General features: G+C 39.9%; 1 protein-coding gene across 2 annotated transcripts; it reads left to right on the top strand.

Moving 5' to 3' along the window:
* The first annotated feature begins 15,482 nt into the window (after positions 1-15,482).
* Positions 15,483-108,310, top strand: LOC126481036 (myosin-IIIb-like). Of its 2 annotated transcripts, XM_050104514.1 has the most exons (26): positions 15,483-15,625; positions 20,144-20,319; positions 20,762-20,866; positions 20,948-21,124; positions 21,306-21,608; positions 21,808-21,972; positions 29,168-29,284; positions 29,924-30,112; positions 30,192-30,394; positions 30,506-30,650; positions 34,280-34,472; positions 37,238-37,448; positions 47,056-47,200; positions 47,280-47,430; positions 47,735-48,012; positions 57,175-57,449; positions 58,588-58,753; positions 65,651-65,864; positions 66,560-66,694; positions 79,098-79,207; positions 83,630-83,800; positions 91,150-91,299; positions 91,594-91,667; positions 93,090-93,170; positions 106,276-106,521; positions 106,659-108,310. In XM_050104514.1, exons 1-26 carry the CDS (start codon positions 15,493-15,495, stop codon positions 107,041-107,043), a joined length of 4,698 nt encoding a protein of 1,565 aa, XP_049960471.1. In that variant the 5' UTR covers positions 15,483-15,492; the 3' UTR covers positions 107,044-108,310. The 2 variants fall into 2 exon arrangements, with proteins under 2 accessions (XP_049960471.1, XP_049960473.1); XM_050104516.1 differs by lacking the exon at positions 93,090-93,170.
* Positions 108,311-144,179: the final 35,869 nt, after the last annotated feature.

Here is a 144,179-nt window from a genome sequence, read left to right on the forward strand (position 1 = left end):
CATTGGCTCTTTTCTTGGTTTCACTCTTTACAAACATAATCTCTGTCGTCTCCAAATGGGCCTTCATAATGGACTTTATTTCCGAACTTATCAGGATTATTCACAAATATAATATTTAATCGAAGAAATAAAGCTCTTTTATTTCTCAACATCGTCTTCAGAGGTTTGCGCTTAGTTGAGTCCCATGAAACTTTAAAGATCAAAGTCATGTCTTCCAGCACCGACGTATTTCAACAAAATTTTCCACTCTCACATAGAAATTTACCTGTCTTAACAGTACTATCGTAGAACTCTGATTTCCATCTGTCACGCAAGCAGTTTCCATAAATACGTACAATGACTTCATAACAGTGCTAAAAATCTAACGCACACTTGACAGCCATAATGGTTTTGACATATGTCATTTCCCGCAATGAGTGCCTGTCAATTTAAAGTGAAGTGTTGACACCTGAGAGCGTATCGACGATTCATGTTTAATTGCCGCGTGGGATTAGCCGAGCGGTTTAAGGCGCTGCAGTCATGGACTATGCGGCTGGTCCTGGCGGAGGTTCGAGTCCTCCCTCGGGCATGGGTGTATGTGTTTGTCCTTAGGATAATTTAGGTTAAGTAGAGTGTAAGCTTAGGGACTGATGACCTTACCAGTTAAGTCTCATCAGACTTCACACACATTTGAACATTTTTTGAACACGTTTAATTAAATTTGTGTCCGTAGGTTACCGTTCTCCACAGATGCAGAAGTCATATCGCGGTAATAACTGCTTGATAATAAATACGTCTTCTTGCTCCACTCGTTATAGGTTGCTGGTTGTTGATATCCGAGCTGAGAGAAATAGGAGAGATTGCCGCCCGCTTGGCATGATAGGAGTACGTGCTTGATGAGCGGATTCTTATATTTGTGGTTTACTGTTTTGTCATCTGGAGGCGTTCCACAATCTTGTCGGCGTAAACGGATGGTGCATTTTTCATTTAACATGAACAGGTTGTCGAGTTCATTGGGCAAAGCTACTGGTGCTAAAGAAATGTGGGATGTTGAAGAACGAGATCATTCCGCCATTCGTCTAAACTGAATTTCTTAAATTATCGATAACTTAAATCTTGAGGGCAAGTTGGAGACTTGTCAGTGGACAGTATGGGCAACAATCTGTGGCTTTGTGCTGATGATGCTGTGGTGTACATGAAGGTGTCGAAGTAGATTGACTGTAGAAGGATACAAGATGACTTAGTCAAAATTTGTAGTTGGTGTGATGAATGGCAACTAGCTGTAAATGTAGAAAAGTTTAAGATAATGTGGGTGAGTACGAAAAACAAACACACAATGTTCGGATTCACGTCATTTAAATATCTGGGCGTAAATTTGCAAAGCAACATTAAATGCCAGCCGCGGTGGCCGAGCGGTTCTAGGTGCTTCCGTCCGGAACTACGCAACTGCTACGGTCGCAGGTTCGAATCCTGCCTCGGGCATGGATGTGTGTGATGTCCTTAGGTTAGTTAGGTTGAAGTAGTTCTAAGTTCTAGGGGACTGATGACCTCCGCTGTTAAGTCCCATAGTGCTCACAGCCATTTGAACCAACATGAGATGGAACGAGCATGTGAGGATTGTGGGAGGGAAGCCGAATGGTCGACTTCGGTTTATTAGCAGAATTTTAGGAAAATGTGGTTCATCTGTAAAGAAGACCGCATATAGGACTGGAGTGTTTGGAATCCCCACCAGGTTGGATTAACGGAAGCCATCGAAGCAATTCAGAGGCGGACTGCTAGGTATGTTACCGGTAGCTTCGAACAACACGTCAGCGTTATGGAGATGCTTTGGAAACTCAAATGGGAAACCCTGGAAGCAAAGCGAAGATCTGTTCGAGGAACGCTCCTGAGAAAATTTGAAGAACCGGCATTTGAAGCTGACTGCAAAATGACTCTACTGCCGCCAACATATATTTCGCGTAAGGGCCACGAAAATTAGGTTCAAATGGCTCTGAGCACTATGGGACTTAACATCTGAGGTCATCAGTCCCCTAGAACTTAGAACTACTTAAACCTAACTAACCCAAGGACATCACACATATCTATGCCCGAGGCAGGATTCGAACCTGCGACCGTAGCGGTCGCGCGGTTCCAGACTGAAGCGCCTAGAACCGCTCGGCCACCACGGCCGGCAGGCATGTAGGCAGTCGTGTTACCCTAGCTCTGTTTGCGAGCAGACAACGATCGCCGAAGCGTCGCAAAAAGCCTCGCCTTAGTTCGGGTGACACATCCTCCAATAGCCTAGGGGACACGGAAGCTACCGCACCGAAGAGACATCTGACATGGAACACGTGCCTTTCGAGGACGTTGAAAGGGTTCCTTCAGAAGATAAGCGAGTGTCCTGCCTTCCAGAAGGTCCCTCTTCTTTGACACCGACTGACCCGGTACTGCCGACGGAGGAGTTAGTGACAGTGTCCCGGCAGCCACATCGAAATTCAGCGAAGGGTGTTTGTGGGATTGATTACCAATATGACTGGGCAGAACAAGTCGAAGGGATAGCGGAATTGCACTCCCACTTGATGACGGCTCACTTCCAGGACGCGCACCGCAGAACGAAAACAACGGAGGGCAACCCTCTGAGCACGAATAGTAGACTAAAGCATTTGGAGTTTACAATGACATGACACGAGCGTGACAACGACAACGGACCAAGCATATAAGGTGAACATTAACACCGTACGACAGCTTGCAAAGATGCAACTTTTCCGAAAATGATGTACGCCATGAACGTAGATATTTTGCTGGCGCAGGAAATCTACAATGCTGCCTTTCGCGACGTACGTGGTTACAACATTTACCTAGCTCCGACTCCAGACTTAGGACGTGGCACGGCGATACTAGCCGGGAAGGGATTCGGTGTGTAGGCCTACCTAGATTTCCTCCGATCGGCGCGGGGTTTGGCGATGACCGTCAACGGCATTCGTATTGTCGACATCTATGCACCCTCCGGATCTGACAATCTACGGGCGCGTGCGCAGTTCCACTCGGAGGAGGTTGCGCCCCTATTCCATGGCAGATACGATCACATCTTGGTAATAGACTACAGGATTTTGATCGTGTTCCCACACCGAAGGATCAAGCCCCGAATTTTAGCGCCTGCTAGGAATCGCACTCGATCTGCCGCGACATGACACTGACACGTGGGAAACCATCCATGGGCAGCGTGAGGCCTACACGTTTTTTACTAGCCACTCGGCGAGCACACTGGATCGAATTTATGTATCTGGCTGGTTACTAGATCATATGTTGACTACTGAACGTTGACTCACAGCTTTTACGGATCACCTTGCATATTTATGGTCGTTAAACCTCCCATGGTAGCGAGTTTGGCGGAGCCGTAGTTCGTGGAAACTTAATTCATCCTTATTAGTGGATCCCGAGGCGGGTCGAAGCAACGTGGCAGACATGCATTCGCCGTCTCGCGATGCACCGTACGGCTCTTTCATGGTGACTGCAAATGTGCAAAATCGGCGATACGAAGAGCTCTCAAAACTAATGGCAAGGAGAAAGCGAGATGGCTCCGCGATACACTTGAATATTGCTACGTGGTGCTCCGTGACCTGTCCTCTGGGGGCCCCACCGGCCGAGCGTCAAGCGGAAGTCCATCGCATTCAGACGTGCATTTTATCGGTGTTACCACTGCGACACTCTCGTAAAATACATAAATACATTCAATGGGAGGGGTGAACCTCATGCTCCATTAGGAAACTTCAAATATTTGTCTTAAATTTAGTTGGGTTTAACCTTAAAGCTCCTCTGCCAGTGATTCCCAAACTGTTTCTTTTTCCTGTTTCTTTTACACGAAGGATGAAGAGGGAAAAGCTATCAAAAAGTTTCTCGAGATAGGCTGTAATATACGATAAGTAAGCTGAATGCAGAATTGCTGATATCCCTTTCTAAACTATACCTTACGTTTTTTGTTACAGCTTATTCCAGTCAGTTCTGTTTCTTCAGAATCACTGTATGTATTGATAAACCATTTTGCTATTTCCATAGTCAAAACGTCCTAAAATCCAGTTTAAAGTCTGTGTCGAGGTCATTTAAATGTTGAACGTAGTTTTCAAATATCATCATCTTGCCATTTTGTCTGTGGCAAACAGGGAAACTGGGAAAATTCACGCTGTCCAATGTTTTGCTTCGTCAGTTTAATTCTGGTAAGAAGAGCTGAAACGCTGCACTTTGTTTTAAGCAAATTTAGACTGTCACCTTGTAACTGCAAGATAACCTATTAAAGTTAGTAAATGAATCTGTTACATAAGCGGTTTCTGGTTTCTACTTGATTAAATTTTCCTTTAGAGTTGGATCTTTAGCATACAAAAACTGTAAAACATCCTCAAAAAGTGAGAAAAATCTTGTCAAACAAACGCCTTTTGACAGCCAGCGAACTTCAGTGCGCAGGAGTAATCGATCGAAGAATTCAACGTTTTGCTTCGAATTTTGTTTATAAATTGAAGACAGTGATCCAGTCTGTCACTCAGATTTTTAGCAACTAAAAGTTGTCGTTGGATGACACAGTGTATTGCAAACAGTCTCAGTACATTTTGTTTTAAATGGCTGATAAATCCACGATAGTGACCAAACGTGGCGAGCGCTCGGTCTGCTGCCATTAATATTGTGTGTGATAAAGTGCAGCACAACCTAGTTTTTTTTTTTTCCTTTGGAAAGAGGGAAGACGCCATGAGTTGTCCCCACTGTGGTTTTACAGGTTTTGCTGTAAATGCCGTAGCATTGTAAGAAGCCCGCAAACTATCATCAACTCTTTGTGACGTCGAAACGATCATACTTTCTACTATGGGTGTTTCCTGACGTTTTTCTTTAATTATTTGTATTTGAAAGTGTTTCAGATCCTTATGTTTTATCAGTATGGCCCTTTCTCAGAAGATCCTCGAGCATGCATGATTTCATAGCTTCATTGCTTAATTTTTTTTTCCCATACAAGCATGTAGGTAATGGTTTTGGCGGCAATGGCAGAACAAAGTCCAACTTCAAATAATAAAAACCGTTCTGTTTGTATTTCATTTTGAATTCGGCGATGTTTACCAGTTGATTGTCGATAAAAATAAAGCTGTTCAGGTAAATATGACAAGACATAGCAATCAAAATCGACACTCTTAACGTCAAGTCATGATCTCTATGCAATCGGAGAAGCTACAAAAAGATAATTTGATAAAAAACTATTTACTTACTTTTTCCGGTACTCCCAAACAACTTTAAATTCTATGGTGCCTATCTGTAGCCTGTTCACAAAGAGGTGGACGAGGGCTCCGTAATTCTTGATCTGCAGAAGTCGGCCGACTGCGGCCCGCTGATGTTCCGTGTTCAGCCGCTGCCAACCTCGGCAACGCAGCACAGAATCTTGCGTATGTAGCAGCTATGAAGCAGTGTGCGATTTGCAGGGTGGGATGGGGGGGATTTCCCCCCCTCTGCATCAGACCATCCCCTCCTCTGGCTTTAGTTTATGTATCCCAACCTGGGATGTTTATTTCCCACGCACTGGAGTAAAACTTTACATATAATTTAAATTTGTGGAGCCGAACACTGAAAGTTTTTAATACAGTCTTACTATTAATACTATTAATATGTTTGCTTATTAATTTTGAAAAAGTGTTATGTAGTAGTTAAGCATTTCAAAACATTTAGAACTAAATCATCATTCTCATGTTTTCATTGTTGCTTTCGTCTAAGGTGCGTCATCCGTTTACTTGCGAGCTTGCGAGGGAAGTAGTGTGGCAGTCGTACCGCAGAGTTGGGTGAGCTGGGGGCTGAAAGTCCCACCCCGGGCTCTGACACAGGGTGGTGACCGGCCCGGTACCTGTGCGAACATGTACCGTTAGGCCACCTTTTGCAACGGTATGGCGCGGACTAACTCGCCTGGGGCGAAAGCACACATTACTAAATAACGCACCATCGTCTGCTTCTAGTCCCTAGGATACTATTTCGTGGACCTTCTTTAAATACTCTTCTCTTCCACCATCGTTTTCTTTTCCTTTGTTTTTCATTTCCGTTGTTAACTGCCTGTGCAAGTACCAAGTAGGCCGCCGCTGCGATCACTTTATCATCCATTATACTGCAAGACCGACACACGTGTGGCACAAATTCTGTTGCTTTGGTATAAATTAACCTGCCGCATGCAACATACGCCGCAAGATGTTGCCTGTTGTAGCATGCTACAAGACGACGCACGCGACATTTCCGTAGCGTGCCACAATGTTGCAAGACGTCGCCCCAGCGTAAACGATGCTTTAGAGCCAGCTCTGTATTGTATGGTGGATATGATGTGTTGCGTACGAAACTAAAACCTGTAATCAGATCCAAAAGTCGTGGAAAACTGTGAAGAGGTGTCATCCTGCAGCAAGATAACGCTCACCCACATTCTGCCAAACGGACAGCCGCCGCAATACAGGAGTTGAGATTCGAGGTGCTGGAACATCCACCATACAGTACAGACCTGGCTCCAAGTGATTTTCACATGTTTGGACCCTTAACAGAAGCACTACAGGAAGAAGATTTGAAAGTGAAGAAGACCTCATTGCTGCGGTGCAAAATTGGTTACAGATGCCACCAAAAAACGTATTTTCTGATGAAATAAAAAAAAACTCGTAAAACGTCGGGAAAACTGCATTGAAGTCCAGGGAGGTTACGTAGAAAACGCATGTTTCAGTTTTTTATCATCAGAATAAGCACAGCTTTTCACAAATGTGCCTTTACTTTTTGATTTCCCGTCGTATACCTGTATGTAGATGATTTTGTAAATAAGCTTTACCTATAATGTACTTTTAAAGATATAACAAGGGATGGCTTTTCTAATAGTGCATACGCGTGAATAGTGAGTTTCGGCATTAACATCTATTTATAAATAACTGTTTAACCGTGGGTAACACCACGGTCCAAGCTAGTAACATATGTAATTATACTAACCCCCTAAGACATCCACCCCACTGGTAAAAGCGCAAATCGCACACTGCTGTGAAGTGATTCAAGTGCCGTGTTGCGTTGAGTCGCAAATTACAATCCACCTCTTGAGTGACGAAGCGACTCCTGGGCCATCACGGGCGGCACTAGGTACTCTTTCCATTCCTCAGAGGAGGACAAGGGATTGTACTTTACTGAATGGACTAGGAAAATAATAAACAATGTCGCTGAATGTTGCGAGCAGCAGAGCGAAAATAGAGAGTTGCTCCACTCTTTGACTTAGCTGGGGAGACACACAGTGAGAAGAATGCGGAATTTTGACTGAGGTGCGTCAAACTGGGATCCACTCTCGTGGACCCCCATTTACATCTAATGCACTCCCAATTTTGTTTATCGTTGACGTGGAGCCGTTGCAAGTTGGAGTCGACCTGTAGGGGCCGACGTAGACGACTTTAGGAACCGCTGTTCTTAGATAATATGTGGAAAATAATAACCACACAGTTAGGTGTTCTATCTAGTGATATCAGCAGGGGTGAAACCAGGCTGGTATGACCAGGGAATCGCTCCTGAAACTAAGTTGCCTCTGGAAACAAAACAAATGAGGAATATAATGAATACAGAGCAAAGCAATCAATTAAAATTTTTTTAACAAGACCGGGATTCGAAGCCGGGTCCCTGCTCACCAGGCATATGCACTAACAGTTGCGCCACCCTGGCACAGCAGCTAACACAGCTGCACAGATTATCCTAGTACATCTCCCTCCCTAATACAAACTCCAGTCCACGCCACAGTCCGTCTTTATGTTCCCCTTCTTAATTCGTATCAGCATTACAGAGGCTCTCCAACATAGGAATAACACTTTACCATTGAACGAAATGGGAAAAATACTGCATTTATTACTAATCTATGAAATTATATGTTCCAGAGACATATTAAGTCTCAGCTTTATCCTTTACAGGCCGAAGCAATGACTAATATGTCACCTATGCCCGAGGTGCAGGCAAGAGTATTCCCACTTCGTTCTGTATTAAGGTGATGTCACTATTGCAGAGGCTCTCCAACACTGAATAAGAGTTAAGAAGGAAGATGGTCTTAGGTGTGAATTGGAGTTTGTATTAGGGAGAGAGACGTAATAGGGTAATCTGTGCAGCTGTATTGCCTGCGGTGCCAGGGTGGTGCAGTGGTTAGTGCATCTGTCTGCTGAGCAGGAGACACAGGTTCGAATCCTGGCCCAGGTACAAATTTTAATTCATTGCTTTCGCCTGTATTCATTATTAAAGGTAAATTTGAGACTTGACATGTCTCTGAACATTTAATTTCATATGGCTAAACGAGGAAGAATTAACATGGGAAAGAAATGTGGAAAATTTAGTGAAATCTGTCAGTCAAGAGAAGTCTTCGCTATATTAAAATAATGAACGTTTGTTTTGGAAATCACCCTGACATAAATATTTGCGAATCATTTATCTCTTTTACCAAGATCAAAGAGCAGCCTGCATCTAGATACAAATATCAGTTTACTAAATACATCCAACAAAAGGGTCTAGATGTGAGCAAGTGTTTGTGGCAAGGCTGACGGTGTATCCGCCATGAGCGGTGTATGCAATGGTGTGCAAAAAAGGATCAGGTCACAATTAAGATTTAGGCGCTGTAGAGGCTAAGAGACTAATCAAGAAACAGCCCTGTGTATCGAAACAGTTGTGAATATCTACAAATTCATTTAATCACAGCATGCTACGATAGTACGGTTTAAAAACTTTTTTCGTGAGCACTCACAGGGTAACGCTAAAGACAATAAATCCATTGCATTGGGCTGGCAGATAGGAAACCTTCTATCCAGTACGATATGCATTGACTTATCTAAGGCTATGACAAAAATAATTCGTGATAGTAAAAAATATAAAAAAATGTAGCTGCAGGTCTTGAAAACATTCTCTCGCCCTTTCAAGATTCAGTACAACAGACTAGAGAGAATCAGGTATGAAAGTATGGACACTGTCTTATTAGGAAGGGTGCTGTCAGAAACGAGATTGGAGGTTTAGGATTTAACATCCCGTCGACGTCGAGGTCATCAGAGAAGCAGCTCGAATACGGAACGAATGGTCAACGAAATCGGCTGTATCCTTTTCAAAGGAAACAACCCCGGCTTCTGTCTCAACCGATTTGGGGTAATTCATGGAAAACCTCAGTCTGTATGGGCGGACGGGGATCTGAATCGCTGTCCTCCCAAATGCGAATCCACCGTGCCAACCACTGCAATATATCACTCTAGAGCTCTCAGAGATACACTACAGGAAAAAAATAACACACCATTTTAGAAGTTTCCAGTTCATTCAAAATTTGTTGCAACAGTGCATATGGAGTACATGAAACGATTACGTTTACAGATCAAATGCACAAGCGGTTCTGTGGTACCGGGTAGCGAACCACGCTGAAGCACCCATATTAGTACATGGTGTATCCTCCACAGGTGGCAATGCAGGCGCTGCATCTGGCATCCAGTCGATCGTACAGATGGGGAATATTGTCCTGGGATCTGATATGCTACGCCTGCTGGACCTGTTCACAGTGTTCCGTAAGAGTTATTGGCTGACCAGTCGCATGAGTCACTTCTCGTCCCATCAAATCCAACACATGCTTGATTGGAGAAAAGTCCGGAAATCGTTCTGACCAGGGAAGTTCCTGAACGTCTTGCAGAGCACGTTGAGTTTCAGAGGCATAGAGTGAGCGAACATTATCCTGTCGGAACAATACATCACCTTCCTGTTGCAAGAACGGCAAAAGAACGTGTCTAACAACAACATTCTGCAAGTACGAAGTGCTGGTTAGCGTCTCCTCCATAAACACCAAAGGTGAACTAGAGTTGCAGCTTATCGCACCATAGACTACAAGGCCTCGTGTGGGGGCAGTGTGTCTCGGATGAATGCACTCGAAGAGACAGTGCAGACAAAATTACTAAAATAATAGTTCGCACAGTGGCTCAGGTGCATTCGTTCTTCGCACGCCCCATCCACTAATGGAAGGGAACAGACCTTAATATGTCATTCAGTAAAAAGCATGGTGCACCACGCAATTTATCGTGTTTCGCAGAGTAAAGCTAAAGATATACAGGGTATCTTACAAGGGAACCTCCCCATCGCACCCCCCTCAGATTTAGTTATAAGTTGCCACAGTGGATAGGCCTCGAAAAATTGAACACAGATCAATCGAGAAAACAGGAAGAAGTTATATGGAACTATGAAAAAATAAGCAAAATATACAAACTGAGAAGTCCATGTGCAAGATAGGCAACATCAAGGATAGCGTGAGCTCAGGAGCGCCATGGTCCCGTGGTTAGCGTGAGCAGCTGCGGAACGAGTGAAAAGTTTAATTTTTTATTTTCAGACAATTATTATCTGTCCGTCCGTCCGTCCGTCCGTCCGATGCGAGGTAACTGCGCTGTAGTATGGGGACGCTCCACCTAAATCGGGCAAGGTAGAGGAATCTTTTTACCTGTTCGCCAAGTGTACAAGTTCCTGTGGAGGAATCGGTTGACCTATGACCTTGCGATCAAATGTTTTCGGTTCCCATTGGAGAGGCACGTCCTTTCGTCTACTAATAGCACGGTTTTGCGTGCGGTCGCAAAACACAGCCACTAAACTTATTACAGTGAACAGAGACGTCAATGAACGAACGGACAGATCATAACTTTGCGAAAATAAAGTAAGTAGACTTTGACTCGAGGGAAGACTTGAACCAAGGCTCCCTCGTCCCGCAGCTGCTCACGCTAACCACCGGACCACGGCGCTCCTACGTTCACATTATCCTTGATGTTGCCTATCTTGCGCATGGACTTATCAGTTTGTATATTTTGCTTATTTTTTTCATAGTTCCACACAACTTCTTCCTGTTTTCTCGATTGATCTGTGCTCAGTTTTTCAAGGCCTATCCACTGCCAACTTATAACTAAATCTGAGGGGGGTGCGATGGGGAGGTTCCCTTGTTAGAAGAAATGTTCAGTATTCGGGCGTATGACAGGATGGATCATTCGAAGCAAAAAAGTCCAGTGAATATGGGCTCTTAAGTGGTCACCTAAAGGGCTATAAGCACTTGTTCAGTACAGGAGATGGTTTACAGTAGCGAAGATGAACAAGTGCTTATAGCTCTTAAAGTATGTGTTTTAGATGGATGATCGATCATGTCATACCCCTGAATATTGACCATTCCTCTTGAGACACCATATGGATGCTTAAGTTGTGTAGGAGATGAATGAACACCAAATACTAATTTTTCTTTTTTAATGCACGAGTATGCATTTACGAGAACAAGAAGAAACTCATTTAACTAAAAAAATGGCTCTGAGCACTATGGGACTCAACTGCTGAGGTTATTAGTCCCCTAGAACTTAGAACTAGTTAAACCTAACTAACCTAAGGACATCACAAACATCCATGCCCGAGGCAGGATTCGAACCTGCGACCGTAGCGGTCTTGCGGTTCCAGACTGCAGCGCCTTTAACCGCACGGCCACTTCGGCCGGCTCATTTAACTAAGATACGAATTTAGGTAATGAAGCAGTCACGTACATGTATTTAGCAGTTGACATTTTTACATCTATAGTCGAACTTGCGCACCTCTTTAAATATTTATTCTTTTTTGTTTTGCGCTGTAATACATTATTAGATATTTCACGTTTTGTAACATCATTAAATTTTAATTAATTAGGTTTTCTTGTTTTCATTCTGAACGTAAGAATAGTGCCTTACTAGTTAAAAATTCTCATGAAATATTTTGGTTACAAAAAAATATTTTGGTTACAAAAAATATTTTGGTAACAAAAAATATTTTGGTTTTATGTTTAGTTAAAATTTGTATTGGGTACTGTACAGTAATTACGTGCAAATGATGCAGGGATGAATAGCTGTTTGATGTGTGGATAAATCGGGGAAACTTAGCTAATATTATTATACACTCCTGGAAATTGAAATAAGAACACCGTGAATTCATTGTCCCAGGAAGGGGAAACTTTATTGACACATTCCTGGGGTCAGATACATCACATGATCACACTGACAGAACCACAGGCACATAGACACAGGCAACAGAGCATGCACAATGTCGGCACTAGTACAGTGTATATCCACCTTTCGCAGCAATGCAGGCTGCTATTCTCCCATGGAGACGATCGTAGAGATGCTGGATGTAGTCCTGTGGAACGGCTTGCCATGCCATTTCCACCTGGCGCCTCAGTTGGACCAGCGTTTGTGCTGGACGTGCAGACCGCGTGAGACGACGCTTCATCCAGTCCCAAACATGCTCAATGGGGGACAGATCCGGAGATCTTGCTGGCCAGGGTAGTTGACTTACACCTTCTAGAGCACGTTGGGTGGCACGGGATACATGCGGACGTGCATTATCCTGTTGGAACAGCAGGTTCCCTTGCCGGTCTAGGAATGGTAGAACGATGGGTTCGATGACGGTTTGGATGTACCGTGCACTATTCAGTGTCCCCTCGACGATCACCAGTGGTGTACGGCCAGTGTAGGAGATCGCTCCCCACACCATGATGCCGGGTGTTGGCCCTGTGTGCCTCGGTCGTATGCAGTCCTGATTGTGGCGCTCACCTGCACGGCGCCAAACACGCATACGACCATCATTGGCACCAAGGCAGAAGCGACTCTCATCGCTGAAGACGACACGTCTCCATTCGTCCCTCCATTCACGCCTGTCGCGACACCACTGGAGGCGGGCTGCACGATGTTGGGGCGTGAGCGGAAGACGGCCTAACGGTGTGCGGGACCGTAGCCCAGCTTCATGGAGACGGTTGCGAATGGTCCTCGCCGATACCCCAGGAGCAACAGTGTCCCTAATTTGCTGGGAAGTGGCGGTGCGGTCCCCTACGGCACTGCGTAGGATCCTACGGTCTTGGCGTGCATACGTGCGTCGCTGCGGTCCGGTCCCAGGTCGACGGGCACGTGCACCTTCCGCCGACCACTGGCGACAACATCGATGTACTGTGGAGACCTCACACCCCACGTGTTGAGCAATTCGGCGGTACGTCCACCCGGCCTCCCGCATGCCCACTATACGCCCTCGCTCAAAGTCCGTCAACTGCACATACGGTTCACGTCCACGCTGTCGCGGCATGCTACCAGTGTTAAAGACTGCGATGGAGCTCCGTATGCCACGGCAAACTGGCTGACACTGACGGCAGCGGTGCACAAATGCTGCGCAGCTAGCGCCATTCGACGGCCAACACCGCGGTTCCTGGTGTGTCCGCTGTGCCGTGCGTGTGATCATTGCTTGTACAGCCCTCTCGCAGTGTCCAGAGCAAGTATGGTGGGTCTGACACACCGGTGTCAATGTGTTCTTTTTTCCATTTCCAGGAGTGTATTTAGCTTCACCAAATTAATTAAAATGAAGTTAGTTATTTCTTAAAGTCTGTTTCACTTATTTGACTTTTGACACAAGTGGGAGGACAGCAGCCGTTTTACTGGCGTAATCTAGTGTTTTGTTTACGTGAGGGGGGAGGGGGGGGGTGGCTGTGAGATTCGAAGTGTGGGCGACGTTTTGTTGTGATGGGAATGGAGTGTAGTAGAGGAACGTAGAAAGGGGAGGGGCATCTCCTCTTCATGTACTTGCCCAGGAATCATATGGCAGTAGCCTATTTACGCCCCTAAACTTACTACGTAGTCATCATCGGATGATCTGTCTGTAAAAAAGAGAAAGAAGGATGATAAGGTACTAGTAAACTAAATTACAACTCAAACAAACTGATGTGGAGCGCTACCCGTTCTTGAATATGTTGCTAGTTTGTAGCGTGTAGATAGCCCGTACAGACGCGTCTTACACGCCCCTCTACCCTACTCGGAGACTACCGGTACGTTTGGTTTATCTACACTAAAAAAAATAACGCTTTAGTAATTTTCACTGTGAGAAGGCTTTCTATCACAGTTTTATATTGTGAATAGTTTTAACCAAAACTGATCATTTGACAACTTTGTACTATTACCTAGTAAACTGTGGTCTTCCGTTCCAACTATCAGAACGCACGTATGTTTTCATTGTGAGTGCCTCTTCATTCTCTCCTCAGTTAAGGAGTTAATCTATAACGATTCGAGTGCGCTACGAGTTTGATTTGTAATTTATATTCCTAGTATTTTACTATCCTTTTTCTTTCTTTTTAAAAAGGCCATCTGATTATCACTTGGTAGTAATACTAAACCCTGAATGATACCACTAATCTTTTCCTTTGATGTCCAACGGAACATAACATGTCGTTTGTATTATTGATTGTAATGTAATTGAAATATTCATCAGAAGCGTCCGTTTTCGCCTGAAATACTATCATCCATTGTTGATGAACTGCAAGACTGTGTAACCTTTGAGGGTTTTGCTCTACACAGTTTTCTTGCTGGCCCACAGAAGGTTACCGTGGACCTGAACATGGATAGCGCATGAAAATTTGTTTCAACCAGAGCGTCCTTAAAAAAATTTTCTTTCTTCAAAAGTTTTTCGAGTTGCAATGTTTTTCCTTTTCCCACAAAATTTGTTACGCAATATAGATAAAACGCAGTCAAACATGTACGTGGCAAAAGAACAGGGAATTACCTCAAAGGCATATCGCCTAGTGCTCATTCTTGTGAAAAATAGAAGCCAATTGTTTGGAGAAATGGAACAGCTGTAACGTTGGAGGAAGCAAGATCGACGAAAACAGTAGCAACGAGGAACGCAAACTCGTTAGCGCAGATAAGGCTCTTTTAAATGAGAGAGTAAGGGCCTTGACCGCCAGATTTTCAACATTTGAGAACACCAGTTTTATTATGATGAATATTCGGTTATACTGTTATCGAAAGAGAATTTGATTTAATAAATATTAACCAATCAATAGTTCACATGTTACGGAAAAGTTGTAATTTGTTGATCTCTCTCTCTCTCTCTCTCTCTCTCTCTCTCTCTCTCTCTCTCTCTCTCTCTCTCTACCATAGGAATGGAGGTACATTTGAAAATACACTCTTTAAAGTACAGGTATTGTTTTATTGAAAATAATTTTACATTTGAAAAAGGTTTTGTCATGGGAGAAGGGGGGGGGGGGAGGAGGAGAAGAGAAGCACTCACCAATAAAATTTATTTCTTGTGGTATGACATGTCTCGAAATTGACTGTCTCATTTATATAAAAAAATGTCGATTGCCTTGCCCCCAGACCCTGCGGAAAAAATTATATGGACGCCCATTTGCAAGTTAATGTCCTTTAAATTTTTCCCCACACAACAAATGTCGAGGTTACATTTAAATGCGATTCTAACTATAACACACAAAATTTTAAGTTAGACGAGTGAAAAGAGAAATGATGATTTCTGATCTTCCTTTATTTCTAACTAACAATCCATGTGGACTAAATGCCAAATTTACAAAATAACTGAAGGTGCCCTGTTATTTGATCATACAACTCAGCAGGCAGACAGTTTTTTTTTTTTCCAGAAGTTTAGCTGTTGCTGTCCTGTGTTGCACTATATATTAATGTGATAGTCCTAACCCTGTTGACATCAGTCCCTTTGTTTTATAGGCTCGATCCAGCCAAGATGGCATACCGCGGCCTGTCTCAGCATGTGAACTTCGAGCAGCTGAACGACCCAGGAGATCGTTTCACACTACAGGAGCTCATTGGCGAGGGCACCTACGGCGTTGTCTACAGTGCAAGAGATACCACCACTGGCAAGTACCTGCTCGCTGATATGCATTGTAGCTGCCTAAACAAGTGTTCGCAGGTGCAATTTCTTGCGAAGTAGCCAATGGAAGATTCATTAGATTAGAAACTTCATGTGGTCAAATCCATAGGGCAGTACCAGTCAACCATGAAAACCGCCTGTAGCGTACTCTAGAGAAAACTAGTTTTTGGGACCTCACTCATCCAGTTTCTCAGCTACATTGCTAGAGAACCAGTAAAGTGGGAACCCAAGCCAATTCAAGATTAAAGTAATATTTCAATATCCTCTCTTTCTACAAATCATCTTAATATCTAGGTTCCGGGATTGAAATGGTTCTGTTAGCTGCATGACACATAATAATGTTTGTTGTATAGCTGCATGCAGCTAGTAATGTACTTTAATGTTTTTAAAATAACTTTCAAATCTAAAGGAAAAAACTTAAATGTTTTCATGTTATTATGGTGTAAAAATTAAATTTATATGATTTCCTGGCCTTTTACTAATTTATATGTTGACTTGTTGTGCATTGCTGAAGGTTCTCATTCTTAATGAAATCTATAGAAGACTAGGAACGAATTCTTATACTTAAATGGGGGCAAAACATCTCAAGAATGTAGCTTCCACATTAAACTGTTGTGCGATTAAGTAAAAACAAAAACAGCTTGCAGAAAAGAGGAAAAGGAGCACCATATTTTACATTTGCAACAACTGTAAGCATTCAAGCAATAAAATTGAAGAGTGAAGATGAACTGTATTACTCAGGTTTGGTGCAAAACCTAGGGTTCCTTAGATGTAAGTTCTTGTTGTTAAGAGTTTTGCACTATAAGTAAGTGTGAAACAATTCAGTTCTCTTCAATATTTATGAGGGCTATTCATAAATTAACCTCCAGTTGACAATTGAAAGTAAACAAGTGCTTGCAGATACCATCGTGGCACTTGTCATTGCAAAAGGAGACTTTGAAGGTCACTTTGCATCAGCCAACTCTGTTTCATTCTTAGAGTATAAGCAGCAAGCAATTGAAATGGACTGTGTTACTGTGTCTCTCAGCAATTGTGACATACATTCTGCCATTTGCTTCCTGTGTGCTGCAGGAGTCAATGCTGCCAAGATACAAGATTGATTATGCTGTGAATATGGTGTTGGAGTTGAGAGTGATGGTGGTGTTAGAGAGTGGCGCAGAAAATTCAAGGCTGGTTACATAGATGTTCATGATGAAAGTGGTCGAGGATGTCCTTAAGAAGCGACTGAAGAACTTGGGCGACATAACTTTTGTGAACAGTGGGTACCAAAATGTGTAACCGGTATTCACAAACTGAAGGAAAGAATGGATCCCCCCTAGACATTTCTTCAGCACTATTATAAAGAGTGGGAGGAATTTCTGAACTGTGAATGAGACTGAGGCGGAGTGCATGAACCCCGAAACTAATTACCAGTCCAACAGTAGATGCACACTCTTTTCCCTAGTAAGCCTAAAAAAAAATTCAAGCAGATGCTGTTAGATCATAAAATGATGTTCCATTTTTCTGGGATTGCTAAGAAAGAGTTTGAGTAATGGCAATAGACTTCTCTATGTGGTAATGTATGTGTACGAATTGGAAACAAAGAACTGATTTTTACATAGTACATAACAGTTGTGGTCTTCCAGCACTTCACCTGGGTGTTACTCATGTGCTTATCTGCTGTTGACTCTCACAAGTGTGTGGGCATTAACTGCCAACTGCACTACATGATGTTATGCGATTTATTGCCTGTCATGGACTTTTTACTAGTATGAGTCAAGCAGAGATACTAACATGTTAACAGAGGTATGCAGACTGGAGATTTTGGTTTGTGGTGTATAAATGTTGGCTTCTACATCTACATCTATACTATGCAAACCACTGTGGTGTGCATGGCAGAGGCTACATCCCATCGTACCAGTTATTATGGTTTCTTCCTGTTCCATTCATGTGTGGAACACGGGAAGAATGATTGTTTGAATGCCTCTGGGCATGAAGTAATTATTCTTACTTTATCCTAACCATCCCTATCTGAGTGTTACTTAGGGGTTGTAGTATGCTCCTAGAGTAGTAATTTAAGCCAGTTCTTGAAACTTTGTCAACAGACTTTCTCAGAGTAGTTTGTCTATCTTCAAGAGTCTTCCTGTTCAGTTCCTTCATCATCTCTGTGATACTCTCCCATGTATTAAACAAACCTGTGACCATTCGTGCTACCCTTCTCTGTGTACGTTCAATATCCCCTGTTAGTCCTATTTGGTTTGGGTCCCACATACATGAGTGATATTCTAGAACTGGTTGCATGAGTGATTTGTAAGGAATCTCCTTTGTAGACCGATTGCAGTTCCCTAGTATTTTGCCAGTAAACTGAAGTCTACCACCTGCTTTACCCACAATTGGACCTATGTGGTCATTCCATTTTGTATTCCTACAAAGTGTTACACCCCGGTATTTGTATGAGTTGACCAATTCCAACAGTGACTCAGTGATATTATAGTCATAAGATAATACATTTTCTTTTTTCATTTTGTGGAGTGCACAATTGTACATTTTGGAACATTTAGAGCTAGTTGGCAATCTCTGCACCACATTGAAATCTTATCAAGATCTGACTGAACATTCATGCAGCTTTTTTCCTATCAGAACTGCATCATCTGCAGAAAGCCTGATTTCACTATTAGTATTGTCTGCAAGGTCATTAATATACAACATGAACAGTAAAGATACCAATGCACTTCCCCGTGAGACATCTGAAGTTACTTCTACATCTGATGATCGATGACTCTCCATCCAAGATAGATGTGAGGGAGATGCTGTAGTGCTGGCTGTGGGAGTATGCAGGGACAGAATAGTTGGCTGCTAGATGCGTCCTCAGGAGACAGTGTTATGAATTGGTAGTGTGAGGAGGGGGAAGAGAAAGGGAAAAGATCATGCAGGCAAACTGGCGGTATAGGAAGGTGTATGTGGATCTGGAGTTGGAGCAGGAAATGGCACAGAGGAAAGTGAAGAACAGGGACTGGCAAAGGCTGAGGCCAAGAGGTGGGGTTATGGGAATGAAGGATATGCCGCAGGAAGAGTTCTCAGTTGCATAGTTCAGAAAAGTTGGTGTTGATGAAAAGAATCCAGATGGCTGTGAAGCACTTTGGGAAGCCAGACACACTGTGTTGGGTGCCATGTTCAGCAACTGCATGGCCTAGCTGTCTCTTGGCCTCTGTTTGGCAATGGCCATTCATTCGGACAGACTGCTAAGAGGTGATGCCTGTGTAGAATACAACACAATGATTACAGGTAACTTCATACATCACAAGGCTGCTTTCACAGGCAGCACTGCCTTTTACTGGCTAGGAAATGCCTGTGGCAGGACTGGAATAGGTAGTAGTGAGAGGTGGTATGGGATAGACCCTGCAACTGGGTCTTTCATAAGGATTCGAGCCAGTGGGTAAGAGATTGGAAGCAGGGGTGTAATAGGGATGGACAAGGCTATTGTGTAGGTTGGGCGAATGGCAGAACACCACTGTGGGAGGGGTGGGTAAAGCAGATATTTCTCATTTCAGGACTTGAGAGGTAGTCAAAACAATGGAGACAAATGTGATTCAGTTGCACTAGTCCTGTGTAGTTCCAAGTTACGAAGTGGACACTCCTTTGTGATCAGTCAGTGCATGTGTGATAGACATAAACTAACCTGAGAAAGTCTGTTAGCAAAGTTTCAAGAACCAGCTTTAAATGATTACTGTACGAGTATACTACAACACCCTAAGTATCACTCACATAGGGATCGTGAGGAAAAAATAAGAATAACTACTGCATGCACAGAGGCATTCAAATAATCAAGGCATGGGAGATCTATTTCTGAAACAGATGTGGAGGGTAATTTTTGTCTGTGAGCACCACAATGAGGCCCTCAGCATATTTTGAGGAGGACTGTTTGTCACTGCAAATGTGACAGTCGTGGATGGCTAGGCTGTACAGAAGGAATTTCTTGATGTGGAATGGGAGACAGCTGTCGTAATGGATGTAATGCTATCAGTTGGTAGGTTTGATGTGGAATATTTAAGTCTCTCACCATCCTTTATATTTTTTTATGTTGAGTATTTGTGACATCTCCAGTAATCCTCATCTTGCAATAGTGGAAATTCCTCTAGTTATTTCTAAGCACAACCATACTAACATTAAACTTTTGTACACTGCAGTAACATTTGCTACCTCACACTGTTACTAACTGGCTTATGTCATACCAGTTGCCTTGTTATACTGCAGTTTCTGGTAAACTGGACTGCTGAGGTCACATTAACTTCTGTTGAGGTGAACACTGGCACTCTGGCACTAGGAGTTTCAGGAGTTCAACAGTACCTCACTTCCCAAAGGGTATAGTTTATGTATATCCTGGTGGAATGATCATTCTCCCTATAGTAATATTAAGCTGCTGCAGAGATATCATTCTGCTAAGTGTTGATAAGTAAATCTTATGCTTTAATAGCTTTATTTGATGTGTGTTCACTTGAGACAGTAACTGAAATCTTTCCTACAGGCCATCGAGTAGCAGTAAAAATTTTGGAGAATGTGCCAGATAACATTGAGGAGATTGAGGAGGAGTATCTTATTCTGAAAGACCTGAGCTTGCATCCTAATATACCATCTTTTAATGGACTTTTTCTGAAAAGGGGCTCTACCCCAGAAGAAGATCAGCTATGGTTTGTTATGGAGGTAAAACGATTTTATTGTATGTGCTGTTCAGTATCTATCACTGTAATTGTTATTAAATCATGCCTAGTTTAGATGTAATTAAGCTTGTGGAAATATGAAATTATTGAGCACAATTGAATATGTAAATTACACACTATAGTTTGCTAGTCAGCACAACTGTTTTTCCTTAAATTTGAAACATAAAACAGTCATATTGTCTGTCTTCTTCCCAGAAGTGACTCAAGACTTGGCTATTGAAACTGATAACTAAAACTGCTGATCATAATTAAAATGTAAATTCCACCTAACAGATTTTCAAAATGACAAAATTGTCTCATTTTATGTGGTTTTGTTTGTTATTGTTTCTTTTCACACTTAGTCCTAAATATTAATGAGCACTCAGGAAAGTTGTACAAATGTTCTTATATGCAGATGTGAATAACTCACATCATTGCATTTCCAGTTATGCACTGGTGGATCTGTAACCGACTTGGTTCAGGGCTTGAAACATCGGGGTGAGAGACTTTCTGAAGAACAGATCGCTTATATTCTGCATGAGACTGTTCAGGTTCGTTCAATACAGTATTCTCTTAAGCCACAGTTGTAAATAAATCACAGTGAAATAAAGGGTGAATAATTTTATTTATAGGCTTTGATATATCTACACAGCAATCACTGCATGCATCGTGATGTTAAAGGACACAATATATTGTTGACAGAAGAAGCTCATGTGAAGCTAGTAGATTTTGGTGTATCATCACATCTTGCAGCAACTCTTGCTCGACGAAATACATCTGTCGGAACACCATACTGGATGGCGCCGGAAGTAAGTTAAATGAAAGAACTTGATTGTAAATAGTTACCACATATTTTGATTTTCATACATAGGATCATTAATTATTATAATTAGATATCTAAAAGGCACTTGGTATATTACATCGAGTTAAGTACAGCAAATGAGACATTTCATTTCATTTTCTTAAATTAACCTTTGCATTTGATTTCAGGTGATAGCTTGTGAGCAACAGCTGGACTCCTCATATGATGCACGATGTGATGTTTGGTCTGTTGGAATCACTGCAATTGAACTAGCAGAAGGTGACCCACCACTCTCTGATTTACATCCAATGAGAGCTCTTTTCCAAATTCCTCGCATCCCACCTCCCTCTCTTGCCCGTCCTGATGAGTATAGTCAGCAGTTTTCTGACTTTATTAGTGAATGTTTAGTCAAAGATCTAGAACAACGGCCATTTGCTAGAGAGCTGTTGGAACATCCTCTTATGAAGAAAGGAGCATTGGTTGCTGAAAAAGTGAGTTACCTCATGTTTTTCATACTGACCATTATTTTGATATAAATGTGTATTAAGCAGGAAATAAAAGTAATGTATTTACAAGAAAAAAAGCAAAATGAATGGAAAGAAATTGCCTGATTATTAAAGTGTTTGGTGAGGCGTATCTCGATTATCTTTGCTTGCTTCCATATTTGTTAATATTTGTTGGTTCTAAAAGGTTCGCAGGGAATTAAGAGCTGAGATTCAAAGGCAAAGAAAGGAAGGTCGCACACATAGACAACCTGAAGTGACTACAAAGCATGGAAAACTGAAATCTGATCGCAAATCAAAGCCTCAGAAAATGTATATGGATGATCTTGCTGCTCTTGATATTCTCACTGAGGTAATTTCTTGATTTGTATATTTTACTTTGCTTTAATTTGTTAAGAGTTTGTGGCTTCAAACATTTATCAGAGGTTAACATCATTTTATCACAGATATGCGCTCATTTTTTTCATTCCACAGTTATGTTCAGCTCTGAATAATGTGCACATTATTGGTATGAAATGGCTTCAAACATACAGATGCAATTTATTCTATTTAAGACGACACTTTTCAAAAGAGAATAGTCTAAAATTGTGTATGTTCTCCTGTGATGAAGGAATATTTAATAACGTCAAAATGCTTTTTATTTCCATGTGAAATTTGTCATAAGTTGTTCAATTTTATTTATGTATTGTTCAGGGGGGGGGGGGGGGGAATGGCAACACAAGTTGTTGATAGGCATGCTCTGGTGTGACACAGCTCAACTCGTCAACTCATTACTATTGTTGTACCTCTTTGATTATGACTTCTTATTTACTTGAGCATTGTCTTTTACCTTTCCGCTGATGAAGCTGATTAGGTATTCTACAGCATTTTTGTCTCATCAGATTACTTAATCATAACTGAATTTTAGTGATTCAATTGTTGAAGATACAGTTATCAATAATTATATTTTCTGTCACCCTACGTCCAGGATTTCGTGTAAGTGATGATAAAGTTAGCCTCCAGCGGAAAATTTAAGTGTTTACATCAAATGGTTTTTTTTCTATTTTTGCAAGTGCTCTGCAATCGATCTGAAAAATTCACAGTAGCCATTCATATTTCTGTGTGGGAAAATATTTTCTTAATGGATTAAACCACAGTGTTCCTTTGTACAGATTCAGAACTATAAACGAAATAAAAATTTGTCAATATTCTACATATTGGCGACTAGTGTCTGACTTAGGGCACTGGAAAATGATGCAGGATTTAGGCTCTCCTCAATCCAAAAAGTGATGATGCGGGGTTTGTTACACAGATACCTACAATTAAGATGCACTTACTGCCAGTTTAGGTGAGCAGTCAAAATTGTACATAGATTTCTGCAGCTGAAAATGTTGAATATCAGTGTGAAAAAAAAAATCCTACAGTACACTTTAGCAAAATATGTGTTGTGCAACGTTGTGACAGATAGGAGCTATCTGGTGTGGTTCAGTAGCTGTATTTGAAAGTTGATACCTGTGCTGCAGGTTTAACAAAGCTGAATCCTGAAGGTTCTCCTTCTTGATAGGACCACCAAAACACAGTGAGTGACTTAACGAATGACCTAGACAAAGTCTAAGTGAGTGTAAATAGAGCTATACGAGACACATTCAATGAATTTGAAAGCAAAATTTTGTCTGCAGGTCTGAAGAAGAAACCTAAAAAGTTTTGATCATGAATAAAGTCAGTGATCATACTGGCACTAGAGTGGAGATGACACAAATATGATAAAAATATTAAATTCCTTCTGATATTGTTGCACTGATGAGGGTCAGTCTTTTAACCATCATATTAATGTAAAAATGACTGAACAAAAAATAACAAAAATTACTAATTGACGTAATGAGATACTTCTGGGATTTTATGTATATTATGTGAAAGAACTTTCATATCCTTCTAGCCGCAGTTATCCATAGGTCACTGGAGCATAAGGTACTCCAAGCAAATGGAGGAAGGTGCAGTCATTCCCATTTTCAAGAAGGATCTGCAGATGTATGTACATGACTATATTAAGGAGTATGAGTAATGAGCAGTTCAAAGTGGAATCATCACATAAAACTAGTAGTGGGAAAGGCAAATGGAAGACAAAGATTGATTGAAAGAAGCCTAAAGAAGAGTAATTCATACACAATAGAGATATTTTATAAAACCTCCTTTGACCGATACTCGAGTAGTGCTCAAAATTTCAGTCGCATCCCAGAAAATATTAATAGTGGATATAGGGATGATCCAAATAAAAATGGCATTTTTTGTTGCAGATTTGTTTTAACAACCCCAGAAGTGTCACAGATACTCATTAAAATTCAGTGGCAGTTGCTACAAGGGAGGCATTGTGCGTAAGGTATAGTTTATTCTAAAAATTCGGAGAGCATGGAGTAAAGAATATATTATTTTCTTGTATGTTTACAGTAACTCATAAAATGGCCGTGACAGTAAAATCCGAGAAATCTGATCTTGTATGGAAACTGATACTTGTTCTTCTCATGCACTGTTCAGAACTGGAATAGGAAGGGGAAAATAATAATGTTTTACGAAGAACCCTCTACAGTACTTCATAAGATTGCATGTGGAGTATCAATATAAATGTAGTCCTGCAGATTTTTGTGTTAAAGACAGAAAGAATTCATGAGAGGCAAACTGACTGCACTGAAATGGTGGAGACTGTGTGCCATGACTAAAAATGGGCAAAGTAGCTATCATTACCAGATAGGTTAAACTGTTGGAATATCTGATAGCATTAAACATCAAACATTTGGAATGGTGAGGTAATTTGCTGAAATTTCAGAGGAAAGGAATAAAACAAAAAATGTGAAGCTGTGAAAAAAGTGACTGTCATACAGAACATCAATAAGGTGTCCTGCTTTTGATGAGTCTGTCTTGTTCTGGTTTTTGATTGATCTATCCCATCCTCTCTCAGCTTGTTACTTGTTCTAATGTGATTCCTTTTAGTCAGAACCTGAAATGAAAATTTTTGGGTACATGTCCATGTGTAAAAAGTTTTACTGTGCACTACCCTTTCTGTTGATTGCACCACTTTTACCATCTCCTGCAAATTGTTGTAAATATAGAACATCGTAAGTGTGTGTTTTATTTATAACTGTGAATATATTCTGTTAATATGCGTGTTCTCATCTCTCTCTCTCTCTCTCTCTCTCTCTCTCTCTCTCTCTCTCTCTCTCTCACATACATATAAAAATCATTCACTCAGACTCACTGCATAGTGACAAATAAAATGAATGTTTCAGTCCTACTGCATCACTCTTCACATCAGAAGAAAATTAATAATCAAAACTATACAATCTATCTCAGCAGTAATGTACAAGGACAATATTTTGAACCTGTTATACATTTTGAATGCATCTTCTTTCCTTCTTTTATGACCAAAAATGTACTAAAGGTTTTATTGTTCTGATGTTCCATAAAAATAATTATGCTCTACAGCCTTTAAATAATAGGTGGACGGCAGCTTTACCTTATAACAGAGAAAACATCCACAATCTTGGATGTTTTTGTAACTTTGTCTACTAGAGCAATTTGTTGTGGTTATGAGGCAAGATGTAATTCATAAATAACAACTCATTATTGTTTACAATAATATTTTAAGTAAACTTTTGCTGCTATAAAAGTCATTACTGTTTACAAAGGCAAGTAATTGTTGTGTTTTTCTTTATATCTGTCACAATTTTGATTTGTTCCAGTTTTTCTCTGAAAAGAAAGTGTATTGAATGAATGAGCACAATCTTCCCCCTCCCCCTCCCCCCCCCCCCTCCCCCTCCCATTTCCTTGGATCCTGCCAATCTCTATCCCTCCATTATCTTATCACGCAGTATTTCATTGAATGGGAGTTGTTAAAGACAGAATATCCCTTAATTGGGCAGAAAGGATTACAAATGAAAACCACACCTTTGTATGTTGCAGTAGTTTTAGTAACAACTGAGAAATTAATTTTTCAGATTTCAAAACTAACTGGGAATATTTTTCATATGAGATTTTCTTTTTACTTTTCGTAGGTCCTCATCTAATGATTAAAGAAATAACTTGCCTGTGTTTGAATGAAAGTAGATATGACACAGTGAAAGTATAGTCAAATACTTGTGAAATTCACACCTCCCTTGTAATATATGAAGCTGTGGACCCAATGAATATGCACAAAAGAAAAGAAGCCTTCATTTGTATAGAGTATGCATGCTTCTCCAGCACGAAGAATTCACTTTTGTTAGGGAATGAGGTAAATGGGAAAAGCTAGTTAATTTCTGTTATAATGGTTAGACAGATACAGTTAGGTAAAGTGTGTGTTGTAGGAGCTTGAAAGTAACATTCTAGGTAGGTTTACTCCATTGTCGCTTGCTGTGAGGATCATGAAAACTTGCATTCCCCTAACATTAAGTTATAAACAGTGACTGAGAAAACAATTTGCAGTTTGGCTTTAATATAAAGTGCTGAATGGCAGTTACACATTTAAGAAGCAGAGATTACTCTTGTCTTATACTTAACTAAATGCATCTGAAGTTAGTGAAGACAGAAACTCATCTCAAGTAAGTGAAGCTTTTACGGAAGCCTTCTTAAAGGCTAGCCAAATCCAAATTTTGTACCTCTCTCTCTCTCTCTCTCTCTCTCTCTCTCTCTCTCTCTCTCTCTCTCTCTCTCTCTCATCTTGATGATGATCTGATACAAGAACATCTAAACTAATTTTTGTGCTGAATCAAACAATGGAAAACCAAGGACAGAATAACAGCATTATTCTGAAATGGGTAGGTTGCTACTTACCATATAGGGATGTTGAGTTGTAGACAGAAATGACAAAAAGCCTGCTATAAATGTGAGCTTTCAGCCAAATGGCTTTCCTCTCATGAAGTAAGGCCTTTTGGCCAAAAGCTCTCATTTATAGAAGCAGTCTTTTTGTTGTGCCTGTCTGCAACTCACCATCTCCTCTGTATCTCAATATGGTGAATAGCAGTCTGTCATTTTCATAATATTTATCCTTGAGAGTTACTGGAAAAGATATGGATTTCTTTGATGCAAAAGGGATTCTGCAGAGGGTAAAATAATAACTGATGAATACTTTGCAACACTTCTGAATCAACTGAATGAAAAATACATGAAAAAAGCTTGAAATTTCAAGAGAAATTAGTAATCATCTCTCAGAACTACATTTCTGCCCATGGAGGTGTTTTGGAATAGGAGTGAAGTAGTACAGTTGCTATAACACAGGCTTCTTTTTCAACAGTATTGGGTTTCAGAATCATATCTGGTTGTTGTAACTTAAATTTAGATTACCTGTGGTTTCCCCAAAATGATTGGTTGGATCCTCAAGCAGGCCACAATTATTTCCATCCTCTGTACCATTATTTCATCTCTAACAATTCAGACAGACATTAACCTTCCTCTTTGCTTTTTTGATCACACACAGTATTCATTATTTTATGTTGCAAAGAAAATAAATATACGTGTCCTAAAAGCAAAAATATTCCTTTGGCTATTCCCCTTTCACTCTGATAGATGTTACTAAATAGTTTCAGCCAGAGGAGAACATGTTGATTCCCCATATTATTGTAGTAGAATAATTAAACAGACAAGAAACTTATTTTGTACATTAATGGAAATTCCTGGGTGGAGTGATATGTAAAATAAGGGAAAGGCAACCACTCGTTATAACAGAATGTTGCATACGCACACATAACAGGATAGTTTGAGGCAGGATTGGAAAATGCAGATAACTCAGCAGCTGCACAAGAAAAAGAAAGTTCAAGAAAAGGAGCCAGAGCTTGAAAGCTAGTGAGCACCATTTTCTGTTAGTGCTATCGGTGAGTCGTTGCCTTTTCCATTATTTTGCACATAGTTAGTCCTTCAAGGATGTGAAGTATGCAAAGTAAATACAAAGAAGAGATTGGTAGGTAGTAATTCTGATATTGTTTGAGATGTTTCTTTATAATTTGTCGCAAGAAGCATCCAATATACAGTCTTATTGTTCAGTTGCAAAGTAGTGTGGTTGTATGTTTGGGTATACTAATTAGAAACTGTTCAGAATGTTGACCATGGAGGTGGCTTAGTAGAGCATTTTGGACATGAGATATCATGAGTCTGGGAGTGGCTGTATCATTTTACACAGTTGCACAGTTGCTTTTTCTGTCAGAAAGAGTGGTGCCATACACATGACTTACCATCTTCTAACTCCATTTCTGCTTCCAGGCATTTACTGCAGTCACAGTCAGTCTCTCTCTCTCTCTCTCTCTCTCTCTCTCTCTCTCTCTCTCTCTCTCTCTCTCTCTCTCTCTCTCTCTCCCTCTCCCTCTCCCTCTCCCTCTCTCTCCCTCTCTCTTTCTCTCCCCCTCCCTCTCTCTCTCTCTCTCTCTCTCTCTCAGTCTCTCTCTCTCTCTCTCTCTCTCTCCCCCTCTCTCTGCTGAGTACCATTCTTTTATTTTAATGTTAAGGCATTGTCCCTGATTCTCTGAAATTTAGATTCTCTGAATTAAACTAATGCTATGGTAACCATCATGAGCTGTGTTATAATCTCTATTCATCCACCACACACAGAAATTTCTTAACTACCAGTCTACATGGTGTCTTCAGATTCGTCATACTCTCACCATTGTTGTTCTTGTGTCTGACCAATTTACTGCATACTTTTATGTGCAATACTGTATACTGTTTTCAGATCAAAAACATTGAAGAAAGCATTCCATACATTTAACTTTCTGTTACTTTCTCAGTTCAAATATTGATTGCCATAACACGTACAGCAATAGTGAAAGGTATCAGTGCAGAGAGATTTCATTCATTATAGAAAAGCAATGACTTGTTGTTTAGTTTAATATTCTGCACACTGAATTTACATTACAGAAGATTTAACAGCAAGATCCCAGAAGGCAAGGAATAAATGAAGAGGGAGGGGGAATGTTGATTTTTAAATTTCTGCTACACACTATGTTGAAGGGAACCATGAACTACATGGTGAAATTTATCACTGCATTTGGGAGGCTGAGGGAGGTCTTCAATAGATTATGCATGCAAACAACTGTTTAATGTGATTTTGTGATGATCTAATAGAAACAGCTTTACAAATTTAAAAACAAGCAGAATATTTTTTAAAGCAAGAGATTTCTACTTTTCATGAAACTGCTTGGTATTTCAAGTACTTTTAAATTTAAAAAAGGGGGGGGGGGGGGGGTACTTTTACAACTAAAGATATGGCTCCTTGGAGTATATGTACCCCTTTAATCTAATTCTTCTACAAACAATTCATTATTTAATAACAACATTTAGCAGTTGACAGGCACATAGAGCACAAATCAGTTTCTTTTTTGAGTATCAGATGCTAAACTCTTCCACTACATGAAGAGTGATTAACTTTAATTCATTCCATTGCTTGTATTTCACCTGGGATTTTCCATTGGTGTATTAATTTCATTCATAAATGAACAATTTTAAAATCTGAACACAGAAATTTTGTTTTAGTTTGGTTGCTTGTATATCATAATGCTGATCCTTACGTTGAGGTTTAGAATATCTAAAGGCCTCGGTTTGTTTTTCAGGATGGCATTGTAGAGCAGTTACAGAGAAGATATGAACAATTTCAAATATACACTTACATAGGTGACATTTTAGTTGCTGTTAATCCATTCAAGGACCTAGGACTTTATTCTGACCAGGTATGTTAATTTCTTTAAAGGACTTTAAATGGACATACAAGAATGTAAAGGCAGAAATCAAACAAGCATAAAGGCATTTTTTAATTGTGATACAGTTGAACAATCTGGTTTGTAAAATAACTGACAGCTTTCGAACTGTTCTATGCTCTTAGATATGAGAGAAATAAGGTCATCTGAAAGCTGCAGTTCACCAGAAGCTGACTCTTGATTCTGTATCTTTAAATAGCAGTCATCTGGCGGCATTTTATCAGTGTGATGAGGGATCTAGTAACTTGACTAAACAGAGCTGAATTCTAATTCTTCTGATCTAATAAGACTTCTTTTTATGCAGAGTATAATTTCTGATTGTGTCAGTAATTATGAAGGGCACGCACATGAAGGGGACATTTATGAGACCCAGTTCTGGAGAAAAAAATTTATTTCTAGATGCAAAATTAGGAACATTATTTCAGACCTTCATCTGTGCAGCATTATAATACAAAACCATTAACCAAGTGTATTTCATTGTAAGGTATAATGTCATTACAAGTCCTTCCTGAGATCTATCATCGAAAGGGTAGCAGATAAAAAATAGTGGTTTATTGCCGTGACGCAACAAATAACTCACCTGTTTATTAATCAGATATTTAATCTAAATAGGAGCAGAGAAGATACAAAGGACAAGCTCGGTCAGACAACCCACCACACATTTTTGCTGTTGCTGATGCAGCGTATCAAGCATTAATGCATCAGCGCCAGAATCAGGCAATTGTAATAAGTGGTGAAAGTGGTGCGGGGAAAACAGAAAGTGCTAACTTGCTTCTCAAGCAATTAGTGTATTTAGGAAAAGTAAGTAGTTTTTTTAACTTACACTATAACTATTACAAATGTTTAAATGTATAACAGATTAAGAGTATCCAAAATTCAGGCTCCTAATCGGAATTTGGAAGAGCGTATTCTTCAAGTGAATCCCATAATGGAGGCATTTGGAAATGCTCAGACAGGGATCAATGCAAATTCCTCCAGATTTGGGAAGTACCTGGATTTGACAATGACGAAATCTGGCAAGGTTACAGGAGCGAGAATAGCAGTTTATTTACTGGAGCAGTCACGTGTTTGCCAGCATGCACAGTAAGTATTGGGCTACATCGGATGACCTGATAAAAGAACTGAATATAATTTTCTGTTGGACTCCTTGTTAACAATTTTTGTGTGTTTTTTTTTTTTTTTTTTTTTTTTTAGGGGAGAACGTAACTTCCATATATTTTACTACATGTATGATGGTCTAGAACATGAAGGTCGACTCTCGGAGTTTCATTTGGATCCAGTTCTAAGGATACATCATAAATACCTTGGAGGTGACTTGCAAGATCCAGAAACTAAGAAGGTATGACTGAAGATGAAGAGAGAATACAGTGTATGAATTTATGATCTACTACTACCTTTAAAAAATATCTTATTTTATTGATTTACTTTTTCTGGTCTCAGTATAATTATACTGTAAAGAATGGGCATAAGCACTTCGCCCTTCAGAAATTCCAAAGTGTTACATGAGGACCATTACGCACTGAAAAACAAAAAAATTTCCAATGTTTTTAGATGCAAATAACAAAAACTGTGTTTTTCTTAATTTTTGTTCCAGTTTTACTACATGTCCTAGAAATGGGTTCTATTTTGACATGTATCACTTATGGGAACCATATTTATTTCAGTCTTTGCTTTCCATTGGTTATGAATTTATTGTGCTGTGATACTACATTATGAAGCAAAAGGCACTGTGAAAAAAAGTATTAAAATTGAGATATATAAGGTCTATATTTGTTTTGTGCTCAAGGAATTACTATTGTGAAGGAGAGTTTTTTCCTCTTGCATATTAGTTCATTACAGATGTTTTATTAACATAAATAAAATCTTCTCGGTCTTCCAACTGTGTAAAGTGGTCTTACATCCATAAGATTTTGGCCTGGATGCATGCAATGATTTAGTTGGGAGGAGTGTCATAAAGCCATTGTACCCTCTCCTGAGGCAAACTGGCCCACAACTGTTGTATGAGGCGTGTTTTTTTAAGTAAGTACCGTTTTGCCACACCGCGGCTGCAGCGCTGTGGCAAGCGTTCTGCAAATGTGCACTGGGTGCCTACATCTGTTGTCTACACACTGACGCCATCACAGTCCGATTCTTCCTTGTTTACTCTGTGTACTGAGTGTTTAAGATACCTCCGATAATCGTGAGCGCCACTGACTGTGAAGTACGGGCTGTTACACGATGTCTTAGTGTTAAAGGCCTAAAAGTGATTGATATTCATCGTGAGATCTGTGCAGTTTATGGAGAAAACATTGAGTGATGGAATGGTAAGAAAGCGGGGTGAGAGCATTTAAAGATGGTCACACAAATGTGCATGATGAACAACGGAGTGGGCGTCCTTCGGTTGTTAATGAAAGTTTGGTGCCGGAAATGGACAATAAGGTGAGAGAAAACAGACGCTTTACGATTTCCTCCTTGCAGGATGACTTTCCTAATGTTTCTCATAGTGTTTTGTATGGCACTGTGACCGAGCACTTGAATTACCAAAAATTATGCACACGTTTGGCACTGAAAATGTTGACCGATGTGCACAAAACCAAACGTTTAGACAGACTTTCCTTGAGCGGTGCCACAATGATGGTGATGATTTCTTAAGTGAAATTGTTATGGGTGATGAAACATGGGTGGCTTGTGTCACACCAGAATCAAAGAACGGCAGCATTCAGATTCACCCAGAAAAGTGAAGTTTAAGCAAACAATTTCTGCCAAGAAAATCATGTGCACAGTTTTTTGGGACAGAAAAGGAGTATTACTTGCGGAATTTCTGCCTCCTAATGAGACAATCAATGCAGCAGCTTACTGTAAGACATTGCACAATTCAGAACAAAAGACATGGCAAGTTGAGCAAGTGCATCGTTTTCCTGCAAAACAATGCTCGTCCGTATGTGGTGAATCAGACCAAAGATCTGATCACATCTTTTCAATGGGAAACTCGAGATCATCCTCCATACAGTCCCGATCTTGCGCCCAGTGACTACCATCTGTTCCTGCACTTGAAGAAACACCTGGACAGTCAGCGTCTTCAAGACGATGAAATCAAAACAGTGGTGATGCAGTGGTTAACAAGTCAGGCGGCAGACTTCTATGAGGAGGGTATTCAAAAACTGGTACAACATTATGACAAGTTCCTCAGTATTGATGGAAATTATGTAGAAAAGTAGATTAAGGTACAGGCTTTCATGTAAAAATAAAATTATTGAGACATCTTTTTTAAATTTCAAAACAGTACTTACTTAAAAAACACACTTCATAACTGGTCCTTGACATCCCAGATACTAGCACTCGGACAGAGTTGACATTCAAGCTGGTCCTGCATGCTCTATTGGGGGCAGATCTGGGAATCTTGTTGGCTATGAGAATACCTCAGTACCACACAGGCAGATGTGTGTAAAAGCATGTTTCATTAAAAATGACACTAGAGAGGCAACACATGAGGATGTAGGATGTTTGTGACATATCACTGTGCCATCAAGAGTTACCTCAGTCACTACCAGTCATGACCTAAGTCGTAACTGTTAGCTGCCCACAAAACCCTGCTGGCCTCTCCAAAACAAGGAAAGAATTGACCTTTCCTCAGGTCATCACCAGCCTTGCTGACAAGTATCAGTATGAATATGCAGCTCTTGGAGAATGAAATTACAGTGAAATCCAGACCTTTGTACCTCTACAGGTGTTGATAAATATCAAAGGGGACAGTTGAAAATGTGTGCCCCGACCGGGACTTGAACCCTTACCTTGCTTACAACGCAGAAGCTCTATCTACTCATTTTCTCAAACTCTTGGTAGATAGATTGTAAATTGCTGTGAGTAATCAGTATAGGGGACAGGCGCACTACAAATGTAGTGTTTGGACAATAAGTTGGAAATGTGGGTCTCACAGGGAGCACGCCAGAGATAAGTCCGTGCAGTCACACTGTCCTCTGTGTCCTCGATGGCTCAGTCAGATAGAGCATCTGTCATGTAAGGAGGAGATCCCAGGTTCAAGTCCGGGTCAGGGCACACAGTTTCAGCTGTCGCCATTGATATTTATCAATGTCTGTAAGCAGCTACAGAGGTCTGGATTTCACTGTAATTTCATTGCTCAAAAGTTGTCATCCAGGGTAGCACATAACTGTGACTCATTGCTCAATGCAGTGCAACACCATTCATCAGCACTCCATGCATCCTTATCGTGGTGCCACTCCAAACACAGCCATCTGTGGTGCGATGTTAACGGCAGCCTATACATGTGACAGTAATTCCCTAGTCCATGTACTGCTAGTCTCTGATCAGTGGTGCAGGATAATACAGACTGTTGCTTACCGTATACTCCATCGTTGACTGATTAAGTAAATGAAAGGCAGTGAAAAATTTGACCACTTCCTTTCCATTACATTTTGGAATTACTAAAAATATGTGGATGCATTGTATAGAAGTTAGGAAGAAAGTCAGCTACAAGTAATAACCCACAAAATAAAACTGTATGGTGATAGTATCACGTATATACTTATAACACTGTAAAATAGTTTTAATAGAGAAATAAATTCAAGGAAAACAGTTGCAAATTCAAATCTAATGTATACCCATTACTACTGGAACATTGTCATTATCCTACTTGCTTGTGTAAGTATCTAATTCCAGTGAAAATTAACTGACGCTTGTGCTTCTTAACCAATCACTACAGTAAAATCACAACATTCTTTTTCTGTCCCAGCATTAATTACTATTGTTCAGAAATGTACTTTGTAAAGTTATATCTGTTGGGACTAAAACTGCAATGTTCAACTGTCATGTTGTGCACTACATCATTGTATTAACTTATAATGTATCATTTGTACAAACATTGTATGAGAGAGACAAAGGAATCAATAAAAATTAAATGTAGCTGACGATAAAATATATATATTTTCAAATACTATAATGTATGTTAGGTGACACATTAATGTGTTTCAGACTAATGTAAGCAGATTCCATCAAGTGAAGGAAGGATTTAGGCTTCTTGGTTTTCGTGAAGAAGAAGTTGACACTATTTATAGGATTATAGCTGCAGTTCTCCATTTGGGTGATGTGGAATTCGGGGAAGTTATTAGTCAGGACAACACTGACAATAAAAGCAGGGTGATAGACCTGGCACCGCTGCATAGAGGTATACAATGAAATATATTTATATCTTAAAATTTAATAAACACATACATATTTCCTTTTATATATGTGTACTTCATTGAACAATAGTCGAAAAATGTTAGTTACAATTTAATTTCATGAAATATTCATTATCATTAAGCTGGTTGTTCAAGTAATGAGCAGTGAACTGATTGCACAGAATAATTAGTTTCAACCACAAATTTAAGTCTGAGACACCCTTCCTATTGCCATCTTCTCATCTCTGGTGATGCAGATAATTATACTTTTATTTATGTTGCTTGTGATTTTTAAATTGAAACTATAAAATTTCTCTATTAAAGGTTACAAGGGATATTCATAAAGTTTTCATTAACAATTAAAAAAAAAGTTACAAATCGATAATTTTTGGATGGTTTGTCTAAAGGTACATATCTGCAGTTCTGGTACACATTGGAGTCCCTGCACTATAGTGTTGTACCTTGATACCAGAGGGGAAAAATGCATCCCATTGAAAATTGAAGACAGGCTGGACCATTTTATTTTTGATTCCTTTAACAGAATCTGACAGTACTGCAACAAGTGAATTTCAGTATTTACCTGAACTGCAAACAAGTCTGGAAAAAAAAAGTAAATTAATTATATAACTTTATTTTTCATACAAAACCTTAGTGTTCCAGTGTTTCACACAAGCTCTGTCATTCATTCTTCTTCCAGTAAGAAGATACTTGTTCTAGCTAAGTTTTGACAAAATTAACTCAAACGGAAACTGTAAATAAATCACGTTGTATTTCAGATGCTAAACTTTTTCTCATATCAGAAGCAACTAAGTGAAGGACTGAAAGAAAGATTAAGACTATGGTATGAAAATGATTACCTATTTAGTTGAGAGGCTTTAAAAATAGGATTTGACTTCTCTCGTTCTGAATATTTAAAGCAGCTTCTCCATCAAGAGAAGAAAGCTGTATAAATGTTTGACATAAGGAAGTTATTGTAATCAACTCCATACTCTGCTTTTTCTTACTGAAAGTGGCAAGAAAAATAGAAGCACCACTAAGAATACCACTTGACATAGTGAAGAGAGCCTCAGATAGTGCCTGATGTTACACAGGTCTGAATGTAAAGCTCCAAATGAAGCTAGAAAATATACAGTAGCACTCATAAGGAATAATGTAGGATTAGGATGAACTGAGATTTGATGAACCATGCTCTGTGGTTGCTAAATGCTGGCACAAGCACCCTTAATTACTATAATCTAAAAGTATAAAATCACCACCTGTGTATCTCATAGGGTGCAGTGGTGAACTTGTGCATATAAAAATTTCGGAACACTGGTTATATTGGACACTATGGACCGGCAGTACACCCATGGACTGTTCGAGCACTGGTTATGTTGTCTGGAAAGCATAGAAATGGAGAAGTTTGAGCTCCTGACAGACAGCGACAACAGTGTTGGAGTCCACAAATAATACTTATGGGCCGTGCACCAGTTGAGGACTCTGTAAATAACATTGATCAGCCATCCCTCTAGCACACTACATTCACGAAATTGTTACTGCAACAAACTAGAAGCAGTTTATCTGTTTGTATGAAGCTCTAGCAGCATGTCACCAACAATTTAGCCATAAAGAACCCTGTTGTTACATTGGACTTGTGTTGATTACTACTGGACTGTTATTCCCTAGTTTATGATGACTTTGACTCTTTATTCTGGCCGTGAATTAGTTTGCGTTCTTTCATTCATCCATCCAAGCTGTTTTCTTACATTGCTTGTTCATGACAATCAAAGCATGAACCAGAACATCACATAGCAATGTTCTAGTTTCTGCTGCAGGGGCACATGCTACTTGATCACCACATCATTGTGAGACATTGTTAAGGAATCATTGTTGTTCCTATAACAAAATATTTTGTTGTGAATGCATCTCTGTGAAAGTTGTAATGATACTTGTGTTGTTTAAATATTAGCTTCATATTTGAAATTGTTTCATAAATCATTGTAGCACATAACAACTCTACATCACACTGTAAGCTTATGGTTTTGGTCTTTCTGTTAGTGAAATGTTCAATTTTATGAACTTAAAAAAAGTGATTTCTTATGGTAATAGTGCTTTCTTTCAATACTGTTCATCTCAAATGCACCGTACAGTAGAAGAGGTATGTTGGCTACTGAAAAATATGTTTGAGGAACCAAACTGTTAAAACTTAATGAAAAAGGAAGAAGAAGAAGAAGAAGATGGTGATGATTATGAAATATCCTGAATAGTCTGAACTTTAAGGCTTGGGCCACATACAATTTCCAAGACAGTCTGGAGTGGCACAAGACAGCAACTATTTTTTGCTCCACATTGAGAAATATATTAATGATGAAGAGACTTGTAAAGACTAGGATGACTAATAAAAGTGAATCAAAGGCAATAAAATAAAATAAGTAACCATGGGGAACTGGAAGGAGTAAACAGATAACAAAATTCAGTCTCCTATTTGCTAGAGGCTTACAGAATATCTGAACAAACCCGTGATAAGTTGATTCAAAAAGATAATTAATAATTTGAATGTAATAGCTACAGCAGAAATGATGATGAGGATTAGTGCTAGATTAATTACCTAATGTTGTTGACCTAAATGTTGAATATCCTGGTGTATTCTGTTCCTTGCAGATTGTTGCAAGAGTAGCATCTATCTCCTGTCCACACTATATATGAGCTTAAAGAGGTGGTTGGAGTGAAAAAAGTCACATTTATGTCTACACTTGCCTGGAAGAGTAATTCTATTTTGCTCTGTTTCTAGTTTCTCGTCTCCTTGGCTTAGAACCAAGTGATCTGCTTGAATCTCTTACATCAAACAGTGTTGTAACACGTGGGGAAACAATAACCCGCAACAACACTGTTAAGGAGGCTTATGCTGCAAGAGATGCGATGGCAAAGGGATTGTATGGCCGCCTGTTTGACTGGATGGTCAATCAAATAAATTGTTTACTGATGTTCAACAGAGCAAACTGGTGAGCTGTATTTTTTTATTGTTATACAATACTGTACCTCGAATTGCAAATTCTACTTAGTCAGATAAAATAATTCAACTTGATGAGTGCTGTCTGGACTAGCATCAGTAACAAAGGCTATAAATAAGTCTAAAATTCTTTTGACTACAGTCATTCTTGAGAAGCCAAGGAATGGCGTAGAAAATGGCAGAGTTATTTGCGGGAGGGGGGGGGGGGGGAGCAGGAGGAGGAAGAAGAAGGAATCATTAGTGGAGCCCCTGATGCCCTGCATGTAATAATATTATTAGAAACAAGAATGTTACTTCTGTTTCTGTTCCCACACTTTCTTGTAGAAGCCCTTGCCAACAGAGGTGAGTAGTTCGTTCTTGTGTGTTCATTTCTTATCTTTTTTTATACAGCATTTTCTCTCTTTGTTTTCTTTAGCTTCTAGCAAAAGCTTTTTTTTTTTATTTATGAAAGATTGTATTTGGTGTTCATTGTTTCTTATGTTATTATTCTTGCCTCAGTCTTCCTTTTGCTATACAAAAATCTTTCACCTATGCCAGTAATCTAGACAATTTACATAGAGGCAACCGTTTGTTGCGAAAGCTTGAATTTTGTGTGTATGTTTGTGTTTGTTTGTGTGTATGTTTGTGTTTGTTTGTGTGTCTATCGACCTACCAGCACTTTCGTTTTGTAAGTCACATCATCTTTGTTTTATATAGGTCGATAGACACACAAACATACACACAAAATTCTAGCTTTCGCAACCAACGGCTGCTTCGTCAGGAAAGAGGGAAGGAGAGGGAAAGACAAAAGGATGTGGGTTTTAAGGGAGAGGGTAAGGAGTCATTCCAATCCCGGGAGCGGAAAGACTTACTTTCGGGGGAAAAAAGGACGGGTATACACTATCTCTCTCTCTCTCTCTCTCTCTCTCTCTCTCTCTCTCTCTCTCTCTCGCGCGCCCACACACACACACACACACACACACACACACACACACACACACAAGCAGATATATATATATATATATATATATATATATATATATATATATATATATATATCTGCTTGTGTATGTGTGGATGGATATGTGTGTGTGTGTGTGTGTGTGTGTGTGTGTGTGTGTGTGTGAGTGAGTGTATACCTGTCCTTTTTCCCCCCTAAGGTAAGTCTTTCCACTCCCGGGATTGGAATGACTCCTTACCCTCTCCCTTAAAACCCACATCCTTTCGTCTTTCCCTCTCCTTCCCTCTTTCCTGATGAGGCAACAGTTTGTTGCGAAAGCTTGAATTTCGTGTGTATGTTTGTGTTTGTTTGTGTGTCTATCGACCTGCCAGCACTTTCATTCGGTAAGTCACATCATCTGTGTTTTTAGATATATTTTTCCCACGTGGAATGTTTCCCTCTATTATATTCAATCATATATATATATATATACTGGACAGGTGGTATAATTTTAAACACCTTAATGGATAAAAGCTGATGACGAAATTAAAAAAAACCTCAAAGTATTTAGTTTAACTAAACACAGTTGGGCAACAGTTTTGAACCACACCTTTCATATACCAGTTAAATAATGCTAATCTCCACAAAGTAAGGACCAGTGCATCATGGTCCAAATAACCAGTCTGAAATGCAGAACCAGTCCATCTATAATCTGGACCTGGAGAAAATCGACATCTTTGTTATGAACTAGAAGGTCTAGTCACAAGGTTTTTGTGTCCAAAAATAATAATACAGTAAAACTGGATCTTCATTGTATTAAACTTAGTAGAAAGACTTCCCACAAAGATATCATTATAACAGTAGTAAAAACGATTTGTGTGTCCACCACATTTGGAACAAGCAGAAATTGGCATCCAGGGACTTTTGCCACATAATGTACTTCCACATATAACTGTCCTCCCCAACCCCATCCATTTCGTTTGACATATTGTAGCTAATGGGACTGAAATGAACGTACTGGCTGTATTCAAGAAGTAGCATCTTCATATTGGGCATTGATGCAGAGATAAATAGAATGTTTGCATTTTTCTATTTATAGCATATTGAACCTAAACCTGTACGTAGCCAAAGTGGACATACCTACCAGTATATAGGTATATAGGGCAAGGCGACTGAGGCAGGCCACCCAAAATATATCCAGAATGAGTAATTTATACTGAACAAAGTGTTGAATTTTCTAGTGCGAACAAGCAGTGTTTAATGTTTGTAGCTCACAAAATTGGGACACCAACATTCTCCTTCTTCTTTTTCCCCATTTTTTAAATATTCTGTAAGTGCTTGGAGGGACTCAGACATATTAAAAACTTAAATACCAGTATCAATGTCCCACACTAACATTTATTTTACAGTTCATTATGAGCAGGTTTTCAGCTTTCTAGATCATCTTCAAATAACTTAAGACTAAACAGACAGTCCACACATCAGCAAGAGTTTACAGCTATAGATCGCATTCACTATAATAAAAAAGACATTAATTCAGAGCATGTCCAGCAAAGGCAGAATCTTTCCTTTTCAGACGTTAAATACATTTAATGCTCTCTTTTTGCATCATTTGTAAGAAAGTGTCCACATCACATACACAGTTTTCCAGATTTTATTAACAGGCTTAAACTACTGTAGCTGGGAAGTTCACATGGTTAGCTTTGTTAAAGTTCATTTGATGGATTGATACTACTCATTAGCAACAGGTTTGAAACTTCTGCAATGTAATTATTATTAAATGAGTTTTTTAACAATATTGTGATGTCACTGTGGGGAGCTCAGTATACTTTCCCAGTTGACGTCTGAAGTTAGTTAGAAGACTCTGAATCAAAATATTGAGACAGCAAATTATAGAGAACCAATAGCTACCACAAAATTTTGTGAAGTAGTCCCTTAGTCTAGCTGAGAGAGGAGCAGCTTTTTTGTGGCATCTGTCCTATTTTTTAATGCATCAGTTTTAATTTCTGTGAGCACAAAGCAGAACGAACTGCCAACTGGGAGGTTACCATGGGAAGAAGTTGAAATAACTGACAATAGGGTGACATTCTACAAGTCAGGAGGTGGGATGTCAGAAGCCTGAATGTAGTAGGAAAGTTGGAAAATCTGAAAAGGGAAATGCAAAGTCTCAGTCTAGAGCTGTTGGGGGTCTGTGATGCAAAATGGAAAAAGTACAATGATTAGTGGTCAAATGACTATAGGGTAATAATAGCAGCAGCAGAAAATGGGATAATGGGAGTAGAATTCATTATGAATAGGAGGGTAGGGTGGAGAGTAAATTAATGTGAACAGTTAAATGATAGGGTTGTTCTCATCAAAACGGAAAGGAAACCAATCAGAACAAAAATAGTTCAGGTATACTTACTGACGTTGCAAGCAGAACATGGAGAGAGAGAAAATATATAGGAATACTCACATATTTTCAGTACGTAAAAGGAGATGTAAATATAATAATCATTAGGGACTGGAATGAGTTGCAGGAAAAGGAGCGGAAGAAGGAGTTACTGGAGAGTATGGGCTTGTTACAGGGAATGAAAGAGGAGAAAAATCTAATTGAGTCCTGCAATAAACTTCAACTACTAATAGTGAACACTGTTCAGAATCACAAGAGGAGGTATATGTGGATAAGGCCCAGAGACACAGTAAGATGCCAGCTGGATTAAATCATGGTTAAACAGAGATTCCAAAATCAGGTACTGGATCACGAGGCATACCCAGGAGCAGATATAGACTCAGATCATAAGTTAGTAATGAAGAAGACTACACTGAAGTTTAAGGGAATCGTACTGAAGAATTGCTGTGGAATGAAGTGGGTTACTGAAGTACTGAGGAAGGATAAGGCACATGTGAAGTTCATGGAAGATCTGGATACTGTGATAAGGAATAGGCACACTAGGTAGTTCAATATAATGTGATTGGATAGATAATAAGTCTACTCATCAAACAGTGGCAGGACACACACATAAAAGAAGGTTATAAGTAGGCAAGCTTTCAGAGTCAGTGACTCCTTCTTCAGGCAGAAGAGTTGAAGGGGAGGGAAGAGGGGTGAACAAAAAGGACAGGAGAGAGCTAGGGAAAGGGGTAGATTTTGGAAAAGTCACCCAGAACTGCGGGTCAGGCGACACCAGATGGGATGAGAAGGAAAGACCGATTGTTGGGGATTACACTGGACGAGATTTGAAAACTTGAACCTTAAGCTGCAAGACAGGGTAATATGCAATACAGCGATTACTGCTAAAACATCGTGTATGAGTTGATAAGAGTGAAAAGCTAAGTGCATTGTACATAACAGAAGTGAGAGGGGGATGGTGAAAAATAGACAGGCAAGACAATGAAAGATGTAGAATACTAAAATGGGGTAAATTAAGGTCAGGTTGGTGGCGAGAACCAAGGACATGTTGTAGCACTAGTTCCCACCTTCCTCTTCAACCCTTCTGCCTGAGGAACAAGCCACTGGCTCCGAAAGCTTGCCTAATTATAATCTTCTTTTTTGTGTGTGTTCTGCTGCCCCTTGGTGAATAGATTTTTTTATCTATGCAATTACATTATATTGTCAAAAACTGATTGTTCTCGTGTTACACTAGGTAGTTCATGTGAAAAGTAATAGACATCTCTAAAAAGTAGCAATCTTAGTTGGAAAGATAAACATAGGTACTAGGAAGGTAACTGTGAAGAAACCTTGGGTAACCGAAGAAATACTTCAGTTGACCAATGAAAGAAGTGCAAAAATGTTTAGGAAAATTCAGGAATACAGAAATACAAGTCACTTAGGAATTAAATAAATAGGAAGTACAGGGAAGCCAAGGTGAAATGACTACATGAAAAATGTAAAGAAATTGAAACAGAAATGATTGTCGGAAGAAGTGACTCGGCATATAGCATAGTCAAAGGAGTTTTTGGTGACATTAAAAGCGAGGGTGGCAAAATTAAGTGTGCACTGGAATTCCAATATTAAATGTGGAAGAGAGAGCAGATAGGTGGAAAGAGTACACTGAAGGCCTCTATGAGGGGGAGCTATCGTGTGATGAAATGACAGAAGAAAAAAAATTGGAGTTTATGTGGAAGAGATAGGGGATCCAGTATCAGTCAGAATTTAAAAAAAACTTTGAAAGACTTAAGATGAAATAAGGCAGAAGGGGTGGACAAGATTCCATCGATTTTTAAAATCATTGGGGGGAAGTGGCAACCAAACTACTATTCAAATTAGTTTGTGGAATCTATGAGACTGGTGACAAACCATCAGACTTTCAGAAAAACATCATCCCCACAATTATGTATTGCATACTGAGAAGTGTGAGAATTGTCACACAGTTGGCTTAACAGCTCATGCATCCAAGTTTCTGACAAGAATAATATGCAGAAGAACGAAAAGAAAATTGAGAATCTGGTAGAAGATGATTAGTTTGGCTTTAGGAAAGGTAAAGGCACCAGAGAGGCAGTCCTGATGTTACACTGAACAATGGAAGCAATATAAGGAAAATCAAGACACGTTCATAAGGTTTGTCAACCTGGAAAAATGTTCAGCAGTGTAAAATGATGCAAGAAGTTTGAAATTCTGAGAAAAAAGCAGTAAGCTTACAAGGAAAAATGGGTATTGTAAAATATGTGTAAGAACCAACAGGGAACAATACAATTAGAAGGCCTTGAATGAAGTGCTCGTATTAAGAATGGTATAAGACAGGGATGCAATCTTTTGCCTGTACTGTTGAATCTACACATTGAAGAAGTAATTACAGAAAGGTTCAGAAGTGGGATTAAAATTCAGGGGGAAAAATGTCATTAATAAGATTTGCTGGCAGCATTGCTATCCTCGGTGAAGTGAAGAGCTGTGGGATCTGTTGACTGAAATGAACAGTCTAATGAGTACAAAATATGGATTGAGAGTAAACTGAAGAACAAAAGAATAATGAGACGTATCTGGAATGAAAATAGTGACAAGCTTAATATCAAAACTGAGAATCATGAAGTAAGTGAAGTTAAGGAATTCTGAATCTTGGAAACAAATTAACACATGACAGATCAGATAAAGTAAGGGTGACATCTGCGAATTAGGTGGACTGGTAAGAAAAGGAATGAGAAGGTTCTCCACAGGATCAGCGAAGAAGGGAACTTATGTGAAACACTGACAAAAAGAAGGAACGGGACGATATGACATGTGTTAAGACATCAGGGAATAGCATTCAGAGTGCTGGAGGGAGATGTATAGGGTACAAACTGTAGTGGAAGGTGGAGATTAGTATACATTGAACAAATAATTGAGGACATAGGCTGCAAGTGCTATTCGGATATGATGAGGTTGGCACAGGAGATGGATTCGTGGTCAGCCGCATGAAGCCAGTCAGAAGACTGAGGAAAGATAGTATATGCCAGTTTATGCATTAATAAGTACAGTGGGCAAAGTTTGTTTGACGTCTTTATTCTCTTTGGTAACACACACTTTCAATTGTTTCACATTTTTTATGGTACTTCTTCCTGATGGTATTTATGGGAAATAGTAACCAAATTACACGTTGTGAGAGAAAAGTTGAAGAGTTTGATATGCGGTTCTTGACATAATCATATTGAACAATTATGGTGAGTGGGCCATATCCTTTTCTACTGTGTTATTCTGGCATTTGCCACAGCTGATTTAATCTGGTAGGTAGATGGGCAAATGATCTCACTTCCTTCACAATGCGAGTGTAACCGGCAGGATTTTGTTGTTAGTAGTGTTAGTGTCCGAACTTGCTGTTAGGCATCAGTACTGAGATGACGGTATAGGATTGAAACACAAACATCACTGTGCATTACAGTTGCCGATAGTCAACATGATCTGGACAAGATGAGCACAGGGCTTTCCTCGTAAAGCTGTTTTATCAAAACAGCAGTAATACTGCTACTACTCTTTGTGAGTATCCACTCATTAAAGGAATAGGGAGAGGTCCTCTTTCCGCACAGGTTTTGAAGAACATGATATGGAAGTTAGAATTAATGACAATTTGGGAATTGCTCCTGGGAGCAGCTGAACATTCCATCGTTCACCATCTGAAAAGTGCTGCAAACAGTTGTGAAATGGTATCTCAATTGCAGTTCCAGGCTGTTGTGGGTGCAGATGGTCATAACACTGAACAACATTTGTAACTTGGAATGTATAAACAATATGCAATTAACAAATGTTATCCTTCTCATATGGGAATTAAATTTTTTTTTTTTTTTTTTTTTTTTTTTTTTTTTTTTTTTTTTTTTTTTTTTTTCTCAATGGTGTATTCATGATTTCTCTTCTGCATGTCCTTACAAATGTTTCCACAATCACTCATTTTCCATGGAGGCCCTGTCAAGTTAATTATAACCAGCCTGTATTAAGCACTATAAAATCTAGCATTTGGCATGCTGTTGATACTGCTTCCTACGAAGTAGAAATAGTTGTGTACTACACGAGTCAATCAAGCTTTTAAGCACTGTTTGACACAGCATTTCTTACAATGGCAATAGATTATTGATATCTATCAATTTTCCCAAAATTTCTCAAGAAAGGAATGGTTATTCTGTGGCAGCTTTTGTGCTGGTTTTTTCATCAGCCTTTTTTTTTTTAAAGAAAATTGCTTATGTTACCACAAGTGTACTTTAATTTCTCCGTAACTTTGGCCATCAAAAGTGAGGTATTAACGGACTGAAGCAGAATTTTAGGTACCTATTAGATGTCATTTTCTTTTCAAATTGTACAGAGATTTAAATAACAATAAAATAACCCCACACTGCAAGATATTGGTACATCATAGCTATTTTATATTTTGTAGTCAGAAAATCTAAAAGCTGAAATTTTCAGTATAAGTCATTGTATAGAAATATCACTACATAGTGATAAAGAATAACTAAAAATTTGATTAACAAGTGAACTGCATGACAGTTGGGTTTAGTGGAAACATACAATACATTGCCAGTGATGTATACTACTTTCCTCACTTTTATTGTGAAACCTTTGTTATGCCAAAACTCGATTACCAAATAATTCATTTAATGTTAAAATTTCTACTTATTCAGTCCTACCAAGGTTTGTCATTTGTATGTTGACTATCAGTATCTTGCAGTCTATTCAGTAAAATTTTGCATATGAAGCAACCAGACACTGGTTTATAAAATTATTAGAAAACCTTTTGCAACATTGTATAGGTCATTCAAAGCAGGAGATTTGCTATATTTAACCACTCTCAAAATATTCATTGATGTATTTTTATCAGTAAAAAAAAAAAAAAAAAAAAAAAAAAGTACCATTGCACAAGGATTGGAACTTAAATAGTGGCAACTATTTATTCACAACCAATACAGAAGAGTTAAATGTTTGCACCTGTTACTGTGCTTCAAAGTAGTCACCAGCATTGTGTAGAACCTGTTGCCAGCATTGTGGAAGTAGTAGTAGTACACCGTTAGCAGAGCCTGTTCTGTTGATGGTGTGAATTAGTGGTCTACTGCCTGTTGAATCTCCGGAACAGTTCTGAAGCGAATGCCACGAAGTGGTTCGCTCATCTTCGGAATCAAATCAAAGTCAGAAGGACTTAGTCAGGGGAATATGGTGGATGGTACAGTACTTCCTAGTCCCATCGACCGAACAGAGCAACCACAGCTTGCGCTGTATGCGCCTGGCCATTGTCATGCATAATGATGGGTGGACTGCACGGAAAGCATCACCGCTTCTTTTGCAAAGCTGCTCACAGGTAATGCTCCAAAAATGAACAGTAATACTGCGCATTGACAGTCTGCCGTGGAGGAACATAATGCATTAGGATAACACCATCAGAGTTGTACACGAGAATCACCATAACTTTAGATCGCTCCATTTGCACCATCAGCAGAACAGACTCTGATAATAGTATGCTATGCCTTCCACATCGCTGGCAATGGGTTCTACACAATGCTGATGATGACCACTTTGAAGGACAGTAACAGGTGCAAACATGTAACTCTTCTGTATCAGTTGTGAATAAATAGTTGCCACTATTAAAGTTCCAACACTCATAGTTGTGGAATAGTAGGTAGATTTATGAACACCACAGGGGCCTAGGAACTGAATCATCATGGAGCAAAACCTACATATTTGAAAGCTGCAACAAAGAAAAGGCACAGTGAGATGTTGAGCATACAGTGGTTTCTCATTTGAGAGGAAGCACAACAGCAAATGAGTATTTGTGATATGGATTTCAATTAAAAATCTCATGTATTTCTACTATATGTTGCTCCCTTTTTTATTCCAGGTAAAAATTGTAGCACAATAATGTACTAAGGGCATCTATTGTTAAGTTGAAGCTATGACCCTTCATGGGATTAGAGGGACAAATGAGTTTCATTTCAGTGTTGTTGTTATGCTGCATTTTAAGTGTCTCTTGCATGTCATGTATAGATAATTGGTAACTTTAAACATGCTCCAGCCATTTATCAGTTATATGAATAAAGTATACATATAATGTCTTGCAGTATCATCACTTACCATTTTCTGTTTGTTCAAATGCTAATCTTTCATATTTTTTTGAGAACTTTTAACTTAAAGAATTTTTTTGAAATAATTACTATTCGTTGTAAATGCACCTTCTTTACATTTGATGAATAAGGTTTAGTTATATGATATATTATTTAATTACATGTTAGCATGTTTCTCTTTTTTTTACAGTGGTGAACCCTTAGCAGTTGGTCTGTTGGATATATTTGGTTTTGAAAACTTCCCAAAAAATTCTTTTGAACAACTATGTATAAATATAGCCAATGAGCAGATACAGTATTACTTCAATCAGCATATTTTTACTTGGGAGCAGCAGGTATGCTTCTTTACCATTACCTGTAGTACAGTTATTAGCCCCACAAAAAGAAATTTAATAAGTATATTTTTCCCTCCAGGAATATATGGCAGAAGGGATTCCTGTGGATCTTGTTGAATTTTCAGACAATCGGCCAGTTTTAGACATGTTACTGTCTCGTCCAATGGGCCTGTTGGCTCTGTTAGATGAAGAAAGTAGATTTCCTCGTTCAACAGATAAATCATTAATTGGTAGGTAACCATATTCATCATGTGTTTTCTGAGGAACAGCTTTCATGTTTTGAGTGGAAAACACTCACTTGAAAATCCAAAAGGAGTCTAGATGTGTGTACCATTCAACAATTGTAATAGCCTGAATGAAGTAATAGCTTTCAGTAGCACATTCACTCTTCAAAACTGTGAAACTGTAAAAGGACTGCCTTCCATACCAAATACTACTACTGAGGACAGTTAATTTAAATTATAGGATATTTGGAAGAAATTTATTCTCATTTGTGTTCTGTACAAGCTGTTATATATAAGTTTTCTGTTTCAGATAAATTCCATTCGAATATTAAGAGTAAACATTACATTAGGCCTAAATCAAATGCTCTGTGCTTTGCTGTTCAGCACTATGCTGGACGAGTCATATACCAGGCTGAAGGATTTCTTGACAAGAACAGAAATTTCTTACCTCCTGAAGTGATTCAGCTTTTAAGACAATCACATAGAGATATGGTTCGTTTCCTGTTTCAATGTCCAATCACAAAAACAGGTAACCTGTACTCAGTCAGCCAAGAATCTCCACGAGAAACTCCAGTACCTGGTTCCAAGGTATGTGTGCACTGTTATGTAAAAAATATCTTAAATTTGATTTTAATGGGAATAAAACAATTATTAAAATTAATGTAGGTCTTGTAAAGAGACTTCAGTTTTAAAAGGAAGTACTGCTTATGAGATTTATTCATAAGCAAGACTTCAATATGTTTGTAAGAAATTGCTCACTACAGAATGCATGTGTGTCGTTAAATAACAATCTTGTCATTTCACAAACAAGTAGTGCATTAGTAAATTAAAGATTGGTGCAAAAAACAAAAAGGTTGTTTTAAACTTTGATGTGTTTATGTGCTCTGTTACCATATGTACAAGCATGAAAATGAAAGTTCATGCAGTCAGCTCAAGAAAACAGTTATAAATATCGTGGACCAAATTTAAACTTACTGATACTTTGTAAAGCTACATTGTTCTCTGTCCACTCCGCTGCCCTCTTCTTGTTCCCATGCCTTACTCTATTCCTTTCACCAAATCTACATCTATGACTACATGATGGCTATCCAATGAACACGTGCTTGACAGAGGGCTCTTAGAACCATACCACTCTTGAATAGCATATGGGGAAAATGAACACCTAAATATTTCTGTGTGAATTCCAATTTCTCATATTTTGTTATGATAGTCATTTCTTGCTATTTAGGTGGGAGTAGACAAAAATACTTCCACATTCAGAGGGAAAAAGTTGGTGATAATTTCGTGATATCTCACTACAGTGAAAAACATCCTTGTTTTAGTGATTGCCTCTGAAATATATTTATTATATCCATGACACACACTTCCCTACTTCACAACATAATAGGAAACAAGTTTCCCTTCTATGAACTTTTTTGGTGTCCTCCGATAAGCTCATGTGGCAAAGATCCCATACTGCACAGCAGTACTCCAAAAGAAGAAGAAGAAGAAGAAGAAGAAGATGGACAAGTGTAGCATAGGAAATCTCTTCAGCAGGTTGTTTGCACCTTCTAAGTTCTCTGCTGAAATAAAGTGGAGTCCCCTGTTCACCTTACCCATGACATTTTCTATGTGACTGTCCAAATTTAAAAGTTGTTCGTAATTGGAAGTCTTACGTTTTTAGTTTAATTGACAGCCTTTAGATATGTGTGGAATGAGTTGCCAATTCCCACACCATACAGGTGTCTTAAGCAATCATTTTGCAGGTGGTTTTGATGTTCTGGTGGCTTTACTAGATGGTAAATGGCAACATTATCTGCAAACACTCTGAGAGAAAGCACAGGGCCTGTGCAACATTTGGAGAACACCAGAGATCACTTCTGTTTCACTCATTGACTTCCTATCAATTCCAACGAACTGAGACATTTTTGACATGAAATCACGAATCCAGTCACTCAACTGAAGCAATACCCCATAGCCACAAAATTTGAAGCCACTTCCCGTTAGTCTCTAACTCCTCTCCAAATTTGAGATTATTCCATATTTGTCCATTGCTGATAGTTCTTTTCCTCCCCCCTTCCATGTCAATATTTTTGTACCCTTCCTGGCTGCGCACATCTTCCTTTCTCCCCTTAACTGCTGATCAATTTTCCCTCCCTGACACCCACCCACCATCCTGTTCAGATGGAGATTATAGTGCATGTGTGTGTGCATGTTGGTTAATCAGTTAGGTTGTTAATTACATGTTCTGTAGATCATTTGAACAATTTTTTTATCAAAATGATGTGGAGCAAATCAAAACAGTAATTCATCAACAAAATGGGAGGACTTCATCAGGTGATAGAGACTGAGTGTTTACTTTGATCCTAACAAACAAAGGACAAATGTTTAAAATATGTTACAGCAAGAACAAACATGATGTGTGGAACATAGTAGTTCATAGAGCAACATATAAAATACAGGTTGTGCATAGCAAGGAACATGTTTACCCGAAAACAGTAATACAGCGTAAAGAATAGGCCAAGCACTCATTTGCGATTACTTGAATAATGCTGTTTCTTTGGCGGCTCACCAGAGTGCACCAAGGGGCCGACCCAGGTGACTTCTATAAGCAGGCCTGTGAACTGTATGGATACACACACTCTGAAATTCTGCACATCATGAGTGGAGGTACATCAAAATATAATGCTGATTTTAGACATTTTAAGTGTGCATATGTGCCACCTTGGATTCAGCAACAGATGCTTGGTTTTATATTTTCTGCTTTTCTTTATTTTAAGGTATTCTTTTTATTCTGGATCTGTCTTTTGAAAATTTCAGTGTTTTCCCTTATCTTTTCATCCATAGGAGAGGGCGAAGTATGTCAGTTTGCAGAAAGCCAATCCTACAAAAAGTTGAGCTTTTCTGAACACGTTGATTTTCATATTCACTCATTTAGTGTTGATTATTATATTCATTTGCAATGCCCATGTACACAGTATTTTAGTTAAAAAGACTTTTTGCAAGAACTGAAATACAGAAGGAGACTGTGGCACTACTCTATGAACAGCATACACATTACAAACTATTGATTGCTTATAGCATATTTATGTTCCAAAATTGTAATCTTAAAATTACATCCACTTTGAATTTTTCTTACATGTGAGTAGTAGTATAACTTAAAATTACCTTAAATCACAAGGAGGCAGATTGGTAGGGAGGTTTTAATATAACTTTGCATTCTGTACTATTCCAGCATTCGTAAGTGGCAGATGGGTTGAAGTACTTGTTCAAATAGAATTCTCATGGCTTCTGAACTGCATCATACAGCCTTTGTCAGAAAAGTTCCAGGACAGGTTTTACTTTAATTTCTGAGTTTGCAATACCAAAAAGGAACAAATGTTGCTTTTATATTACCTGTTATGTGAGCATCCTTGAAAGACATTGGCCATGTTTCCGTCCAAACTCACTAGGTGGCAGTACTGTACTTAGCAACACACAGTTTGCGTTCTTGATGCACTACCATGACAAAAGGATGCTGATTGTGAACTTAAGAGTGAACATTACCTTCTGCTTTAACATCAGGAAGATCTCTAGCGAAATATGGACAATGATTAAGCAAGCAGAGGCAGGTGAGGCACTTTCAAGAAGTCATGGTTTTGAGTGGCACACAAGATTTCATGAAAGCAGAGATTCAGTGGAAGGTGATTCCAAATCTTGTCGCCCACTTGCAGCAAATATTGATGCAAATGTGGAGTGCATAAGGCAGTTATTACAAGAAGACCATCATGTAACTGTGCGTACAATATTGGAGAACATAACTTGAGTTGTGATGTGTGTCATAAGATTTTACATAAAGATTTAGGGAAATGGAAACTTCATGCAAAACTCATCCCTCGCACATTAACAGATGAACAGAAAGAGGAAAGGCAAAGAATTTTGCTCAACTACTGGATAGATCCACATGTGATCCTGTATTTCTGTCAAACATTATGGCTGGGAGTGGAAGTGGGTGCTATTAGTATGGCCCTCACACAAAGAATCAAAGTGCTGAATGGCAGAGTCCTGGATCACCAGGCTCAAAAAAAGTCAAATGACAATCTTTGAGAACAAAGTAAATGTTGATCGCATTCTTTGATACTAAAGGATTATTTCAATAAGAGCATGTTCCCCCAGATCAGACAGTGAACCAAACCCTTTACATCAAAGTCTTGAAATGTTTGTGACCAGCACTGATTTGTGGTGTTCTCAGGACTGGTTCTTAATGCGTGACTATGCAAGACCCCCATACCGCTTTATCTGCTACCGAGTATCTGGCCAGACATTCTGTTATTGCCATCCCACATCTGCCATACTCACCCGATCTCTCAGCTTGTGATTTTTTCTTGTTTTCACAAGTGAAAAGGTGACTGAAAGGAAAGCTTGAGCAAGATTTCACAGATATCCAACAGGCTATGACAAATATGTACTTGATGTACTTGAGGACAATATTATGGAAATGGAAGAGGATGTAGATGAAGATGAAATGGGAGATATGATACTGCGTGAAGAGTTTGACAGAGCACTGAAAGACCTGAGTCGAAACAAGGCCCCCGGAGTAGACAATATTCCATTGGAACTACTGACGGCCGTGGGAGAGCCAGTCCTGACAAAACTCTACCATCTGGTGAGCAAGATGTATGAAACAGGCGAAATACCCTCAGACTTCAAGAAGAATATAATAATTCCAATCCCAAAGAAAGCAGGTGTTGACAGATGTGAAAATTACCGAACTATCAGCTTAATAAGTCACAGCTGCAAAATACTAACACGAATTCTTTACAGACGAATGGAAAAACTAGTAGAAGCCAACCTTGGGGAAGATCAGTTTGGATTCCGTAGAAACACTGGAACACGTGAGGCAATACTGACCTTACGACTTATCTTAGAAGAAAGATTAAGGAAAGGCAAACCTATGTTTCTAGCATTTGTAGACTTAGAGAAAGCTTTTGACAATGTTGACTGGAATACTCTCTTTCAAATTTTAAAGGTGGCAGGGGTAAAATACAGGGAGCGAAAGGCTATTTACAATTTGTACAGAAACCAGATGGCAGTTATAAGAGTCGAGGGACATGAAAGGGAAGCAGTGGTTGGGAAGGGAGTAAGACAGGGTTGTAGCCTCTCCCCGATGTTGTTCAATCTGTATATTGAGCAAGCAGTAAAGGAAACAAAAGAAAAATTCGGAGTAGGTATTAAAATTCATGGAGAAGAAATAAAAACTTTGAGGTTCGCCGATGACATTGTAATTCTGTCAGAGACAGCAAAGGACTTGGAAGAGCAGTTGAATGGAATGGACAGTGTCTTGAAAGGAGGATATAAGATGAACATCAACAAAAGCAAAACAAGGATAATGGAATGTAGTCTAATTAAGTCGGGTGATGCTGAGGGAATTAGATTAGGAAATGAGGCACTTAAAGTAGTAAAGGAGTTTTGCTATTTGGGGAGCAAAATAACTGATGATGGTCGAAGTAGAGAGGATATAAAATGTAGGCTGGCAATGGCAAGGAAAGCGTTTCTGAAGAAGAGAAATTTGTTAACATCCAGTATTGATTTAAGTGTCAGGAAGTCATTTCTGAAAGTATTCGTATGGAGTGTAGCCATGTATGGAAGTGAAACATGGACGATAAATAGTTTGGACAAGAAGAGAATAGAAGCTTTCGAAATGTGGTGCTACAGAAGAATGCTGAAGATTAGATGGGTAGATCACATAACTAATGAGGAAGTATTGAATAGGATTGGGGAGAAGAGAAGTTTGTGGCACAACTTGACCAGAAGAAGGGATCGGTTGGTAGGACATGTTCTGAGGCATCAAGGGATCACCAATTTAGTATTGGAGGGCAGCGTGGAGGGTAAAAATCGTAGAGGGAGACCAAGAGATGAATACACTAAGCAGATTCAGAAGGATGTAGGTTGCAGTAGGTACGGGGAGATGAAAAAGCTTGCACAGGATAGAGTAGCATGGAGAGCTGCATCAAACCAGTCTCAGGACTGAAGACCACAACAACAACAATGACAAATAAGGTTACAAGCATCGCAGCTGAAAGTTTTCCTGTTTGCTTCCAAGACCTCTAGAAACGTTAGCAAATGTGTATAGGTAGCCAAGGGGACTACTTTGACAGGAGATAGGATCATTATGTGTTAAGTGCAATTTTCTGTTTTAAAAAAGTGTCCTGGAACTTTTATGACAAACGTGGTATTATCAGACTTAATCCATTCAATGCCTGGAGCATGCCAGCATGCTTCTCCAGTTCCTAGGCAGCGATGGAGGGCATATTGGTGTGCTCTAATTACCCTTTCTCAATGACTGAGAACATGTCTGTGCACTCGCCATCCCTGAGGGGGATTTTCACCTGTATTGTTGACTTGCATGGTGGGAATTTGTGTTTGATTCTTCTTCGGTAATACTTAGTCCATCTGAGACATACAAATTGCTGAATAAAAAATTACCATTGAGTTAGTTTTTCGGAAATTGAAATTAGGATTTTGATCAACAAAAAACCGGTTCATGTTTCAAAACATAAAATTTAGGTGAATCATAATCAAATCTAAATAAACATATATCTTACATTTTGGAAAATTCGCACATGAAATATTTTTATGATAGTGCTGAAAACAGGTTGTAATATACACTCCTGGAAATTGAAATAAGAACACCGTGAATTCATTGTCCCAGGAAGGGGAAACTTTATTGACACATTCCTGGGGTCAGATACATCACATGATCACACTGACAGAACCACAGGCACATAGACACAGGCAACAGAGCATGCACAATGTCGGCACTAGTACAGTGTATATCCACCTTTCGCAGCAATGCAGGCTGCTATTCTCCCATGGAGACGATCGTAGAGATGCTGGATGTAGTCCTGTGGAACGGCTTGCCATGCCATTTCCACCTGGCGCCTCAGTTGGACCAGCGTTCGTGCTGGACGTGCAGATCGCGTGAGACGACGCTTCATCCAGTCCCAAACATGCTCAGTGGGGGACAGATCCGGAGATCTTGCTGGCCAGGGTAGATGACTTACACCTTCTAGAGCACGTTGGGTGGCACGGGATACATGCGGACGTGCATTGTCCTGTTGGAACAGCAAGTTCCCTTGCCGGTCTAGGAATGGTAGAACGATGGGTTCGATGATGGTTTGGATGTACCGTGCACTATTCAGTGTCCCCTCGACGATCACCAGTGGTGTACGGCCAGTGTAGGAGATCGCTCCCCACACCATGATGCCAGGTGTTGGCCCTGTGTGCCTCGGTCGTATGCAGTCCTGATTGTGGCGCTCACCTGCACGGCGCCAAATACGCATACGACCATCATTGGCACCAAGGCAGAAGCGACTCTCATCGCTGAAGACGACACGTCTCCATTCGTCCCTCCATTCACGCCTGTCGCGACACCACTGGAGGCGGGCTGCACGATGTTGGGGCGTGAGCGGAAGACGGCCTAACGGTGTGCGGGACCGTAGCCCAGCTTCATGGAGACGGTTGCGAATGGTCCTCGCCGATACCTCAGGAGCAACAGTGTCCCTAATTTGCTGGGAAGTGGCGGTGCGGTCCCCTACGGCACTGCGTAGGATCCTACGGTCTTGGCGTGCATCCGTGCGTCGCTGCGGTCCGGTCCCAGGTCGACGGGCACGTGCACCTTCCGCCGACCACTGGCGACAACATTGATGTACTGTGGAGACCTCACGCCCCACGTGTTGAGCAATTCGGCGGTACGTCCACCCGGCCTCCCGCATGCCCACTATACTCCCTCACTCAAAGTCCGTCAACTGCACATACGGTTCACGTCCACGCTGTCGCGGCATGCTACCAGTGTTACAGACTGCGATGGAGCTCCGTATGCCACGGCAAACTGGCTGACACTGACGGCGGCGGTGCACAAATGCTGCGCAGCTAGCGCCATTCGACGGCCAACACTGCGGTTCCTGGTGTGTCCGCTGTGCCGTGCGTGTGATCATTGCTTGTACAGCTCTCTCGCAGTGTCCGGAGCAAGTATGGTGGGTCTGACACACAGGTGTCAATGTGTTCTTTTTTCCATTTCCAGGAGTGTATAATGCTGGCATATATGCCTAATAACCTCGTATAATATGTGATTTTACCTTGATCAGATGCCGAAAAAGAATTATATGTAAGGATTCAACATAAATCAAATCAAATCAAATACGTAAAAAAATGTGCTTTACTTACCGTGATATTGTAGAATTACTGGTGGTGAACTGAACTGCAGTACATACTGGAAAATGAAGAGGTGTCCATCGTTCTCTAGCATTTCAGAATCGCTGGCAAAACACATTAAATATAGCAGATGACTGGCTTGGAGCAAGGTAAATGTAAAAATGAAGGGCCGCATGCATGCTGGCACACACTGTCATTGTGAAGGGGCGTGGGGATCTGCACGAGTACACACTCCGTTGCTAGCTGTGGATGGGAGGAGCATGCGAGCATACTCCTCGTATTAAGTGGGTTAATTGATATGATGCCAATTAAGTATCAGTATGGAAGGGGACATACAGGAAGTGACTGGGTATTACCTTATGCCATTATTGCTCAATTTTCATCACTCACAAGACAAGTGAGTTTAGTGATGCAGTAAACTTGAAGGCAAAGATGGAAAACCTTCCAATAACATTCCAGGTGCTTATATACTATGAGGGTAAAATAAATTAATTTATCACACCACAGAGGAAGCTGAACAATAACACAGAGGATAATGTAATGTAACAGCATGCCCTCATTCATTAAAAGCATGACTAAGTGGATTGACAAAATATTATGACAAGTAATTATCAAGTAGATCTATTACAGTGACATCTAGATAAGAGAAAATCTAGGTTGTTTGAACAATGCAATGAGCCAATGACACCTCTTGAGAGGCTAAAAGGAAAATTGTAACTGTAGTTCAGTTTACATGGCAGATTTGGGACAGGCGCTAAGCACACATATGGTTGAGCACAAGTGATGGAAAGTGCAGACTGGAATATCAACAATTACGAAAAGGATAGATTGCTACTCACCAAGCCAAAGTTTGGCGTTCGCCGAAACCTACACATAGAACAACAAACAAAATCTGTGATTGCTGAGCATGTGAATGAATGTAATGTACACTTGAATTATGACAAAGCCTATGCACCATCAAAATGATCCACAATGGTCAACCAAACAACATCGTTGAAATCATAAAGCATAAGACCATGATAAAGTAAGATGGCTTCCAGTAATAATTGCCAGCCTTGCACCATTCACCAGCAGCAGAAAACCACACTGTAATAGTAGTAGTAACAAATGCTTACTCTTGGTTGGATAACCAAAATGACATTCAGTGCTGTCATCTGATTTGCAAAACATGACCCATGAATTGAAAGAAATAACATCTAATCATCACCTATAAACCACTTCTTCCACATAACATTTTTAATTGATATAAGCCAGTGGTAAAAAAACTGACAATGTAACACATTTTACAACCCAGAAGAATTTTACTGTCATTGACACTGACTATAAAAGTTTACTATGATAAATTGGATGAAAGCTTAATTTCTGAATATTTTTTCTACTTTTATTGCAGATGAACGTTATGAAATACAAGAGTATCATAATTATCCAAAAGATGTACCACTAAAATGATATAAAAACAGCCTGTTTCTCCCCTCAGAACACAATCTCTCATTCCTTCACTTTTTACTCCAGCACTGATATTTGCAAGTTTACAAACACACACAGTTGCATTAAATTCGGCATTGTACTTTCTTCCAGGAAAGATACAGCAGCAGAGGACTAGCTTCCCAGTCAAGAGCTCAGCAGACTGTTGCAACATACTTCAGGTACTCTTTAATGGATTTGCTGCAGAAAATGGTTAGCGGATCACCACAATTCGTCCGCTGCATCAAACCAAATGATGCCAGAGTTCCACAGCTTTTTGATTCCACAAAAGTTATAAAGCAGCTGAGATATACTGGTGTGTTGGAAACTATTCGCATTAGGCAGAACGGATTTTCCCACAGAATCCCATTTGCTGAATTTTTGAGAAGGTTTGTTCCATAATGTGTCAAGGTTATTAAAAGAATGTGTGTTTGTAAGTGTTCAGTTTATTTAAAGTTACAATTAAACATATTTTTTTCTGGATGTAAGCAGAGTTAAGAAAAATGCTCATGATAGTATTGCCTTTTTTATTCGCTTTTATTTTTTTGTCTTATCATTCTCCTTTTCATTTAATCTGCATGTGTTTTCTATAACCTTTAACCAGGACTGCTCATTGGTTGATAACAAGGTAGCTCTTGTAGCCAGTGTGAGAATAGTTTCAGGTAAACAGTGAAAGTGAAAAATTCAGTTTGCTTTTGACACAACTGATTTTTTTCCATCTTGAGTTTACTCATAGAGGTTAACTGGAATCGCTGTGACAAAGAGAGCATAATTGATGGTTCTGCTGCAGATTGTTGACCATTGTTTTCATAGATATATTGCACAACATGAGGTTGTGGCTAGGTTAGTATTTCAGTTTAAATTCAGGTCTAAGAAATGCATTGTCTGCCGCAGTTCAGTCAGTGGTCATTTAAAATCAGCTACCAGCAGTGAAAGAGCATCTTGCATTGTCATCATACCCCATGGTGGCCACTTCCAACATTGCTCCATGTTACATATTTTTAAGCAACAGCACTTGTGAAGTGATCCACCATGTTTGTGTGGTACCTTCAGCCAAGCAGTAGCCAGTAGTTGATGTGACAACACTGTAGTAGCAACTAACAGACATCAACTAACAAGTAATTTTAATTAATTATAGTAACAGAGGATCAACTAGTTAACATTGTTAAATATTCACTATTTTTATCTTCTGTTGCAGCTTCCTTCACTCTTAAATGTATTGGTGATTTTTAAGACAATGTTCATTCATTACTAGTCGCTGATCCTTCAGCACCCTCATGTTGAAATTCCATAAATGTTAAATATGTTAATATTAATATTTAAAAATATAATGAGAGGAAAGTTGCTTCTCACCATGTAGTGGAGACGCTGGGCTGCAGATAAGCACAACAGTCTTTTTGTTGTGCCTATTTGCAACTCAGCATGTCTGCTATATGGTGAGTAGCAGCTTCCCTTTCATAATATTGTTAATATTAAGATTTGGTTTACCAGAGCTGTTTGGTCATAATTCCGTGTTCTTTCTTTCAGATATTGTTTCCTTGCATTTGGATTTGATGAACGTGTTGTTGCATCTCGAGAAAATTGTCGCCTCCTGTTGGTTCGTTTGAAAATGGATGGATGGGCTCTTGGAAAAACAAAAGTTTTCCTGAAGTACTATCATGTGGAATACCTTTCAAAGCTTTATGAGGACCAGGTAAGAATTCACGACTTGTTTCTTTTGACCTAATTTTGTTGTACCTTGCCAAGACTGGTTAACAAAAACACACAAACACACACACACACACACACACACACACACACACACACACACACACACACACACACACACACACACACAAACAAACAAGACACTGTTAAAATCTTTTTGCCCCCTGAATCCAGACTCATCACAGTTAATGCCACCTCCCTATAAACTGACAACCCTCATACCCAAGGCCTTGCTGCTATTGAACACTACCTATTTCAATGTCCTTCGAATTCCAAAACCACTACCTCATTCTTCATACACCTTACCAACTGTATCCTGATATAAAATTACTTCTACTTTGAGGGGACGTGTACAAACAAATTTGTGGAACAGCTGTGGGCACCCACATGGCACCATCCTACCCAGCCTTTCTATGGACCATCTAGAGAAAACATTTCTAATCTCTCAAAACCCCAGACCCCTTGTCTGGTTCAGCATCATTGATAATATCTTCATGACATGGACTCAGGGCCAAGACACCCTATTCTCTTTCATCTGCAACCTCAACACCTTTTGTCCCATCTGCTTCACCTAGTCCTCCTCTACTCAGTATGTCACCTTCATGGACACTGACCTCCACCTCTTTGATGGATCCATTCACATCTCTCCTCATTAACCACTAACCACCAACAGTACCTGCATTTTGACAACTGTCACCTTTTCCACACCAGAGACGAGACTGCCCTTGTCCAGTGTGCTGATGGTCTCATGAGGGCCTTCACAAACCTCTAGTCCACAAGCAGATTTCCCCTGCCATATCCTCACGCAACCTTTTCCTACCACCACCTCCAAGAATCAGCTACAAAGGAGTTTTGCCCTCATCCCCCAGTACCCCCATAGACTGAAGCAACTAAAACATATCATTCACCAGGGCTTCGATTATCTATCTGGACATGAGAAGCATCCTACCAAAGATCTCCACTGCCCCTGAAGTGATATTCTGTGGTATTCTGTCACCCATCCACCATACACAGGATCCTGGTGTACATCTTGGAGAAGCCTTTTTAAGAATCTTGGAATTCTTTCTCACTTCCCAATAAATTTACTCCTTAATCATTTTTGTTTCTAACAATAAAATTCAGTTTCAGCTCAACTGAATACAAGTACAATATATATAAAAACAAAGATGAGGTGACTTACCGAACAAAAGCGCTGGCAGGTCGATAGACACACAAACAAACACAAACATACACACAAAATTCAAGCTTTCGCAACAAACTGTTGCCTCATCAGGAAAGAGGGAAGGAGAGGGGAAGACGAAAGGAAGTGGGTTTTAAGGGAGAGGGTAAGGAGTCATTCCAATCCCGGGAGCGGAAAGACTTACCTTAGGGGGAAAAAAGGACAGGTATACACTCGCACACACGCACATATCCATCCACACATACAGACACAAGCAGCAAAATATGTCTGCTTGTGTCTGTATGTGTGGATGGATATGTGCGTGTGTATACCTGTCCTTTTTTCCCCCTAAGGTAAGTCTTTCCGCTCCCGGGATTGGAATGACTCCTTACCCTCTCCCTTAAAACCCACTTCCTTTCGTCTTCCCCTCTCCTTCCCTCTTTCCTGATGAGGCAACAGTTTGTTGCGAAAGCTTGAATTTTGTGTGTATGTTTGTGTTTGTTTGTGTGTCTATCGACCTGCCAGCGCTTTTGTTCGGTAAGTCACCTCATCTTTGTTTTTATATATAATTTTTCCCACGTGGAATGTTTCCTTCCATTATATTGATATCATTAATTTGAATCCAAGTACAATATATTACACAGAAACAGTTTTCAAGTAGACTTTGCTAGAGTTTAGGGTTCATAGTGGAGCTGTGCACTCTGGGACAAAGGTATTAAATAAGTTCCTGTCAGACCTAAAACAAAAAATTGGATATTTCAATTTATAATTAAAAATATAACTCATTAACCACTCCTACAAATTACTTGAGCATTTAGATTCAATGGTTGAAAAGTTCTGTTAGTCACAAGGCAAGTAGTAGTGTTCGTTATAAAGCTGCATGAAAAGTAGTCATTTTGTATACACAGAACTTTGTGTGTACAGATGTAGGTTACTATTTTCTTTGAAAATACCAGTGCAATTAATTAAATACTAAACAATAATTTGGAGTACGAGGCATGTGAGAAAAGTAATGAGACTGGCAATACTGAGAGCGATCTGGCAGTGCTGTATTGTTCCTCTTGTGTAGATCAGTGTGCTCATTCCCTCCAGATGCTCAATCTGGCTTTCAGCTCTGTATGACCATGATGTGATTTTTTTTTTTTTTTTTTTTTTTTTTTTCATTTAAGTTGTGTTTTTGTTGTGTGTTACAAAAATGGAACAGCAGAATCTGGAGCACTTTTGTGTTAAACTTGGGAAATACATGTGAGTAACCTTCAGAAAGTTGAACCAGATCTATGGGGAATATTCTGCATCAAGAGCACAAGTTTTTCACTGGCACAAATCATTTTTGGAAGACTGAGAACTTATTGAAGATGAACCTTGCTCAGGGAGACCTTCAACTCCAAGACCTATGAAAACCTCACACAGGTGCATGCTCTTGTGGGATTATTCTTCCAGGGCAAACTATCAACCAAGTGTTTCACCAAGATGTCTTTGAAAGTCTCAGGGAAAGGGTGAACTGAGTGAGACAGGACCTTGCAGACAAGTGGATGATGCATCATGACAACACCCCATGTCACACAGCTACTTCCATCACAGAATTTTTGACCTCAAAAGGCATTCCTGTTGTTTCACAGCTCCCCTGATACAAGTCCTTGAGACTTTTTTCTTTTCCTGAAATTGAAGAATGTCTTAAAAGGACGTCCTATTGGGGCTCTGGAGAACATTCAAAAGAATGTGACTGACATGTTAAAGGCCTTACAGTTGAAGCCATTCAGCACTGTTACCAAGACTGAGAATGACTGCACCAGGGTTTAACTGCTGTTAATGTGTCAGGATTGGCCAGGAGGGGAAAGCAGTAGGCACCCGTTGAAGTGAAAAATCAAACATATTTTAACTGCACGAATGTTTAATGCTGTAAAAAGAAAAGGCAGACCTAGAGAAGCTGCCAAAACTGAGTGGGCTGCTGCCCAAGAGAGTAGGAGAGGAAAGCGTCTGGTCAGGTCGGAAGCTGCCAGCAGAAGAGACCGGATGGCATGTCCACTCCCAGTGGCTGGCCGCGGTCCCACCCCCACCTGACCACCTCCAAACCTCCCGATCGGTCGGCCAAATCGTAGACATGCAGTTTGGTAGTGTTACCTTGTCAGCAACATGAGAGTTTAGCTGCTGATGGTTCAACAATTGAGTTTCAAAGTGGTTCTGTCCGGTTTTGCAACGTGACTGATTTGCTGCAACTAGCCGCCAAGCAGAAGGCACTGACTAACATCAAGTGAAAAACAAAAATCAAATTTTTATACTAATAAAGCCATTCAGTAACTGCCCCCACTGTACACTGCTGAAGGGAACTACTTTGAAGTGGATAATATTGCTGTTGGAAAAATAAAAAATATGGTAGATAAAAAGCCAGTCCTATTCCTTTTTTCACATACCTTGTATGCAGCAGCTTTTTAATATAACAGAAAAGCAGCAGCTATCTTCCTAATTTATAAAGTTAAATTTAACTGGGATAGTGCAGATAGCGTTAACCAAGATTAAGTTTCTCTGATGCACTTGTCTTTTTTTAATGCATATCTTGGCTTGCTACATGTCAATGAAAGTAGTCCTCCTTGATGGGGGGTCTACAGAACAAGGTGAAATGAGTTTCCAGTAATTGATTTTAGAATACTGTGGATTTCAGGGTATTTCCAAAAAAGATGTTACGTATAAAATTATAGTATGACTTCTTTTAGAACACATTCAGAATGTGAGAGATGTTGTAAGTATATTGGCCACATACGAGGAGAACTGTATTACTTTTTGTCACTTACTTTGACTGACAGGATAGTGTCAGCTGAAAAATCTAAATTGTCTATGAATTTATAGAAAATTTCCAAACTTATTTTTTTCACTGGTCAGTATTCTATTTTCATTGTTTGTTCCACTCTAATAGGTAGCATGCTGATAATATGAGACTAATTATGTTCCTCTCAGGGACACAAATATTCACTGCATATACATGTAGTGTTCTGTGTCCAACTGTCAACTCCCAAGAAGTGTTGTTAATTCGAGTAGATACAAACTGCTGGCCATTAAAATTACAACATCAGGAAGGACAGAAGATAGCTTAATGTGTGTATACAGTACAGTAGGAAGATTAAAGTTCTAGGCAATTTTTAAGTATACAGGTGGCAGAAATTAGTAAATAGAGCACTTCTGGCAGCAGTCATGGCTCTAACTTGGCTGGGTATCCAATTGAACTGAGCTTGAATGACAGATACAGGTACATCATTCCGTAGTGCTTAAGCTAAATGCCAGATTTCATCAGTCATAGTGACTGGTGGCATTCCAATTTCTCTGCTACCTGCTGCAACAGTTGAACACACACTGTGTTGCAGTAGGTGAGGACAGCACTGGCAACATTTGGTCTTGCATTATCTCGTTGAAAGATGCAACATTTGTTCTCCTTGTAGCTTCCACCACATGGATATGTCCATTCTGATACTGCACACAAGACTAGCACTCATTCAAAAAGTCAGTGTGGTGTCACTCCCATCTCAATGCTGTTGTTGGTTGTACAACTATTGGTGAACATCCCTCTGCTGCCATACCGAGGGAAGCCACAAGAATAGCCATGTGCTGAATTACCTTAGTGCTCCAAATGTCATCACACTGTTAGTGTGCATACCTATCTTGCTGCAAACAAGCCTATTATGTTTTGTGTATATACGATACTGCACAGATGGATGAACAGTATGGATGTCCTCATTAATGCTAGTTATGGGACACTATTGGTCTCCTGCATGGTGTCGAGTATGGTCCTTGTGTACCTACCTATTCTGTATTCACATGACAATTGTGGGGTTCTTACCAGTGTGAGAGCAGCAACATTGCAGAATAATAAACTGCAGTCCCAGTAGGCCACAGTACTGCTGCTCTCGAATTCCAACACAGGGTAGTAGACACTTCTCCCTCACACACAAGCACAAACTGATCGTCTCTCAAACAATTAACATTCAAGTGCAGTTTCTTAATGAGAAACCTGCTGCATAATCTTTCCTTGTATAGAGAAATAAATTGCATGACTGGTACCTAGTTTCTGTGGTTTGCCGAAATTCTAATCATTATAATATCGAAGTATATGAAGTGTGATTAGGAAGTTGTAAGGATGGGCTTGTAATTGTGCAATGTTGGTACTTACATGCTACTGTGATGCACCTTCTTCAAAATAGTCCCCTTCTGGCTGAACACACCAGCTCCAACGGTGTTCCCCCTTTTGGAAATGGAAATTTTTGCCTGAAGTGTATTAAGGACGCTCTCCGTATTTGCCTGAATGTCTTCAGTTGAGTCAAATCGCTTCCCTTTCAGTGAAAATTTCAATTTAGGAAACAGGTAGAAGTCCGCAGGGGCCAAATCAGGGGAATATGGCAGTTGTGAAAGCACAGGAATTTTGAATTTGGTCAAAAATTCAACAATGGGGAAGGCACGATGAGCCGGAGCATTGTCATGGTGTAGCACCCAACTCCTGTAATTACCCTATTTAACAAATTGGGTCATTTTTAGTCCGATTAATCGGTTCTTGGCACACTTCAAGTCAGTATGGTCTCTGGTCACTTGAAAACACTTTTGGAATGAATTTTATGGACACTCTACGCATGTTCAGATCTTCACACAAAATAGACTTAACTGCATAGAAACTTAAAGTAAGTTCATGCAGTGGTTAGACACTGGACTCGCATTCGGAAGGACGACGGTTCAATCCCGCGTCCGGCCATCCTGATTTAGGTTTTCCGTGATTTCCCTAAATCACTCCAGGCAAATGCCGGGATGGTTCCTCTGAAAGGGCACGGCCGACTTCCTTCCCCATCCTTCCCTATTCTGATGAGACCGATGACCACGCTGTCTGGTCTCCTTCCCCAAACCAACCAACCTAAGTTCATCAGCCATCTCCTTAATTGTAAGCCTATGATCAGAGTGCACTAAGTCGCCAACTTTCACAACATTTTCATTCATTTTTGAGGTGAAGGACAGCCAGACTGGCTCATCTTCAAATGATACACAGCCATTTTTAAATCTGTTGAACCAGACAAAAACATTTGACTGGATCTTACAGATATCTCCAAAAGCTGTTTTTAATAGTTCGTAAGTCTCATGAGCTGATTTCCTGGTTTTAAAACAAAATTTCACACAAACTCATTACTCCCGTGTTTATGTCCACTTTCAAGCAGACAGAATCTGGCAACAAGCCCTAACAGACCCACACTCAACCCACTGCCACAATGAACTGAATAAAGGAAATGAAGTTTCCTGACAGAGGGCATTCAAGAACAAGGCAATGACTCACTCCCCACCCTCTGTGTACCTGCCCTCCCTCCCAACCAGTAAGCAGTAGCAGATCCATTCTTAAAACTTTCCAATCACACCTCATATAATGTACTTCATGCTGGTTTGAGGTTTATTACGTGCTATCAACGTGGTCAGAGCTGTGACTTTTGAGATGTTAGCTACTTATCAAATGCCATATACATATATCATGTGGCAGTAATTATGTGGGTAAGTATCCACTTGATCTTATGCTGTGAAATGTGCCATTATAAAGGTCCATTCCCCACCTCTATAAAGAAGCAGTGCAACATTATTTGCACCGTATCAGTCTGCTCTCATCCTTTGTTTTTAATATCGTGCTTGTATATGCAACATTTGTGCAGTCCTGTAACCACAATATTTTCAAAATGTCTCTGACTTTTAAACTTTTCTTTAACACAGGTACGCAAAATTGTACTTGTTCAAGCTTGTGTTCGGAGGTGGCTTGCAAAGGTAAAGTACCAACGAGAGAAGTGGCAGTTGGCAGTGAGTGTAGTCACTCTTCAGCGGTTTGTAAGAGGCTGGATTACAAGGCGCAGATTTATAGAGCAACAGAAGCAAGCTGAACTAAGGAGGCAACAAGATGCTGCTGCAGCGGCTGCTCGAGTAAAGAAGGGTAAGCTTTACACTCTCAGAAATCTTATTCCTGTTGTTATAGGATATTATAGTATCACAATGTGGCGATTGGGAGGTTTCCCAATGTGACGAATAGGAACACATGTCACATCTGATAACTTTAATCATTATAATTGTATCAACAGCTTTAGTTGCCTTATAGAAATAGGAGCACAGACTATTTCAGTATAATTAAAGATTATGCATATCAAGATGATATGTTCAGTTGGTTGTCAGTGAGATATGATGGAAAGAGGCAGTTGGAACTTAGATTTCACCAATAATGAGGGTTATTGCCCCCTTCTCTATTTGGTGTCATTGTTTAAACACTCCGCTGCCTGCAATAAGGTTTGGTCAGGCATGTGAAAACAAGTCACAATGCATACCATTCAAATACTTGTTGACCATTTTACACTTGTGGAAGAAACTAATGTAATATAAAAATAATTTTCAGATTTCTCCAACGTTATAAAATATTTCATTCAGTTCATACACATGTTGTAGAGCTTTTACTCCACATTAGTCAGTGTCAGTGTCTGCTACCCATAAACTTGCTAAGCATTGCAAGGAAATGTGATGATCACAATGCACTCTGTCTTGTTTCACACTTGCGGATGTTGTAGATATAAGCATAACTGTAAACAGTTGTTGACAGTTAATGAATGTCACACATTTGTAAGTAAAAACTTTTTTTAGGCTCACCAACTGGAGGGTGGTTCAAGGCTAAACTACTTCGCCGTATGTCATCACAGCAAATGATAGGTGATAAAGGAAATGAAAGTCCCAAAAAGGAACTGGATGAAGAATCGGCTGCTGTAGTAATTCAGAGTCGTAAGTAGTGCATCGTACACCTCAACATTTAAGTTTGTTTTCTGTTGGAGACACAATCATTACATTTTACACTCCTTAGTGCCTTTTTCTCCACGGTGCTGATTTTCGTAGCTGAAAACTTTTAGGATGCACTTGACTTAGAGGCTTCACCACTGCCTTCTATATGGAGGGTTGTTGATCATTTTGAAGGTTACATAAGGGGACACTTTTAAAATACTCATCTTTAAAATGATAGTGGCCCCTTAAATTTTGTTTTGGAAAATAACAAAAGATATGTGCAATATTGGTTCTAAATTGGAAAAAAAATTCACAAAACTAATACTGCAGTGAAATGTTGACTGTTTTTATGAATTTTGTTTTAAATAATTTCTGAAAAGAATCATAAAGAAGACATTGTATCTATATTTTTTTAATGTTGCCAGCCTTCACTAATACTAAAAGACAGAAACGAAGATTAGGGTTTAATGTCCCAATAACAGTCATATCATCTGAGAGGATTACAACCTCGGAGATGGGAAGGACGATAAAAGAAATTAGCAATGTCCTTATAAAGGAAACCATCTAATTTTTTGCCTTTACGTGATTTAGGGTAATTACTTTTTGTAAACCCTCATCGCCAGTTTTGTAAAGGCCTCATCGCTACTGCTGTGGAGGCAGAGTTGCCACTGTTGTTATGGTAGGTCAAATCTGTGAATTTGTGAAATGGATTCTGGTGCAGTACACCGTTAGGACATTTTCTCCCTGCCACTATCACACAGCTATGCCCCAGGGTCAGGTAACAGGATAGAAGAATGAAGCTTCTACAACACTCCAACAAATTAATAACAAAGTCACAAAAATGAGGTAAAAGGTTTACTTATCTTTGTGACTAGTTGAATATTGAAGTCTGCAGCACTGCTTGTAATATAAACAAAAAAAGGCCCTCAATAGCTAAATGTAACTATCACAGGTAAACTTCACACTACATAGTGAATGCAATTACGACAACTGTCTGTTCACTTCTGAAAGTGTACTAAATGACATTCCCAGTCTGTCACTCTAGGACGATTATCTATAATTGAGTGGGCAAGAGCTGCTCTTCTCTCTTCCAAATAGGCTTCTGTCTGTTGTCATCCAGTCATTGATGAATTGTACGTGGCTGGCATTTGGTTGATGCAAAATCAATATCTTCATCCTCAGTGTCGCCTATGGTGCTGGTAAAACTCACACAAGTGGCAAAATTATGACACTGGCACTAGCTCGCATCTTTGCGCCTGTGGTGTTTTAGGCCTGACTGTGTTTTGTTCGGATGACACAGCACTCCTCCATCCCTAACTGCTGCACCGTCATCACATATGGCCAAGCACCATACCAATGGTGAGGGGGAGGTGTGGGTGTTGGAGCCAGTGTTGGAGTGGCAACCACTGCTGTAGCTGATGCTGAGTCTTGAGACTGCGAAGGAACATTGGCTAAAAAATGATGCAGAGGGTGTATCCCAGCACTCATCAGCAGGGCACCTTCTTGATGGCGTGAATCTGCAATGGCATCTCCTTGACTGGAGGCCCCATGGTAGGCCTCGGCATGGGGTTGGCCCAGTGGAGGGGGCATGGCAGGTGCTGCCAAATGTCCACTAGTGGATAGATGTGGCATTGGATTGATGTCCAGAAGTCCGGAAACGGGTTGCGTCGACCAGGAAGGCCAGGAATCTGTGAACATACGAGAAGCGACAGAACTTTGCAAGTGACAAGGGCAAATTTGATTTAGGTGCCTCTTCTGCAATCCATCAGGACCTCGAATCTGAAACATATGCGAACCAATTGAATTGGTAATGATGCCATGCTGCCATGACTTCTTTCTGCCATAGATTCTGTAAAATACAGGTTGGCTGATCTGGTACATTGGCTAACTGGAGTCTTTGGGTGCCAACCGCAAGGGGCTATTGGGCAAATGCAAGAGCGTATGGTGGCATCGCCCACGTAGCCATTAGGCAGGTGAAGGATCGTTTCAGGACTGGGAGTGATAAGTGGACAAGAAGTGAAGCAAGACTTGTTTGCTTGGATGATGCAAGCAAAGTTTGCCCATTTGCTGTTTGAATGTGCAAACAAACCATTCAGCCTCACCATTCGATTGTGGGTGAAATGGTGCTGAGGTGAGATGGCATATGCCATTTAGAAATCTTCAGTTTCGGCAGAGACAAATTGAGCTCTGTTGTCCATGACAAAAAATTCTGTCTGACCTTCGATGCAGAATATGGACTGAACTGCTTGAAAATTGGCGCAAGATGTTGTCGATGACATGGGAATAACAAAGGGGAATTTGCTATATGTGTCATCAGCTACTCGTATTAACCAGCATGTGTTCCAATAAGGGCCGGAGTCTACGTGCACATGCTGCCATATGCTTCTGCCTTGTGCCACTCAAAAAAATGCTGTGGAGGGGCGGCCTGATGTTCCGCACATGCTTGACACCATTCAAATATTCTTCCTATTTGCGTGTCCATGCCAATCATGTGCAATGTCTGTGAGCTAATTGTTTTGTGCGGACAACACCCCAATGACCTTGATGCAATAAGCTGAGTACATGTCTATGAAGCACTTTCAGTATCATCAAACATGTATGTCCTGACTGTGTTTGAAGCAAAAGACACAATGAACAACAGAAAGATCATGTCGATGTGCAAAATATTGATGAACAATGGGGTAACTGTGCTTGATAGAAGATGGCCATGTGGTACAAATGTCTTCAAACAAAATTTGCAAATTGGGATCGGAAGAAGTGGCTTGACAATGTCAGTGTCTTGTGTATCAATTTGGAAAATGCTGCTTTGGAAGTGTCGAAGTCATCATCAGGTCCCCTAGGTACATGTGAGAGAGCGTCTGCATTCACATGCTTAGAAGTAGGCCGATAGATGATCTCATACTGGTAGTGGGAGAGCAGAAGAGCCCAATGTTGCAGTTTTCGAGCAGCATGAATAGGAATCTGTTTGGCCTGCAAAGACTTGTGGTCTGTGACCAAATAGAATTTTTGACCATATGAATACTGGTGAAATTTATTCACTCCAAAAATGATTGTGAAAGCTTCCTTTTCTATTTGGAAATAGTTCTGCTGAACTTTGTTCAGAAGCTTGGAAGTGAAGGCCTGTAAGACGAACCAATCTGGTGCATCAAAATAGCAGCAATTCCACAGCACAACGTTCTGTGCCCAAAGTGACAGGTTTGTTTGGATCAAAATGAACCAAGCATTGATCACTGACCAATACAGCTTTCAGTTCCTAAAAGGCCATGTCATGATCTTGGAAGCAAACAAAAGCAGCAGTTTTGCAGTGAAGGCAATGCAAAGGATGAAGCAAATGTAATAATTGAGCTTCCCTAAGACACATTGTAATTCTCTGACATTCTGAGGTGGTTTGAGATCACTTACTGCTTGCAAATGTGCCTGTGTCAGATGACCATATCAAGAATTGATAACATGCTCTAAATATTCTTTATCCATCTGGGAAAAGACACTTTTCTTATTACACTAGAGTCTGGCCTCAGACACAACTTGAATTAAAGTGTGCAAGTTGGCAAGATGTTGTTCTGCTGCATGGCCACCAACTACAATATCTTCAAGGTAATTTGTATGTGAAGGTACAGAAATTGTCAGCTTTTCTAGGTAGCATTGGAAAACGGCAGATGCTGATGCGCTACTGAAAGCAAACAAAGGAACTTGAAAAATCCTAACTGTGTATTGCTAACAAACACATTTTGTGAAGATTCATCAAGAGGAATCTGAAGGTAAGCATCACTAAGGACAATTTTTGAAAAATAGCGACCTGCGCCTAAGTGATCCACGAGTTTGTCAGGGTGAGCAACGTCTGAGGGTTCACAGTGACTTTGAAATTAGCACAAATCCTAATTTTTCTTGATGGGTTGTGGACATAAACTACTGGGGAAGATCGCTGACTTGCAGAGATAGGTGCAGTTATGCCATTTTCTTGCCAGTGAGCCAGTTCTTTTGCAACCTGTTCATGAAGGACAATAGACACTGCACATGCTTTGAAAAGGCATGGCATAATGTGCGCTACAAAGTTATTGGCTTTACCTAGTCCGGGATCAAACAATTCTTGAAATTCATCACAGAGCTTAGCAACAGTGTCACTTGAATTGATATGAGACATAGGTAGCACATTGGCCACAATGTTTAGTTGAACAAATTGAGACCAAAAATGTTAACGCCCTGTCTACTTCATTGCACTTGAAAGGTAACTGCAGAGTCTGATGTGTGGCCACAATGTTAAGTGTTTCTACCATTGGAATGTTATGGCCATTGTTTAATGCACTGACTAATATCTCAAAGTATACATCTTCAGGCTGTGATTTAGGGAAGAGTTTTGTAAGAGTCTGATACACTGATACACCAACAATGGAAAGGCCTGCATCACAGTACCTGATATTTGGTGGGCTGCTAGGTGTGCCCTGAATTGTGCAATATACTCCATCTAGTCTTCTGCATTTTCGTCAAAGGTGTGATATGGTGGCAGTACCTGTGGCATGGAAGCTGCAGGTGTGGTTGCCGACGTGCTGCTTACAGTTTAAGCTGCTGCTTGATGTGTGACTAATTGTGTCATGTTTTCAGTCAGCTTCTGAAGCAACTGCATCTGAAATCGAAAGAACATATTAAGATCCTGCAGCAATTCTACATCCACACCCTCACTAAGCAACGTTTTGGTAGGAACAGATACAATTGGCTGATTCTGTAGATTTGGGGCCACAGTTGGTGCAGGCATAGGTGATAGTTACATCATGGGATAATGAATTATAAATTGTGGTTAGGTAGTGGATGGGGTTGACATCATAACTAATTAGACAACACCAGTGACTTGAAAGCAAAAGCTGTGATGTATATGACATACTCCTACAACTAGAACAAAAAATGTCAGAAATGTGCAGTGTTGGACCAGGAGAAACAAGGCAAATAAGAATGCTTTAAACTCTAAGCAAAAATGATGCCAGCCATTGTTGCCACTGCTTCTGGCTTGGTAAGCCAGTTTTGTAAAGGACTCATCGCTAATGCTGCAGAGGCTGAGTTGCCACTGTTGTTACGGTAGGCGGAGTCTGTGAGTTTGTGAAATGGTTTCTGGTACAGTACACCACAAAGACAATTTCCCCTTGCCGCTACTACACAACTATGCCCCTGGGCCAGGTAACAGAATGAAGATTCTCCAACAAATTACTAACAAAGTCACACAAGTGAGTCAAAAGGTTTACTTGTCTATGTGACTAGTTGAATATTGAAGTCTGCAGCACTGCTTGCAATACAACACAAAAAGGCTCTCAGTGGCTAAGTGCTAGTATTCATAGGTAAACTTCACAGTACACAGCAAATGCAGTTAAGACAACTGTCTGTTCATTTCTAAGAGTGTACTAAATGACATTCCCTGTCTGAGTCAGCCCTGGATGATGATCTATAACCAAGTGAGTGAGAACTGCTCTTTTATCTTCCGAGTAGGCTCCTTTCTGTTGTCGTCTGGTCCCTGGCGAACTGTACTTGGTCAGCAACTCACTGAGGCGAAGTCGATATCATCAACCTCAGCGCCCCTGGTGGCACTAGTGGAACTCACACAAATGGCAAGTCTCTACGGCACTGACACCAGCTCACATCTTTGCACCTGTGGTGTTTCTGCCCTGGCTGTGTCTTGTTCGATCGACACAGCATTACTGAAAAGCTAAATCTATATCATCTTTCGAAGATTGTATTCCAGCTCATACTGAAAGCAAGTTCATTGTATTAATCACTGCACCACTTCAGCTGGTTGCAGTATGCAATTAACTGGGATCACTGTAAGCATCTATGCTGCTCCTGCATATTTTATAATGTGGTCAACCCACCTTCCAATTAGTGTCATCTGGATCTCTTCCTTTCTCTTGGAACCACAAAGAACTTAGTGGGTCCATAAACCATCCATTAGCTGGCCCACATGTCCCACCTACCTTCATTTAATTTCCGTTACTGTCACGGTTGCGCTTCATATTCCAAACTATTCCCTGATTTGTATTTCTGTTTCCCATCTCTCCCAGTAACTTCCAACGAACAGCTCTCCATTGTCATTGAGTAATCCCCAGTTTTGTTTGGTTTTCAAATTAAAAGTTTCTCATTGCCCTAAGTCGTAACTGGTAACAATACCCTCAGATTGTAAACTTTCCATTTCAGACACAAAAATCATATTTAATTTACCAAAGGAAATCCAGGCCATTCTCATTCTTCTGTTCCTTTCTTTGCTGCCTGTCTAGTTGTGTCTCCAACCACCCCCGCTCTTTCCAACTAGTTTTATTACTTCAGTGTTAAATTTACTATTTCATTTCCAATCTGTTGATTAGAGCAATTAAGTCTGTCTATAACTGATTTGCAGTCATATTTTGAAAAATGCTCTTTTAAGTTCTTCTGTTCGTTGTTAAAGTTTATCTGCATAGAGGCAAACGTTACAATATAGTTTTAAGATTGTTAAATATGTATGTGTCTTTTCTGCTGTTCAGGGATTAGTATACAATCATCTGGGGACTGATAAGAATAGTTTCAGTGAAATGGGTTCTCTTTGCATGGCTCCTGTTCCAGTTGTGAATTTCCCACCTTCTGAAAAATTCCTATGGAAACTTTACCACTGAAATGCATATTCTTCACTGTACTAACATAGCTTGAATCACTGCCTTATTTCGTAAGGGCTTGTTAGTATAAATTAGTTGAAACAGAGTGAAAAGTGTTTTTAGTGTTTATGAATCCCAAATAAAGTGGTAATTCATTCTCATTGCTCCATTCTGCAATTTTGTCCATAACCTGCAAAAGGTACATTTTGTTCCTACTTCTGAAAATAGCCATGGTTGATTAAACACAGTTTTCTAAGTACTTGGTGATACTTCTAGTGAATATCTTGTACATTACATAGATAACATTGGTAGGTCAGTAGTTCTTTTATGTTGTTTCCATCTCCTTTCTTGTGAAATTGGAAAAACTATGACATTGTTCCAGTTTTAGGGAATTGTCTCTAAAGATTCTGCAACTAATGTGAACATATGATCAAAACCTACGTTGTCACCAGCAGAGTACTGAACAAGTACCGAGAATGTAAATCATAGTCCAAATAACAACTAGGCATGATACAGCTAAGTGCATAAGGCTTACAATATTAGACTCGGGCCACTTCCACTATCTAGATCCAGGCTACTATTGGAGGAGATTGTGTGACCTTTTTGTGGCACATCTAGTGGCATCTGAAGAGTCTAGCCCAAGTACCTTCGCTCCACTGCCGCCAGCATCCATTGGCAGGGATATTAAACACCTTTTCTACTTCTCTACTTCGTCACCATCAATGTTTATACTCTTCTCCCAACAGTGAACTGTTTTTATGTCTGATGCAAAGAAGTCTTTGTCTTGTTGTTTGAGCCAGTTTCCCTTAATGCTTTATTGTTCCACTTTGTCTTTTGGACTCCAATTCAAAATGTGAAGCCAACTTTCGTCACACATTACGATCATATTTAGAAATGGGCCACCTTCCATTTCACAGTGCTCTTTCAAGTCTGTACACACTTTTGAGTTGTTTACTTACGTTGTTGCAGTGACTCTTTTGGGATCCACCTTGCATTTGTTTTGATGTACTTGAGCTTGTTACTGATTACATTATGATTGTGCCAACACTTACTCTGATTTCTATGCATTCAACTGTTACATATTGCTCTCCATCAATAATGATGTCAGTGCATGTTTCAAGTGGAGGAGTTGACACTTCACCTGGCTGCCTAGGATGCTGCTCTCCATTTTTGAACAGCTCTGACCACTTAACCAGATCACTGAGCATTGTTCAACTAATGTGGAAAAATCAAGGGCACACACAATCATTAAATGTAATATTGAGGTTATAAACAAAACAGTTTTACTTGTCAGCTGTTCTAAACTCGTCCTAGTGATGCCAACTTAGTTGTATAAGTACAAAACTACTCCTACTAATTGTTTCATCTCTAGATCAATTTGTTCCTTTAATTATTGAATGCCCCTCATAATTTACACAGTGCGGAATTCCCTGATTCGGGTCCTCCCAGCGAGGCAGTGGATTTAGATCAGTGTTAACATGGACTTAAAATCACCAACGTTATGTAATGACCTCTTTGTTTTTTGGTGATCACAGTAGGCATTGCCCATTGACTGGTGGAGACCATGGAGATAATGCTTTGGTGACTGAAGCTGTGCAGTTTCTGCCTGAACAACCTCACAAAACATGAATGAAAGCAGGCGAACTTGTCAAAATATAGGCACTGCAGAGGGTTTCATGGAAGTATGGGCTATCAAGTTACAGACACACCAGTGTATTTTTCAAAAATCTCCTTACATGCGATGCACACACAGTCAAGATCAGAAAAGGGCACTGTGGTGTCCACTAAATTAACTTGGTCCTCTACTGTGAAACCCAAACTAGTAAAGGCATCTTAAGCTGAAAACATTAGTAGCAGTAGGGGAGTGCACCACTCAGGAGTTTGGTATAGATTCAGTGTTTTTGCACTTTGCCACCAGTGACAATTTGCCGAGGAGAGGAATGGGCCTATGGCAGTAAGGCAGGTCTCAGCAACAAAGCCAGTGCAACAAAAGTGAACAGAGTCAGCAGTATGTTTCCTCATTGATTTAAGACTTAACAGCACCAGTTTCCAACTGGAATCCCATGAACTGGCTGAGTAGAATCAAATCCAATGTGGGCTTGTAGGGTGGCAGAGAAACTTCCAGCTCCACAACCAGTTTATGACAATATTGTCCCCATGCCACAGCTGAGTATGCAGTCAGCAGGCAGCTATATGACCATGATTGGTGCAGGCCACTGCACAAAGTAGTATCTTCTTCTGATATGCCCACTGACACAACTCAGGACAAGACTGTAGTTTTGTCGATATGTGTGACTCATGATGTAATACTAAGGACAGAGGATGTACTAAACTCACTTGGTTAACATTGCTAAAAACATCACCTGACACTAAGAGGAAACAGAAAGAGATTTGTTAAGTCTCTTACAAGATGCCAGCGATCCAGACGTTAGTATTCCAGTGAGACTTAACAGACAAGCAGAGCATGATGAGTCAGAATCTTAAGATTACTGCAGCTTATGATGGTGAGAAACAACCAGAGAAACTTAAATGTCATTTGTAAAAGCAATCTCGAAAGATTTAGCAATTTTAAGCTCTTCATCAAGACTTGGATTGGTCTTAAGCTCTGACCTCCGTGTTTGGGGCCAGATGCACAATCACGTCGTGAATAAATTACACCATATATGAAACTTTACACGTGTGGCACATAAAACCTGCACTTGCTTGGAAGGCCCTGCACGTTGGCCACCCAAGCTGCATACAGTTGTACGAGGGCAGTTCAATAAGTAATGCAACACATTTTTTTTCTCGGCCAATTTTGGTTGAAAAAACTGGAAATTTCTTGTAGAATATTTTCAAACATTCCCGCTTCGTCTCGTATAGTTTCATTGACTTCAGACAGGTGGCCGCGCTGTACGGAACTGTTAAAATGGCGTCTGTAACGGATGTGCGTTGCAAACAACGGGCAGTGATCGAGTTTCTGTTGGTGGAAAACCAGGGCATCTCAGATATTCATAGGCGCTTGCAGAATGTCTACGGTGATCTGGCAGTGGACAAAAGCACGGTGAGTCGTTGGGCAAAGCGTGTGTCATCATCGCCGCAAGGTCAAGCAAGACTGTCTGATCTCCCGCGTGCGGGCCGGCCGTGCACAGCTGTGACTCCTGCAATGGCGGAGCGTGCGAACACACTCATTCGAGATGATCGACGGATCACCATCAAACAACTCAGTGCTCATCTTGACATCTCTGTTGGTAGTGCTGTCACAATTGTTCACCAGTTGGGATATTCAAAGGTTTGTTCCCGCTGGGTCCCTCGTTGTCTAACCGAACACCATAAAGAGCAAAGGAGAACCATCTGTGCGGAATTGCTTGCTCTTCATGTGGCTGAGGGTGACATTTTCTTGTCAAAGATTGTTACAGGCGATGAAACATGGGTTCATCACTTCGAACCTGAAACAAAACGGCAATCAATGGAGTGGCGCCACACCCACTCCCCTACCAAGAAAAAGTTTAAAGCCATACCCTCAGCCAGTAAAGTCATGGTTACAGTCTTCTGGGACGCTGAAGGGGTTATTCTGTTCGATGTCCTTCCCCATGGTCAAACGATCAACTCTGAAGTGTATTGTGCTACTCTTCAGAAATTGAAGAAACGACTTCAGCGTGTTCGTAGGCACAAAAATCTGAACGAACTTCTCCTTCTTCATGACAACGCAAGACCTCACACAAGTCTTCGCACCTGAGAGGAGCTCACAAAACTTCAGTAGACTGTTCTTCCTCATGCACCCTACAGCCCCGATCTCGCACCGTCGGATTTCCATATGTTTGGCCCAATGAAGGACGCAATCCGTGGGAGGCACTACGCGGATGATGAAGAAGTTATTGATGCAGTACGACGTTGGCTCCGACATCGACCAGTGGAATGGTACCGTGCAGGCATACAGGCCCTCATTTCAAGGTGGCGTAAGGCCGTAGCATTGACTGGAGATTATGTTGAGAAATAGTGTTGTGTAGCTAAAAGATTGGGGAATTACCTGGTGTATTTCAATGCTGAATAAAACAACCCCTGTTTCAGAAAAAAAATGTGTTGCATTACTTATTGAACTGCCCTCGTACATGTCATTAAGCCAAGAAGCAAGAAGGTGCATCTGCTGTTGCTGCTGCTGCTGCTGCGGTTGTGGCTGCTGAGATAAAAGCTGCAGGAGAACAGACTGATGCTCCTGAGGCACAAAATGCTGCTGATGTAGCTTCTGCTTTGTTTGCAGAACCACAAACTGTTGCTGTTGCTGAAAACACGATGTAGTAAGAACTTGTTACAAGTAAAGGATCTGAGCCTGACGTGAATGTAGGAGCCATGATCAAAATCAGCATTGTCGTGAGTGGAGTATTGAACACACACAAAAAGTATACAAAGCAGGGTCAAAATCTGAACAGCAAGTATGTGTGATACACCTGAGCATGTATGGCACATATGTGACCTGGGCCATGACGAATTACCTAGATCCATGACCAGTGGTGCTCTCTAGTGGCACCTGAGTGAGTGTAGTTGAAGTGCCTCTGGTCTGCAATCAGTAATGTCTGTTGGCAGGAACATTAAAGTCTCGCTCTGGTCATTCTGTAAATAATTTTGCAAGTTGCATCTGTATTATTTTTACTTCTGATTACATTGTTTCTATTTAGAAAAAAGTCAGTTGTCTCCAGGTACCTTTTGTTTTCTTATTCCTCAAAAGGCTTTTTATACCTTCACATTTTTTCTTGAATTTTGTTAACTTGTATCATTAACTGCCTGTGTTTCTAACTCATCATTTGAACTACGCAAAAACCTTTATGTAAAAAAATCTTCTATTGCTAGTACAGGTGTCTCTCTCTGTTCTTAGTTACTATGATCTCTTAACTGATGAAGTGCAGTGTATTGTCTACTGAACACAAGTATCTGTTTTGTTTTCTTCATACTGTTTTAATTTTAGTACTCTTAACAAATTCTCATTTCATTTCTGCTCAAAGATATTTTGAAATAGTTTTGTTTAATTCGGCATATCTGTCATGTTTTCATTATTGTTTGCTTGAAATGCACACCTGCTCTTTAATTGTTGCCTAATTGGTTTTAGATTTTTTTTCTTCTTTGCTGCCTTCATATCAGTGACAGTTTTGCTGTATGATAAGTGCTTTAGTAAGTTATTGCCTCTTTTGTCTGTGTTCATATATTCTTCATTTTCTAAGATATTGAACTTGCTGTTTAATTTAATCTGGTATATTTCCATATTTCTGAACAAATGCTCATAAACATTATCTTATAAATTATGACATTTTCTCCTGCCTTGTTACTGCACATGGCTGATTCCACAATGTCCATTTCACATGCTTGTTTAGTTTTATGTTGTGTTATTGCTTCAGTATTCATATAGTATGTATTACCCAGTTGGCAGCAGAAACTATGGCTTGCCAGAATAGTCTGAGCCATCCTGTTTTTAAAAAGGTAATGACAGTGGAAATGATACACTTGGTAGTATATCATTGTCTACCCACCCCCCTCCCCCCCTTACAGAAAGTTTGTACTGTTGGGTACTCATTCTCCCCCCCCCCCCCCCACCCCCCCCCCTTTAGAAAAAGTTTGTAATGTCACCTTAGAAATGCCATGTGTATGAGCATTAGCTTTTAAATCCCCCACTCTTCAAGTTTAGTGTCACCAACATTTTTCCTCCATTTGTGCTTTGTATCATGTAAATATTACTTTCAACATTTATGCAGATGTTAAATTGGAACTAATGCTAACTTTAAAATAAAGTCTGACAATATGAAGTTTAATTGTATTTGTCTTCACTGAAGATTTCCGAGGCTACACAGTGAGGCGACGGTGGGGTGCAGAAATTGAGGCAAGAGTCAGAAAGGTTCTGGAAACACACAATACAGCTCAGTCTGCTCAGGATGCCTTAGAGGTAAGTTTTCATTAATGAAACCATTGTGAAAAAGCTCAGATAAATTAAGCATTGAGAGTGAAAGTACTGGTGTAGTGTGCACACATCCATAAATTAACTGATGGAATTTTATTTGAACTTTTGGAACCTCTGCAAAATCTCCAGATAAAGTGAGATGTATGGTTTCAAGTTGATGACATTTAATATTTTCTATTTGGGTTATGTCTTCAATAGACAATCAGCATTGTGGCATTACAGGTATCATTGTGTATTCTGGTTGACAATATTTTGTCCCTTTGCTACTGATTTTTTTTTTTCTCTTTTTTTTCTCCTCCCTCCCTCAGCAGATATCTATTCACAACTTTATTAATTTTCCAGATACCATGAGTTGATTGTATTTGTTTGCTACATACTGTATTCTCTTTGCACATATTTAAAGAAGATATCTTCAGCAACTGATCATAACACTTAATTTGGATAACAATGACTGTTGGGAAAAGCCTTAGTGATACCTTCAGTGTACTGGGCAAGGGATTGTTTATCAATACATGTGTGCTATACACGGGTGGCTAGTGTATGAGAAATATCTTTTTAGTCCAATAGGGTTAAACCTATAAATTAGACAAATTGGAAATAATTGCTACAAAAGGTCTTATTGTTTTAGTGGCTTCATTTGTGGCGCAATATGACTATCCTGGGTTTTCCCCCCTCGGCAGAGTTGTGGAAAAGTAGTGTGTGTGTGTGGGGGGGGGGGGGGGGGGGGGGGGGCAAAAATGTACCCAACAAAGGGGTATTTTTCCGGTTTTGTGATCAAATCTAGTAAATGACTCACAGTATCGAAAATATAGTGGAATTAAAAATTGTAGGGCATGAAATTCTGCATAGAATGAGACCATCTGCATATTTTTTGGACCACCTGTTTCCATACTAGTGCTCTTCTAAATTGGACCAATTTTTACATATTCCTGAAAAATTCATGAGCAGGTTCCTAGGAGGAAGTTATTGTCTGTTCTACGAGATTATGGAATAGGAGGCAAACTTTTGCAAGCAATTAAAGGTCTTTACATGGATAGTCAGGCAGCAGTTAGAGTTGACGGTAAATTGAGTTCATGGTTCAGAGTAGTTTCAGGGGTAAGACAAGGCTGCAACCTGTCTCCACTGTTGTTCATATTATATATGGATCATATGTTGAAAACAATAGACTGGCTGGGTGAGATTAAGATGTGGTGAACACAAAATAAGCAGTCTTGCATATGCGGATGACTTAGTTGTGATGGCAGATTCGATTGAAAGTTTGCAAAGTAATATTTCAGAGCTAGATCAGAAATGTAAGGACTATGGTATGAAGATTAGCATCTCCAAAACGAAAGTAATGTCAGTGGGAAAGAGATATAAATGGATTGAGAGCCCAATAGGAGGAACAAAGTTAGAACAGGTGGACAGTTTCAAGTACTTAGGATGCATATTCTCACAGGATGGCAACATAGTGAAAGAACTGGAAGCGAGGTGTAGCAAAGCTAATGCAGTGAGTGCTCAGCTACGATCTACTCTCTTCTGCAAGAAGGAAGTCAGTACCAAGACTAAGTTATCTGTGCACTGTTCAATCTTTCGACCAACTTTGTTGTATGGGAGCGAAAGCTGGGTGGATTCAGGTTACCTTATCAACAAGGTTGAGGTTACGGATATGAAAGTAGCTAGGATGATTGCAGGTACTAGTAGATGGGAACAATGGCAGGAGGGTGTCCACAATGAGGAAATCAAAGAAAAACTGGGAGTGAACTCTATAGATGTAGCAGTCAGGGCGAACAGGCTTAGATGGTGGGGTCATGTTACACGCATGGGAGAAGCAAGGTTACCCAAGAGACTCATGGGTTCAGCAGTAGAGGGTAGGAGGAGTCGGGGCAGACCAAGGAGAAGGTACCTGGATTCGGTTAAGAATGATTTTGAAGTAATAGGCTTAACATCATAAGAGGCACCAATGTTAGCATGGAACAGGGGATCATGGAGGAATTTTATAAAGGGGACTATGCTCCAGACTGAACGCTGAAAGGCATAATCAGTCTTAAATGATGATGATGATGATGAAGCATAATCATTTATTACTCTCAGGTTGTGCATTGCTTCATTTTGTGATAATATATATTTCTTTCACTTAAATGTTTTTCTGAGCCAGGACTTTTTCTGACATCCATCAGATACGAGGTCTCAGTTCTTAACCCTCGATATATGAAAAACTTTTTTAATATTATTTTTCAAATTTTACAAAATTTTAATATTTTATTCTATTACTATATTAAATAAGTACAAGACAATGGGTTTCTATAGTTCTGTATTTAAAAGTGTGTATGTAAGGATTACTGAAGAACTACATTTGAAATTGTCTTCATTGAAGATGAGAAATGGTCCAACTTTAATGATGGGCGGTACACAAATGGATGGCCCAATAAATTCACTTTTGGTTTCATCAAATGCAGAATTTATCTCTCCATATCTTTTTTATGAACGACATTATTGATAGGTGGGTTAGTTTCAACGATATTGCCAAGAAACAGAGGTTAAAAAGAAAATTTTTGATGAACATGTAAAATTGGTCCAATATTGAAGAGCACTAGTATGGAAACTGGTGATCCAAAAAATATACGGATGGTCTCATTCAATGCAGAATTTCATGCCCTATAATTTTTAATTACACTATGTTTTCGATATTGTGAGTCATTTACAAGATATAATCACAAAACCGAAAAAATACATCTTTTTCAGGTACATTTTGCCCCCCCCCCCCTCCACCACCACCACCACCACCACCACCACCACTTTTCCACAACTCCGCCGAGTGGGAAAACCTAGGACAGTTATACTGGGACACAAACGAAGCCATTAAAACAATAAAACCTTTTGTAGCAATTATTTACGATTTGAATGCTAATTCTACTGGACTGTTTTGTATGGGAGGGATGGGATCTCCATTCTATGGAGATAGAAGTACAGTTGATGATCAGTGGCGTCATATGGTGGACGTTTTTATTGAGTCATTGGAGTGTTGGAGGTCAATGTTCAGGAAGGTTACTTGCTGAACTGAAAAGGACCAGGAAATGGAAAGGAGAAAAGCTGTTGAGGCTGTGTAGGAATGACAAAGCGTCTTGCCATGGGTTTATATTATGAGGGTGTCATAAATGAATGTGAACTTAACAAGTGGTTTAGGATCTTAATGATCTGTAATGTATATTCTCCTCAGAGGAGACGTAGTTATAGTTATGGATATAATTAGTCAGACTTGTAAGAAATGGTGTAGTGAGTTTGGAGTGAGCAGGGTCTTGGAAAAAAGTGGCAGTGAGGCCATGAGCAGCAAGGATATTGCTCACAGGGAGGTGGTTGTCAGCAGTTACAAAACAGGATCCAAGTACACCAAGATAAGGTTGGTGAGAGGGAGTGAAGGAAGCAGTATATGTACTTGATGCAGGAATGTAGTTCGTGGGTTATGGATTGGAACTGTTGGTCAAACAAATCCAAGATCTTTTCAAGAGAGCATCAAACCAGTTACAGAGGGAATTCCAGAGAGGCCCATTAGACTCCCTTGTAGAGACATTGTTATTATTCACTGTCTAATGCTGAATAATATTTCATTTGAAATTGTGTTGAATGGGGGCCATCACTAAAGATATAAGTAATGTTGTTAACTATACCTTTAATCTGTTTTGCCAACAACAGAAGCATTTAGAGGGTGATTTCAATTGCATATTTCACCAATTTTTGTCCTCAAGATACATTTAAGTACTGTCTAGCCAAGTGTTACAAAAGGGCACAGCCCATTCAGCCAGTCTCTCGGCTACATTTGTCATCTAAACTAATAAAGTGTCCTTTCATCTGTCCTCCATAACCTGCTGCAACCTATTTGTAGTAGCTGACAGCACTGATAGGCAAAAGAAATTACCAGGTAAAGTGTTAATCAGAGAACATTTTCTGGTAAGGAATCATATCAGGCAGTTATGTTAAAAGCACCTGAGACTCTTTATGAAATTTCATTGTTAAACATCTTTATCTTGTAAGACATATACATTTGCAAGACATATACATTTCTAAATTTTGTCAGTAGAAGTCATACCATTCATCTTACCTCTCTTCCTTCATTCACCTTTCCCCAGCTATTTTATATTTTGACCAATATCACTCACAGAGTGAATAATTTAATGTAATGTTCATCTTCTTGACATCTTACTAATTATAAATAGATTAGTGTTAGTATTAATTGATAAATCTGTGTGCTTTCCTGTCAGACATGTTGCATTTAGAAACGGAATCAACTTTTATTTGTTTCTTATCAGTAGAAATATAAAAATCATTCATGACTTCTCAGCTACTGATGTTATGTATTACCATGGTCATATGATATGTCATTACAATGCATATACCGCATCTAAAATATATGAACTGTATTGCATGCAGAAGGAAGGCTTGACACCTGATGATGCAGCTCTGATAATTCAGAGGTACTATCGCAGTTGGAGGAAAGGAGAGCCTCTACCTGTGCAGAAGAACAGACAAAAACAAAAGCAGCCACAGAAGGTTGCCAGACTTCCTGATCGACAAGCTGATCTTATCACATTTTCACAAAATGTAAGTATCAAAGTGCTGTCTTCCCCTTGGTACCTGCGTTTATGTTTTATTCTTTATTCTAATGAATATATGACTTGGTTCATTAGTACATCTGCAGCTAGCAAAATATCGGTCTTTGCTCACAGTACATGGTTTGTACCTGTGCCAATATTGATCTCCAGAAATTAAGCAGTAACAGGAAAATTATGTTTTGTTGAGAATAATGATGTACTTTAATGATAATGATAATGCGGTACTTTAATGATGATGTACTTTGATGATATGATGACGACGATGACATACTTCACTAAGGCTCTTACTCAAATATTCCCTCAGATATGGCATTTCCAAAAATGATATATAGAAGAAGATGAAATGCGAGATATGATACTGCGGGAAGAGTTTGACAGAGCATTGAAAGACCTGAGTCGAAACAAGGCCCCCGTAGTAGACAACATTCAATTAGAACTACTGACAGCCTTGGGAGAGCCAGTCCTGACAAAACTCTACCATCTGGTGAGCAAGATGTATGAAACAGGCGAAATACCCTCAGACTTCAAGAAGAATATAATAATTCCAAACCCAAAGAAAGCAGGTGTTGACAGATGTGAAAATTACCGAACAATCAGTTTAATAAGCCACAGCTGCAAAATACTAACAAGAATTCTTTACAGACGAATGGAAAAACTAGTAGAAGCCGACCTCGGGGAAGATCAGTTTGGATTCCGTAGAAATACTGGAACACGTGAGGCAATACTGACCTTACGACTTATCTTAGAAGAAAGATTAAGGAAAGGCAAACCTACGTTTCTAGCATTTGTAGACTTGGAGAAAGCTTTTGACAATGTTGACTGGAATACTCTCTTTCAAATTCTAAAGGTGGCAGGGGTAAAATACAGGGAGCGAAAGGCTATTTACGAGAAAGCTTTTGACAATGTTGACTGGAATACTCTCTTTCAAATTCTAAAGGTGGCAGGGGTAAAATACAGGGAGCGAAAGGCTATTTACAGTTTGTACAGAAACCAGATGGCAGTTATGAGAGCCGAGGGACATGAAAGGAAAGCAGTGGTTGGGAATGGAGTAAGACAGGGTTGTAGCCTCTCCCCGATGTTATTCAATCTGTATATTGAACAAGCAATAAAGGAAACAAAAGAAAAGTTCGGAGTGGGTATTAAAATCCATGGAGAAGAAATAAAAACTTTGAGGTTCGCTGATGACATTGTAATTCTGTCAGAGACAGCAAGGGACTTGGAAGAGCAGTTGAACGGAATGGACAGTGTCTTGAAAGAAGGGTATAAGATGAACATCAACAAAAGAAAAACGAGGATAATGGAATGTAGTCAAATTAAATCAGGTGATGCTGAGGGAATTAGATTAGGAAATGAGACACTTAAAATAGTAAAGGAGTTTTGCTATTTGGGGAGCAAAATAACTGATGATAGTTGAAGTAGAGAAGATACAAAATGTAGACTGGCAATGGCAAGGAAAGCGTTTCTGAAGAAGAAAAATTTGTTAACATTGAGTATAGATTTGAGTGTCAGGATGTCGTTTCTTAAAGTATTTGTATGGAGTGTAGCCATGTATGGAAGTGAAACGTGGACGATAAATAGTTTAGACAAGAAGAGAATAGAAGCTTTCAAAATGTGGTGCTACAGGAGAATGCTGAAGATTAGATGGGTAGATCACATACCTAATGAGGAGGTATTGAATAGAATTGGGGAGAAGAGGAGCTTGTGGCACAACTTGTCTAGGAGAAGGGATCGGTTGGTAGGACATGTTCTGAGACATCGAGGGATCACCAATTTAGTACTGGAGGGCAGCGTGGAGGGTAAAAATCGTAGAGGGAGACCAAGAGATGAATACACTAAATAGATTCAGAAGGATGTAGGCTGCAGTAGGTAGTGGCAGATGAAGCAGCTTGCACAGGATAGAGTAGCATGGAGAGCTGCATCAAACCAGTCTCAGGACTGAAGACCACAACAACAACACATATATGCAATTTAAATAAGTTTCTTACATTGGATAACAGGATAAAATAGAACTGTCACATTGATAAGCTGATCAAGAACTGGAATTCAGAATGTTAGATGCAGAAGTGTACCATTCACTTGACCTGGAAGTCGCATATCATAGAGCTACTCAAACCTTCAGGATCAGCAACTTTTTAACTGTGGTAATATCAGAGGTAGAAAGTCTAAAGTTAGCTTACTGTACATATTCTCACTCATTTATCCCATTTTTTTGGAACAACAGTTATCTTAGGAAGAGAATATTTCTCTGTAAAATGTGACAAGGATGAAGTGTGGTGTCCATACATGATCTCTTTGCAGACAGCTCTTTAGAAAGCAATACACAGTGACAGTAGATCAGCAGTGTATTTATTTCTTATGGATTTGTTCTCACATCCATAACAAAGAGCAGTACCCTTCATGAATGTAATATTACAAAGAAAGTGACTGATAGTACTCTTTCCTCAGCTTTTGGCTGGAACAGAGGAGAATAATTATGTAGCTATAAACCCCTTGACCATTTATATAGCAATATACAAGGTAAAAAAAAAATATTTTTAAAACAGAAAGCCTGCAGGCACACGCTACTTTGAGAAACCAAAATACAGGGTGATTCAAAAAGAATACCACAACTTTAGGAATTTAAAACTCTGCAACGACAAAAGGCAGAGCTAAGCACTATCTGTCGGCGAATGAAGGGAGCTATAAAGTTTCATTTAGTTGTACATTTGTTCGCTTCAGGCGCTGTTGACTAGGCATCAGTGTCAGTTGATGCTAAGATGGCGACCGCTCAACAGAAAGCTTTTTGTGTTATTGAGTACGGCAGAAGTGAATCGACGACAGTTGTTCAGCGTGCATTTCGAACGAAGTATGGTGTTAAACCTCCTGATAGGTGGTGTATTAAACGTTAGTATAAACAGTTTACAGAGAATGGGTGTTTGTGCAAAGGGAAAAGTTCTGGACGGCCGAGAACGAGTGATGAAAATGTAGCACGCATCCAGCAAGTATTTGTTCGCAGCCCAGGAAAATCGACTCGCAGAGCTAGCAGAGAGCTGCAAATTCCACAATCAACTGTATGGAGAGTCCTACGAAAAAGGTTAGTTATGAAACCTTATCGTCTGAAATTGGTTCAAGCACTGTCTGCAGCCGATAAGATTAAAAGAGTCGATTTTTGTGATTTTATCCTTGCTCAAATGGAAACAGATTGAATCTTTCATTTCAAAGATTGTGTTTAGTGATGAAGCAACTTTCCACACTAACTGGAAAGTCAACCGTCACAATATCTGTATATGGGGCACTGAGAATCCGCGGGAAACAACTCAGTATGAACGTGACTCGCCTAAGGTGAACGTTTTCTGTGCCATTTCAGCCAATAAAGTTTTTGGTCCCTTTTTCTTCGAAGGTGTTACTGTAACTGGACTACAGTATCTGGAGACGTTAGAGAATTGGCTGTTCCCTCAGCTCGAACAAGAAGCACAACAATTCATATTTCAGCAGGATGGAGTGCCACCACATTGGCACTTATCTGTCCGTAACTACCTGAACGTCAACTACCCAAGGCGATGGATCGGCCGCCAGTCAGCCCGTGACAGAGCACTTCATCACTGGCCTCCAAGAAGCCCTGATCTTACCCCCTGCGATTTTTTCTTATGGGGGTATGTTAAGGATATGGTGTTTCGGCCACCTCTCCCAGCCACCATTGATGATTTGAAACGAGAAATAACAGCAACTATCCAAACTGTTACGCCTGATATGTTACAGAGAGTGTGGAACGAGTTGGAGTATCGGGTTGATATTGCTCGTGTGTCTGGAGGGGGCCATATTGAACATCTCTGAACTTGTTTTTGAGTGAAAAAAAAACCTTTTTAAATACTCTTTGTAATGATGTATAACAGAAGGTTATATTATGTTTCTTTCATGAAATACACATTTTTAAAGTTGTGGTATTCTTTTTGAATCACCCTGTATTTAAAAGAAAATTAATTTCATTTCTTGCAACCCAGTCTTTTGTAAATTATTTGTTTTTCTAGATTTATATTATTTCAACGTTCAGAAATCTTTCTTTAACAATTATGAAAGTATTCACTGCAGTGCTATGCAAACAACTATTAAGTACAACTGGGTAAGCAGCATTTTCTTTCAGTTTAGGTGCTACATGTTAATTTGCCTTTAGTGTCATGTGACGATCCATTAAGAGTCAGGTATGAACGAATTACTCTTTTTCCTGAAATACTATCTGTATTGTCCAATTCTTTGTGATGCTACTTATACCATTTGTGGGGAAAAATCTAATCAGTTCAATTTTTGACAGTATCACCAAATTTCTTTCCGTGAGAAATCTTAACAGTTTGGGACTGATCTCAGTGCCTCTGTACTGAATTCTTTATGATTGAAGCCATAAATAATCTCACAAAAGAAATTACATGTAAGTTAATGAAGGAAAAACATCTTGTTGACTTTTCCTGTGACCTTGTAATTCCTTTCATTCCTGGATTATTGCCTCAGTTTAATGTCTCACATCACTGCAGACATGAGTGATGTAGATATTAGTTTTAGTAGTGTTGAGAAACAGCTGAAATCACTAAAATTGAACAAAGCTTCAATGCCATATGAAATCCCTATCAGATTCTATCAGTTAGCTCCTCTTTTAACCATAAGCGACTGCAGATCACTGTGCCCAGTAGCTGGAAGAAAGCTCAGATCATACACACCCTTCTACAAGCAGGGTAGCAGAAGTGATCCCGAAACCCGCTATCCAACATCCTTTGTGTTCATTTGTTGTTGAACCTTGTAACATATTCTGAGCTTAAACATAATGAGGTATCTGAAATGGAATGATCCCCTCCAGCCTCGACTACATAAACAAAGTTTAAGTGAAACCCAACTTCTGCTTTCTTCACATGACTTCCTGAAAGCCATGGATCACGGCAGTCAGGTAGATGCAGTATTTCTTGACTTTTGAAAAGCGTTTGAGTCAGTGTCACACATGCACTTATTATCGAAAGTGCAATTATATGGGGTTGCAAGCAAAGTTTGTTACTAGATCGAAGATGCCTGGATTGGGAGTACGCATCACATAGTCGTGGATGGAGAGTCATCTACAGAGCAGAAATAACTTTAGGTTTGCCCCATGGAGTTGTTGAGAGCCTTGCTATTCATGTTGTATATTAATGACCTAGCTGACAACATTAGTAGAAACCCTAGAATTTTCACAGATATTGCAGTTGTTTGTACTGAAGTACTGCCTGAAAAAGTTGCACAGATATTCAACCACATATTGATAAGATTTCAAAGTGGTGCATAGGTTGAGAACTTGCTTTAAATGTACAGAAATGTAAAATTTTGGTATTTGCACGCGGGCGCACACACACACACACACACACACACACACACACACACACACACACACACACACACACTATATAGTATCAGTGAGTCACAGATGGTATTGGTTAGGTGTAACAGTTGGTAGGGATATGAAAATGGAATGGTCACATAAGCTGAGATGTATGTACCTCAGGCTTTCAGAACACTCATGTGATCCATCTTAGAATACTGCTCAAGTGTGTGAGACATGTACCAAATAGTACTGCAGAGGACACTGGATGTATACAAACAGGGGCAGCCTGAATGGTCACCAGGTTTGTTTGACCCATGGAAGTTTGTCATTAAGATGCAGAAAGAACTGAGCTGGCCAACACTTGTAGACAAACACAAACTATCCTGAGGGAGCCTACGTACTAAATTCAAGAACTGACTGTATGTGATGAATTTAGGGTTATATTACAACCCTCTGCATATCACTCCCATAGGTATCACAAAGACTAGATTAGACTAATTACAGTGCACCCATGGGTGTTTAATCACTCATTCTTCCATTGCTCCATTAATGAATGGAAGAGGAAAAAGCTCTAATAACTGGTACAATGTGAAGTACCACCTGCCAGTCACTTCACAGTGATTTGCAAAGTATGGCTCTGAAGATAGCTGTAGATCCTACTTTAGAAACTAAAATGTCACAGCATTAATGACTTCCTATTGCATGCATGTATAACAGAAAGTGGGGTGTCATAACGAAAAAAACAGTTATACTTGAATGGTAGTACCAGATGGCTATAATTAAGCTTATGATGTTCAGAGCACTGCAGTCGAGGCTGTATACATCACAGGATGCTGAAACATTATAGGTATGTTCTTTAATTGGTGCACTCATGGAATATGCTGAAGAAAATAATAAAGAAGTGACTGTTGGTGTAAAGGGCTAAGAAAGTTGAAGTTTTCTGTATGAAATACAATGGATATTGGGAACAAAGACCAAGCACGGCTGGTAAAGTTTTTTTATCATATGGGAGCAATTGAAATGCTGCATTGTGGGAATACTGCCAACAGAAAAAGCTATGAAAATGGCCCATGTCAGTAAACAGGCTAAAAAATATGACCAAGAAATTTGAAGAAACAGGCAAATTAAGTGGTGCAGCAGGGAGAGGGAGGCAGCCCATTCCCATGGCACTTGTTGAAGTAGTTGTTTTAGCTATAGCTGACCGTGTAGCATGTCTTAAATTCTACAGCTAGTGCTCGAGTGGTGTCATCAGAACTCTCTCTCTGGTCGGCAGTTCAAAAGATTTTGCTGGGCATGCATGAAAATGGATGACATGTGGTTGGTGACAGTTCTTTGAATGGATGAGCCACATTTTACTCTGCACAGTGCCATAAACACACAGAACTGTTGCATATGGGATTCTATCTCACTGCATGTTGTTGAGGAACATCCAGCTTATATGACTGTTTGGTGTGGTTTCGCAAGCTCCTTCATTCTCGGTCCATTTTTCTTAGAGGAGGTGACACCTTGTGAGCCTGTTAAGCATACATTGACATCTGCATGTTGTAAGATCTCCTTATGCAAGATGTAATTCCAGCTTTCCAAGAATGTAGTTGTGTCCACACCACTATTTTCATGCAAAATGGCACAGTATTCCATGTTACTTGTCAGACCACATCACCTCTACGCAATTTCAAGATGTGTGGCCTTCGAGATCCCCTGGTTATGGAGGTATCTGAAAGATCACACCTGTCAGGGATGCATACAATGACATATCGCTCTGATTTATAGCGAGTATGCAGCGAGCAACTGTTGACCGAGCCGTGTTATGGATGCAGCATATTGCTGAGTTGAGAGAGAATATTGAACATGTATTACAACTTGTGTTGAGGACAGTCATTATCATGTGCTTCATCATCCCTCCCCTTTTCCTCTGCCCACACAACTTTCTGACTGTCCTTCAAAACCATATTTTTACATGGTGGCAGAAAGTGTAACTACATGCACTCTCATCAGACGTTCCTACAATTCTTTGTTTTCAGGTACATATGATGAATCAGGAAGCCCATAAGTACCTTCGCCGAAATAAACCTGGTGTAAGACTGTCTGAGGTTCAAGATCCTCCCAAGGATTATGTCAGGCCAAAGGGATTTCATCTCATACCAGGAATTGTCAGCAAAGGAAACAACCAGGTGATAAAACATGTTTTTATTAGCATAATTAAAAAGTATTTGAAGGAGAACTTGTGCAGACATTTTAAGTGTTATAGAAAAGAATGTACCTTTGAAGCTACAGATTCAAATTTGATGAAATAATATGTAATGTGTAGTATGTAATATTTTTTGATTAATGTTGACATGATAATCGTATTATCTACACCAGGAAAATATTGTTTCATGGCTTTAAATGTTCCTGCAGTCTTTTATAATATAGCTTATATCACAAGTAATATTTGTGCTAAATATAGCAATTTTAAATGATTGCAGCGTCCAGATGCTAAACAAGCAATGCCTAATGAGACAAGTTCATATTATGAAGCACTTCAAGAAGAAATGAGCAGGTGAGTAATACATTCTTAAAATCTAATGCAAGTTTAAATCCTTAAACTGCGAATTTTTGATGCTGTATGTACTAGTTATAATGTCTATAGGTTGCTGAGACATACAATGCATGTCATGAGACATACAATGCATGTTATGTGTCGTATGGTTTTATTTAATAAAAACTCAAAGCAAAATGCTTGTTGTAATTATTACTGTTGCTGTTTCTAAATTACTATCAAAATGTTGCACTTGAAATGTTGGATTTCACAAAGAAACTTCAAGCAACAGTAAGCTATGTATTTAATACTGATCAAAATATTCCCCACTATTGCTGTTTCTTTGTCCCACTGGGTTACTATTTCTTACATACTACTCTCATAGATTTTCAGTATTTGGCTAAAAGAACAACACTTCAACAATATTTCTCATAGCATGTTAATTGCAGAATCTTTCATGCAAAAGATTATCCTGATTTGTGGTGGAAAAAATCCTCTTGACCACCTGTTGAGTTCTGTTTTACATGTTGTTTTCACAATATTGGACTTTGCATTGTTGTGAAGCTTTTAGTGAGAATGTTGAGCCTCCACTTACCCTTTTGCTTGGCAGTTCCAGATTTTCAAAAATTGAATGAAAGTGTGGAACTATACAATTCATGATGTTGTCATTTTCCATTCAGTTCAAAGAGAATAGAAACATAATAATGCTCACATGTTTTAATTCATTATAAGGGTAGATAAAAGAATGAGTCTCTTCCCTAGAGATACTTCTGTTGATCTAGATGTTTCTCATGTGTGAAGTAAAAGCAGATGCATTTCACTTATATTAAATTAATTGCGTGCTGTTGGTAGATATATGAATGTATAATTTATCATTGTATTAATGAAAATGATCAATTTTTGAAAATATAATGTAATTGGGTAGGTAAAAAAAAGCTACTCGCCAAGTGGACAGGTCCCCAATAATCAATCTTTCCTTCTCATTATGTCAGGTAAGCCTCACCTGACCCAGGATTCTGAGTGACTTTACAGAACTCTGCTTCTTTTCCTTACCCTCACCAGTGCTTTTCCTTCACCCCTCTTCCTACCCCTTCAACCAGGAGGAGGAGCTACTGGCTCCAAAAGCTTGCACATTTTAATTTATATGTGTGTTCTCCTACCACTGCTTGGTGAGTAGACTTTTTTATCTATCCATTTACATGATATTACCATTATATTGGGACTGTTAAGCAGTGTGGTGGGATATGCAACCTAAAATCTGACTTTATATGCAATGATCTGATATGGCTATTCACATGTGTAAGGATAATCAACAAACTTTCACTTATTAAAATGTGTTAGTACATTGTCAGTTGTGTAGGAATACATTATACTTTTCTTTACATTTCTTTCTGTGTCTGGCTATTGCCTTGTATGTATATATGTGTGTGGTGTGCTGGTCAGTCCTTCTCCAGAGTTTGGAGATGATGAGGCAACCTGGGACCTTCCCATTATTGAAGTGGAGAACAAATTACGCCCAATAAGGTTTGTTTCTGAATGGTTGTTTGTATGCTAAATAGAAATTCCCTTTAGTCTGCCGAGTAAAATGTGTATCGCTGCCACCCTGTATTCAGTATACTTTATCCATAGCTTGTGACAGAATTGTCCATTTAGAAAATTTTTGTACAGTATTTGCAACAAAATATTGGTTAAACAACACAGTTGAAAAGATTTTGTCACCATGTTACAAGCCACTAATATTAAAACATCGATTGCCTTCTAGAAGATTATACAGCTTCTCACTTTATTGAATAGCTGGTGGCTTTTTGAATGGATTGCTATTTGGTTTGTCACCAATCCATGACAGTATGCAGAAATTTACAGAAGCACAGAAAAGTCTGAATCATTTATACATCTGATTAAAGATAATGATATGATGCTTGGTGAGAGATGTAGTAGTTTTTTCCCGGGAGTTATGTCAAACAAACTTTAAAATAACCTTTAAAAATCATCTGCCAATGGTGGTCTTGCTCCATACCTGTTGAACAGTTACGTTTTTTTGTCAAAGCTCCTTTGAATATTGATTGTAATATAACACTCTGATGTTCATTAAGGATGAAACCATGCCACTGGCTATTATATGTCAACTGTAAAAAAGTTTCCTGCAGTCACTGAAAAGGCTTCCTGTGGTAACTGCTTTGAAAAGTACTCTTTAAGCTCTGATGATACCAATTAGTCTTGAGGACCCACCAGAATGATCACTGGTTTCAGTGCTTCTCATGTATTTCCAGCTCTCAATATCTTTTACACTGAGACTTTGGACTTATGTGCCAACATATATTATCATGAGATGTAGCTGTTAATGAGCTTCTGTGTGTGCCAATTTTAAGCTGACATCAATCTCTGAATTGTCATCTTGCTGGATTTAAGGTGAATTGATTTGTGGTGCAAGCTACACTCCATTTAATTCCAAAGACATACAAGGAGTACATGCAGGGCATACCAACCCTATTTTCTTCAAATAATGAGAGCTATGATTAGCAGCATTATCATGATAATACAGAAAAGTTCCAAACATCAGACTGTCATCATAGAATGCTGTTCGAGCTGACACCAGATAGAACAGCTTCAGAGCGTCATAATGGTTCTTTCATATTTCGTGCTCACCACATCACAAGAGTGTAAATGATGTTCACCAGGCATATCTGAATACCAAATTGTAGACTCATGATTCAACACTCCGTAGAAGTTTCTTGTACTGCTCCTCCGCTCAAATATATGGAAAATCCAGTCAAGGAGAAAGGACAGGATGATAGGATGCCTATTAAGGCATCGGGAACAACTTCCATGATACTAGAGGGAGCAGTAGAAAGTAAAAACTGTAGATGAAGACAATACTGGAATACAGCCAACAAATAATTGAGGATGAGCAGGGTGCAAATACTACTCTGAGATGAAGGTGGTGGTACAGGAGAGCAATTCGTGGCAGGTGCATCAAACCAGTCAGAAGACTGATGATTCAGTAAAATATGAAAGCAGATAAGGTTATAAATGATGGGAAGTGACTGATGAATAAATGACTGACACAGTAAAGACTGAAAGGGAGAAAGGCTTCTCATGATCACCAGCTTCGTAACAAACAAAAATTATAAAAAAAAGGTCACTCTGTTCAGGTCATGTCATGCTGAGTTGAAACCCAGCAGAATTATGTGTGAAGGGCAATTTTAAGTTTTGAATGAGTTATGATGTTTCTGAGCCATATTTTGGTCTATAGATTTTGCCAAAGAATGGAGAAAATAATACTACAAAGGCAGTGACTCGTGCGTCCCTCATATGGTGCAGGTGCCATATCTGGACTTCGTGCATCATGGCAAGCATGTACAGCAGCAGTTGTAATACAAAGCTAACAAATAATAAAAGTTATTTGTAATCAAAAATTTAAACTGGAATCTCCTTCCGTTGTGCAGTGTTCAGTACTGATGTTTTAATAATGATATTACTACAGTATTAAAAAATAGCATTCAGTGTAGATACTACAGTGCTTCTGTACACAAGGATGTTTGGTATTCGAGGTTGCTAGAATCTGGACACTAAAAGCCCAAAATTATTAGGTGTCCCACATAAAACCAGTAAGTCTCTCAGCTGAGATTCAAGTAACAATTAATTAAAAAAGAATAGATAATAGTGACATGAAAAAGTATGTGGCTACGTGTTCATAAGAAATGCTGGAAGTGGTGGCCATGGGCATCCAGTTGACTTCACAAGAAATTCACCAAGATCTGATTAACCAGTATGTGACATGTCTCGGCTTTATATGGGACACCCTGTCCAATTATTACCAAAACAGAACTAGGAAATGAAAATTCGAGATAAATAGCATGTGTGGCATGTATTTTCTGTTTTTATACCAGTGAGCCACTATTTTCAATCTAGAAGTAGCTCCTCATGCAGCACTGTGCCTCTGTTCACCCCAGTGTCACCAGCAATGAAACACTACATAGTATGAGTCAACTGTATTTGTGGTGAGGCATCACATGATCCAGGCCAAGTTACTGTTCTTAATCAGTGGCAAAATTGCTCACTATAGAAAGCTCAGGATTAATTTAACAGTATTGAGGTAGAGAATGAACTGCACTGTGATACTTTCTTTCTCTGCATGTTACAAAATTTCAGTTGACAACCGTAACTCTGTTGCCACATACTGATGAAACTAAACAGTGGCTACACTACATCTCTCGAATGCATTGTCGGTATGTGCACCAAACAAATTCACAATTTATTCTGCAAAGTTAAATGAGGTGTTGGTGCTACTTGACAGTATGTTATTTAATTGTGCCATAAATTTTTTGCAAATCTTAGTGTCCTTAAAGCTATCAGGAGAATGTACCTAGCAGAGAAATAAGTTCATAATGTCCTTAAATGTCTTCTTCACCTACACCTACAAAGACAGAAGAATAAAGTTTCTTTCCTATAATAAACATAATAATTCAGGAAAGTGAGTTTGCAGAGACAGCAGTGAAATAAAGACACTTGAAAGACACTGGTGCATAGAACCTTTCTGTTAATATGTGTAATTATGAACAAGTCAGAAGAGTGACTGGGGCTGTGGTAACTTGGTGAAATAAGTTACCTGACTGTGGCAGTCCTGTTGTCAATCACTGGCACACAAAATAATTTTAATGTGTTTCTGAGTAACACATTTGTTTCTGAGTAACACATTGGTCTTGATCCATGTGTTGTCTTCTTCACTGAGATGATCCATCAGTATTTTAATTGAATGTGTCTATCATGGCTAGAGGGGAGAAACTGATTTAATGTATGATGTGCAAGTATTTTATCCGAAGATGAGATACTGACATGTTTTGCCGTTTTGTGTGATGTACGACCTCCAGTTTAAGTTTAGTGCACTTGCAGCAAGGCTGACTTGTCCATCTGCATTGTACAACTGACCAGCAGCTAAAGCATCCTGATTTATTATTCTGGAGTTTGTTCCACTATCCTTATTGTATTTTAATAGCCCCTTTTAAGTAATGCCTATATTTTCAAATTTTGAATTTGCATGCTGAGATGGAGTGTGCAAGTATTTCCATACAAAAGGGAAAAGAGATAAGGAAAGTTTTTTTACTGCGAATGTACAGTAGTTGTGGACATCCAACCATTTAGTGTCTAATGGTGGTTTCACTGTCCTTCTACCTCTTTCTGCAGGTGCTTAAGAGAGAAGCACGTGAACAGTTGACCAGCTTCACTGTTTTCAAGTGCTTGTTCACAGGCTCTGCATAATAATAATGTGCCCTTTGTCAAACTTGCTTATCTCCATGGATTTTCCCGTTTTCAGCCAATACTTTTGTCAAGATGATCCCACATCCATGTCTGCTCCACTTACATAGTTTAGTTACTGCGTCATGTGCCTGCAACACCACCAGGTAGCATCCATTGTCGAGGTGGGCAGTGGGTGTAATGTTTTGGCTCACCAGTGCTGTACTGTCAACTGATGATATTTGATTTTTCTAACTCATGATTTTTTCCGAACTATTGCAAAATCAAGAAATTTACTATTAAAAACAATTCATAAGTCAATGGCTGTCAAACTGCTCTATTATAAGCAATTTGTGATATCTAATGTTTGCCAGTACACGTGCATGCACATGTACATGTACATTTGGTTCATTGTGTCATATAGTTGGATTAGGGTTTGGTGACCAATAATTTTATTCTTCATTCAGATAATACGAGTTCTGAGAAAGGAGTCCTTGCTGTACTTATTTTATTTTGATCAAATTTAAAATTGACAAAAAATTAGGCTCAGCTGACTTCCATTAACAAAATCTGTAGAATGGCATAGCATACTACTACTATTGAAATAATCTGTACGCAAATGCCGGAGTAAACTGCATTTTTCCTAGATCAGTGGCACCATCTGCCAGTATATGAGAACTGTGCCTTCTTTGAATCCAACATTTCATGTGAAACAGCCTAATGAAGTACTGAAGTATGTATCAGCACAGAATGACTGAAGGAGATAAGAGAGGCATCAATGAATCAAATTCTAGTTGTCTTTCAAAAACACAGTGTTGAAGTCAAACATTGACATACACTCCTGGAAATTGAAATAAGAACACCGTGAATTCATTGTCCCAGGAAGGGGAAACTTTATTGACACATTCCTGGGGTCAGATACATCACATGATCACACTGACAGAACCACAGGCACATAGACACAGGCAACAGAGCATGCACAATGTCGGCACTAGTACAGTGTATATCCACCTTTCGCAGCAATGCAGGCTGCTATTCTCCCATGGAGACGATCGTAGAGATGCTGGATGTAGTCCTGTGGAACGGCTTGCCATGCCATTTCCACCTGGCGCCTCAGTTGGACCAGCGTTCGTGCTGGACGTGCAGACCGCGTGAGACGACGCTTCATCCAGTCCCAAACATGCTCAATGGGGGACAGATCCGGAGATCTTGCTGGCCAGGGTAGTTGACTTACACCTTCTAGAGCACGTTGGGTGGCACGGGATACATGCGGACGTGCATTGTCCTGTTAATCTGTTCCATAACAACAAAGCATGCTATGTAACAACATGGTGTGTTATTTATGGTGTTGTTCAAGAGTTCTGTTGGCAGTTGATCCCATTCCTGAGAAAGACCAGTTGAGAGGCCTGGAAGTGTGTTTTGTGGTTGCTAAGAGGTGGCAGGTTATCATCTTACGGCATTACGAATATGCTCTTAGGTCCAGGCACCTCATGTGTTGAATTTTCCCTTCTGTGAAAAGTTCATTTTCTGTAGCAGTTCAGTCTGAATGGGAATTATAATATACAAAGATAGACTGGACCATCCGCTCAAAAAGAGTAGAGCAGTTAGGCCTGAGCTGTGTGGACCCAGTGCCACTCGGATGCACTTGACAGTTGAATCACATCAACATGATTTGCTTTGAGTACCTAGAAGAGAGGTGTGATGAAGAAGAAAATCTTGCATGAATATTTGTATAGTCACTGACTGGATAGAGGTTATTGACCGCATGATTATGAAGTACAACTTGACATACATGAGGATGCCTGCTCCTCCTCGCACTGTTAAGATTGGAGGGGAAGTGGTATGATACTTGCTGGTGCCTGTGGGTACACATGACGGGAGACTCCACTAAGAGGTCTGTTGGTGAAGACAATGTGGTTATTAGTGAAGCTTGTCCTTGAGTCAATGAGAAAGTGTGCTGTGGAGGTGCCAAATTGGAAACTCTGCAGTGTGAGGAAGAAAGCTGTTGCCAAGTCACTGATACATGACTTTCCATGGTTTCTTGATGAGCAATCAGTCTGAGAATGATTGGGAGACTCAAGAGTTTGAACACACAACCATCAAATTACGCATCTGAACCAGTCAAAGCCGATTACCACTGTTTGCTGTCATGGTAGATACTGTCATGTATAGTGAACTTCCAAGGGGCTATAAGGAAATCTACAATGTTGGGCAGTTACTGAGCTTCCCTGAGACTCACACTAGCTTGACCAGTTGCCACAGTGCTACGTTGCCCTGAGAAGTGTTCTGGCCATTATACCAGTCTCTGCTTTACACTCAAAATGACTACTTTGTTAGTATGCTCAATTAGATTGCAAATCCTCAGAATGGTGCCACGCCAAGAACTTAGAAGGGACAATCATGCAGTAAAGGAAGCGAAAGAAAAGAGGTGGGTGTCTAATGGATTTGTGACTGAATTGAGAATTTCTTGGTAGGGAGGAGGCAGCATAGAGTCATCAACAGAACTAGAAGTAACTTCAGGTGTGCCCCAAGGTAGTATGTTGGGATTATTGTTGTTCATTTTGTACATTAGTTAACTGGCAGAAAATAGTAGCCTCAGACTTCTCATAATTGATGCCATTATCTTTAATGACAACTTGTTAAAAAAAAAAAATTGCTCAAATATTCATTCAGATCTTGGCAAGATTTTAAAGTGATCCAAAGATTTGCAACCTGTTTTAAATGTTCACAAATTAAAAATAGTGCACTTCACAAAATGCAAGAAACATAGTATTCTGTATGTTCAATACCATTGAGCCACTATTGTAACCCCCCCCCCCCCCCCCCCACACACACACACACACACACACACACACACACACATACACACACACACACACACACACACACACACACACACACCTGGATGTAATAATTTGTCAAGAAACTAAATGAAGAATGAGTTACAAAGCTTCAGTCATTGTTAAAGCAGGTGGCACACTTTGCACTAGTCATCTGCCAATAAACCAATCAGCCTACAAAGGAGATTGTTTTCAAAACACTGGTATGATACATTCTGGAATAATGCTGAAGTGTTTGGGATTCACACTACATAGGACTAATATGGGATATTGAATCTGCTACGAATGGTCAAAGGTTTGTCTGACCCAAGGGAGAACATTACAGAAATGCTGAAAATGTGTAAGGACGTACATTTGAAGATAGACGTCGAGTATCCCACAAAAGCGTATTCACAAAGTTCAAGAACCAGTATCAAGTGAGGACCATATTACAGCCCCCTGGATGTCATTTCCACAGGTACCACAAAGACAAGAGTAGACTTATTACAATGAGCACAGAGGTATTCAAACTGTCGTTATTCCCCCATTCCACATGCAAATGGGACAGGAAGAAACCTTGATAGGTGGCATAATGTTAAGTCATTTGGTTTGAAAAGTAGGGATATATAGGCAGATAGTGGTAATCAGTCCAACACTGGCCATGTCATCCATAAATGTTGTTATACTGTGGCTTCCTGACTGATCTGTGAGTTGCCCTCTCCACAACCAGCCGATTGTCGCCCATCAGTGGTGATGATGGTTGGACTTTTTCCCCAAGTGGAGCAGCAGTTTCTGCCCACAAGACATTAAGGAAACACTACTGAGGCAAAATTCATGTGACATGCCAACAGCCCATCATCTTTGGTCAGCATTAGATGTCTGCCATGTGCCAGACAGCAGACATCTCAGGTCCAGGAGAGAGAAAATACGGATCTGATGAATCGATGCAACATTGACACAAGGCATTGCTACCTGAGGCTGGGCTGTATAGTGTTATCACTGGATGGTTAGTTGATGACACTGTTAGTTGAGATGTAGACAGCTGTGGTCAGCATGGCATAATGAAGATGGCAACACCAGCAGTTCTAGCCAAGGTTTTTGGGAGTTTGCTCTGGCTGTGAAGCAAATGTTGGAACTGTCCCCAGAGCCCTCTGGGATAATTCTTAGGTAGAAAAATTAACAAGAGACCCTCACTTCCTATTTCCAAACAGTATGAATAAATAGCTATAATAAAATTACCATTAACACAATAGCTGACTTGGATTTTGTTGAACATTCTACCACTCTCCTTCTGAAGGGAGATGAAAAAAGTGTAAATTGTAATTATCTGCACCCCTGGAGAACCATACATGAAATTTTGATACATGATCTCAATAAAGATCTGAACAGCCAAATGCTCATCCACACGTCACCATGCCAGGAACCCATCACCATCAGATTGGTCTCTTTCCAAAATGTCTCTTTGCATCAGTCAGCCTCTCAACAGATGCAGAGTGAGCTACTGCAGGAAACTGGACTTACATTTGAGGGGAGGAGAAGAGGGTGTCAAAATCTTTGTCTGGCTATTTGGCTTTAGCTGTTTATACGAGGGCCGTTCAGAAAGTAACCTCCGGTTGATTTAAAAAAATACACCAAGTTAAATAAAAATATTTTAATATATACATCTTACAACTACATCTTTGCACTATTTTTCTACATAGTCTCCATAGCGATTGAGGCACTTATCGTATCTCTTCACAAGCTTTGAAATTCCTTCTGCATAAAAATCACCCGCTTGTGCCTGGAGCCAGCCTGTGACCGCATCTTTGAGCTCTTCGTCGTCATCAAACCGCTGTGACCCGAGCCATTTCTTCAAATGCATGAAGAGGTGATAATCACTTGGCGCCAGGTCTGGGCTGTAAGGTGGATGGTTGATAACGTCCCACTTGAAGGACTCAAGAAGGGCCGTTGTTCTGCGAGCAGAGTGAGGACGGGCGTTATCGTGCAAAAAAACGATACCGGAAGTCAGCATACCACGGCGTTTGTTCTGTGTAGCCCGTCGTAACTTTTTTATTGTTTCACAGTACACGTCTTGATTAATGGTCGTACCACGTTCCATGAATTCAACCAACAACACCCCTTTGGCATCCCAAAACACCGTTGCCATCAGTTTTCTGGCAGAAAAATCTTGCGAGGCTTTTCTTGGTTTGGTAGGCGAATTTGAATGTGCCCACATCTTTGATTGTTCTTTTGTCTCAGGGTTCACGTACTTAATCCAGGTTTCATCACCGGTCACGATTCTGTTTAACAATGGTTCTCCTTCGTCCTCATAACGTGACAGAAAGTCTAATGCAGAGGCCATTCTTTGAGTTTTGTGGTGGTCGGTAAGAATTTTGGGCACCCATCGTGCACAGAACTTACGGTAACCCAATCTTGCTGTCACTATCTCGTACAAGAGAGTCTTAGAAATCTGTGGAAAACCAGTGGACAACTCCGACATTGAGAAACGTCGATTTTCACGAACTTTTGCATCAACTGTCTGAACGAGTTCGTCAGTCACCAATGATGGTCTACCACTCCTCTCTTCATCATGAACGTTTTCTCGTCCACTTTTAAATAAACGTGCCCATTCACGGACAACTCCTTCACTCATAACTCTTGGTCTGTACACGGCACAAAGCTGCTGCAGAATATCCTTTGGCTGTAAAAAACCTTATGACAGCACGCACTTCACATTTGGCGGGGTTTTCTATTGCAGTACACATTTCAAACTGCCACAAAAACTAAACTAGCGCAGGTACGACGTTCACTCGACCACGGCTTGATTCCGACTGACCTGTTGAGTGCGTGATCGCACAGATGGCGTCGCTACTCCCCCCACAACCCGCACTGTGACCAATCGGAGGTTACTTTCTGAACCGCCCTCATATTTTCCTTAAGGCAACTGCTAGGATAGTTCCTTGGGACAGATACAGCAGATTTCCTTCTCCAATCCAAGCTTGTAACAAACCTCAGATGTCTCTGTTGGCAACTGAATGTGTAACCCTAGTTTTCCTTTCTTCTGCACATATGTGCGTTGAGAATTATTCTGCAAACTGAAACCAGTATAGTATGTGAAGATCTCATTCATCCATTCATTTTTCTTGATGATATTGGTTCCACAGTAAATGGGACATGACTACACAGTTATGAGTGGAACATAGTGTTACAGATTTGATGTACAAAAACATCCTTGAACTTCCAATGCAAAGTTTTATTGGAAACTACCACTTACTGAGGTAGCTGTAAGATCTACAGACTTGTGCACCAAATTGGGTATCGTTATACACTCCTGGAAATGGAAAAAAGAACACATTGACACCGGTGTGTCAGACCCACCATACTTGCTCCGGACACTGCGAGATGGCTGTACAAGCAATGATCACACGCACGGCACAGCGGACACACCAGGAACCGCGGTGTTGGCCGTCGAATGGCGCTAGCTGCGCAGCATTTGTGCACCGCCGCCGTCAGTGTCAGCCAGTTTGCCGTGGCATACGGAGCTCCATCGCAGTCTTTAACACTGGTAGCATGCCGCGACAGCGTGGACGTGAACCGTATGTGCAGTTGACGGACTTTGAGCGAGGGCGTATAGTGGGCATGCGGGAGGCCGGGTGGACGTACCGCCGAGTTGCTCAACACGTGGGGCGTGAGGTCTCCACAGTACATCGATGTTGTCGCCAGTGGTCGGCGGAAGGTGCACGTGCCCGTCGACCTGGGACCGGACCGCAGCGACGCACGGATGCACGCCAAGACCGTAGGATCCTACGCAGTGCCGTAGGGGACCACACCACCACTTCCCAGCAAATTAGGGACACTGTTGCTCCTGGGGTATCGGCGAGGACCATTCGCAACCGTCTCCATGAAGCTGGGCTACGGTCCCGCACACCGTTAGGCCGTCTTCCGTTCACGCCCCAACATCGTGCAGCCCGCCTCCAGTGGTGTCGCGACAGGCGTGAATGGAGGGACGAATGGAAACGTGTCGTCTTCAGCGATGAGAGTCGCTTCTGCCTTGGTGCCAATGATGGTCGTATGCGTGTTTGGCGCCGTGCAGGTGAGCGCCACAATCAGGACTGCATACGACCGAGGCACACAGGGCCAACACCCGGCATCATGGTGTGGGGAGCGATCTCCTACACTGGCCGTACACCACTGGTGATCGTCGAGGGGACACTGAATAGTGCACGGTACATCCAAACCGTCATCGAACCCATCGTTCTACCATTCCTAGACCGGCAAGGGAACTTGCTGTTCCAACAGGACAATGCACGTCCGCATGTATCCCGTGCCACCCAACGTGCTCTAGAAGGTGTAAGTCAACTACCCTGGCCAGCAAGATCTCCGGATCTGTCCCCCACTGAGCATGTTTGGGACTGGATGAAGCGTCGTCTCACGCGGTCTGCACGTCCAGCACGAACGCTGGTCCAACTGAGGCGCCAGGTGGAAATGGCATGGCAAGCCGTTCCACAGGACTACATCCAGCATCTCTACGATCGTCTCCATGGGAGAATAGCAGCCTGCATTGCTGCGAAAGGTGGATATACACTGTACTAGTGCCGACATTGTGCATGCTCTGTTGCCTGTGTCTATGTGCCTGTGGTTCTGTCAGTGTGATCATGTGATGTATCTGACCCCAGGAATGTGTCAATAAAGTTTCCCCTTCCTGGGACAATGAATTCACGGTGTTCTTATTTCAATTTCCAGGAGTGTACATTTATGGCTGGATGTTGCACACTGCAAACATTTATTGTATCTTGGAACAGTCATGAAGTGTTACACTTTTCAGCACTTTAAATGCTTCTGACTCTCTTGTTTGCATCTGAGAATCTTCAAAGCATCCAGTTGTAACATAAAAAATAAGATCGATATGAAATCTTTGTGGCATTATATTGTGCAAGAGATTACACTTGGCTAACAATGAAAATTCACATACAACTGAGACTTCACAGATATAGTACACTGATTATCATAATCTTGAATAGAGTGCCTGTTACAAGCAAGGAGTAACCTTCCATGTGGAGATACAATATTTCAGATTTCTGGTTAAGTCTTGATGGTTATGAATAATAATGGTACAGCTTTTCTCACTCCCTTTTCCACTTTCCTTGAATATAAGATTAATTTTGGGACACTAGAGTAGTTTCTGGGGACAAAAACTGTCTGATATTTTTTTAAACATAGTACCAAAAGCTTTTAACTGCCCATGGTGTGTTGAGACTAAAATCTCTTTGAATAAGGATTCGAAATATACTCCTTCAGCATAAAAATGAATGTAATAACATGAGCCTTCATTGCTTGATATGGGTGATTTGACTTAAAAGACAAGTGATGAAATTAACAGGATATGATTATGTGTTAGCTTTCTAACAGTGATTTTCCTTGTCCATGATTACATGTTTGTAGTTTAACAGCTTTTCAGATAATTAATTTGTTTTCCAGTTTGTGTATTGCTTGTTAATAAATGCTACTGCTTAATTTCATTGTTATTTGTAGAATGCTTTTTCCGCTGACCATGAAAACATGCAGCCATCAGTTTCATTGTAGATTATTAAAAATGTGTGATATTAAATCGTGGGTATTTGCTTATGCTTACCTCACTGTGTAATTTATAAGTCTAGCTGAATATTGATAATTACTAAACATTGTTTGTGAACTCAGGTAGCTGAGTAAAACTTAAATGAAGCAAAAACACAAACATGTTTGTGGCATGTACTTTGATTTTTTACTAACAAATATTGTCACAGAAGAATGAATCTTTCCTGCAGCAGTTTGTTAAATTAAGTTACTTTGTCTCTCACTTCTTTATATTACTTCTTTGATAATAATTGTCACAGGTTATCATGCATGTAAACATGTTCTCTCACTAGAAATTAATTACAGTTACACAGTGCAAGTGAAAACTTGCTATGCTAAGTGGGAAAGTTCATTTTTATTTCATGGTACACTTACATGTTTCTTTAAGTTGTTAGATACCTCTTTATTACCATATTAAAACCAATGTAATTGTCTTAATGAGTTCAGAGTTGAAGATGCAGAAAACTGGTAATCACATGCGACAAGCTTTTTTCATGAAGAACATGGATTGGGAGTTATTGTCAATGTAGTCAAAGTCTGCATGGCAAGTCACATGTACAAAAGTCTAATTCATGAACAATAATAAACAGAAACTTCCTGGCAGATTAAAACTGTGTGCCGGACAGAGACTTTCCAAACATTTACAGAAGGAGGCGAGGTACTGGCAGAAGTAAAGCTGTGAGGACGGGGCGTGAGTCGTGCTTGGGTAGCTCAGTTGGTAGAGCACTTGCCCACAAAAGGTCACGAGTTAGAGTCTTGGTCTGTCACACAGTTTTAATCTGCCACGAAGTTTCATATCAGTGCACACTCCGCTGCAGAGTGAAAATCTCATTCTGAATGATAAACAGAACTTGAACAATTTTGTGACCATGGGCATATGGATTGTTTTCAGATTTCTTAGTGTATCACTTAATAGTAATTAGCACTTAGTGAAACATAAAGTGATATAATTTGTAAATGATTTTTTTTTTCTGTAATCTTAGGCATCGAATGGAAACACTGGACATGGACCAACAGCGTAAAGAGCTGATTGCGTCCCGTGGTCAAGAAAATGTATTTCCGGAGCGTCATGTAGTAGGGGCATGGCATGCAGCCATGCAAGGTCGGAACAAGTTTCCAGATGTGAAAAATAACCATAGAAACAACAACAATAATAATAATAATGATAACATGAAGATAAGGAATGGTGATCACCGACCTGACAAACGCGTTCACGGATTACAGAATGGGTATTGCATTTTCCACCATCTCGTAAATGTATTGTTACATAAAATGCATGTACTTTTTATGTGATGAACTTCACAACAATCCATAACTGAATGAAATTTACAATAGACACTTAACAGGACATTTTAATTTTTTCCAGTTCTACAGCAAACGAAAATCGCAGTGGCGCTTGGGTCAGCAGACCTAGTTACATAAACAACAACATGAAAAACAACAACTACACACCTGGAAACCCATTCAAACAATCAGATGTTCATCACCTTTTGCGACAGACATCTCAATCTCCAGAATCTCCTACTGGAGTCTCATTAACCGATCCATGTGACAATGAAATAAATGGCCCATATAACTTCAGACAGCTGCTTCGACCAACTGAACATGCTCCAACCGAGTCACTGAGGAAGAGAAAAGGTGTTCTCGGAAACGAGGTGATGAAAGACAATATTATAAACCCTAGAGTTTCCAATCATTTGCAAGACAGCCCCACAAAACGCAGAGCAAAACCAGTGCCTAAAAAGTTGTGAAGCAAGGTAATGACCAAAGGTGTGAGATATGGAGACAGAGTTTAAGTTAAAGCCAACATAGTGTTGCTTGCATTATATTTACCTGTGATAATTGACAAAAAATAATCTGTGTTCCCTTCACACATACTTATAGTAATTATTTGTCAATAGAGTGAGTTACTTTGGAGGAAAATTTCTCAGTTAAGAAAACTTGGCAGTTTTTCTATCCTTCATTAATGTCCTTTGAGAATATGATAGAACGCTATGTAGAAAAAAGCAGCTAATTTCCAGACATTTTACATAGTGCCATTTGAAGTATATTCCAGAGTGGCTTTCCGCTGCAGCAATAAGAATACTGAGCAAAAAACAACATATTCTGGAAATCATTTGGAAATTTAATAATCAGGATTTCTGTGCCACTGTTCATCACAAAAGTGATCAAGTCTCATGGAAGCTCAAGCATAAAGCTGTTGATTTATTTAATAAATACAAAAATGAAGAAAAATCTTTAACTGATCTGAAATAGATACCTCTGTCTTATATTGTGGTAGCTACCTCATTCTTTAAAGGTCTGAAAAAATGCGCTCTGGGTATATTTTTGCCTTGTTATTTAGTATTTTATTGTTACCAAACATTTTTACAGAAAGTTGTAGACAGATTTATTTGTGTATTTTCAGCCATTATGCGAAGATATATAGTTCTGTTGTGCCTTTGTTGATATCCCTGTGCCATGAACTTAAGCACTGTGTCAAAGAAGGAAAGAAGCGGCAAGAGGGGATTGCTTACTACATTCACAACTTTAGAGCAATGATTTTGTAGGTTGCCGAGTGACACCATTTTTAGATGAGATAGTGTACCTGATTCATGGCTATTTTGTTGAGAATTACTCTAGAGTACAACAGTTAATACACTTCTATAATTTCAGATACCCACTGGTTATGATCTCATTTCATTGTTCTTTCTATATCATTCCCATTATAGATATTTTTCTATTTATAATTTTTTATTTGTTTCATCTCTACAATGTTAACAGTTTTTTAAGCAACAAATGTAAACAAGAGAGAGATATTGTATGGAAGGACTTTTTAATGGCGTAGTACTAGACATCCAGTATTAAAATTTAGTTCCTACATATTCCCGTAGAATTATAAAATGTCATGTTGTAAAAAAATTGTATAGGAAACGAAAGCATTTTATGTATATATGGTTTGTACAAATGTTTTGTTGTCTATAGACTGAGAAAAATATTTTGTGTGTTCATAAAATATATCTAAATTTATAAAATCCATTTATTGTGTATATATTGCTTGATCAAACTTATTACACTTATCACTGACAGCAACATACACAACAACCTACACTCTTGAAAATTCTTAATTTCATTAGTGTGACACCATTAGGTATTTATTACCCAGCAGGTTTCTGCTCTGAGAAACAAATGCTATTTTAGAAGAAATTGTTTCCTTTGTTGCCCAAGACCTCAAATCTGGGCACTGCATTCAAAAGCACACAATATGAAAACAAAAGTTAAGTATGTTACGGCATAATTTAATTTTTGTTTAAAGAACTATTGTTAACACAATGCTAGAAAATTAAAGGTGGAATACAAACAAAGAAATGAATAAAGACAACCAACCATTGTAGACAGGAGCCATTAATTTGTACACTGGCATGTAAAAAAGTTTTGGAACATGACATTTGCATCTTTCTACAGAAAATGCAAAGACAAAAACACAGCTGCATTGTCTTGACATGTCAGTCTGGCAGGGGTGAGGGGTTTTGGTGGCTGTGACAGGTGAAATGAACATAGAAAATGAAGAGAAGAGAAGAGAAGAGAAGAGAAGAGAAGGGAGACACACACAAATGTTAGGACAGAGATGGACAGTAAGGGAAGGTATAGGAACGTAGGTCAGGGTACTAGTAAGCTGCACATGGAGACTGAGGGCAAGGTTGGAGGGTAAAATTCTGCAATAGGTTGAAAATTTTTTTTATAGATCAATGACTCATAGAAAATCGACTCGCACAGATATGAAGGTACAAAAGTGTGTTAGGAAGGAGCTAGAAGCTATGGGTCTGGTAAGAAAAAGCAGGGTGGAGGGGAGGGGAGGGGAGGGAAGGGAAGGGAAGGGGCGGCATCATGGGTGGGTGTAGGTGTGAATGACTGTGATTGAGATAAGAGGTGGAGAGACAGTTTCCATCTCCACAGTTCAGAGAAGCTTTTAATGATAAGAAGAGCATACATATTTCAATGCTATTAAGCTGCCATTTATAAAAACAATGACGCTACAATTGGCATTCACTGCTGCAGCTGTGTGGTCAACCTTTCCTTGACTATAGTGGTGATCATTTATCTGAGTGGACAACAGGTTAGTGGTCATGTATACATAAAAGGCTGTAAAGCAGAATTGGTAGCTAAAATGTTTGCATTCAGGTGTGGTTTCTGCCTCTCATGATATGAGTTATACTTTTGATAGTGTGCTAAACGGGTACCTGTGGCAGGCCATGTACACTGGGTCTTTCACACAAATACAATCTGTCTTGTAAGAGGATGGAACTAGGATTGGCATTTAGATAGACAAATATGTTTTGTAAATGGATTAAGCCACAGTACATATTTATGCAATACGTACAGAAATTTTGATGACGATATTCTCCCACGAAAGGGAATTTCTGTCATAGTGGATGAAAGTGTTCAGCTGTTTCAGTCTGTTGTGATACTTGGTGATAAGATAGGTTCTCTAATGCATTTTCATTGTGGGGTTAGTTGAAACTGAAAGTGTGAGATGATACAGTACAGATTAACTTTGTGTGAAACATGTGTGACTTACTGGGCAGTAAGTCTCCCCTAACCCAGGATTCTGGGTGCATTTCCTGAACTCTCCTCATATCCTAAACCTTGCCAGTCATTTTTCTTTTCCCCCTCCTTAAACATCAACTCCTCTGCCAGAAGAAGCAGCCATCGTCTCTGAAGACTTGCATAGTTGCTGAACTTTTGTGTGTTTCTTCCTGCTACCACTTGGTGAGTAGATTTTTTATTTGTCCAATTATATTTTCAAAAATTGATTTATTTTCATGTAACTTTTGCTGTAATGTATCAGACAGAAAGGCTAATACGATTCAGTTCACTCATTCAGATATGATTCAACTCACTCATTCAATAATAAATTTGTATGGCCACTAATAAATTCAGAGTTGAATGTCTCGAACTCGAACAAACCAACCAGCCTGCCTCTTGTGACTTAAAGCCCATGGCTAGGTAGACAAGACAAAACTTTCAAATGCCACTGGTAGATGAAGGGAGCTACTGTCCTCCAAAATATGGTTTCAGGAGAAGACATTGACTGATAATGGTAGGTGACTGAAGTGTAATAAGATTTATGCTGAAATTATTTGGCAATTAGTGACATTTTATGGAGTGAGTGACATGTCACAAAAAACAGGTGGTGTTATGGTGTCAGGATTTGATGAAGAGAGAACAGGTGTGTTGATGGTTAAAGGTTGGAGTGGTCAAGCACATCCATCTCAGATGAAACATATGCCATGTGAAAGGATTTAGTCAAACTGATTGACACATGTATGTGAGGCGAATGGCACAACTCTACATCTCCACTTGCACAGCAGTAGATATTGTGCAAAATACATTGGATTACTGGAAGATATTCTCTCACTGGATAGTATGGCAACTCTTAAATGAAAAGAAATCCAAGTGAATGAGGTTCTCTCCAGCATTAATATGATATCAGATGGACTGTGACCCATTATTGCACCATATTATCATGGGCTGAAATATTGATAGAAGATGTGACACCTGAGATGAAGGAAGCTTTAGTGTCATGAACACATGTCAGCCCTCCCCAACCATCCCATATTAAGCTCAAAACAGTGGCATCCATGAAGAAAATTAGGGCTACAGTCATCTGGGACATGTGGGGTGTGTAGCAAGTTGATTTCCTCGCCTGTGGAACTGTGAATGCTGCTAGTTAATATGTCACACTGGAATGGTTGTAGAAGGTGGCTCAGAGGAAACAGGACTCATTTCAAAAGGTGTCATGTTGTTGCATGACAACACCCAACTATACATGTCCTCAGCTGCACCTGATTTGGTCTGGCATTTCCACTGGGCATTATTGGAATATCCCTTTGTACATCCTGGTCCCATTTGAAACAGATGCCAATATTCAGGAGGCTTTGGTTGAAAGTTTACCAATGAAGAGGGGGGATTTAGCAGTGCCTTAGTAACTTCGCATATCTCTTTGATTTCCTAAATATGAGGGCCGTACAAAAAAATCCTGAAACATTCGTAATTTAGCGCCAGTGGTGTGTTGGAGTGAAGTGCGTTTGGTGTCCCTGCACAAGGCTGTGTTCAATTTGTAACTACAGGAAGCTTCATTGCTGTAAGTCTGTTAGTTATTGCTTAGCACTGTACTGAGAAGAGCATTATGTAGCACAGTTTGCAAGTTTTGAGATGGCAGAGGTAGATGAGTAACACATCTGCATTAAATTTTGTTTGAAACTCAAGGAAACCTTTACAGAGTCACACCAAATGATGCAGGAAGCCTCCAGTGATGAGTGCTTAAAGAGTGTTACAAATTGTTCAAACAGTTTAAAAATGGCCTGACAGAAATTTAAGGTGACCCTCGTTCAGGACACCCTTTGATGTCTACCAAAAATGCTCATGTATGGAACTTCAACGAAACTGTTTTTGCCAATCTGCAGTCTGAGAGACTGCATAAGAATGTATCATTTCAGTTGAATCATGTCATGGAAATCCTGATGCAGGATTTTGAATGCATTGTGGTGTCACCAAGTTCGTCCCATGGTTCATGAGTAAAGGCCAGAAAGGCCTTTGCCTCACAATCTGTGAAGAGCATCTGGAGCTCACAAATGAGAATGAGATATTCCTTAAGAGAATCATAACTGGTGACGAGATGTGGGTCTACAGTTATGATGTTCAGACAAAGATTAATTCTTCGCAGTGGGTCAGCAAAGGTTCTCCAAGACCAAAAAAGCTCGTCAGGTCAGATCAAATGTCAGAGCCATGCTGATAGTTATCTTTGGTTTTGAAGGATTATTTCATCACGAAATCGTGCCATAGGGTCAAACTGTTAATCTATGGTACTATTGGGATGTGTTATGAAGCCTGTGAGAAAATGTGAGAAGGAAACGGCCTGAAAAGTGGCAAGGCAATTCAAGGTTCTTGAAACACGATAATGCACCTGCACATTCATTACTGTTGGTGCATGACTATAGCACAAAAAACGAAGTCACTGTGCTGCCTCATCCTCTGTACTCTCCATATCTGGCCCCTGTGGACTTTTTTTTATTTATTTGAAAACCCTGTTGAAAGGATGGAGATTTGCAGTGATAGGTGAGATATAAGAAAATTCACAGATGGCACTTTGTGCGATACAGCAAGAGGTGTACCAAGACTGCTTCCAAAAGTGGAAAAGGCATTAGGAGCATTGTGTCAGTTGTGGAGGAAAGTATTTTGAAGGAGACCATGCACAATAAGTAAAAGATAAGTGTAGAAAAATTTTGGGGGCAATGTTTCTAACAGAGGACTTATTACTTTAATTTTTGGATCTTCCTCATACTCAGTTTATTCTGTAGTAAATTACAAGCTACAAGTATATTGTCATCTGTCAAAGGCATTTCAATGCATAAAATATGAATAGCAAATAGAGTTTAGTTCTAGAAATAACTGTTAATGTAATATTTATAAACATCAGTGAGTCACTTCAAGCCAATGTGTTGCCGTTAAACTTTAACAAAATCAGTATAGGCATTATTTCAGAAGCAGCCTGAGGTTTACACCCAGCAAAATAAAAGGACATAAAGACAGAAGAGGTGTGGTTTTGATTTAGAATGGAATGAGACCGCACAATGGTTAAGGCACAAGTCTCCACTCAGCCATCATGATTTGTATTTTCCCAAGTTCCCCTAAATCACTATGGGGTAAAAGGCATTGATTTACATGCTGTACTTGATGATCCTTGTGTTTTTATAGTTGGTATTTTGACTTTCACACTTTTTTCACAATAATAAATTTAGTCATGGTAATAGATGGCTAACTGTTGTTATTACGTGCTGTGGACTTATTGAGAGTATTGGAGGCCTTGAAAGTTTTAATAACTATGACGTCATTACTTATCATACTTTTAATGTTGGTGAAGTATTTAGTAAGGACATTGGTACATCATATTATTACTCTACAACACCTTTCGTATTGAGGACATGAGGACATTGTAAGGTGGATCAGGATTAAGCCATTAATGTTTTGTGTAATGGATCTGATGTATGTGACAATGTCAAACTTGTTGGTGATTTGACTGCTGGAATGATTCCTCTGAAAAGTATTGTGCAGATTTCATTTCCTATACTTCCCAGACAAAGCCTGTACTCGACCACTCAAGAACATATCACTGATGGGACGTTAAACCCTAAACTTGCAACCTCATCAGTTTTTTGGGATTAGGAATTTAGAGATAAGGATGCTGAAATGCATAATTGTTTGTAATGGATATGTTGTCAGATGTAGGTAATATAGAAATAAGAGAGTTGGCATACTTTTCTTATTTTCATTCCATAATGTCACACACTATAATATTCTGAGCCAATTCATCACTATGAGTTAAAGTTTTCAAACTTCAAGAGCATGTAATTATTGGTGTCTGCAGAAATCTTTTCAAAAAGGGCGAAATTCAAAAACTACCATTTTTTTTTATGTAACTAATTTGGTGACTTACTAAACATGTTGTGCCCAAGGTACGGACTTTGCCAAGAAGCACACGAAACTTACTGTACCTCAAATGGTTGATACCTCAGAGTAACACATTGCTTTGGAGAAAATTTTACATCTGTCTATGCAACGAAGGATAGTCATGACACAAAGTAAGCATCTTGCTCTTTTACTAAGTGTTTGTTTTTGGACCGCATATTGTGCAGGAAATTTTCTTGTTTCTTTTGCACGTGTCATGGGAGCGAAAGTAGGTGCAGTGTATCTCCAAGGCAAGGCAATGGGCACTTGGATTCCTGCACATGGAGGCACCTGCTCCATATTAGAATGACACAGCAGAGGCCGTAGGAGGGGGAGTGTTCATTGCAGTTGACAAAAATATTGTCTCAATTGTGATCGAAGTTGTGTGTGACAGTGAAGTTATGTGGTGGTGTATAGTAGGTGTCAGTGAAACTAAGTTAATTGTGGGATGTTTTTACTGGCCACCCAATTCTGTTGTGACAATTTTAGTCACTCAAAGAAAGTCTATGGTCAATAGTGCATAAATACCCAGATCATGCAATACTAGTTGGAGGTGACTTTAACCTGCTGAGTACAGACTGGGATGTCTATGGATTCATTACAGGGAGTACAGTCAGATGGTCATTTTAAAAACTTTTGAACATGTTTTCGAAATTGTCTTGAGCAGCTAGCTTGGCAGCCCGCATGCCTGGAAATATCTTACACCTTGTGGCTACAAATAGACCACACCTTATCAACAATGTCGCTACAGAAACTGGGATTAATGATCATGATGTCATTGTAGCAATTAAGATTACGAAAGTTATTATATTGGTCAAGAAGGCTAGGAGACCATTTCTGATGGATAGAGCAGATAAGCAGTTATTAACATCTCACTTGAGAATTGAATTCGCATCACTTAGTTCCAGGGAGATGGATGTAGAGGAATTATGGGCAAAGTTTAAGCAGATTGTAAATCATTGTCTGAAGAGTTATGTGCCTGGTGAGTGGATAAAGGATAGTAAAAGGTCTACCATGGTTTAATAATGAAATTTGGTGGATGCTGAGGAAGCAGAGGCTGTTGCACTCTAGTTTCAAAAGGAGACGCACAAATGATGACAAACAAAAGGCTAGTAGAGATTTGTGCATCTGTGAAAAGATCTATGCACAAAGCATACAACTACTACCACCAGCACACTATAGCAGAAGTTCTGGCAGAGGAACCAAGAAATACTGGTCATATTTAAAATCACTAAGCAGGTCTAAGGCTTCCCCATTCAGTCCCTTGTTGACCAGTCTGGTGTGGCAGTTGAAGGCAGCAAAATGAAAGCTGAAGGTTTAAATTTTATGTTCAAGAAATTATTCACACAAGAGAACCATACAAACATAACATCATTTGATCATTAGACAGACTCCCATATTGATGACATAGAAATAAGCATAACTGGTGTAGAGAAGCAACTGAAAGATTTGAAAACAAAGAAATCACCAGGTTTGGATGGAGTCCCAGTTCAATTTAACAAAGAAGGTAAGAGCATATGGAATAAGTTCACAGATACGCGAGTGGCTTGAAGACCTTAAAATAATAGAACCCAGTAAGTTGTTCTCGAAGGTGAGTGTTCATCTGAGTCAAGGGTATCATCAGGAGTGCCCCAGGGAAGTGCGATAGGACCGCAGTTGTTCTGTACATACATAAATGATTTGGCAGACAGGGTGGGCAGCAGTCTGTGGTTGTTTGCTGATTATGCTATGGTGTACCATAAGGTGTCAAAGTTGAGTAACTGTAGGAAGATACAAGATGACTTAGACAAAATAGCTAGCCCTAAATGCGGAAAAAACATAAGTTAATGCAGCTGAGTTGGAAGGACTAACTTGTAATGTTCGAATACAGTGTTACTAGTGTCCTGCTTAGCACAGTCAAGCCATTTAAATATCTGGGCGTAAGGTTGCAAAGTGATATGAGATGGAATGAGCAAGTAAAAACTGTGTTGGGGAAGGCAAATGGTTGACTTCAGTTTATTGGGAGAATTTTAGGAAGGAGTGGTTCATCCATACAGGAGACCGCATATAGGATGATGGTGTGACCTGTTGTTGAGTAGTGCTTGAGTGTTTGGGATCTGTACCAGGTTAGACTGAAGGAAGACATCGAAGCAATTCAGAGGCAGGCTGCCAGATTTGTTATCCGTGGGTTCAAACAAGACATAAGTGTTATGGAGAAGCTTCGGGAACTCAGATGGGAGTCCCTGGAGGGAAGGCAATATTCTTTTTGAGAAATACTATTGAAAAAAATGTAGAGAACCAGCACTTAAAGCTGATGGCTGAACGATTCTACTGCTGCCAGCAAACATCGCACAAAGGACCACGAGGATAAGATATGAGAAAATAGGGCTCATATGGAGGTGTACAGAGTCATTTTTCCCTTGCCCTATTTGCGAGTGGAACAGGAGGGAAATGACAAATAGTGGTTCAGGGTATCCTCCACCATGAACTGTACGGTGACTTGCGGAGTATCTCTATAGTTATAGATGTAGATGCAGATGCTGATGCTGATAGAGACAGTTATTTTATGAAAATGCCACCCCACCTTGGAGACGCACTGTCGACTGCAGAAACTCCGCATGCATGACAACAGTCATGGCATTACTTTTCAAGAGAAACTTAAAGAAGACATACAGAGCGAAAGGACAAAGGTTAATATGTGTTGTGAGCTTTGTTAAAGTCATATGCTTTAACATGAAGTGTTTGCACTGGGGTGATGAAAATCATGGGATAGCTATGTGCACGTGGACAGATGGTGGTAGAATCACTTACACAAGGTGTGAAAGGACAGCGCATTGACGGAGCTGTCATTTGTACTCGGCTAAGTAATGTGTAAAGTTTCCCAACGTGATAATGGCTGCAACAGACTTTGAACACGGAATAGTGGTTGGAGTCAGACGCATAGGACATTCCATTTTGGGAATAATTAGAGAATTCATTATTTCAAGATCCAAAGTGTCAAGATTGTGCTGTGAATACCAAATTTCAGGCATTACCTCTCACCACAGACAACGCAGTGGCCAACAGCCTTCTCTTAATCACCAAGCAGTAGCTTTAGATTCATTGCTGCTAAAAGAAAAGCTCCTCTGCATGAAAAAATCACAGAAAGTAATGTGGGATGTATGGTGAAAGTATCTGTTACAACAGTGTGGTGACATTTGCCATTAATGGGCTATAGCAGCAGAAAACAGTCAAGAGTGCCTTTGCTAACACTAGGCACAAAGTCATTGCATCTGCAGCTGATTACAGCTGTGTCAGCAGTGCTGCTCATTCCAGCATCATCTGCAGGCTGTTAATCGCTGACAACGTAGTGTGCCTGATCTGGTGAGTCAGCTTTTCCACAACATCTCGAGGCAACAACCGCTGTTCTAAATCTTCGGTGGGATGCATTGGAATTTTTTTTGTATTTTTGTTGGCAGTAGTTGTGACATTTGTGTGCTAGTGGGATAACAATTTAGCTTTGAGTGACCAGAGCTTTCTTTTGTTGGGTATTCAGTGTACTGAGTCTTTGTTGCTGTCAGCTCTGGCACAGACAGCACACACTTGAATCTACATTTACATATACACCTACATCTATGCCCTGCAAACCACCGTGAAGTGTATGGCAGAGGGTACGTTCCTTTGTACCAGTTATTAAAGTTCCTTCCTGTTTCATTCATGTATGGAGTGTGGTAAGAATGATTGTTTGAAAGCCTCTGTGCATGCAATAATTATTCCAAAATTACCCTTACAATTTCTATGTGTGTACATCCCAAGAGTAATCATTTAAAGACAGTTCTTGAAACTTTGTTAATAAACTTTCTCAGGCTAGTTTATGTCTGTCTTCAAGAGTCTGCCAGTTCAGTTCTTTCAGTATCTCTGTGACACTCTACCAAGGATTAAACAAACCTGTGACTATTTATCTGCTTCTCTGTATATGCTCAAAATTCCCTTCTAGTCCTATCTGGTAAGAGTCCCACACACTTGAGCAATATTTTAGAACTGGTTGCATGTGTGATTGGTAAGTAATCTCTCTTGTACACTGATTGGACTTCTGCAGTCACTCAACCGAAAAGTCTGCCACCTGCTTTACCTATGCCTGAACCTATGGGATCATTCTGTTTCATATTCCTACAAAGTAGTACACCCAGGTACTTGTATGAGCTGGCAGATTCTAACAGTGACTCACTGATATTATAGTCACAGGATACTAAATTGTTTTGGTTTGGGAAGTGCAAAATTTTACATTTCTGAACATTTAGAGCAAGTTGCCAATCTCTGCATCTTGTTGAAATCTTATCAAGATATGACTCAATGTTTATGCAGCTTTTCTCAGATAGTACTTCATTACAGATAACTGCAACTTGATTTTACTATTAATATTGTCTGCAAGGTCATTAATATAAAACATAAACAGCAAATTGGGCACTTCTCCTGGGTTTTGCTTTGCTGCCCTTAGTGTCAGTTCCTGTCTCATTCACTAGGGACTGGACTCTAACTTTCGTGCCACTAACAGCATTTAAATACGAGCAAAATTTCTTCGTGTTCTGTAAAGGTCACTTGACAATATTTTGCTACAGTAGTCACTGAAGGCATCATGCATTGCTCTCTTGACAGCCAAATGTGTTTCATTCAGCATCTCTCTATCTATATCCCTATGTTTTGTTTTATATCTATTATGTAGTAATTTCCGTTTCTGTAGAAGTTTGTTTACAGTGACTGTATACCATGGAGGTTTCCTCCCATTATGAACTGTTCTACTGAGTATGTATCTATTCAGTGTGTGGTCAACAATTCTTTTAAACTTCAGTCAGAGTTCCTCTACATGCTCCTTGCCTGTACTGAAAGTTTCAAGTTCCTAATTGAGATATGACACTACTGATTTACAATGTAGTTTACTGACAAATATATATCTTTCTGGTTGTGTTAGTTGTCCTTTGTACATGGTGATTATAAACAAAGTTAAACTTCCAAACTGCTGTAGAAATAACACCACCAGTCAGAATGATGTCAAATTGAAACGGAATATTATTGGAGAAGGGGGAAAATGTATGGCAGAAGAAAAATAAATAGTTACAAAATGTAGCAATAGATGACACTGTAAGAATCATAATTCAATAGTGGCCGACTACAAATGACAAATGAATCATACAACAATGCCTAAGGTGTACGTTTGACATTAAACAAACTGTACTACTCAGTGTTCATAGGTGTACAGGTGTGATACTGTTGGTTACGTACATCCACCAAGGCAAGGCCATATGACATTGGATGGACGAAATCGGTTTTTAATTGTCCTGAGGCCTAGGGGGAGGGGAAGCGAGAAATCCTAAGTGCCGATAATTTAGACAAAGGTTTTAATGCAAATTTAAGACATTTGTGTAAATATTAAGTGAAGAATTTAGGTTGTTTCCATTACACATATGTTTAGTAGTGCCATATGTATTTGGGGAATTAATGGTTTTAAGTTCTATCTTTTATTTCTTTTCAAATGCATGAAGTCCATACCATGCATACGTGATCTTAGACCTAATTTTTCGGGTATACAAGTTTTGAGCTTAACAATATTTTAATTGCATTATGTTACTATATTAATAGTATAGACATATATTAGTGTTCCACATAACTTTAGTGACTCTTGTGATTTGTAGTTAATAGAATATTACTGTTACAGTCTAGACAAATTTTGTAAAAAAACTGTAAATAACCATGAGCAAGAAGTGTGTGACTGCCATAGGAAACAGAGTTCTGGGATTCTATGCAGCTATTGTGATAGATTTTTACATTGGGGGAATGTAGTGGAATGGGAATTGGGGGAGTATGTTCAAGGGATAGGAAAATGTGTGAACAGGAAGGGAAGGTTATAAGGGCTGAAGTGGATAGTGCTAAGAAGGAACTAATGAGGTTGGGGGGGGGGGGGGGGGAGGAGAAGGGTGAAGACAGATGAGAAGTGGTAGCAAGAAACAGGGGCCACAGAAGAACAGTATCTGATATTTCCATCAATGGCACAAACATCATATTTGTCTTACTACCTCAGTTAACTAAGGAAGAGGCTCAGGTTGATGTAAATGTAGTTAATACTCAACAGACTTTCCATCAGGAAACCAGCTGTTTCAAAAAAAGTAGAAAGCAGGAGGAAAGTTCAGTTATCAGGTAGTAGCCATGGAAGAGATGCAGGTCAGATCATGCAGAAAAAATTAGGTGACAGGCACCAAGTCACAAGTTTTTCCAAGCCCACTGCATGTCTTGATCAAGTGATAGAGGGTGTAAGAGCATTATGCACAGCAGGACCATGTTGCGATAGTGAGTGGAGCAGGAAACAGCACTGATAGGCATCAAGGCTAGAATACCAAGTGTGACCTGGTAAAAATAGCATGTGCAACAAGCCATACAAATATTGGCTTTGCCCCTGCTTCCATGCAGCCCCAACCGAACAGCTCTGTGAGGAGGGTCAATATGGGGATTCAGGGGGCTATTTTCTCATGTATGGGTTTGGTTCCAGTTGATACTTTTGGTAGGTGGGACTTCACAAGGCATGGCCTGCAACTCAAGAAAGAGAAGGGTAAATAAGCCAGGATGACAGTGACATCTTTAAAGGGTTAGGGGCACTGAAACTCACGGGAGTACCTCTTGTTTAGGCTAAAACCACAGTCCAACGATTCAACACTGAATGAAGTTCAGCTTAATGAGAAGCTCAGACAGGCAGGTACTAGAGATGTTAAAATATGAAAAGTGTCTCATAAAAGTACAGTGAAAAAGAATGTTAGTATACTGCATCAGAATACCAGGGAATTAAAAAGCTAAGTAGATGTGTGATTGAAGACAGCTGATATGTATTCCTGCTCAAGGGAAGTCTCTGTAACAAAGGAACCACTTTCGACAAAGCTTAGGTATCCGAGTAACGAGGGAATTAGTATATTTCATCAAAAGATACAAGGTATTAGAGATAAAGTTAGTGAGCTGCTTATAGATATTGACTCTGAAATTATTGGTATATCTGAACACTTCTTAAATAAGGAGATAATTCAGAGGCTTCCTGTACCAGAATACAGGTTGACTGGCAGCTTTTCTAGGAGCTCTTTGCGGTGTGGAGGAGTAGCCATGTATGTGAAAAACTGCATCCCATTTGAGTCAATTGATGTTTCAAAGTACTGCACTGAAAAGGTGTTTGAATGTTGTGCAGATGTGGTTAAATAACTGTTGTTATTTATAGATTCCCAGACTCCGATTTCTAGCTAAAGCTAGAGGTGGTTCTTGGTTCACTTTATAGGAAATACAAAAAGTTAGTTATATGTGGTGACTTCAATATTAATTGTATACGTGATTGTGCAAGGAAAAGGATGCTGGTAGACCTCCTTAATTCATATTATCTTATGCAAACCATATTCTTTCCAAAAAGAGTGCAAGGGAACAGTAGAACAACCATAGACAACATTTTTGTTCATTCCTCATTACTAGAAGGGCATTCTGTTAGCAAAAAGGTGAATGGCCTTTCAGATCATGATGCACAAATTTTAACTCTAAAAGATTTTTGTGCCAAAACAAGTGTTAAATACAGTTATCAACTTTTTAGGAAAGCTGATCCAGTTGCTGTAGAGACCTTTGTAAACCTTATCAAGGAGCAAGAGTGGCAAGATGTTTATAGTGCTGATACAGTAGACGATAAATATAATGTTTTCCTCAAGACTTTCCTCGTGCTCTTTGAAAGTTGCTTTCCATTATAATGTTCAAAACAGGGTACTAGCACAAACAGGTAGCCTGGGTGGCTGACTAGAGGGATAAGAATATCTTGTAGAACAAAGTGGCAATTATATCAAATCGTTAGAAACAGTTAAAATCTAAATGCAGCAGCCCATTACAAACAGTATTGTAAGGTGCTTAAAAATGTTATTAGGAAGGCAAAAAGTATGTGGTATGCAGATAGAATGGCTAAGTCTCAGGATAAAATTAAAACCCTATGGTCAGTCATAAAGGAAGTGGCTGGTCTGCAGAGACAGGTCGAGGATATAGAATCAGTGCATAGTGGGAATGTCCATGTTACTGATAAGTTGCATATATGTACAGTATTTAATAATCACTTTCTGAATATAGCAGGTGAACTAAATAGAAACCTAGTCCCAACAGGGAATCATATAGTGCTCTTAGAAAAAAGTATTCCAAGACTGTTACCTGAAATTCTCCTCCATGACACTAACAAGAGGGAGATTGAGTTAATCATTAAATCACTGAAGACCAAGAACTCTCATGGATATGGTGGGGTATCTTGCAGAATACTGAAGTATTGTTCTATGTACGTCAGCCCAGTACTTAGCCATATCTGTAACCTTTCCTTTGGGAGTGGTCGGTTTCCTGACCGATTAAGGTACTCGGTAATGAAGCCACTTTATAAAAGGGAGACAGGGATAATGTTGACAATTTTAGACCAATTTCTATGCCATCGGTGTTTGCTAAAGTTATTGAGAAGGTTGTATATACAAGGTTACTGGAGCATTTAAATTCGCATAATTTGCTGTCAAATGTACAGTTTGGTTTTAGAAATGGTTTAACAACTGAAAATGCTATTTCTCTTTTCCCTCTGAGGCTTTGGATGGATTAAATAAAAGGTTGCAAACGCTAGGTGTTTTCTTTGATTTAACGAAGGCTTTTGACTGTGCTGACCACAAAATATTACTGCAGAAGTTGGACCATTATGGAGTAAAGGGAGTAGTTTACAATTGGTTCGCCTCTTACTTTAAGAACAGAAAGTAGAAGGTAATTGTCCACAATATTGAGAGTGGTAGTGATGTTCAGTCACAATGGGGTACTGTTAAGAGGGGCGTTCCCCAAGGGTCGGTGCTGGGGCCACTACTGTTTCTTATTTATATAAATGATATGCCTTCTAGTATTACAGGTGATTCAAAAATATTTCTGTTAGCTGATGACTCCAGCTTGGTAGTGAAGGATCTTGTGTGTAATATTGAAACAGTGTCAAATAGTGTAGTTCATGAAATTAGTTTGTGGCTTGTGGAAAATAATTTGATGCTAAATCACAGTAAGACTCAGTTTTTACAGTTTCTAACTCACAATTTAACAAGAACCGATCAGACAGAATGGGCATATTATAAGCAAGACAGAACAGTTCAAATTCCTAGGCATTCGGATAGATAGTAAGCTGTTGAGGAAAGCCCATGTTCAGGATCTTGTTCAGAAACTAAATGCTGCTTTATTTACCATTCGAACAGTATCTGAAATAAGTGACAGTTCAACATGAAAATGGTTTACTTAGCATATTTGCATACGCTTATGTCATATGGTATTATTTTTTGGGTAATTCTTCTGATCCAAAAAGGGTATTTTTGGCTCAAAAATGGGCTGTTCGAGCTATATGTGGTGTAAGTTCGAGAACCTCTTGTCGACCCCTATTCAATAGTCTGGGAATTCTGACATTGCCCTCACAGTATATATTTTCTTTAATGGTGTTTGTTGTTAGCAATATTAGCTTATTCTCAAGAGTTAGCAGCTTTCACTCAGTTATTAATAGGCAGAAATCAAATCTGCATGTGGAATGCACTTCCTTGACTCTTGTGCACAAAGGAGTGCAGTATTCTGCTGCATCCATTTTCAATAAGCTACCACAAGAACTCAAAAATCTTAGCAGTAGCCCAAACTCTTTTAAGTCTAAACTGAAGAGTTTCCTCCTGGCTCACTCCTTTATTCTGTCGAGGGGCTCCTGGAAGAGCTGAAAAATTAAGCAAATTCCAGTGTTAAATTGTTGATTTTCTTTATTTAAACTTACAACTTGCCACCTGAATGTTTCTTGTATTTCATTTTATCTGTTTCTACTATTGTGTTATAATTTCATGTATTGACCCATTCCATGACCATGGAGGCTCCTCCTTAATTTGGTCCCATGGAACAATAAATAAATAAATAAATAAAAAATTAGCAAGCTGGGATGATTTTACTTCCCCTCTTTCTTTGCCATCTGCCTCCTTAAAATGCATTTATGAATTAATTATACCATTAACATGCGTGAGTATAATCTGCATTTTCATAAAAGAGAAAGGTTGGCCCTCATTTTTAAAGAATATAACACCAGATCTAATTTTGTGCTTAGTTTTATGTATGTAATAGATTTTATAATTTATTTTCGATTATGACTAGTTAGTATCTCTCGTTATAGGGTGAAATCGGTAATATTGTTTCATAACTTAAATTCTATTGTTGACTTATAAACAAATATAAATTCTATAATAGTTATAAATGTTCGGAAGATGAAACACTAGCATTCTATAAATATTTATTTGGCTCTATTCTAAAACATGTTAGCAAAGCCAGCCCTTAATTAAGTCCAAAGTAATTAACAGTTTTGTCAAAAGTATTATTTGTGTAACTGTATATGTTAATTTCATGATTTAACAAATAATTCGACTTAACCCTTGTATTAGAAGAAACTGTTAAAAAGAACCAATTTTTCGATGTATTCAGTTAATTTAATGAGTTAAGTTTTAATTGTAATTTCTATAAATTTAACTTTGAACAATGTGTAGATTCAGTACCTACACTACTGGCCAATACAATTGCTACACCATGAAGATGACATGCTAAAGACACAAAATTTAACTGACAGGAAGAAGATGCTGTGATATACAAATGATTAGCTTTTCACAGCATTCGCACAAGGTTGGCGCCGGAGGCGGCACCTACAACATGCTGAAATGAGGAAAGTTTCCAACTGATTTCTCATACACAAACAGCAGTTGACTGGCGTTGCCTGGTGAAACATTGTTGTGATCCCTCATGTAAGCAGGAGAAATGCACACCATCATGTTTCCGCCTTTGATAAAGGTCGGATTGTAGCCTATTGCGATTGTGGTTTATCGTATCACTACATTGCTGCTCACGTTGGTTGATATCCATTGACTGTTAGCAGAACATGGAATCGGTGGGTTCAGGAGGGTAATGAGGAATGCCGTTCTGGATCCCAGCGGCCTCGTATCACTAGCAGTCGAGATGACAGGCATCTTATCCGCATGGCTGTAATGGATCATGCAGCCACATCTTGATCCCCGAGTCAACAGATGGGGACATTTGTAAGACAACATCTGCATGAACAGTGCGATAACATTTGCAGCAGCATGGACTATCAGCTCGGAGACCATGGCTGCGGTTACCCTTGATGCTGCATCACAGACAGGAGCGCCCTCGATGGCATACTCAACGATGAGCCTGGGTGCACGAATGGCAAAACATCATTTCTTCGGATGAATTCAGGTTCTGTTTACAGCATCATGATGGTCGCATCCATGTTTGGCGACATCGTGGTAAACGCACATTGTAAGCGTGTATTCATCATCGCCATACTGGCGTGTCATCTGGCGTGATGGTATTGGGGTGCCATTGGTTACACATCTCGGTCACCTGTTGTTCGCATTGACGGCACTTTGAACGTTGGACGTTACATTTCAGATGTGTTATGACCTGTGGTTCTACCCTTCATTCGATCCCTGCCAAAACCCTACATTTCAGCAGGATAATGCATGACCGCATGTTGCAGGTCCTGTACGGGCCTTTCTGGATACAGAAAATGTTAGACTGCTGCCCTGGCCAGCACATTCTCCAGATCTATCACCAATTGAAAACGTCTGGTCAATGGTGGCCGAGCAACTGGCTCGTCACAATACGCAAGTCACTACTCTTGATGAACTGTGGTACAGTGTTGAAGCTGCATGGGCAGCTGTATCTGTACACACCATCGAAGCTCTGTTTGACTCAATGCCCAGGCGTATCTAGGCCGTTATTACAGCCAGAGGTGGTTGTTCTGGGTACTGATTTCTCAGGATCTATGTACCCAAATTGTGTGAAAATGTAATCACATGTCAGTTCTAGTATGATATATTTGTCGAATGAATACCCATTTATCATCTGAATTTCTTTTAGGTGTAGCAATTTTAATGGCCGGTAGTGTATTATTGTGAGGATGTATAAGGGCTTGATTTTTGTTCCTGAGACAGTCAGTCCATGGCCGAGTTTCAGGCGAGGAACCTGTATTGGTTAGATCGACAACAATGCATCTGTGAAATAAGTGTGATACAGTTAGGCCGTATGTTAAAACAATGACAGTGTCTGTTCTATATGTACCTTTTTATTCTTCAAGAAATGTGAACTATGTGGTTAGGCTTTTACTGCTTATAAATATTCAACAGGAAACTATTGTAGCAGTATGTGGATGTTTGCCTGCAACCTATTAATGAGGCTTATCAAAAGTTAAACAATGGTGCACTGGCCATAGAACTGTGTATTATTGGGGGGTTGTAAACAGTGAAAGTAAAGAACTGTGAAATGCAAATGTGCACCTGTCAGCTACATCATTTAAAGTAGTCAGTGTTGTACTTCCACACCCCATTTTTCAGCCACTGTAGCAACACAGTATGTAGACACCAAGGACGATCAACACAGAAATAAAGCGGGCGAACCACCACAGATGAGCTTCTTGTTTGTTTAGAAGATTTAGAAACTGAGGGGTGAACTACATATACTAAGCCTGTAGGAGCATCATGTAGTCACAGATATGAAAAGGTAAATGTAGGTGGACTTAAGCTTTCAGCTTATGTAAGTAGAGGCACTATGGAGAGAGGACAAGTTGCTATATGTGTTAAAATTTGTCATAGTGTGAAAAATTTAGAAACTAAAAAAATGTTGTGTAGAGTAAAATATAGAAGCATGTGCCTGCAAGCTTAAACTAAACAATGGCACATTTATAATTGTAGCTGTGTATGGGTCCTCAATGGGAAATTTTCAGTTATTTGTGAAAAACTTGGAATCTTCCTTGTGCTGCTTTTCAGACAGAGGGAAACAAAATGTTTGTGAGTTTCAGTATGATTTTCAGAAAGAGTGTGATAGAAAGAATGACCATGAAGTGTTATTTGGTTCTTTCAGTTTGACATCAGTAGTATGGGAAAGCAGCACACTGATGGATCATGTTTTTTTGGACCAAGATAAATTTAATCAAATAAAAGCTTTCCATGTTAAGAATGGTCTTTCTGATTATAACACACAGTTAGTTACAGTATATGACATAGCTCCACACGATAGTGCAAAGCAGTCCTCCAAAATAGTGCACTGAATTAATGATTTAGCAACAGCAAATTTTAGGGAAAGCTTGCAACAGTTAGACTGGGATGAGGTGTACAGGAAATCTGATGCTAATTTAAAATTTAACCTGTTTCATGATACCTTTTTGATTATATTTGAAAGCAGTTTCCCAAGGGGAAAAATGAAACACAAGTGAATGAAACCATCTAAAAAGTCATGGCTTATTAAAGAGATAAAAATACCTTGCAAAGAGAAAAGGGAAATGTATCTTATAGCTAGGAAGGATAATGATCCAGAAACAGTGAAACATTATAAAAACTACTGCACTGTATTAAGAAAAAAGCCAGAAGTATATCCATTATGCATAAAAATTTCTCATTTCACTTGCCACGTCAGATTTGGATAAAATTCCAAGTTTTCGATGATATCCATCATCATCTTAGTCATGGACTAAAACTGACTGTAGTGAACTAGCAAAGTTTCCTCTTTTATACCCACAGCTGGATTACGTCATGATGATGCACATGTGGCACAACGTACGTCCACAGATTTTGCTTGCATTATCTATCTAGCGTTGCTTGCAGTGCCATCCATCGCATCAGGCAATGTTTTTTGCAGCCATATGTGCATTATTCCTGAGATAATCACCTCTGATAATAAAATTAAAACAATTTGGAATATTTTTAAAGGGGAAAAAGAGTAACAAAGAGTTTTTATCACACTCAATGTGGTGGCAGAACACACACATGAAAGGGGGTTCTAATTAGGCAAGCTTTTGGAGGCGCCAGTAGCTTCTTATTCAGGCAGGAGGGTTGAAGGGAAAGGAAGAGGGGCAAAGTAAAAGGTCTGGAGAGGTCTACAAAAAGGGATAGATTTCAGGAAGGTCACCCAAACTGAAGGTCAGGGGAGACTTACCACACAGGATGAGAAGGAAAGACTGATTGTTGGAGACTGCATCAATCGAGATTTGAAAACATGAGAGCCTAAAGGGGGAAAACAGCATAACGTGCAATACAGAGGTTACTGCTTGAGCATCATGCATGAGTTAATAAGGGTGAAAAGCTAAGAGCATTGTATGTAAAAGAGATGACGGGGGGGAGGTGAAAAATAGATGGGTAAGACAATGAAAGTTGTAGAAAACTAAAAAAGAGTAAAGAAAATAGTAGTAACTTTGAAGAAATGCTGAGACAGAAGAAATCGACGTAAATTAAGGCCACCTGGGTGGCGAGAACCAAGGACATGTTGTAGTGCTAGTTCACACCTGCGGAGTTCTTAGAAACTTGTGTCTGGGGGAAGAATCCAGATGGCACATGTGGTGAAACAGATACATGAAATTATGATTGTCATGTTGTAGAGGATGCTCTGCAACAGGATGTTGCATGTTGCCAGTATACACCCTCTGGCTATGCCAATGTAAAAGGACTAACAGTGTTTACATAAGAGCGGCTATAAGACGTGTCATTTCACAGATGGCTCTCCCTTTGATAGTATATGTTTTGCCAGTTACAGGGCTGGTATGAGTGGTGTTCGGAGGGAGTCTTGCAGTGGGGACAGTCACTGGGGTAGAAGCCATAGGGTTGGAGATAGGTGCGGAACAAGCATAGGGTCTGACAAGGATATTGCGGAGATTGGATGGGTGACAGAAAGTTATTCTAGAAGTGGTGGGCAAGATTTCACACAGAATGTATCTCATTTCAGGGCATGATTTTAAGAAGTCATGGCCCTGTCAAAGTAATTGCTCAATACATTCGAGACCAGGATAATACTGAGTCACCAGTGGTGGGCTCTGTTGCTGTTTCTTGGAGGGATCAGCAGTATTAGGATTGGGCATTGCTTTACAACCCTCTGTCATGTCCCTCCAACATGACCCTAAACTCTCCTCTGCGGAACTTCAGGCTCCATGTTCCCTAAAAGCTGATGACTCCATCAATAACCCCCCAGCGGATAAAGGATATATCACTGTAGTACTTGACCAAAAGGAGTATGTTAGTGAAGATCTACAGCAGCTGTCTGACACCTCTACATGCAATATCTGCCATCTAGATCCCATCCCTGTAATTCAAACTGACCTACAGTCCCTCCTAAAAAAACTCAGGCCCCTCACAGAGACTAACACCTCAATCCATGGAACTTCTCACTCCACGTAAACCAAGCACCCCCACCTTTTACCTTCTTCCCAAGATCCACAAATCCAATAATCCTGGCTTCAAAGCACCCATCAAACATCAACCATTGATCAGCAAGTGCAACCCAAAGTACAAAGACTCCCCTCCTATATCAAAGATACCAACCATTTCCTAGGTCATCTGAAATCTGTGCCCATCCCACCCCACCACACACCTTGTTTGTCACCACTGATGCCACCCTCCTCCATACCATCAACCCCCACATACATGGTATGTCTGCTACTGAACATTTGCTCAGTCAGTGCCCACCTGATTCCAAACCTATGACATCCTTCCTACTCACCTTTATCAACTTTATACTTACCAACAACTACTTCACCTTTGAAGTGAGATCAGGGATACGTCCCTGGGAACCAGGATGGCTCCTTCCTACACCAACCTATCCCTGGGCCACTTGGAGGGCGCTTTCCTGGGATCCATAAGTCTTCAGCCCCTGGTTTGGTTTAGACGCACTGATGATATCTTTACCACATGGACTCATGGTAAAGCTGACCTGTCAAAATTCCTGGAATCTCTGAGTACCTTCTCTCAATTAAATATTACATGATCCTGTTCCAAATACTGTGCCGCTTTCCTTGATGTTGATCTCGTCCTGACAGAAGGTCAGCTACACACTTCTGTTCCCATTAAACCTACCAACAAAGAACAGTACTTACATTTTGACAGTTGCCATCCTTTCCATGTCAAACATTCCCACCCATACAGCCTCGACATTTGAGGCCAACGTATTTGTTCAGATGCAGACACTATACTGCAATACGCCACCATTCTCACCTCAGCCTTCACTGGACGTAATTACCCCACCAGCCTAGCTCAAAAGCAGATTTCCTGGGCCACGACACCCAATCCTGGTACTGCTGATACCTCCAAAAAACAGCTTCAGAACGCACCACGGGTGACTCAGTATTATCCTGGTCTGGCATGTATTGATCAGTTACTTTGACAGGGCCATGACTTCCTAAAATGAGATACATTCTGCTTGAAATCTTGCCCAACTCTCCTACAATAGCTTTCTGTCGCCCTCCCAATATCCGCAATATTCTTGTCAGATCCTATGCTTCTTCTGCACCCATCTCCCTACCCTATGGCTTCTACCCCAGTGATCATCCCCACTGTAAGACTCCCTGCTACCACCACCTGTAACTGGCAAAACATGTGTTATTAAAGGGAGTGCCACCTGTGAAACAACGCATGTCATAAGCCAGCTGTTATGTAAAGAGTGTTTGTCATTTTACATTGGCATGACTACCACCAAATTGTCAGTTAGGATGAGTGGGGATAGGCAGTGAGTGTATACTGGCAACATGGAATATATTGACGTGCATCCTCTACAACATTACAATCGTGATCTCAATACCTGTTTCACCACATATGCCATCTGGATTCTTCCCCCAGACACCATTTCTCAGAACTCCGCAGGTGGTAACTATTGCTACAACATGTCCTTGGTTCTCATCACCCACCTGACCTTAATTTATGTTAATCTCTTCTGTCTCAGCATTTCTTCACCTTAACTGTTCTTTTCTTCACTCCGTTTTAGTTTTCTACATCTTTCATTGTCTTACCCATCTATTTTTCACTACCCCCATCCCATCTCTGTTACATACAATGCATTTAGCTTTTCACTCTTATTAACTCATGTATGATGCTTAAGCAGTAATCTCTGTCTTGCGTATTATCATATCTTCCACCTTTAAGCTCTCAGGTTTTCAAATCTTGTCCAATGCAGTTCCCAGCAACCTGTCGTTCCTCATCGCATGTGTTAGGTCTCCCCTGACCTGTGGTGTTTGGTGACTTTCTCGAAATCTACTCCTTTTTATAGACCTCTCCAATCTTTTTCCTCTGCCCCTTTTCCTTTCCCTTCAACCATTCTGCCTGAAGGAGGAGCCACTGGCTCAGAAAGCTTGCCTAATTACAACACTCTTTTATGTGTGTATTCTGCTGCCACTTGGTGAATAGATTCTTTATCTATCCAATTAAATTATTTTGTCAAAAATTGATTGTTTTTGTTGTTACAAACTCAATGAAAAGTTTGTTAACAAAAAGTCAGAAGAAGAAAATATTTTTAATGATCCAAGTCTCGTAGAGAAAATAGGATCCCAGCTGTTCATCAGAAAATGCAAATCTGTATATGAAAGAGGCAAGACCTATGCCATCTGATAAAGTTGGAATTCAATCCACCTCTCCTACCAAAATTAGTAAAATAATAAATTCCCTCAAAAGTAAAAGCTCACACAGAATTAATGGCATTTCCAACAGAGTATTAAAAGCTCGTTCCCAACAGATAAGTAAAATTCCCAGCTACAGATGTAGCAGTTCACTGGAACAGGGAACTTTTCCAGATAGACTGAAATATGCTATTGTTAACCATTACATAAAAAGGGAGATAGGTCTGATGCTGACACCTACTATCTAATCTCAATTCTGATGTCTTTATCCAAAATTCTTAAAAAAGTAATTTATTCAAGCATAGCTTTACATATTAGTAAAAATGAAGTACTAACAAAATGTCAATTTGGTTTTCAGAAAGGTTTTCAACAGAAAATTCTACGTATGCTTTCCACTGATCAAATACTGAATGCTCTGAATAACCAAACGTATCCCATTGCAATTTTCTTGTGATCTCTCAAAGGCTTTTGACTGTGTGAATTTTTACTGTGTGAATCATGAAATTCTTCTAGATAAGCTTAAGTATTGTGATGTGAATGTGCACAAAACGTTTAATTTGTATTTAACTGGGAGAATGCAGAAGACTGAAACTGCTGAAATTAACAGTACGGATAGTCTGCAAATATCAGAAGAGGCTTCTAACTGGGAGGTATCAAGAATGGTGTCCCAGAGGGCTCAGTCTTATGTTCCTTATTGTTCTTAATGTATATTATTGACCTGCTGTATTCATGAAGATACAAAGCTAGTACTTTTCTCTGACTGTACAAGTATAGTAATCACATCCCAAAAACAAGATTTAACTGAGGAAATTGTAAATGATGTCTTTCAGAAAATTGGTTTTCTGCAAATGGACTCACTAAATTTTCAGAAAACACAGTATATACAGTTATGTACAGTAAAAAGCATAATGCCACTGATAAATAAAGGTTTTGAACAGAGATCTGTTGCTAAGGTGGAATGTTCAAAATTTCTGGATATGTGCATTGATGAGAAATTGAACTACAAGAAACAAGTTGATGAGCTGCTAAAATGTTTGAGTTCAGCTACTTATACTACTAGGGTTATTGCAAATTCTGGTGATAAATATATCAGTAAATTAGCCTACTATGCCTATTTTCAGACACTGCTTTCATATGGCATCATGTTTTGAGGTAATTCATCATTAACAGAAAAAAATATTCATTGCACAAAAGTGTGTAATTAGAGTAATAGGTGGAGCCCACTCAAGATCACCTTGCAGATAATTATGTAAGGAACTTGGGATATTCACAGTACCTTCACAATACATATATTAACTCACAACATTCATGAGAAGGAACGTTGTTACTCACCATATAGTAGAGATGCTGAGTCGCAAAAAGGTACAGCAAAAAGACACTCACAACTACAGCTTTCGGCCATTAAGGCCCTCAACAGCACCACACACGCACGCACACCTGCCGTCTCGGGTAACTGAAACCACACTGTGAGCAGCAGCACCAGTGTGTGATGGGAGTGGCGAGTAGGTGGGGGTAAGGAGGAGGCTGGAACGGGGAGGTTTGGGGGTAATATGGCGGAGGTGGCAGACAGTGAAGTGCTGCAGGTTAGACTGAGGGCAGGAGAGGGGGGGGGGGGGAGGGGTAGCAGAAAAGGAGAGAAATAAAAAGACTGGGTGTAGTGGTGGAATGGGAACAGGGAAGGGGCTGGATGGGTGAGGACAGTGACTAATGAAGTTATTAGAGTTTTTTCCTGCTCCAATCACATATGGAGCACTGGAAGAATAATTGTTTGAATGCCTTTGTTCGAGCACTAATTGTTCTAATCTTATCTTCACGATCCCTACTTAAGGGATATGTAGGGGGTTGTAATATATTCCTAGAGTCATCATTTAAAATTATTTCTTGAATCTTTGTTAACAGACTTTCCCAGCTAGTTTACTCTTAGCTTCAAGTGCCTCCCTGTTTAATTCCTTCAGTATCTCTGTGGCACTCTCCTGCAGATCAAACAAACCTGTGACCATTCATGCTGCCCTTCTCTGCACATGTTCAATATCCCCGTTAGTTCTATTTGGTATGGGTCCCACGCATTTGAACAATATTCTAGAACCAGTCACACGAGTGATTTGTAAGCAATCTCCTTTGTTGACTGTTTGCACTTCCCCTAAGTATTACTAACAAACCAAATTGTACCACCTGCTTTACCCACAACTGAGCCTATGTGTAAACTCCACCTTGTTTTGTCAAAATACGCGAATTTTAACATGGCAGCAAGAGAGATGTCAGTGTCACTCAAAATTTGCCACCGATGATGCTTCTCTGAAACTTAAAGAATATTATCAAGTTTGGCGAAAAAAATTGCTCCTTGTATTGCAGATTAAGTGGATTTCTGTAACCCAGTCTGTTTTAAACAATTGACGTCTGGTACTGAAATTTGCCAAAGTAATTTCCTTCTGCACCTCAATAATACGAGAAATATGAAGAAATTCACACTAAATAGCACACTATTTTTTGAACCTATGAGTGAAGTACTAAAATTTGCACTTCAGATGTGTTTTAGTTCATCTATGATATTTGCAATCTATTTTTGACTATTTTTGAACCTATGAATGGACGATTAAAATTTCGCCTCAAATGTGTTTTAATTCGTCTAGGAAATTGACAATCTATTTTCCCCTTGTAGAGACAGCGTAAGAAGTTCCCTGACAAATCGTAATGCTATTGCCAACTTTCAAATGTGAAGCGCTAACAGCTGCAGGTGAAAACTGCATCAGTGTATAGACCTGTGATAACACTGAGGCATTGCCAGAGAGACATTTACAAAATCGCTTTACGTTATTGGTTGAGGTAGCTGCGCGAAGCTGTCGCATCGAGCACAGTGTAACTGACAGGGATCAACCTAATGCCGAATTGACTATAGTAGTCAATTCTGCAGGGCTTCAGAGCCACGAAATATTACGTTTCAACGAGGACTGTTGTTCTGGAGCCATGACGTAGCATATTTCTATGTGGTTAAAACACAGTTAACTTCTTTTCAAACAGTGAAAAATCCAGGATGGAATGTGCCGGCCGTTGTGGCCGAGCGGTTCTAGGCGCTTCAGTCCGGAACTGCACTGCTGCTACGGTCGTAGGTTCGAATCCTGCCTTGGGCATGAATGTGTGTGATGTCCTTAGGTTTCTTAGGTTTAAGTAGTTCTAAGTCTAGGGGATTGATGACTTCAGATGTTATGTCCCATAGTGCTTAGAGTAGGGTCACCAAACGTCCTGGAAAACCGGGATTGTCCCGGTTTTCATCCCTGTGTTCCGGTGTCCCGAAAATTTGTTTCGGGACGCTCAAAAGTCCCGGAATGCAGTTTTTAAATACATTTCGTGAAACTTTCTCAAATTTTTGGGATTTCGCTATATTAAAGGAAATACAAGAAATTAATATATTTTAGCTTCTTTGTCTAAAACCTCCATTGTCCCATACTAGTAATCACAGTATCAGTATTGATACACTCAGGCAATAATTTACCTTGAGCGGTACTTTGGCCAACAAGTAGTAAGCTGTATTATTGTAACAGAGCTATGAAACCGTCCTATTGTCGCTCCACTTACACACTCATTGTCAGAACAGTGTAGTAGTTGATGTTTTGTCAGACAAACTGCAATAGTTTTTTCTCATATTAGTGGTATTATTGCTGCAGTACTATGAAACGCAATGCCGAAACGTGCCTGCAAGTTCAGTGACTGTTATTCCAAGGAATGTAATTTCATTAAGAAAGGTCGTTTTGATTACAAAGCAGAATGTTCCTTATGTAACTGTTTTATTAGTATAAGTCATGGTGGACGTTCCGACATAGTTGATAACATCAGGTCAAAGAAACACATTAACAGATACAGTGCACCGAGCTGCAGTAAAACTCTAAAAAATTATTTTGTGAAATATCATTCAAGTGAAGAGACGAAAGTTCGAGCAGCTGAGCTTACACTAGCCTACCACACGGTAAAACATCACCAAACTAATAGATCTAGTGATTGTACTAATAAGCTTAACAGCAATATGTTTGATGATTCTTCCATTGCAAAAAAGTTTAGTTCAGCAAGAACTAAGGTGTCAGCCTTTGTGAAAGGAGTGTAAAGGAAAGTCTTGAATACATCAAAAAAGTCTTCTTTCTACGGGATATCCACTGGTGCCAGCAATTCATAAGGCCACTAAAATATTTCCGTTTGTTGTCCAGTTTTTCGATATTAATCAGGGAATTCAGACCAAACTTTTGAAGGTGAGTTCCCTACCTAATGAAACACTTGACGAAATTTCAAGATTTTGTATGAATACTATCGAAATGTTTGATCTTGAGAAAAATAAATGTGTGGCATATTGTGGAGACAACACCAACACAAACTTTGGTGGTTTAAAAAGAGAAGGCAAATGTAACGTATTTACCAAATTAAAGGCAACATTGCATGAAAACATTGAAGGCATAGGGTGCCCTGCACGTGTTTTACACAATAGCGTGCAGACATCTGCTGACAGTTTAAGCTGTGATGTTGAAACAATCGTCATGAAGGTATACTCACACTTTTACATATATACTGTTAGAACAGGGAGGCTTAAGGAGTTATGTGATTATGTGGGAACTGAGTATATGAATGTAATGTGTCACTTGAAAACTCGCTGGTTATCACTGTTTCCAGCAGTTGAAAGAGTAATCCGCCTGTTTGCACCGTTAAAAGATTTCTTCCTAAATGAAGACAAAGCTCCCAAAATATTGGTTCAGTTTTTCAGTAACCCTTTAAGTGAAGCCTACTTATGGTTCATTCAGTCAGCTTAGCACTTTGCAGCATGGGATAAAGGAAATTGAGGGAAGCACGAAAAGTGTAATAGAGATAAATGATGTTTTGAAAAATACTCTGGAAACTGTTACTAAGAGGAGAGAACAGCAGTTCAGTTCTTTTAATGTTAAATCTGTCCTTAAAAGAGCAGACGTATCGGAAAGGAGTTTTAGAGAAGAAGTTAACAAGTTTTATGACACTTGTGTAGAATATCTCAGCAAGTGGAGCGCCTCATATTTACCCTCATCGCTGGTGTTTGATTGGATGTTACTGAAGAGAGTTCCAAAATGGGAAAGTGTTGAAGAGACAGTTTCTTATTTGAAGAGTAAAGAGATTGAAATCAATGATTCCATTCTCTTTGATCAGTTCGACATACTGACAAATTGTGTTGAAGAAAGTCTTCACAATTGGAATGATGGAAAAAAAAACACACAATTGGAATGTCATGAGAAGTGGGTGAGTTTTTTTTTAAAGCTGTGACTGTCTCCAGCATTACTCTGAGTTGGTAATAATTGCACTGTATTTATTTGCAATCCCAGCCCATAATGCCAATGTGGAAAGAATATTTTCGTTCATGAATATCCAGTGGACTGATGAAAGAAACAGAATGGAGGTGGACTCTCTTGAAGCAATCCTGCAGATCCTGTACAACTACAAAATGGATTGTGCAGAGTTTTATCACTGTGTCTCTTAGAACAAAGACATGATCAAGAAGGCTGGAGGCAGTGAAAAACACCCTTTTCTCCAAGGACAGTCAATTCCATCTACAAGTGCTCAGTAATATTAAAGCTCATGTTAATATTAATTGATTAAAAGTTGAATGGCTGCTGTAAAATGTTGTAAAATCGTAATACATTTCTTTATTACTGTATACGTTTATTAAATATCGTTAATTATACAGATAATCTAGATTATATCAATCTTTTGTATCCTCTTATTAGTTATAACAATCGGGTTAACAAAATGTATCAACAAAACATTAATATTTAAAATTAAGAAACCTGGGTACATGTGGAATAAGCACCCGGGTGAATGTGTCGTGGTTTTCACCGAAAATAATTTGGTCACTCTAGGTCAGAGCCATTTGAACCAGGATGGAATGCAACAATATTATGAAAAGGAAAGTTGCTACCCACCACATAGCGGAGATGCTGAGTCGCTGATAGGCACAATTATTCATCAGTTGTGACAGTCTTTCTGTTGTGCCTATCTGCGACTAAGCATCTCCGCTATATGGTGAGTAGCAACTTTATGAATTAATTTATTTTGTGAGCCGCTTGCAGCTACTCATAAAGAAGAAAACAGATTATATCTTCAACGCATTGAAGGATATTTGAGGTGAAACAGAAATTCACTTTGAATGGGGATAGGAACAAACAGGTTGAGCACTGTGTATTACGAACTGTTTTCTTATATCTCAGATCACAGAGTAGTAAAAACAAAAATCGTGTGGCAAGTCTTATTTCCCACTGCCTATCATTAAAAGTGCGTTGGATTACGGGATTTTACCGAAATTACAGCAGAGAGAGTAATTTATTTGTTCTGGGCTTATTACCATTTTTGTACTTCAGAGAAGTGGCATCAGTGACGAATTTACCTACATTTCTCTTGTTGACATGTGGAAATTTGCTTCTTTTGCCGTAACAAAGCTTAGCTTACATTATGTCACCTTACTAATATGCTACTGCAGTTCAAGTTGTTTATTGAACAAGGAACTCGGGACGAGTCAGGTCAAAAGCTTATGAAAAAGCACATGCTCGTTGAGTAAATAAACGTTTATTTTCTTTACTTATCTTATTGTAAAGCCACACTAGTTCTCATTTCACCAGCTATTGAAGACACACCAAAATTATATTATTCCATTAAAAATCTTTGTTTGCTTGTATATCGCGGTAGACGAGATTGTATCGCATATTAACCACTATGAAAAATACTTTTTTACGTGCTAGGATTTGCGAAAATCTCGTTTCGATATCTCGAACCCTTTAGAAGAGATGTGGGATGTTACCAATATTTAATTCATAGATGCCCACAAGCGGGGTGGGAGGTGGGCAAGAGGGTGTGTGCTTGTCTCCCCTCCCCTACTCCCGGAATATGGAGTACAAGCTTTTATTCCTTACACAAAATTCACAAACAATTCCAGAAATGATTTCCAGTGATTAGGCAAAACTTCTCGCTTAGCGAGTTGTAGCATCATGTGGCTGATCGGAGCGAGACAGTCTGTAGTAGTTATCTCCACCTATTTAGAAAGTGTAACACCAGCCTCTCGATGATGGAAGCACAGGCTACATTCGTTAGTGAGTCTTCTGCCTCTCCTGATAAGGGTCTCCTGTTGCACTGCGGATCAAACGAAGACGAAAAAAAAGCCGCTCTTGTGTGTTGCGCCTATTTCCTTTATTGCCTTCTTAAAAAATTGTCATGAAGGCTCTGAGGTGTATCCCAACTGCAGCGGAAACAAATTCCAGTGTTGCCAGGAAAATAGAAGTTATTTCCGCTACAAGCATACGGGTACTCAAATTCCACTACAACATCAAATATAATTTACAATATAGCCGGCACAAATTACAGACGATATAATGGCTAAAAAATCTTAAAATATAGATAAGTATATTCCATACCTTTCTAGTACGCCATCTGATGGTGACACCAAGAACGACTGTAATTAACTTGAAGGTACGTTCTGGTACAGTGACGTAAATAAGATAAATGTGTTCTGTATTCCTATGGACATTCTTATATTGCAATTCGTTGCTCCAGATTTTAAAGTTCAAATTTGTGAAATACAACTTCAATAATAACAGCGTAATAGTAATAATAATAATAATAATAATAATAATAATAATGTCAATTTCCATTGTCTAAGTCTTCTGAATTAAAAAAAAATGTTACGTGAGTATGAGACGTAGCTTTCAAGTATAGTTGACAGGATTCGAACCTGCGACCGTAGCGGTCGCGCGGTTCCAGACTGTAGCGCCTAGAACCGCTCGGCCACACCAGCCGGCTCCCTTTCCTTCTTTGGTGTTGAACAGCCGGCTATAACAGCCATTATTTAGTCGCCTTATACTTCTAACGTTACTGTATCCAAACCGCGCAACTTGCTCCAATGAACTGATTAACAATATTGTTCGTGATATCCTAAATGTTATCGTCTCAGATGTCATCAGATTATTCATATCCAAAAGAATATGAAAGCGTGCAGATTCAACTGTACGCAACATACACAGCACATAGTAAATCTGTATTATTCTATAACCTACTAACGTTTTAAAACAAACTCAGTAGTCAATTAAATATTTGTGATAATCTGAAATGTGAATTTATGGAGATTTTATTTTCTGGCAAATGAAGCGAAATGACGCTATATTTTTGAAGATTTTAGATGCCATGCCGCGAAGATCTAAAAACTCCGCTACGCGTCGCGAAATTCGCTACGGGTGCCAGTACTGCAAATTCCTCGTCCCAGTCTTCAACAATAGCTGAACACACACCTTCTTGGAGCATTGTTTTGTGCCGCAACACGACGTGGCATGGACTCAACTAAGGACTGAAGTAGTGCTGGAGGGAATTGACACCATCAATACTGTCCAGAAATCTGTAAGAGTACGAGAGGGTGGAGATCTCTTCTGAACAGCTCGTTGCAAGGCATCCCAGAGATGCTCAATAATGTTTATGTGGGGAGTTTGGTGGCCAGAAGAAATGTTTAAACTCAGAAGAGTGTTTCTGTAGCCACTCTGTAGCAATTCTGGACGTATGGGGTGTCGCAAGTCCGTCGGAATGCACAATAGACATGAATGGATGCAAGTGATCAGACAGGATGCTTACGTGTCATCTGTCAAGAGTCGTATCTAGACGTGTCAGGAGTCCCATATCACTCCAAATGCCCACGCTCCACACCATTACAGAGCCTCCATCAGCTCGAACAACCCCTGCTGACATGCAGAGGCCCATGGATTCATGAGGTTGTTCCATACAGTACACATCCATCCACTTGATACAATTTCAAACGAGACTCGTCCAACCAAGCAACATGTTTCCAGTCATCAACAGTCCAATGTCGGTGTTGACGGGACCAGGCGAGGCGCAAAGCTTTGTGTCGTGCAGTCATCAACGTTACACGAGCGGGCCTTCGGCTCCGGAAGCCCATTCGTCGAATGGTTACACGCTGACAGTTGTCGATGGCCCAGCATTGAAATCTGCAGCAGCTTGCGCAAGGGTTGCACTTCTGTGACGTTGAAAAATTCTCTACAGTCGTCATTGGTCCCGTTCTTCCAAGATGTTTTTCCGACTGCAGCGATGTCGGAGATTTGACGTTCTACTGGATTCCTGATATTCACGGTATACTCGTGAAATGGTCGTATGGGAAAGTCCCCGCTTCATCGCTATCTCAGAGGTGCTGTGTTCCATCGTTCGTGCGCCGACTATAACATCCTGTTCAAACACACTCAAATCGTGATAAGCTGCCATTGTAGCAGCAGTAACCGATCTAACAACTGCGCCAGACACTTGTCTTCTATAGGCGACGTTTTCTGCCCGTTTACATACCTCTGTATTTGAACACGCTTGCCTATACCCGTTTCTTTGACGCTTCAATGCATATACCTCTAACATGGGACGAGGGCAGAGCAGTCAGCTTTCCACCCTGGAGAGTTCTCCAGCAGTTCTTTTTTTTTGTGTAAAAACATTCACTTCTAACATATACATCATCTGTTATTCATGATTTGGCTTCGGGTGACGAAGGCTGTATAGGTAGCCACCAATACTGAAAGTTGTGTTTTACGGGTTTTTTCTAATCACGATACTGATTAGGTTCACTCTGCAATTTTGTACATGTATTTAGCATCTGGATGTGCATTGAATGGCTATCAGTATTTCGCTCATCGAAACTACTTACAAGATATTTATTATTCTGTGATATATGTACACTCCTGGAAATGGAAAAAAGAACACATTGACACCGGTGTGTCAGACCCACCATACTTGCTCCGGACACTGCGAGAGGGCTGTACAAGCAATGATCACACGCACGGCACAGCGGACACACCAGGAACCGCGGTGTTGGCCGTCGAATGGCGCTAGCTGCGCAGCATTTGTGCACCGCCGCCGTCAGTGTCAGCCAGTTTGCCGTGGCATACGGAGCTCCATCGCAGTCTTTAGCACTGGTAGCATGCCGCGACAGCGTGGACGTGAACCGTATGTGCAGTTGACGGACTTTGAGCGAGGGCGTATAGTGGGCATGCGGGAGGCCGGGTGGACGTACCGCCGAATTGCTCAGCACGTGGGGCGTGAGGTCTCCACAGTACATCGATGTTGTCGCCAGTGGTCGGCGGAAGGTGCACGTGCCCGTCGACCTGGGACCGGACCGCAGCTACGCACGGATGCACGCCAAGACCGTAGGATCCTACGCAGTGCCGTAGGGGACCGCACCGCCACTTCCCAGCAAATTAGGGACACTGTTGCTCCTGGGGTATCGGCGAGGACCATTCGCAACCGTCTCCATGAAGCTGGGCTACGGTCCCGCACACCGTTAGGCCGTCTTCCGCTCACGCCCCAACATCGTGCAGCCCGCCTCCAGTGGTGTCGCGACAGGCGTGAATGGAGGGACGAATGGAGACGTGTCGTCTTCAGCGATGAGAGTCGCTTCTGCCTTGGTGCCAATGATGGTCGTATGCGTGTTTGGCGCCGTGCAGGTGAGCGCCACAATCAGGACTGCATACGACCGAGGCACACAGGGCCAACACCCGGCATCATGGTGTGGGGAGCGATCTCCTACACTGGCCGTACACCACTGGTGATCGTCGAGGGGACACTGAATAGTGCACGGTACATTCAAACCGTCATCGAACCCATCGTTCTACCATTCCTAGGCCGGCAAGGGAACTTGCGGTTCCAACAGGACAATGCACGTCCGCATGTATCCCGTGCCACCCAACGTGCTCTAGAAGGTGTAAGTCAACTACCCTGGCCAGCAAGATCTCCGGATCTGTCCCCCATTGAGCATGTTTGGGACTGGATGAAGCGTCGTCTCACGCGGTCTGCACGTCCAGCACGAACGCTGGTCCAACTGAGGCGCCAGGTGGAAATGGCATGGCAAGCCGTTCCACAGGACTACATCCAGCATCTCTACGATCGTCTCCATGGGAGAATAGCAGCCTGCATTGCTACGAAAGGTGGATATACACTGTACTAGTGCCGACATTGTGCATGCTCTGTTGCCTGTGTCTATGTGCCTGTGGTTCTATCAGTGTGATCATGTGATGTATCTGACCCCAGGAATGTGTCAATAAAGTTTCCCCTTCCTGGGACAATGAATTCACGGTGTTCTTATTTCAATTTCCAGGAGTGTATTTAATAACTTGCAGCTAGGCAAAGCTGTGTGTTTACAGAGTCAAAGCGGTTCAAAAATATTACCATGTTGATAATATCTAATCTGAAGCAACACTGTGGCATGAAGTTTTTTCATAGACAGCACTAATATCTATAAATCTATCAATCACTAATATTATTCATAAACATAGAGTTTTTATTTCCTAAGAAAAGACTGCATTAATTGGTCTTGCTTTGCCTACCGGTACTACTTACTACACTCACAACTGAACGATGTTTCGATGGCCTAGGAAGAGTAAAAATGTGGTTGTGTTCTGCAGTGAACTGAAACAAGTTATGTGAGTTGTACATGCTAAGTGTTCACAGAAGAAAAGTTACTGAAAAACCTGATTTTACTAAATTAGTCACTGACAGATTTGGGCAACAACCTCGGCAATTCTTATTCACCTTCAAATAAGATTATTACAGTTTGTGTAGTTGGTTGGTTCAAAAGGCTCTGAGCACTATGGGACTTAACATCTATGGTCATCAGTCCCCTAGAACTTAGAACTACTTAATCCTAACTAACCTAAGGACATCACACAACACCCAGTCATCACGAGGCAGAGAAAATCCCTGACCTCGCCGGGAATCGAATCCGTGCGCGGGAAGCGAGAACGCTACCGCACGATTGTGTAGTTCCACATCACATGAGATTCTTCACTGTTATTCTTTTCCTCATTAGCTCTCGCTAGCAAAACAATTATTTTGTTATTTATAACTGTAATTTGTAAGCTTTAATTTTTTATGGTTTAAAGTGCATTTTCTAAAGTGAATTGACGTATTTTTTGTTAGTAGAGATAACAGAGATAACAGATAACAATGTGTTAACATTTCTACAATTTTTCTTCTCATTTTCAGTTTCGAAGATGACTAATCAAAGGCTCTTCACGACTCATTATTTTTGTTTACAAACAACACTATTCTAATTTCAGACATTTTTTTCCTACTTCAGAATTTTTGCATTGAGTGCCAGTTTAACGTTTTTCGTATATGAATATAAATATCTTTTCTAAATATTTGATGCTTTATTTTCTAACTTATTGATAGTTGTGTTGAACATGTCAGATTCGGTCACGAAAGCTTGTAACTTTAAATTATCAGATGTGTCACATCCATAATCATTTTAATAACGCAAAAAAGTTTGCTTTTAATGTAAGCTTGAGATCGTGCTTACGTTTCAAGTGTCACTATAATCTACCTAGGACAAGCAGTGAGTGGATAACTATTATTTCCCTGTGATGTAATAATAAATCGCAGTTTTAAAGTCTTGTCCCCCTCCTACTCTCCCATTGAAAAGTTTCTGCAGATGCCCGTTGCCATATACAAGCAGTTTTCTTGAGATTGGAGGTAGATTTTGATCTCTTCCCAGGCTTAAAGAAAATTTCAATATACTAGCTAAATTTCATACACAGCAATGTATGGTGTAATTCACTCATCAGCCAGAACATTGTGACCACCTACCTAATAGCCGGTATGGCCACGTTTTGCACGGATAATAGCAGTGATGCGTCATGCCATGGAAGCAATGAGGCCTTGGTAGGTCGCTGGAGCGAGTTGGCTCCACATCTGCACACACAGTTCACCAAATTGCCGTAAATTCTGGGGAGGGAGGCAACGAGCTCAGACATCTCATTCAATCGCATCCCGGGCGTGTTCGATCGCGTTCATATCTTGGAAGTTGTGGGGACAGCACACGCTTGCCACTATATACCTAGAACCACTCCATCACATTCCTGGCCTTGTGATATGATGCATTATCTTGATGAAAAATGCCACTGCCGGCGACAAACATGATCGTCACGAAGGGATGTACATGGT

This window comes from Schistocerca serialis, chromosome 5 (genome assembly GCF_023864345.2).
Source record: "Schistocerca serialis cubense isolate TAMUIC-IGC-003099 chromosome 5, iqSchSeri2.2, whole genome shotgun sequence".
Lineage (NCBI taxonomy): Eukaryota > Metazoa > Arthropoda > Insecta > Orthoptera > Acrididae > Schistocerca > Schistocerca serialis.

Excerpts from the sequence above, each read along its gene's own strand:
- LOC126481036 (XM_050104514.1), top strand. The coding sequence starts at position 15,493 with ATGGCATACCGCGGCCTGTCTCAGCATGTGAACTTCGAGCAGCTGAAC. Across the intron at positions 21,125-21,305 it reads CATACTGGATGGCGCCGGAA|GTGATAGCTTGTGAGCAACA; the intron begins GTAAGTTAAATG and ends ATTTGATTTCAG. Across the intron at positions 93,171-106,275 it reads AACAAATTACGCCCAATAAG|GCATCGAATGGAAACACTGG; the intron begins GTTTGTTTCTGA and ends CTGTAATCTTAG.